This window comes from Haliotis cracherodii, unplaced genomic scaffold (assembly GCF_022045235.1).
Source record: "Haliotis cracherodii isolate W230 unplaced genomic scaffold, xgHalCrac1.p SCAF_11, whole genome shotgun sequence".
NCBI lineage: Eukaryota > Metazoa > Mollusca > Gastropoda > Lepetellida > Haliotidae > Haliotis > Haliotis cracherodii.
In genome coordinates, this window is record NW_027266266.1 from 43937225 (window position 1) to 44081403 (window position 144179).

At 39.7% G+C, this 144179-nt stretch overlaps 2 protein-coding genes and 1 long non-coding RNA gene across 3 annotated transcripts in view; 2 read left to right on the forward strand and 1 right to left on the reverse strand.

Moving 5' to 3' along the window:
- The window catches only part of LOC139455834 (uncharacterized), a 2062-nt gene extending 1929 nt beyond the window's left edge, over positions 1-133 (forward strand). The window contains exon 3 of the long non-coding RNA XR_011652503.1: positions 46-133. This is a non-coding gene — a long non-coding RNA (uncharacterized lncRNA). The remainder of the gene's footprint in view (positions 1-45) is intronic.
- Positions 134-12156: 12023 nt separating this feature from the next.
- Positions 12157-85093, reverse strand: LOC139456533 (huntingtin-interacting protein 1-like). The gene is made up of 32 exons (XM_071238302.1): positions 84993-85093; positions 72638-72701; positions 61969-62111; positions 56678-56734; positions 51728-51808; positions 50541-50617; positions 50124-50185; positions 49797-49937; positions 48979-49036; positions 48267-48342; positions 47113-47259; positions 43816-43895; positions 42421-42493; positions 41539-41631; positions 40895-40973; positions 39788-39876; positions 38496-38564; positions 36334-36471; positions 33635-34040; positions 32468-32557; positions 31973-32059; positions 31032-31205; positions 30337-30515; positions 29720-29809; positions 29276-29338; positions 28300-28400; positions 27108-27337; positions 25821-25882; positions 24876-24965; positions 23638-23673; positions 17403-17485; positions 12157-15125 (listed from the first exon to the last, which is right to left on the reverse strand). Exons 1-31 carry the CDS (start codon positions 85008-85010, stop codon positions 17429-17431), a joined length of 3210 nt encoding a protein of 1069 aa, XP_071094403.1. The 5' UTR covers positions 85011-85093; the 3' UTR covers positions 12157-15125; positions 17403-17428.
- A 3738-nt stretch (positions 85094-88831) lies between these two features.
- On the forward strand, positions 88832-89662 carry LOC139455122 (uncharacterized). The gene has a single exon (XM_071236686.1). The coding sequence runs from the start codon at positions 88832-88834 to the stop codon at positions 89660-89662; it is 831 nt and encodes a 276-aa protein (XP_071092787.1).
- Positions 89663-144179: the final 54517 nt, after the last annotated feature.

Here is a 144179-nt window from a genome sequence, read left to right on the forward strand (position 1 = left end):
AATACTGTTCAAAGCAATGTTAAACCAGCCAGTGTTATTTCCTAGATCGAAGTCATGAATGCCCTCTCCTCGGTGGTGAAAGACTGCAAGAACTTCAAGGTCCGCATCAATGGTGCCCTGGCTCTATCGGTCCCTAGGGAGAGAAACGCGTACGGCTCGTCTGAACTGTATGCCTCGGTGTGGGAGAGCCTCATTGAGGCGCTCAGATCATCAGAGGACATCTCCGACTTTGCTGAGTTCCGCTACAGGGACAATCTGACCGATCAGGTAACTGGACATTGATTCGCTTGAACAGAGAGTGGGGAGCCAAGGTAGGATGTGGGCTTGAGGTCAGAAGCACGTCAATGGGTCGGCTGTCATCTACTTTAAGTGGGCAGGGTTTACTAGAAATATTTTACGGCTTAATAAGGTGCTTCCTGCAGATCCAGTGACCCAAATATACAAATGTGGAATAAAAATGAATTTTTTTAGAAAAATCTTGTCAACAAATTTCAGTAATTCAGTACCTCTAATGTTGAATAAAATTAGAAAGGAACTAATTCGTTTTTTTGACGTTCAAAGAAACACCCATCACTAAGAGTGGTGTAAAACCCTCCTCACTCACTCACAGATCATAGAGGCCATCTTCCACATGTTGCACCTGCTGTGCCCCGAGGACCTACCGGCGCTGCTGCCATGTCTGCAGACCAAGGGCTTCATCCTACAAGCCTTCATGGAGAAACTTCGATCATCCAACGCCCAGTTCCTGAAGGGTAGGGGGAAATAATCCTTTGCTTTGATTCTATTATTTAATACGTGGCAAAGAGAAGGCAAGTTTTGAACATCTGAAGGCTTTTGTGCACAAGCAAGACCCCCAATATGCAGGCATGTGTTTCAGTACATCATGGATTCATGATGTGGCTGTATGACTGATAGCAAAGCTTGGTGATTCTGCCCTTCTGAAGGGAGGTGCATGGGTAGTACTATCAGTTGTAGTAGGATCACTCAGGGTACATGGGGTTTTATGCTTCCTGTGTTAGGTTTTGTACCATGAGCCAGAGGTATCTTACACACATGTTTAATATGACATTTTAAAAGAATTAAAACAAATTCAAAATTGATAGAAAATGGATCTTTGGTTGAGGTGAGGTTAATTTGTGCTATCGTTGTCTTGGAAAAAGCTTGCATCTATATACTTCGAAGTGGGCTTTCTGACCATATTCAGCTCTTGCTGTAACACTGTGTAACATACTTGTATCCAGGTCCAACACTGCCCTGTAACACTGTGTAACATTCTTGTGTTCAGGTCCAACACTGCCCTGTAACACTGTGTAACATACTTGTGTCCAGGTCCGACACATCCCTGTAACACTGTGCAACATACTTGTGTCTAGGTCCGACACTGCCCTGTAACACTGTGTAACATACTTGTGTCCAGGTCCGACACTGCCCTGTAACACTGTGCAACATACTTGTGTCTAGGTCCGACACTGCCCTGTAACACTGTGTAACATACTTGTGTCAGGTCCAACACTGCCCTGTAACACTGTGTAACATACTTGTGTTCAGGTCCGACACTGCCCTGTAACACTGTGTAACATACTTGTGTTCAGGTCCAACACTGCCCTGTAACACTGTGTAACATACTTGTGTCCAGGTCCGACACTGCCCTGTAACACTGTGCAACATACTTGTGTCTAGGTCCAACACTGCCCTGTAACACTGTGCAACATACTTGTGTCTAGGTCCGACACTGCCCTGTAACACTGTGTAACATACTTGTGTCAGGTCCGACGCTGCCCTGTAACACTGTGTAACATACTTGTGTCCAGGTCCAACACTGCCCTGTAACACTGTGTAACATACTTGTGTCAGGTCCAACACTGCCCTGTAACACTGTGTAACATACTTGTGTCCAGGTCCGACACTGTCCTGTAACACTGTGTAACATACCTGTGTCCAGGTCCGACACTGCCCTGTAACACTGTGTAACATACTTGTGTTCTGGTCCGACACTGCCCTGTAACACTGTGTAACATACTTGTGTCAGGTCCGACACTGCCCTGTAACACTGTGTAACATACTTGTGTCCAGGTCCAACACTGCCCTATAACACTGTGTAACATACTTGTGTCAGGTCCAACACTGCCCTGTAACACTGTGTAACATACTTGTGTCAGGTCCAACACTGCCCTGTAACACTGTGTAACGTACTTGTGTCCAGGTCCAACACTGCCCTGTAACACTGTGTAACATACTTGTGTCCAGGTCCGACACTGCCCTGTAACACTGTGTAACATACTTGTATTCAGGTCCAACACTGCAGACAGCAAGGAAGCAGGTGGAGAAGGTAGGGCTGTGTCTGTCCACTGGAGACGATCTGGTTGCCATGCAGCTGCTCACAGAGATCTGCCTCATACATGCAGGTAAGGAACTGGACAGGAAGAGCTTAGGCTTGTTGTCTCTTGCCACCAAGAATGTGTTTATCATACTTGGTCCAATATTCCTTGTGTGTTTACCAGTGGGGAAGGTCGGCATTGATTAGCCAGTGAATTATGTCTCCATTCTATTTTATTATACATGGGACTCATTCATCACTATGGGTAAGGTTTGAGTTCTGTTTGAATGCTATTATGCTAAAAATCATCCTTTCAAATTACACTTTCCTGATAAGAGGACCACCTCTGTGGTGTAGTGGATAGAGTGCCTGGTAAGTTGAAGGTCAGTGGTTGAAGCATATGTAGCACATGTGGTGTCTCCTTAGGCAAGTGACTTTGTTCAAATAGCATGCCTTGGTTCTCCCAGAAGACCACGTACGTGGCCTTGTGGTAGAGTGTTTGCCTGGAGAGCAGAAGGTCCGGGTTTCGATCCCCAGCTGCGCTATACCAAGAGACGTTAAACGATGGTACAGTGATTCCTCGATATACCGCGGTCATCGGGGTCCAAGATCCCAAACCTGCATCCTCGGAAAGAGCGTTATACAGATATTCATTGTTCAACACATTACGTAGTGATAGTAGTGAATGGAACAAAATTATTTCACAGTAGCATGGGACATGTAGATCTATGTAACACTGATCGTGGGCGATGAATCAAAACGCAAAAAAAATAAATAAATAATTATTAGTGGAAATGAATAAAAGTACAGTGTAATATTTTATGAGTGGATTTATACATGTAGATTCTATGCATGTATGGAAACAAACTGTTGTTATATTCTAGTTTCTTGGAAGAAATGTGGTCTGATTGCCAACCTACAGACATTATTGATCGATGACAGTGCATTACAAAACAGAACAAGCCTTGTAACCAAACTAATGTGAGACAAAGGCTGTGATTGGTTAATATATGTTGTACTTGTTGTTACCCTGTCTGGCACTTGGCATTAAGGGGCTAAAACAAGGACTGGTTGGCTCGGAGTCAGTATACTGTATACACACTAAGACCCACCCGCTATTCCTGCCCATGCAGGGTAGGATGTGTGGCTGTTAACTATCTAGCACCTCAAAAGCAGCTTGGGTTGTATAGTCCCCAGGGAGCTGAGAATGAAAATTGGGTGCACCCTGATCCATTGACTACCCACTTGAACAAAATTCATCATGGTGCCGGAGTGGGGGGGTGAAGACATGTTCATGGTAACCAAGGTGATGAGATCCTTCTTTCATGTTTCAGACACTGACGAGGAACAAGAAAACAGACCAGCAGAAAAATCAGCTTTCATGCAAATCTATGACTAATGGAGAGATGATACTCTTGATGTTGGGCATGGAAAAAGAAAGATGTTCACAAGACATCAAACCCTGTCTACTGAAGTCACAATTACTCCGAATCACGTCATGTTGACTTGGATGATGTAGATCTGAATTCTGAGGTCTGGCTTAGTGATTATTGACTGCTTCTGAGAATCATGGGTTCTGCAGCCTACAGAAACTAGCCGTACATTCTTTACTTAACTACCTGGTCGTCACTGATAGATTCCAAATTCATTAAACTCATTCAATAATTTTTATTTTTTTTACTATTAACTTAAAAAAACATAAATTATTTGAATACACAAGAACCACAATTTCAATAAAACCTGTGTGTGTCATGAAGACATCAAGTCCTTTACAGCTCACTAATAGGTTCACCATATTGGTTATGTGGTCAAGTTGCCCAACCTGATCAGGTCTGTGGTTCAAATCCCATCACAGAACTCGGAAAATGATACTGCATGATACACACATATAAAGGTAACATGTAAAATAGTATGAACATTATTTGTAAAATCATATATTTCACTGATACATAAAAGTGGTCTCAAGGCACTGGTGTATGATTTAACCCAGATGCATTACATTTTATTGAGCTTCCTTTGATTCCCATGTTGATGGAATACAGCTCAAGACAAGACCAGTGTCAATATGCATGTGTCACATTGTGTCTCAAGACACGATTTAAGGAACTTGATTTAACTTGTACCAGATTGCATCAGGCAAAACCTGGTTGCACCCTGGTCCCATACATTGTGTAAGTTGAAACATGGTCGGCTGCCAGTGTCACCTGGATTAAAGATGCATTGCTGTAATATGTCATAGGAACATGTGCACATAATCTTAAAGTACCCACAGTTTGATGACATCACGCCTAAGAAATTACACATGACTGACTGAGTATGGTTTTACGCCGCTTTTAGCAATATTCCAGCAATATCACGGTGGGGGACACCAGAAATGGGCTTCACACATTGTACCCATGTCGGGAATCGAACCCGGGTCTTCAGCGTGACGAGCGAACGCTTTAACCACTGGGCTACCCGACCGCCCCTTACACATGACATAGGGTTAGTGATGTAGTATGGCAAATAGAGCCTAGAAGTATTGAGTGTATTCAAAGATTGATGTTGTGTGGAAAAGTCAGGTTTAGTCAGACACAATTTGAAGTATGTAGACATTAGTATCATGTTATATTTTTCAGTTATAGGTTGCACTAGTGCATGTTTGATATCGCTAAATTGAGCCCTGGGTATCATATCGGAACTTTACTATCAAGATATGTATGGCATCATAACAACTGCAAAACTATGCAGTGAAAGCTTGTCAACATTGGACCAGGATTATGTAGGGACCATAACGTTACGTTATTAAGCCACAGTGGACAGGGGTGGTACTGTTCCTTGTAATATCTAAAGTATGTAATATTATGCCTTTAGTTTTATATCTTATCATTCCCAGTAGGTGTCAGTGGAAGCAGGGTGTCACTGTATGAGACGCCACTACCAACAAAACCAGGCTAATAAATGTGAAAAACAAATGGTAGTGATGAAAGAACTTATTGAGATGGTATTTATGCTGTTATTAGGATCTTGATAGTCTTTTTTAAATATTTTATTATGTCATTGGTACATCATTGCCGTACATGCTGTATGCTAATTGAAAAGGAATAGTTCTCCGACGGGTTTTGCTGTTTGCTACCGGGAGTCGTCGTCACATTCTCTTCTACACTCGTCATAAGGGTTTCCATCTTTGTTATTTTCATTAGTGACGTCTCCTGACGTAAAGTTTTCACTCATAACAGATATCGTTGCGCTGTTTCATCAAACCATTATGATGACTACACTCTTGTCACAGTTGATTCTGAGCCAGGAAGTCACTGGCGTTTCTGAATTTAAAGAAATAAATTTATAGAATAGTTTATCAACCATAACATGGTTTAAGTCTGAGAAATCACTTGATTTTGTGTATTAGGGAAGTAGAATCAACAGATTCGATGATTTCTCCATTACGGAACATACCATCGTGAAATAATCACCGAAATATACTCTTCATTATGTTGTTAATATGTAACATTTTTCACGTATTATCAAATCTACCAGTGATTGAAATAAAGAATGAAAGTAAGAGGAAAGTTAAGGATGATATGTACAGCACTAGACACACAATTGGACCCCACTTAAGATATTAGTGAGTTGGGTTTAACTCTACTTTGAACAGTATTCCACTTATATCATGGTGTGTCAGCTTAATGTATGAGGAAATTGATGCCGGTCTCAAATGTTTCCCACATAAGTGAAACCTGCGAGCAAGGTTAAGGTGGTGACAAACCTAGAAACTATCGGGGCAGACCAGGATTCAAACCCATGATGCCGGTCTCAAATGTTGCCCACTTTAGTGAAACCTGCGAGCAAGGTTATGGTGGTGACAAACCTAGAAACCATCGGAGCAGACCGGGATTCAAACCCATGATCATAGGAGTCTGACATGCCAAAGGGATGCAACTCTGCAGGGGGATTTGCAACGCCTAAGATGACAGGGCCACTGATGCCCCACTGATAGTAAAAGGCAAGACATTCACTTTATTATTTTATATGCGTGATAGTGTGTGACTGGGCAAATGCTTTGTTGTGATAGTGATTCAGGGTTCCAACTTAAATATTGTTATCTTACCTTAACTTATAATGTTTGGATCTGATTGGTGCATGTGATCTTGATAAAATACCAATGAGTGGGAGAAAATCCCTTATACCCTGCCATGAAGAAAACAGCTAGGCTGCACTTGGATTTCTGAGCGGGAGAATAAATCTCTTGCACCCCACTATGAAGCAAAAAGCTGCAGGTTGTTTACGAGTCAATGAAGGTCATGTGACAACACAAGTTAACCTCAGCTCTGTTTTCTATCAATTTTCAATTTGTTTTCATTCTTTGACAATGGTCAGATTGAAACATGTCGGCAAGATAAATTCATTGTAGTAGCATCATATGTGGATTTTTCTGTGCCTCGGCCTCAAGGGACACATAAAACCACATATACCCCTTGTGATACTACCACAACTTATAATGCATTGAAACTTAAAATCTTACTTGCTCACTGTTGAAACCTTGAAACTATGAAACTGAAAATGTTCTTAGAATACAATGTCAAGCTGTGATATTCTTGAGTTAAAAAGCTCTGTTGTTGACTATTCTTTGCCTGGAAAGTTTATCTAATAATATAATTCTGCATAAATATCTGCTTCATACATGATTTGTCTTGTGTTGTTTTTGTAAGTGGGGAAGAGGTTGCAGACTCATTTCCTGGAGATGAGAGAGTGAGTTGGGTTTAGTGCTGCTTTGAATAGTATTGCAGTTATGTCAAAGCATGTCGCTTAATGAGGGAGGAAACCTCGATGTCTTAGACGTTTATTGGGGCACGGGCACTGCAATTCGCTGTGCTGAGTTGCATCCCTTTGGCACACCAGAAACTTATGATTGTGGGTTCAAATTCCGGTTCGCCCCGATTATGTTTCTAGGTTTGTCTGCACCATACCTGTGCTTGTGGGTTTCACTGAAGTGGTAAACGTCTGAGACCTGCATCACTTCGGGCTTTCCTCCCATATTAAGCTGACACGCCGTGATATAACTGGGATACTGTTAAAAGTGGCATTAAATCCAACTCACTCACTTAGACGTTTACCACTTTGGTGAAACCCACAAGCACAGGGTATGGTGCTCACAGACCTAGAAACAAAAATTGGGTCAACCATGATTTGGACCCAAGATCAAAGGTTTTTGTCATGCCCAAGAGATGCAAGTCTACACAGTGAATGTCCATCTGTGTCCCTTCCCATTTAAGCTAGAGTGAGTGAATTGGGAGTTTAACAACGCTTTGACAAATATTTCAGTCCTATCACAGCATTTCAGACTAAAGACCATGTGCACGGTTCTGAAACACAAAGAAACACAATCAGGGCGAATCTGGGATTCCTACAGATCACAGATTTCTGAAATGCAGCTTTGAACAATGAATTGCGTCACCCTCAACGACTGTGTAAACATGGCCCCAGTTAAGCTGGAAAGAAAGCTGTCTTCCAAGGTCATTCCGAACAACATCTCCCGGGACATATGTGACAACTCTAGGTGAGAGTAGACATGATGTATTTATTTCTGTTGAAAGTTTACATAGATGCATATGTCAGTAGTTTAAATAAATAATTTGCATGTAGAGTGACACTACCTAGACACACACATACACAAACTGCTGTGTACAGACACGAACACTTTAGTTGTCCTCCAACAATCAGGTCAAACCATATTTCAAAGAAAATATAAAGGACACTTTCATATGTACTATTCAGTAGCCTAGGGTCATGACTTTGGGCACAACAAAACATAACTTTCATTTCAGTGTATTGGACGGCCTTTTACAACAACTCTCATAACAACGAGTTTGTCCATTACAGAGGCCCTGGTGGTAATCCAATACTTCAAAACTCACATAAGAAACATAATTATCTTTAATGTCACACTGTCTATACAGATGACAAGAATCAAACTAATGAACTACTTACACAACTGAAGGCTTAGTGCATTTCACAAATTCAACCCTAATTAATATTATGAGAATAACTGACAAGCTACAAGGAACTGCGGTTTATTTCCAAGAGTGAGTGAGACGCTTTAACCACTAGGCTACCCGACCGCACCTTATTTCCAAAAAGAAGCCTTTTCATCTCAGCTGTAAAGAATTTTAGCTTTTTTTCAAATCTAAAACAAATACAAATCAAAGTTCAAAATTTAACTATTTTCTCTCAGACGACAATCTTGAAAATGATTTATTGTGCTGGGTTACAAAAAGCTAGTTCAAAATGATTGTTTGAGGACAAGAGGCACGAACAAACTTCCAGGTTAACACGAAGCCAACAATGAACATTGCAGTGGGATGGTTCACTGCTCTATAAAGCTTAACAAAGAGTAGAGTAGATCTCCATAAACAGAATACACATCAGTATAGATTAAAAATGATTTATATCATGCATTCACAAACAGGCAGTATGACACACAACTTTGTAATACAAGTTAAAATAAATACATTTCATTGGTCAAAATTACAATGTGTCTAAATAATCATGACCCCTGTTAATACAAACTCTGTATGGGTTATAAGTGAAAGAAATGCTGAGGTATAGTATGCTTAGTATAATAATAGGATTAGACAATTCAGATATATTACTGTTCCACAATTTCAAGAATTGAAGAATTGTATTGCACTCAGGAATGACCATAACTCAAGAACAGTGAGAAAAGTATTCAAATAAAATTCTTTTGTCACAGACCATGCCAACGTTAACGTCAAGTGGGCACCATAACTGGAATATTGACTTCTAAGAGCCATTAGTAGGTCAACCTGTGGTTGATAGCATGAGCATCGATCTACATCATCAGGTACGATGACACAGCCAGGTCACAGAGGAAAGTTCTCCTTGGTGACCATCCGTGTACTATCCATCACTGTGGCTACCTGATTGCCATTTCGTCTTTTACAACAAACAGTATATCCCGACCCAGATGCACGTCTGTAGCACGAAGGTTGCAAGTCTGTGTAGAAGTATGAGGTGCAAATGGGCCTTCATCATGATCTTCACAAGCGTTGCCATAAATCCTACAATATCTCAACAGCAATCCGAGTATTTTAATCAAATATCAATCCATCATAATAATTTCATTTGTAAGCATAGCACTACCTAATATCTTAAGTAAACAGATTAATACCTCACAGAAATATTTCAATTGACATACTTGATGTCAAAATTCAACAATCATCAGTTTCCATAAACACATTATCAAACTGAAGGTTGAAGGTGGAGAAAACAATCTTCAAATCCACCGAGTTCATCTGGGCTTTTTAACATGAGCCATTCCAGGGTACTTGGTGTGTGTTAATTGACATAATTAACTGCTTGTGACAAAAATCCCAGTTTATTTCTACACATGAAAACTAAGGCACTGAGGAAATGGCTACAACAAAGACTTAAACAGCACCAGAAATAAAATCCAAATCAATAACAAAGGAAGTGAAAAACCCTTTAAAACTGAAAAAACCCAAACAGTTTACAATCTGCTCACCTTTAACACAAGGAACATGTCCACTTTTCTTCAAAGCAACACAATGTTGAAGTATAAAAAAACAAACCTTTTGGCAGATCTTTGGGGTAATTACACTTGACAAAGTGTGCTAGCATGAATATGTTGTTATAAAGCAATGGCTTGCACGGCTTTCTGTTGCCAAACAATTGGGTAGATTTATGAACTGTTTCAACACCATCAACGTGTAATTAAGTTCTGTTGACAACGGAGTGATTCAGCTGGGTATAACACTGCTTGGAACACCTCATCACTTACACCCCGGCCTGCCAGCTTGACGTGGGAGGAATGCCTGAAGTGAATCAGGCCTTGAGATGTTTACCTTGTTACTGAAACCCACGAGCACGGGTATGGTGGCCCTAAGTGAATCAGGCCTTGAGATGTTTACCTTGTTACTGAAACCCACGAGCACGGGTATGGTGGCCCTAAGTGAATCAGGCCTTGAGATGTTTACCTTGTTACTGAAACCCACGAGCACGGGTATGGTGGCCCTAAGTGAATCAGGCCTTGAGATGTTTACCTTGTTACTGAAACCCACGAGCACGGGTATGGTGGCCCTAAGTGAATCAGGCCTTGAGATGTTTACCTTGTTACTGAAACCTATGCACATGGGGATAGTGCTGACAAACCCAGGATCATACTGACGACGAGTCTTGGTTGAAAACCAAGCAGAGGATAAGGTAATCACTCTGAATATTGTAAATGATAAAGTTATGAATATCTCTCTAATAATAAACTGTACATTTAAGGGATTCATTTTATCAATGTTAACCCGTGATACTATGACAGTCAAAGTTAACCATTGATACTATGACAGCATCGATGTTAATACTTGATACTATGACAGTATCGATGTTAACCCTTGATACTATGACAGTATCGATGTTAACCCTTGATACTATGAAAGCATCGATGTTAACACTTGATACTATCAGTTTTGATGTTAACACTTGATACAATGACAGTATCGATGTTAACCCTTGATACTATGAGAGTATCGATGTTAACACTTGATACTATGACAGTTTCGATGTTTACCCTTGATACTATGACAGTATCGATGTTAACCCTTGATACTATGACAGTTTTGTTGTTAACCCTTGATACTATGAAAGCATCGATGTTAACACTTGATACTATGACAGTTCCGATGTTAACCCTTTGAGCACAGACCCCCTTTAAGAGTGCTGGGCAAAGCCGAGACATAACATTGCTTGAACACTACAACATTTCACAATTATGACTAGTAGGAAGTTTACGCGTGCTCAATGGCATTATGTTACATCTCAATGCTAATATTGACCGAGCAATATTGTTTGTCAGTGACACATATTAAGGAGACTGATGCTCAAACAAACAAAACTTTAAGAAAAAACACCATCCAGCCAATTGGATAACACCCTTGCCAACTCAGACACTCAAATATGTACACTTAGTGAAATCAACTCTAGCTTACCTAACTCTATCTAGCTGGGTACCAAATATACACGATTTGTACAAACTCTGACTTCTTGGCATGTGCAACTTCAGCTTTGTTTGCTCTACAAAGAAGAAAAGTAAGACCGACAGTACAATAAAAAACACAAATTCACAAGTAACATTTTCCTTTAAAAACTTCATTGTTGCAAAAATGAAATCCTATCTTTCATTCACAACTAGAATTATAGACAATCACAGACAGTAAGGCATAAACGATGAACGGTAAGTTTATATTTTATTTTATAGACAAACCATAATAATTCCACCCTACTGGAAACCAGTTAAATTCTTTGTAGGATTTCAGTAAGTGATCTTCATCCTTTTTTTCTAGTGTCAAGAAAACGTCTAACACCAAGGTGACTGGTTGAATAATAGCCATCTGTACCTTATAAAAACAACCCAAACATGCCGTTAAAAAGAGGTGGCAGTCTTTTCATTTTTAGAAAAAGATTGTTGTGTCTCAAAGCTAAACATATGTGTGTAAGTGGAAGGCGAATAAGAGACAAGAAAAGGTGGCGGGGTAAAGACTTCAGGTTAAAGGTGACACTAATAATAATTCAAACCTCACTTAAGTCAACATACTTGGTTGCTGGATACGTAACCACAAACACATTGCTTGGCACAATAAAAACAAATTATCACATTTGTCAAATTTCCATTGGGATGAAACTTGCCATTTTCTATTTGGTTACCAGGAAACACACACACACACATACATAACCAAATGTTCTAGCCTACATTAAAGAGTCATGAAGGACTGAATTCACACCTACATATTGTTCAAGCTGAGAAATATCTTGTAGATACCTTAGTCGTCACAATAAAACAAATCCTTGGTTGGTAGATCTGTACATAGAGCATCTCAGAAATAAACTTCAATATCAGCTGACTGTAAAGTTTCAAAAGAAATATTTCCTGTACCACTTATCCACATGAAAAGGAGAGCTTCTTCAGGAAAACTTTAAATAGGATTGCGTTAAAGATAGAAAGATAGCAAAAGCATGATAATAAACATGTATAAAAGTTGTCAGACAGACCATTGACCAGTACACTTATGATACAATTAGAGAATAACCAACGAGCTACGAGGAATGACAAATTATCTGTCCTGAGTGAATGAATGGTGTTGATCACGTGTCTTTGGGGAGGGACTTACAGTATTTATTCACTAGGGACAGATAACCCATAATGTAGAGTTACGGGTAGGTTATTCTATATATTACCTTATGACATTTTAAGAGAGAAAATGAAAAAAAACCACCTGTGTGTAATGTCAACCCTACTTCACTGAAAGCAGCCTATTGTTCAGTTGATGTTATGTAATTGTGACATCAAGAACAATGGATAACATCATATCAAATCTTCTCAACAATGAAGCACTATGACGTCATAAGGCATCAGTTGACCAATCAGCATTGAGAATCATGAAAATGCACATGTGCAAATATCAGAAAGTTATTACACATGTTATCACACCTTGCAACAACGTCATTTTTGGCAGGCAATTTTTTTCCAACAGTTTGATGCATAATTATTTTTTAAAGAATGTCTGGGTCTTTATATTTTTTTCTATAAAATTCCCTACGATTTCTTCAGCATCGATGGGAATTGTTTCAATTATCATTTTGATGAGTCACATTCACAGTCTACAGCTTTATCATAAAAAAATGTATTATTAAATCTCATGTGTGTATCATCTTATTTATGTGTATCATCTTAAACCATCAAGAAAACTTGACATAAACGTTGGCAACAAATAATTTCTGGTTTCCTTGTTACATCCAAACCAGAATAAAATCATGTTAACATACCTAGAACATCGAGACTCATATCATGAACAAACAACCATTTGGATGAGTCCTGCAAATGATACTCATATACCAATTCCCTTTCTGACATGTGTCAATGAATTAAGTATATTTCATCCCTCTGGATTCATGTGAGACAAAGGTGCTAAAATAGTTAAATCTGAATATCCAAAATGTCAACTCAGTATCTTGGAGACAGGATACACTATCCCCTTTTTTTGTTAAACAACTACACAAACAAATGAAATGCCATGGAGATTTATACATTACAAACTTATCCCAGAAGTGAATACATCAAAATGTTAACCATGCGCAACACTATAAATTTCCAATGCAGTTTGAATGTGTGAACCAATTTCTTACACGTCATAAACCACACCAGCCTATATGGTACATAAAAACACTGCCACGGGCAACACATTGAAACCTCCCCCAAGATGTGAATGATATGAAGATATGAAGTTTTTACATCAATGACAATGCAGATATCCAATATAGCTGACAATGAGGCCATATTGGAGCACATGTTCAAATGACCAGTGAAATGTCGAAATGATAGTTATTCATTGTGTGAGTATGAGATTCAATTTATACACATACATATATGAGGGTGTTCACTCAATGGAGTCTCAATGTGAAGATGTGCACATGTATACCTAGTGTAGTCTTGCTGCCAGACTGTCACACCTCCAGTGACAGACAGTGGGCCCTTGTGGTTGTTGGCAATGGTATATGAATCATAGTACCTCTAAATCCATAACTGAGAACATTAGGGCCATAACACACACTATTATTTCAACCTTAATTACTAACATTGCAAATATACTCCTGTGTACACTTCTTTTGCTCTCAAAATTTAATTTAAATAACACGGGCCAATTTGGAACAAAATTTTCACTTACATTATACAAATTCTTTAATAATGAGTACCGATGGATTGTCCACAGTGCAATGACAAGGACAGCTCCAGCATTTATAAAGGGTTGGGGTTCAAAATATCAAAATCGTACAGGCTTCAAACACTGCGATTGTGTGTGGCTTGAATACCGAATACTTTAACCACAAGACTCACCCACCATCTTCCACTGTACGGGATTAACTGCTGAAAGGACTTATTCCACACGCCTCTACATAAGTGCAATATCCGGCTTCACGGGCTTCGGACAAGCGGCAAAAGTCACAGACTGAAGTACTACCTGATTAACTGCTGAAATGACTTATTCCACACGCCTCTACATAAGTGCAATATCAGGCTTCTCGGGCTTTGGACAAGTGGCAAAAGTCGCAGACTGAAGTACTACCGGTACACTTTGGCTGGCCCTTCTAGCTGGAGCCTATCATGTTTAATGTGCATAATGATATCATATGTTAAGTATCAGGATTACATGAATATTCTTTTGACCGATACATAAAAGTTGTCAAGTACTTTAGTTGTTGAAACTTATATTTGTTTAATAGGATCTGACATAACTGTACATATACATACTGTGGGGGTATCCGAATATAAAGAAATGGTAACAGATTAATCATTCCACTTTCTGGACTATATGTGTGAAAGTCCAAATGAATGTCTTAAGTTCTTTCAATTACCTGGGTATGATTCACACACGTCACTAAATACATAAAATGTCCAATATATCTGACAATCATCCCTTGCATGTTTCCAAAATCGTTAAAAAATAAAAATAAAAATAATCCATAGCATTCTTCTGTTACTGTATAATGGGAACATTTGACCTCTTTGTGAGTGTCATGTGAAGACTTTTCTCAATGACCCATTGACCCTTGATGACCTCTCACAAAGCTGATGACCTTGGATGACCTAGTGACCTTGATGGCTAAGTGACACAATGACCTCTCGTGATGACTGAAGTGACGACATGTGTGTATGACATTTTCCGGGACATCTTGGTTATAGTCTTTACACAGCACTCAGAATAAAATACCACCGCCAGTCTTCTCCTCAACCACGTCAGCTTTTCTGCAAACACATGAGAAAAAGAGTCATTTATGTTACAAGTGACCTTTTTTCAATAAATCAAATTCACTGTTCAAAGACAATTATTGTAACATTACTGAAAGAGATCCCTTCCAAAATGAACAGTAACACTAAATTAACACAAAATTAACACAAAATTAACACAATCAAATATCAAACATTCATCAACACATCAGTAGAAGCTTCAATGTATATTGAATAAGAAACATTGTGTCAGATACATATAGACAATGAAAATAATTTCAGGAAATTTGTTCAATTTACATAATTTCAAAAACGTTTCCTCAAGGCACAATAATCTATAGCATAATTCCTAATTCTGACAGAACATAAAACGTTCATGCTTGTCCTCTGAAATCTGGTTTCCACCAGAGCCCTGCTCTCATCCTGGCCATGCTGTTACAGAACTGTAGGTAGAGAGGCAGCTGTGGCCTTCATGCTCAACACTGACAGCACGCCTTGCCAACAAGCTATCCTACCACACACTCAGCAGGCACTGTGGCTACACCCTGTTTCATCAACACCAACTTTGTTATCAAATTGTCATGATGCAAAAACAACATTCACATTGTTGCTATTATTTGTTTGTTTGTTGTCTAACGACACACTCAGCAATATTCCAGCTTTATGACGGTGGCCTGTAAGTAAACAACTGTGGACCAGACAATCCAGTGATTGACATCCAGAGCATCGACAACCAAGTCAGCGAGTCTGACCACCCGATCACGTTGGTCGCCTCTTACGACAAGCATACCCGTTAGTTGCCTCATATGACCAGCATGGGTTTAATGAAGACCTAGTCTAATCCGGACCTTCACAGGTTGTGTTGCTGTTAAACACTCCAGGCAAATACAAAATCAGTCAAGACTTAGCAGCTTTTGTCACTAACCTCACACTAACATATTTGAGTTTTATTATTATTGAATGAGATCCAAATGAAACATTTGTACTGAAAATCATTGATATATTAGGAGACACATACCAGTTATTAGATTATTGCTCACATACATCAAAACCATGCACACAATCCATTGTAAGTGATGGTTCACACTTGAAAGATATGTTGACCTTTTCATTTTCTAAAACGTTTTTTCAAATATGAAAACCATTTCCAACGACTTACTGCCACCCTAACAGCATGCTGACTTTCACTGATGACATGGTGAGCACTTACTTGTGGTGGGACGATACACCGATGCATCAGTGGGATGACATGGTGAGCACTTACTTGTGGTGGGACGATACACCGATGCATCAGTGGGATGACATGGTGAGCACTTACTTGTGGTGGGACGCACTTACTTGTGGTGGGACGATACACCGATGCATCAGTGGGATGACATGGTGAGCACTTACTTGTGGTGGGACGATATACGGATGCATCAGTGGGATGATATGGTGAGCACTTACTTGTGGTGGGACGATACACCGATGCATCAGTGGGATGACATGGTGAGCACTTACTTGTGGTGGGACGATACACGGATGCATCAGTGGGATGACATGGTGAGCACTTACTTGTGGTGGGACGATATACGGATGCATCAGTGGGATGATATGGTGAGCACTTACTTGTGGTGGGACGATACACCGATGCATCAGTGGGATGACATGGTGAGCACTTACTTGTGGTGGGATGATACACGGATGCATCAGTGGGATGACATGGTGAGCACTTACTTGTGGTGGGACGATATACGGATGCATCAGTGGTATGATATGGTGAGCACTTACTTGTGGTGGGACGATACACCGATGCATCAGTGGGATGACATGGTGAGCACTTACTTGTGGTGGGATGATATGGTGAGCACTTACTTGTGGTGGGATGATATACGGATGCATCAGTGGGATGACATGGTGAGCACTTACTTGTGGTGGGATGATATACGGATGCATCAGTGGGATGATATGGTGAGCACTTACTTGTGGTGAACTCAGCGAACCTGATCACCCGATCACGTTAGTCGCCTTGTAGGACAAGCAAAGGTTGCTGAAGACCAATTCTAACCCTGCTCTTAAAGTTCCTGTATCGGTGTTGTTGTTTGGACTTCTGTACAAGATCTTTCAGTACATAAAACCCATACAACCTGTAGTAAGCATCTCATAATATTAGAACTTTTCTCCCCATAACAGAAGCAACAGCACAATTAAACAAACACCATGCTGTCAATGAACGTTCAGTCATCAACAATAGAACTGGAGCCATCTCAGCATGTGGCAAAACCTGGTGCAGACCACACCATGCAACTGTCTTACCCGTTACCATGGTTACCCGAGAATGATCACAACATATCCGAGTCCCAGGGCCCTAGCCAGTCTTTGCAAACTGGCACCTCTGACTAGAAAAACACCACTCAGTTTCAGCAGTCTTAGTAACCATAAACATTAAATATATCCAGCCGTGTAATTGATATGTCATATAGTACTCAAAAGAAGTTAAACTAGCACCTCACTCTTTAATATTACAATAGCTAATCTGTCATTGGGTGTTCCTTAACTTCTTTTGAGTAGTATACATACATGTAATGGCTTGAAGTTTCTCAAGAAAGTGAAAAAAAGGATTAAAAAATCATTTTGTTTCAGTTTGAGTCATGATGGCGATATGCCTTTGTTTCATCTATCATCCATCCATTTATCCCTCTTCCATCCATCTAACTTACATGTCATAATACAATGCTGAAACACTCAAATAAACCAGTGTCTCAAATCTCACTATTATTCATAAATGTTCAAATCTCACCACAATTCATAAACATTCAAATGTCACAAAATTGAAACATAAACATTAACAATCATCTTTTGCAAAAACCATTAACCACATGTTGCTGGTTGCAAAACAGACCAATCTAGTTTCTCTTTGTATTTCCATTTGGACGTATTAAAAAAAAGCAGAAATTAATTCTCCGAAACCAGACAACCTGAAATTCAGATGCTGCTTCTTGCAACAGGACATGAAGTATGATGATTTTGCAAACTATTTCATTAACTCGTAAGCAAGATCTCTCTGAATCATTCCATTCCACCACTGTCAATTTCCTGGACTTACAATTTCCAGGGTAACAGCAGGTACCCATCATTGTACAAATCACAAAAAGTTAAAGTGGAGATTTGGTGGTCACAATGATGGCACAATGTGGACAGTTGTATTGATGTCACAACGTGTGTATGACATGCACTTTGTGCCAAAACTTTTGCCTGAATATGGCTCTAAGCATCATTTTCAGGAGATTTTAGTGTTATAATATGGATTATTATCACAGTTAACTGGGCAACAGAATTTTACAAGATCCGGCATCAGACCAGTGGCTAAAGTCACAGACTGAGTGTGGCCAGCTAGCAATAAGGAGATGTATTGGGGAGGGAGTCAGTGAACAGCCATTTCAAATATGGCAACAATTCTTGGGGTAGCACACACAGACCAGTGACACATCTGATTTTGCATGACCTATTTGTGGTCAATTTCAATGAGCGTTATAAAGCAAGATGGCTAGTGACTTGTCGGGCTCATTGGTATTCAGGAGAGTAAGTCTCTTATAGGGCATTTATTCTGCTTTCACCAACACACCAGCAGTATCAGAGGGAACACCCAGACATAGGCTCACACACTGTACCCATATGGACCGAAAAAAATCCTGGAAAAAACCTCAATCACTTGATCTCACATCCACTTCTGACTGGTATTCAATACCGACTGTGGACATTTCATCAATACAAGACACAGAGAGAATGGAATAATACAGAGTTTCTTGCTAGAAAACATTTCATTTCATATGGTTAATAACACCAGTACCAAGTCAGAGGATTAAGGTACATGAATGAGTTCCCCGGAGCATGTTAGCTAACTTAAGCCAGCTAAGATATAGTTCTTCTGCATCTAGCTGAGAACTAGAGGCAACATATTACAGGCTGTGGGAGGGTGGGTCAGAGAGGACACAAGGATTGTCCCGAAAACATCACAAGTCGTCAGGAGGTTTTAAAATCATACACAAGTAACACAGGTTACTGTTTTGTTGAGTGAGTGAGTGAGTTGGGTTTGACACTGCTGTAAGCAATATTCCAGCTATACAACAGCAGAGACCACAATCAATGGTTTTCACAAGTGTTTACATGGGGCATCAAATCGGGGTCTTCAGCGGGAGGAGTGAATGGTTTAAGCACAAGACTTCCTCGCCGCCCTGTCCTATTAATCGAAATATGAATATAATATTTCTAGAATTTTTGTAAAAACTAACAACTTTCACTTACAGCTTTCAGGGAAAATGTCATCAAAACATTTTTATAAGTATTATGGGAAGGTTCGCAAAAACAGAAATGTTCGACATTTGGGGCGGATTATCCTTTTGGGCCAATCCATGGACATAGTCTCTGCTCCACCGTCCCAATAACAAATGGCCTATCCCTACAAATAATGGCAACTGTCCGAACTGTCAGGTGGATGCACATCAATCATATGGCAACAAACTATTTCAAAATTAATACACTTAGGAACACATTTAAACATGCTTTTTCAAGCCAAACATGAATTCCTAACACTCATCTAAAAACAGGCAGGGACAAAAATTATAAAGGGATAGGAAAACCTTGCAAGGAATTCCACATCAATTAAATGCTGATGTAGTATGTGTAAAACTGATTTAATGTCTAAAAAAAATGTTTCCTCAGAAAAGCTAGCGATGTGAAATTTGCAGCATTTTTCTGCCTAGGAAATCTATGTCTTAAGTCGATGTAAAATCAAACATGGATTATTAGATCTGAAAGAGTCAGACTTCAGAGCAGAAAACAAAATGCTGTTATTTTGGTGTAAAAGTTGAAGAGTGTAAAATAAATATTTACAACAGTAATACAAGATTTCAAAGATATGTCATCCAATTTTGAGAAAAAGAAAGAAAAAAACCATATGACAATAAAAATATTCTGTGCGTCTATTCTAAATGGCAGCAACTGGCATGTTGGCTGCATTGTGTAGCATATATGTATATGGAACAAGACATTCCAAAACTGTTTAAACGGCAAGCAAAGAACTGATGTTAATTTGGACTAGATCAAGTCATATTTGGGCAAAAATATTTGAATAAACTGCTACTTTTTGTACTGTTTTTCTTAAATGTTTAGCACACGCAAATGATTTCACACCATTGCAGCACTGTTGTTGAGAGACAGATGATTTTATTTGGACATAGCATTGTCTTCGGAAACTACTCCATTAATTTGGTGGTAGGATGTAAAACTTATATCTGTACAGAAATGGTTGGTCAAGTCAGAAGCCCTAGAAAGAACAATTTATATTAAGGTTTCATAATCTTCAAATAATCTTTGCCCATAATATTGATTCAGTTTTCATAGAGTGAGTGAAAAAGAACTAAACAATATAATTGTTAACATGGTTAGATTTGTCCTGGAAACACACATTGAGTTTGTCAGAAAGAAAATGATTTTGCAAATAAAACAACAATGGTTTCATAACACCTTAATCTGAGCACAGAATTTGAAACCACACGAAACTGAAAATATGACCGATATATAACAAGTCAGAACCCAGTATCAGAAGGTGACATCTTTGCTTATTGAGTAACGTGACATAATCAATGTGTGTTTGTTTTAGTGGACAACATCATGTATGAGAGATATGTGTCTATCGAACATTCCTGACTTCAATGCGCAGAAGGTAACATATCAGTTGGTAACAGAATGTTAGTGTGGTAACAACAGGAATGGCGGCGACGGCCGGATGCTTGAAGCATGCTATCGGTGACTACTGACAAGAATCAACAAGGTTGAAGTATGAAAATGGACGATGTGGAGATGGTGACACCATCTCAAACAAACCCTCACATGCTTTCTGCATAGACTGTTCAGTGGAAACATGGCTGTAGCTGGTGTCTGCTGCTGGTATTTGACCCTAAACTTTAACATTGGGGCTGCAACAAGACTCCTTCACTTTCATGCTTAATTTCAAATAGTGAATAATATTTCATAATGACAGCATTAAATATATTGCTCAAAAGAAGTTACAGAACACCCGATTCTGTCATATTACTATAGTTAATCTATCCTGGTATAACTATAGTTATAACATATAATTAGGTGTTCTGTTACTTCTCTTGAGTAGTATAGATCAACAAAAATACTAAAATCAGGGGCGGGGATCGGGGCAGGGGAGCTAACACATTTATGACTGTGATGCCGCAAGGGTGTGGACAGACCATGGCCCATCACTGGAATGAATCGGATATTCAGCATGCAGATCCTGGCTCATGTAAGGGATGCAACTCTGCTTACAGTATTACAGCTTCTTCTTCTTTAGACCACTGCATCATCTACGTCACTTTATCTCAGAATAGCTAAACTGGGTATTGTGTCAGCAATATGGCTGCTATTTACCCAAATCCTGGAACCCTGGAACCTACATAAGGACAGGACATTAGCAATTATTTGATTCAGTTCTGATAATATTCAATAGAAATGTTCAGTATCAAAGCAAAACATGAATCAGTTTCCTTAGAGTTGGAGTACACAAGGGTTTTATTTCAAGAATCCTTCCTTGAGTGGGGTTATTGGTATCTATGAGTTATCTGCAGTGTTAGGCCCCATACTTGTACATCGTGGGCTGTATCTAGACTCACCAAAACTAGGTAGATGAAAGTGTTAGACTTAACTGAATACTATATAGTTAAACTGGTAGTACATATTAAAAATTACAAAAGTGAACTATGGCAAGAAAAGAGACCCAAAGAGTTCTACGGGGCATCCTGGCAATGTTCACCACCCTCAAGTCAAAATTTCTGATAATCAGAGTCTTCAGTGTATAGCATACTTAGATACATATATTCTATGGAGAATATATACAATATATCTAAGTGAGTAGATGGAGTGAATGTTTAATGTCCAGTCAGCAATATTCCAGCCATGTCACAACGACCTGTAACTTTCTAACCTGTGCCAGGCAAACCAGTGATTGATAGAATGTACTATGGTCCACACCATCAGGGTCACTGACACGGGTCACCAAGCCTGACCACCTAATGCAATGAAGTTGCCTTTCATGACAAGCATCGGTTGCTGGAGATCTATTCCCGCTGATTAGAAGTTTTGTCTGTTTGTTTTTTAAACCCACCTTCAGCAATAATCCCACAATATGACGGCAGCCTGTAAATAGCTGTGTCTAGACCAGATAATCCAGTGATTGACATTAAGAACAACGATCCACGCCTTAGTTACGATGACACACCATCAACTAAGTCCCTGAGTCTGACCACCTGATCCATGTGGTTTGCCTCTTGAGACCAGTATAGGTTGCTGGGGCCTACTCTAACTGGAAATCCCCACCGGCTGGTTAGAATCAAAGACAAACCAGTGATTGACAGTATGAGCAATGACCCACACATACTTTCAGCCCGTTCCACAGTGGGGATCTTAGCACTTATGTAATCGTAACTCACATACTTTAACACAGATTTACAATCATCGTAGCAATGAGGTGATCGTAAGTCCATACTTTAACATAGACTTGCGATCATCGTAGCACTAAGGTGATCGTAACTCCCATACTTTAACATAGACTTACTATCATCGATCATCGTAGCACGAAAGTGATCGTAACTCCCATACTTTGACATAGACTTACGATCCTTGTAGCACTAAGGTGATCGTAACTCCCATACTTTGACATAGACTTACGATCCTTGTAGCACTAAGGTGATCGTAACTCCCATACTTTAACACAGACTTATGATCATTGATCATCGTAGCACTAAGGTCATTTTGTGGAACGAGGTCCTGGTCCCTGAGCCTGATCTCCAGGTCCTCCTAGTAGCGAGTTCTTACAACATGCATGAGGTACAGGGGACCTATTTTAACCTGCAATCCCCACAGGGCAGTGCTCTGTGTCTACAACACGACTACATACGCTAGGTGTTGCTACCGCTATGTACCACTGTCTGTGCAGAAAGCTGAGAGTGCATGGTGATGCACCACCAAACATCAGAACTATCAAGGTGACTACGTGTGAAGTATTTCCACTTCTGGATCCACAGGTGCTGGCGGGAAATTCATCGTAACTGTGGTTTGTCTACATGCACAAGTGAAAATAGTGAACTTTCTTTGTGCAAAACATAACCATCATCATCATAACAATGACCGATATCATGCTATGTGAAGTGATTAATTGCAAATATCTTAAAACATAACATCCTCTGTCAAATATCATGGAAAAAATTATTCTGTAGACTATAAAAATCAGATTCTCATGATAAATCCTGACGATCCTGACATAGTCCGACTTGACACTAATGCCAACCTTGATGTTCAAGCCCATGTTTCATGACGCCAACCTGTTTAACATTCGGGAGTTGCAGCAAAATTAACATGTCATTTCCAACTTCCATATTCCAAACTTCTTTTCATTTCATGTTCTACATATTTTCTGAATGGAAATGACATGGAAATTTGTAGCCCCTAAAACAACAAAATGTCTTGAATTTAACAAACTTACGTTGACATCTTCCCCGAGTCCATTCTCCTCTCCTTCCTAATAGCATCATCAATGTTGGTGTCATTAATAATGTAACTTGGTGTTACTATTATCCAATAAGGTCAAGAAAACCCAAACACTGCCCAATACTCCGTGATTTTAGATTTGCAGAGGAAACCAGTGAATGAGTGTGTTTGGTTTTACGCCGCTACTAGCAATATCCCAGCTACATCACGGCATGGACACCAGATAGGCTTTTCACACATTGTACCCATGCAGGGAACTGAACCCGGGCCTTCAGCGAACACTTTAACCACAGGGCTACACCACCGCCCAAACCAGTTTGTGAACAAGGTGTTTGTATTATTTGATAGAGATTATGATGAAAAAATCACTAGTTTTAGTTGCAAATATTTCTGGAATCAAATATATGATATATATGAAAAAGTAATAAAATAAACAACATAAAACTTTTCTGCTTGATTGTGTGTTTCTGTACAGAAATGAACAACGTTGAATTTCTTGGAATTATTTTGATATAATACACAACAACCTTGACCCACTGTGCATGTACATAAATTACCACCATATCCGCCGCATTAAGCAATCTGCACCAATATGAACCCTAAGACCAACGTCTAAACCAATTTGCAAGTGCACGCTACTAAGAGCCAACATTTATGACAGCAGGTATTTGCTCGTGTATAGTGCAGATTTTTCACAGAAAACATCAGTGTAGAAGGGGAATATAATTGCCTCGTAACTATAATCACACAAGTTTTTGTTTCATCGATGCTTGAACTAAGTTTGTTCACTACCGATCCATCTCCGACAACAAATTGAACTTGTAGTGTTTAGTTTTAATAAGTGCCTCCATTATCAATTTTCTAAGCAACATTGTGCTTATTATGGCGAATACGGTACGTTAAATCCCATTTTCCACCTATGAATGTACTGGTAATAATCCACTACAAAGTCTGAGTACAATTGTGTATGAACACAGTACATTAAATCCCATCTTCCAGTTATAGAGTAATAGTCAACTACACGGTCTGAGTACAAGTGTGTATGAACACAGTACATTAAATCCCATCTTCCAGCTACAGAGTAATAGTCGACTACACTGTCTGAGTACAAGTGTGTATGAACACAGTACATTAAATCCCATCTTCCAGCTATAGAGTAATAGTTGACTACACGGTCTGAGTACAAGTGTGTATGGTTCATGCAGCATGAGAGGTGCATGACGGGGTACCCACCTCTCCGGCCAGCTGATAGTGCTGCTTCCTCAGATCCCCTAGCTTCCTCCGCTCCTGCTCCAGCATCGTCTCCAGCTCAATCACACGCACCTGGGAACAGGAGAGAATATAGGGTGACACAGTGACAACATGTGACAAGAGTCATCAGGAGATGACATGTCTCACCGGACTGGCGCAATTCGGAAAATGGAGTTTGGCTACTGATACCGTTGGATACCTTCAGTTCAGAGAAGAAAAAAATAATGCAGTTCAGCATTTTTCAATATCCCAACAGTTTTGGAGTCCAGCTCCAGAAACAAGCACGACCCTCATAGTCAGTAAATTCCAACTTGTCGTCATGAAAACATGAAAAAATAAATAAACAAACATCCCAAATCATCAAAAGGTACTAGGTAACGACTAGATTGATCTGCATAGCTTGTTTCACCCAGAAATATTCAACAGTTTCAAATTCTGCTCCAGAAAGGAGCACTAGTCTCATTTTCAGTAATGGTCCAACTTGTCTTCATGAAAAAAATATCCCAAAATAAAAATATCCTAAATCATCTAAAGGCACTAGACTGACATTTATAACAAGTTTCAACAAGGAATATTCAGAAGTTTAGGAGTTCTGCTCTGGAAATGGAAAATAGATGCCTGATGGACGAACGGACATGCTGATTGCTATATGCCCTGTTTTTCAAACTGGGGAGATAATAATGGGTGAGAGAGAGAAAGTGTTAGATTTAATGCGGCTTTGATCAGTATTCCAGTTACATCGCGATGTGTCATGTGATAAGATTTGGTGAGATCATACAGTGTGACACATGGCGAACTGACAAAACAGTGAGACATGGCGAGAAATGATGAGACAACAGTGAAACAGGGACACACTTCATTCACACACAAGACAGTCGTCCCAGGAGCCGACAAGCACTTTCTCCAACCATGGTCCACACCACTAACCTGAGTCTGCATCTCCATCCTCTTTGTGTCATGGAGAGACAGCTGGGTGAAGTCCATCAGATCTGGAACAGTCACAATAGTAACATCAAGTTTTCATTGCCTCCTTACAGCCAGTAGCAAATGCTTATGAGTGAGTGAGTGAGTCGGGTTTGACCCCCCTTTATACATTATCCAGGGGTGGCCATATCCAACTGATCAGCAGCTCATTTCAGACAGGTGGCTTACCAGTATGTCAAATAGCTAGAATTGGATATAAAACAACTTGTCCCTCAGGATCTTCACCGGTCTCGACTAATGGACTAGAGGCAGTGTTTCAGTTACAGCACTGTATACCTGCTTAATGTGGGAAGAGAACCCGAAATACTGTCTTAGGTCTAAGACGTTTACCACTTCGGTGAAATTCACAAGCATGAGTATGGTGCTTTACAAACCGAGAAACATATTCAGGGCAAACCAGGATTCAAACCCACAATCAAAGGTTCCTGGCACGCATAAGGGACGCAACTCTGCCCAGCAAATTGCAGAGTTTGTTTGTTTGTTGTTTAACGCCGCATTCAGCAATATTCCAAAAATAATCGAGTCTGGACCAAACAATCCAGTGATTGACATCATGAGCATCGATCCACGCAATTTGGATCGATGACATGTATCAACTAAGTCAGCGATCCTGACCACCCGATCCCGTTAGTTGCCTTTTACGACAAGCATAGTTGCTTTTTACGGCAAGTATGGGTTGCTGAAGACCTATTCTACCCCGGAATCTTCACTGGTATCAAATTGCAGTGCCTTAGATGAGTGAGCCACCCCAGTCGCCAGCAAGTGCTTGAGACTGATCGTTTCAATGATAATTAAAAGATGCTGATACATCATATAACAATACAGCTGGTTAGCATGGGTTAGTGTCCAAAAGCATAATATGTATGTACGTTTGTTGTTTAACACCACACTCGGCAATATTCCAGCTTTATGAAGGCAGTCTGGAAATAATGGAGTCTGGACCAGACAATCCAGTTATTGACATCATGAGCATCGATCCAAGCAACTGGGAACCTGACCACCTGATCCCATTAGTTGCTTCTTACGACAAGCATAGTCACCTTTTATGGCAAGCATGGTTTGCTGAAGATCCATTCTACCCTGGATCTTCACGGGTCAACAAACATAATAATGTGAATGAATTTCTGTGTTCATTTTAGGTTAAACAATACAAACAATAACATAACCTTGTCATATTTGTTTTTACCCAACATACCAGAACACAGGAAAAATGGCAGAAATCTGACTCACTCTTATCCTCAACTATCTGTGAAGCAGTTTTGGCAGATGCTACAACATTTCCTGTGGCCTCGTTGACTTTCTTTGATGCTCGAGACAACTCGGACAACCCTTCACTCCCTCGATCAGCCTTGACCTTTGAGGCCACGGTAAGCTGTGCGGTGCTGGCTGCGATCTCCTGGGCACAGACCATCAGTTCCTCGAACTTGCCCTCGCCCTTCACCAACTTGTCTGCTGCCTCCCTGCAAACATCATCTACTCAGTGAACAATGACATTACACAGCAGACACGGAATATAGGCCTTGTCAAGTAGAACGGGCAAGAAAAAGCATTTCAGATCAATGAGTGATTGAGTGAGTTAATACCACTTTTGACAGTATTCCAGTTATATCACAGCGTGTGCAAGGAAAGACCGAAATGATGCAGGTCTCAGATTTCTACCTCTCTGGTAAATCCCAAAAGCACGGGTATGGTACTGATGAACCTAGAAACATAATTGCGTCAAAGCGGGATTTGAACCCACAAATCCAAGGGATGTCACTCTGCACAGCAAATTGCAGCACCTTAGACCATCTTTCAAATGAGTGAGTGTGTTGGGTTTTGCACTGGTTCTAAAAGTAGTTCAGTAAAAACAGGCCCACGATTTGTATGTGCTGAAAGCCACAAGGATAGGTATGGGACTAACAAACCAAGGATCATAATCAGTCTTAGATTCAAATCCAGGTCCAGTTCAACCTGGCATGGCAAAGGGACACAACTCTGCACCAAGCCATGTTTTGAAAGGAAAGCAACAAGTTATTATTGCAACAAGCAATGATCGGACCATATTAGTATGACTCACCTTCAAAAAACCTTTATATTCCTTCAACAAACCTCCATATATCTTCAAGGATCCTCCAAATGCATTCAACAACCCTTCATATTCCTTGAATAAACCCCCACATTCCTTAAGAACCCTCCATATATCTTCAAGAATCCTCCAAATGCATTCAAGAACCCTCCATATTTGTTATTCCTTCAACAGACCTCTTAATTCCTTTAACAAATATCCATATTCCTTCAAGAACCATCCATATTCCTTCAAACTTCCGAGCTTACTTGCACGGTTATCCTACAACAAACCTCCACATTCCTTCAAGAGATCAAAGACTCAGGACAAGCACCTGTTTCTGTTTGGCTTGTTTCAAAATACACCATTACTTACATGAGAGTGGAGGCACCAAAGCCCACAGCCTTGGCCGCAGATATTAACCCCTCTGTCCAGCGGTGATGCTTCTTGTAAAAATCTTTGGCTGTGGATGTCCCCTGGAACAGTCAGAATGACACATGGAGGTACTGTGGCAGCACTAATGAAAGAGTCATGGATGGCATAAAGTGTCGCAGGATACAGACGATTACCATTTTGGTAAACCCACAAGCAGCTTCAGACAAAGTGAGGATCATAACTGGGTTGATTCAGATTTGAACTCAAGACCAGCGAACGCAGAGTGACAACATTTCACTGACATCATAGTGTGTCAGCTTCATATCGATTGAGTGAGTGAGTTGTGTTTAACACCGCCCTTAACAGCATTCCAGTTATATCAAAGTGTGTCAGCTAAAGGTGGGAGGAAAGCCCGAAGTGATCCATGACTTAGACGTTTACTACTTTGGTGAAACCTAGAGCACGGGTATAGTGCTGACAACCCTAGAAACATAATCGGAGCCAACGGGATTCGAACCCAAATACATAGGTTTCTGGCATGCCCAAGGGACACAACTCTGCACAATGAATAGGACACCTCAGACCTATGGGCCACCCCTGCCCCCAGTTCATATCAAAGGAACACACAAAGTGATACAGGACAGCCAACAACCGCAAAGTTATACTTCAGATAAGCTCATAATTTGGTGGAACTGGGGTGTGAACTAACAACAAGTGGATTCTGGCCCCTCAGGTATGCCTTGAACTGTTTGCCCACCTGTGGCCGGTTATTATGATAATATTTTTCAGCCATCACAAAGGTGTACCATATGTATCCTTGACATTAACGTTACTGCTGGTCACATCAGAATCATTCTTCAAAGGCGTTCAACTGTCTTTCACACAACTTTTTAAACACTGAATTCCCCATTTTTCTCCTCACACCACAATGACTATGCAACGATAACAACTTCACCCTGCACTGCTGATTACGCACCCTGCCCTGGAGTACAATCTGCTTCTGCACATCCCTGGATTTCTCTATTAGCACCTTGATGGCCTGTAAACACGAGAAAAGTTAAAGTGAGTCAGAAAACAACAAAACACATCAATGTTTAGGCTACCTGTTTCATCAACATAAACCAGAGTTAAACTGGAATACTAACACATGAGAGAGGAAAGACTTTATATAATGCCACTACAGGCCCATCCATGTTATAGAAATATCAACCTGAAACAGGATTTATTGTGACAATAATCATATGACCTGTCTGTCTGTTAATCTACATTTGGCTATCAAACAGCCATCATGTGGTGATGGAACTGGAATGAAAAGCAGGCCACTACATATATATGTTCCATGGACATGAAACCAGTCAATGAATCATCAAAGAAACTGTTTCATGGCACTAAATAGTCAGAGTGGTCTCCCCTTACTGACCTTCATGAGAGCTGTGCAGGCATCCAGGATTCTCTCGTTCACCTCCAGCTCTATACCCGTATTGTCCTCCCTCGTCTTCTGCAGCATCTCCTGTGAAACAAAACCAGTGCTGGTTCAGCCTGACATCAAGCACCCATCTCCAAACTCTACTTCAACAACATGATGGCGTTTTGCTGGACCAGACAATCCAGTGATTGATACTGGGAGCAGTGATCCACATCTTCATGTTGTGTCTGTTGTTTAATGCTGTTCTCAGCAATATTTCAGCCCTATGAATAACAGTCTGGACCAGACAATCAAGTGATTCATATTATGAGTAACATCCCACATCGTTGGGGGTACAATGCCATACAATCAACCAATTCAATGAGTCCAACCACTTGATCCAATTTCATCCAAGCAAAAGTTGCTGGGGAGCAAATTCAAACCCCTGAATGCGGGTAATCAAGCAACGAGACTAGTTTCATACACTGTACCTATGAAGGGCACTGAACAAAGACATTCTGAGCAAGCACTTTAACAACTGGGCTACTCTACAGCCCCAAGGAGATAAAACTCCTCCTTGAAGGTTCTTCCCAGGTTCTACCCAGTTTGTGTCCTCTGTAAGTGCGACTAACCTCTATCTTCTTGGCTGCCTCTTCAATGGCTTTGGTTGTTGAGGACATCTCCTTGTCGACAAGGTCCCCGATCTCCTCAGCTTTCACGTCCTCCATCTTGGGGACCAGGTCCTCTGCCAGCTTCATGACGTATTGCACTTTCTGGATGCAGTCATCCACCTCAGATGTTGTGTTGCCACCTGCAAGAAAAGGGCATCACAACTTTATGGAACAAGTTATTGTGAGCGATTCTTATTTCACTTTCAGCAATATTCAGCAACATTCAAATGGCATGTAAATAATAACAATAATAATCCAGCTATATCAATGACCTGTTATCAGCACTGTCCAACAAGTTAAAAGGCATACCACAATTAACTAGATAAATAAATATATATATACACCTTTGCTGTCAACATCTGCAGTCATTGCTCAACAACACACTTTTCCATATATTTGAAAACAGTTATACTAACAAGCATTGGCATGATTCTTAACAGATATATTAATGATAAGTATTGTAATGTAGCACATGGTAAACATATCTCCTCAAATCTCATTATCGACATTTTTGGGAAGGTGGGTGCAATCAAAAAATTGGAAAAAAGGAAAGAAAACGTCCGGCTAAGACAGCAGTATTCAGTGTTGGCTGCAGGTGTCCACTCTGCACTGTACATCTGAGACAAGGTACCAGTTAGCAGGTACCCATAGCCTACCTTTGCCAACAGCATCCAGCAGTGACACCCCGGAACTCCCCGTGTCTCGACAAGCATTGGCCAGTTCCTCCCCTGGCTCTATCTGTGCGGAGTGGGACGTAGCGAACCCATGCACGATACAGTCACTCATTCGATGTGAAAACATGCTGATTGTCCCAATCAATATATCTAAATCTGAAATACATACAGGTAAAGTTTCACACTAAGAACTACAACACAATCTCAAAATCAGCCATTTCTACATATTGGACAAATAAGGCTAAAAACAAAATCGTCTTAGTTCTCAGGCACTGCTGCATCATTACAAAAAAAAAACATCAAAACTCTTCAAGCCTGTGCATAAGACGACCCCCCTTGAAAGCCCCCTAGGTACGAAAAACTTGCCTTATACACAGCGATATACAAATTTGGATTCTTACTAGTTTGTACAACCCCAAAACAACCAAAAACACCCACCCGCAAGATATTTTCAAAAGCAATTGCCTGAGAACCAATTCTTTTATTTCTTTACGCCTCAAAGTGGGAGTTTGGTTTAATGCCACTTTGAACAGTATTCCAGTCATATCATGGCGTGTCAGCTTGACGTGGGAAGAAAGTCTAAAGTGATGCAGGTCTAAGACGTTTACCACTTTGGTGAAACCCACAGGTATGGTGCTGACAAATCTGGAAATAATCAGGGTAAACTGGTAATAGGATTCTGGCGTGCCCAAGGGGTGCAACTCTGCACACCAAGTTGTGGTGACATAGACGACTGGGCCATTATTAACGGTATGAAAGTATTGGGTGATCTTAACCTCTTTCTAGTATTATATATATTTTGTGGGTTTATATTATGAGGATACTAACTGTAGACCTATCTTACAAGGTGTTGTACAAGGCATCCTACAAGGTATGATTTCAGGTGTTACTTCCAAGGCTGTGATGACTGATGGACACCTCACCTTTCTTTTCCCCAGTGTATGCACCATGACTCTGTCGTAGCTTCGTCAGACTCTCCAACACAGGCTCTGCTCTCATCAGTAAGTATTCTGAAAAAAGGAGTGTCATATGTCAAACTGGAGCACTAAACCAAGAAATAGATGCCATGCGCACCTTTCATTACATAACAAATCAAACTGTTTTTACATTTTTAAGCAGAAACTGTAAGTTCTAAAATTTCAGAGAATACAAAGATTCTGTATCACTTTCTTGTCACTGTAAAATCAGTCCAAAATTCATAGTCATCCATAAAGTCAAAATTGAAACAAAAATAATTCTTCACCTTATTAGATGACTGCTTGTGTGTCACGTATCTAGGATAACCAGTGGTTGACATTATGAGCCCCAGTATCAGGGAATGGTGACACACAATCAGCTAATCACACATTACTACCCACTATACTATAACTATCCTATAACTGCCCTATATAACCCGCCCCTAGGGTGTATGAGCCTACCTGCTGTACATGTGACGGTTGTGTGTGTCGGGTTCTCATTCTGCTCCAGAGCATCCTGTATTATAGCCTTTCCTTCGGACACGCCTCTCTCTGCAATACAAACACATCTTAGCCCTCCTCACTGAACAGGAACACTTCTGTCAGAACATACAAACATTATCAGTGTTCTGAAGGAACTGAGACACATAGTATGTAATGTGTGACAGTTGATGTTACTCTTAAGATTGGAACACCCATATCCAACATACAACATTCCATTGATGTCTCACCTTAATGATGAAGTCCAAGCCTGTTGCAAAAAGTGAACTTAGTGCTAAGGTGATCTTAACTTAAACAGGCTTACAATAGCCGTAGCTTAGCGCTAAGGTGATCCTAAATTGAACAGGCTTACAATAGTTGTAGCTAAGTGCTAAGGTGATCTTAACTTGAACAGGCTTACAATAGTCGTAGCTAAGTGCTAAGGTGATCTTAACTTGAACAGGCTTACAATAGCCGTAGCTTAGTGCTAAGGTGATCTTAACTTGAACAGGCTTACAATAGTCGTAGCTAAGTGCTAAGGTGATCTTAATTTGAACAGGCTTACAATAGCCATAGCTTAGTGCTAAGGTGATCTTAACTTGAACAGGCTTACAATAGTCGTAGCTTAGTGCTAAGGTGATCTTAACTTGAACAGGCTTACAATAGCCGTAGCTTAGCGCTAAGGTGATCCTAAATTGAACAGGCTTACAATAGTCTTAGCTTAGTGCTTGACATTGAATTTGACAGGAATATACCCCAGGTAGTGTTATAATCAATTCTGAGTTTTATGAAACAGGGTCTTCGGTTTATTTTAAAATCATCCTGTCACCTTGTTTCCATTTGATGTGATGGGAGTCCATGTTATGTTATGCCACAATCATCCATGTTTCAGCTGTATCACAGTGCCATGTAAATAACTGTTTCCTGACCAGGCAAACCAGTGGTTGACAGCATGAGCAACAATCCATGTTGTCGGGGTGTATCACATACATTTTGGTAGGTTACACATTGTAACCTCAAGATCCTTGTTTGAGTAAGCTCGACCTTCAAGCAGGATGGAGACTGTTTGCACAGCATCAATTTGACCACCAAGTCAAGTCAAACCTTCCCCATCACCAAGTACCACAAACATACAATGGATACCCTTACCTAACAGTTTCTTGTGCAGGTCATCAATTTGACCACCAAGGCGACTTTCACTGTCCTGCTTGTCTGTCTTCAGCTGATCCAGTTGTTTCTGAAGCTCATCCAGCTTCTCGGTCAGAGATTCCTCTTTCGAGGCCTTCTCAGCCAGAGTTTGGTCCAACTGCCCCTGCAGTTGTGACACCTGTTCACTCAGTCTCTTCTCACTCTCCTCCCTCTCCTTCTGTGTGGTGGACAAGGATGCCTGCAGCGAGGACAGCTGACCACACAGCTCCTGCTCTCGCTGGTCGCCCCCTTGCTGCACTTCGGACAGGCGGGATTCAAGGGAGGCAACTGATGTTTGACTTTCCTCTAACTGAGATTCTAGAGTAGATTTGCTGTCCTCTAAATTTTTTACTTTACAGTCAAGGTCCTAAAATGGAAAAAAATTAAGATAAAAAAAGTTCCATGACGTTTATACTTCATGTGACCTTTGGGTAACTGTTTCAGTTAATGGAACCACTATCACATGACAATACCTCCATAAATGCATTCTGAAGTGTAGGGACACTCTAGGCTTTGATACAATGGAGACTATCCCAAATGCATTTTTCGTTTGTTTGTTGTTTACAACCACACACTCAGCAATATTCCAGCCATATGGTGGCCTGTAAATAATCAAGTCCAGACCAGACAACTCAGTGATTGATATCACGAGCATCCATCCAAGCAATTGGTCTGACCACCTGATTCCATTAGTCGTGTACTTCCAACAAGCTTAGTCGCCTCTTACGACAAGCTTGGGTTGATGAAGACCTATTCTAAGCCCCAAGGCCCAAGATACTTATTTAATTATGCCATAATGATCTCAACTGTGCGCTTTGCACTCTAATACAAACAAATTCAACTATTTTTATTATTACTTTGTATCTTATTTTCATACATACTTTGTGAGGTGCACATGGATTGCTGGGAGATAATAATCAAGATTTAACCTTGCTGTTTGGTTACTTCCTGAGTGAGGCTGGCAGAGGAAGTGAAGGGGTGGTGATTGTATCACATTAAACAATATGTTCATAATTACAAAAGCATCCTTTCAAGATGCTCAATGTTCAAGTCAATCAAAATCATTTATTCATTCTGAGTTTGTAGCAAGAAATCCTAAGTAAACAACTAACATTTCATTCGTGGTTGGTATGTATCATCTTCAGTGAAACCTAATTAATGACGACGGTGCCATTCCTAGTGAAATCATCTGGTTTACCAAATATCCAGATTATCAAACCAAGGGTGGTAAGGAAAGTTGCTTATATAAAAGACGTTCCCAGATCATCTGGATGAGGAGGTTTCTAAAGGGTTAGGTTTTACTTTTGTTTGTTGTATAACGCTGCACTCAGCAATATTCCAGCTATATGACGCCGATCTGAAAAGAATCAAGTCCGGACCAGACTGTTCAGTGATTGACATCATGAGAATCGATCCACACAACTGGGATATGATGACATGCATCAACCAAGTCAGCGAGCCTGACCACTTGATCCAAAAGCTTGAGACCTATTCTGACCAGAAATCCACAGGGTTCAGACTAACAAGCTTTCAATGTAAAGGTAGTCTTCCTTTGCTACATGTTCCCTATCTTACTACCAACGGCGTACATGTACAAAATATCAAATAACATATTGGTAAGATCTGTACACGTCAACAGTACGATCTTGACAAGCATACATATTCTCGTGGATATAGAAGCAGGGGTGGGTACAATGGGAATATTCAGGATACAAAGGCTGGATCGATTACAAATAGATATATGTACAGTACCATACCACTGATTCAACAGCAAGCTAGCATTACCTTGCTCTTCTGCCATCCCTCATAGAACTCATCCAAGCCGGCAGCCTGCCAATACATTAACCGACACCATCGTTATATTCAGACGAGCTGTGGAGACCTTATATGGCCACACAGGACATGCTGTTAGTACATGCTGACCATACATACCACAATGCTTTGTAGAGTAATCTCCCCTTAACACATGCTTGTTGACGAGAGTTGTCTCCCCTATGACGACTTGCAAGCAGACATGCTTATATGACAGTATGAAATCTTACCTCCTGGTGATAGAGTCCTTCATCCTTTAAGGGAGCTATTGTTCTAACCACAAGTGGGCCTTAATAGTAGATCATGAAATTGGAAATTCATAATATATTTTGGTTGCTTCGGGGCAGAGCCTATTCAATAGCATAACAAACTATCGGCAGCAGACTGTGACTGCTGACAATAGTCTTAAGCCCTAGTCTCGTAAAACTGTTTGTTATAGTAAGCTGAGAAAGTAATATATAATAATGATAATAAAATCCACTGAAAATGATGTTAAGAGCCATGCTAGGGCTTACAGACTAAATTGATTTTGGCACAGCTTGCTGTATAGATGGTACATTATTGACCCCATCAAAGAGAGTGAAAAGTATTTTGAAAAATAGACCATTGTGAGCAAATTCATTTAAAGAATTTGGTCGATATCAACAAAGAACGTCCATGTCTCTGCAGCATTTTCCGCATTTGAAGCTGACTGATCCAAAAACTTACCTTTAATAACCTGCATTACTTTCACCTTCAATACTGGACTGCGAAACAGAAAAAAAAACACCCACACAAAGCACAAGACAAGAGCAGCATGCACATGTTCAAGCCAGGATCTGCTGTTGCCCAGTGACCTTGACCCTCACCTCTTTCTGCTGCTCCAGAACAGAACATTTACCAGTGACCTCAGCCAGCTGACCTGTGACCTCATCGGCACTTTTCTGCAGGTTATTGTGGATGACCTGCTTCTCGTCCTCAAGGCGCTGGAGGTCCATCTTTGCCTCCTGACATAACATCAACACAGGGCATGCACATCACAATAGGCAGGTCATGCAGAGACGGTTAGAGCTGACCTAGACAGCTGTCAGTCCTCATTCTGTCCTATGAGATAACACATCCCACTGATCACAGCAGGGTTTCAGGTTGGTTTGCCATCATGGAAAGTCTACTTGTTTAGGGACCTGTCATTTTTGGGGGGTGGGTGGGTCAGAGAGAATCAGGGGTGGGTCACCAAAGAATATGACTGTCCCTAAGGGAAAGTTATAAAAACAAATACACATACTTGGTAAAGGTCTTGGAAAAAATGGACATCTTAAAATATAATATAACGTGCTTTGCATTTTGTCTTTTCAGGGTGAAACATGAAAAGGACATGGGGAGGGTCATCCAAAAATATGACAAGCATTATTTTCAGTACATCAGTGCATCAAGACCTCTGATGAAATTTATGCTCTGTTTTAATTCAATCTGTCTCAAACGTATCAACGACAATTGTGACAAAGCAAATGGTAAATTGAAATGATTCTCATATACATAGCAGTGAAATGAATAAGATAATAAGAATGTAGACTGACAGATCTTGGCATAGGAATTGTTAATTTTCAAAAACAAACTAATCTAACAGTCATCAGTAAAGTACTGGTACAGGCTGAAAAACGCCCGAACTATTTCTCCATTTTTCAAGTTATAAATAACTGATGAAACTTTGCACTTGGTGAATCCAGTGCTCAGAGTCGAAATCATCACTTGTGGCTCAAACCAATATGTTCCTTCTTAATTACCTCATAGGCATAATATACACATTAGCCATATATATATACTACTCAAAAAAGTTAAGGCCCTCTCGATTCTTTCATATTACTACAGTTAAGCTGTCATGACACATTAACTGCAGTGATACATAAGAATAGGGTGGTCCTTTGTTGAGAAGTGTGTATCATGTTTTACTTCTACCATCCTACTTTACAGTGACTAAATGGCCTGATCTATCAAAGAAAACATCCACTATGACTAAGTGTAAGTGACAACACCCAACTAGACTACATGAGAGACAGAGAACATAGTCACATACTCAATCACTGCCATCTCTCACACAATCATGTGAGAATCTTAACACAACACAGCAATTATTTTCAGGGTGATCAAACATAGTCATCTGTGTCCTAACTGTTGGGTGACCAAGGAGCTTGAGAGACAATTGGACATTGTGACCTGAATTCTCTCCAGAACACTAAGCCATGCACAATCAAGAAGAACAGTTTGAAAGAAGTAACAGCTTGACACAGGTGCAGCCAGTGCAAAATAAACAATGCAACCTTTTATGTGTACATAATGAAACAAAATAGAGCTCTGTAATAAATTATCTGGAGTGAATGAGTGAGGTTGTTGTCTTAAATCTTTCAGCCATATTGCAGTGCCCTGGAGAATGGGCTTTCCACATCTGAGGAATAGAACCCACACCTTTGGTGTTACAAGCCAGCACTTTCACCATGAGGCTACCCACCGCCCCTTAACAGATCAAAGATCATTATCCATAACAATCATTGACCATAGCTTATCCAAACGATCTACTTGTTTCCTTATTACATGAAGATTATCAATCCCAACAGACTGAGTGAGTTGGGTCCAGTGCCCCATTAAAAGTATTTTGGTCATATCACAGCTTGTGGGAACAAAGTCCAAAATGATGCATGTCTTGTTTAACACTCTGGTGAAACCCAGCATAGGAATAGTGTTGACAAACCAAGAAACATACGGCAAATCTGGAATCCAAACCCACGATCACAGAGTTCTGGCACACCTGAGGGAGGCAACTCTGCACAGCGAATTGCAGCTCCTTATTTGGCTGAGCCACCTGTGCCCCTGCATGAGGTTATGGAAACCGTTTCTGTCCCGACATCCCCAAGTTACAATCTGGCTTGATGTCAACTTCTTCAACAAGGTCCTGTAGTTTCATGAGCTCAAGCTTCGATTACCATCACTCATTTATATAAACAAGTAAGGAGACAGTGCGGAGATCATCCCTCACCTTAATGACTTGCTCCTTCTCGTCAGCTGCTTTCTTCTCCGTAGCAAGTTGTTTGGTAACATCAGCATGCTGGAAGGATTAAATGTTATATCGTCCTATAGGCTACCAGTTGTACATTGATGGTGGTACACCAGACTAGGCTATCAATAACTGCAAGCTAGATATGACTTATAAAGGATACTATCACATGTTGAATCACTGCAAGGACAATTTACTTATTCAGAAGTTTATACCCACCTCAATGACAGACTTTCAAAATTGTGAAGCCTCAGAACCATAAAACAACCCCTACATACTCACATGACGTGTACCCACATCCCTTAAACTCATCATTCCCTATCCTCACATCACCCACACTCACATCCTCCATACTGATATATCTCCCCACTCACATCCATGATACACAAATTCCCCTACACTTCCATCTCCCAACTCACATTCCTATACTCACATTCTCCCACTCACATCACCCACACTCACATTCCCCTTCACTTCCATCTCCCCACTCACATTCCTATACTCACATTCTCCCACTCACATCCATGATACACAAATTCCCCTACACTTCCATCTCCCCACTCACATCCTTATACTCACATTCTCCCACACTCAAATCACCCACACTCACATTGCCCTATATCCATATTCCCCTACACTACATCTGCCCAGTCACATCCCCCACACTCACATTGCCCTATATCCACATTCCCCTACACTCACATCTCCCGACTCACATCCCCATACCCACATTCCCCCACACTCACATCTCCCAACTCACATCCTTATACTCACATTCTCCCACACTCAAATCACCCACACTCACATTGCCCTATATCCACATTCCCCTACACTACATCTGCCCAGTCACATCCCCTACACTCACATTGCCCTATATCCATATTCCCCTACACTACATCTCCCGACTCACATCCCTTTACTCACATCCCTACACACACATTGCCCTATATCCATATTTCCCTACACTCACATCTCCCTGACTCACATCCCCTACACACACATTGCCCTATATCCATATTTCCCTACACTCACATCTCCCTGACTCACATCCCCTACACACACATTGCCCTATATCCATATTCCCCTACACTCACATCCCTATACTCACATTCCCCCACACTCACATCTCCCGACTCACATTTCTACACACACACATTGCCCTATATCCATATTCCCCTACACTCACATCTCCCGACTCAAATCCCTTTACTCACATCCCTATATACCCATATTCCCCCACACTCACATCTCCCGACTCAAATCCCTTTACTCACATTTCTAAGAAGCTGCACATGCTCCTCCCTCAGTTTCCCATAGATGTCCTTCATCTTCTGGAACTTCTCTTGGTTGGCCTTTGCTTGTTCTGCATCGTCAAGCATCAATCACTGATCAACATCCATGAAACTAGCTTTGTCGATCCTCCCAAGCAATCACTACATTTCCCACAAAAAACATGGACCCATCATACATCCTGCTACTTAGTTTAGGAACTCATGCTGTTTACGATTTTGTAGTCATGTGTTTTGCATTTCAACGCAGTCTGCAAATACTTCCTCCACCAGTGTGGTATGATAACATGCAACCAAGCGACAGAGCATGATGTGGGAGGAAAGTCTCAATTGGTTTGGTTTGTTGTTTAACGCCACACCCAGCAATATTCAAGCTATATGACGGTGGTCTGTTGGTTGGTTTGTTGTTTAATGCCACACTCAGCAATATTCCAGCTATATGACGACAGTCTGTAAATAATCAAGTCTGGACCAGACAATCCAGTGATTGATATCATGAGCATCGATCTACAGAATTGAGATCAATGACAAGCATCAACCAAGTCAGCGAGCCTCTTAAGATAAGCATGGTCGCCTTTTACAGAAGCATGGTTTGCTGAAGACCTATTCTACCCCGGATCTTCATGGGTCGAAAGTCTCAATTGAAACCCAAAAGCATGGGTGTGGTGCTGACAAACCGAGAAACACAATCAGGGTGATTCTGGGATTCCAACCCAGCAGATAACAAGGATGACAAGGATGACCAAGTGCACTAAGGTACAGTGTCCGAAACAACTGCCTGGCTGCCTGTGGCTGGTAACCTATCTGTCAGGATGCATGAAATGTACCTCCACCTGTCCGACAGAAAGTTTTAAGACTAGTTTTACATTCAGTTTATCATAACTCCTTGTAGATTCTCAAGTAATTCTTTGCATTATTTCAGCTGAATCAAGATGCCATTTGTCTCTTATTTTTCATAATTTGTCAATACTCACAACATCTGAATGCAGGCAGGAACTTTGAAGATGGGCAGGCGACATCTATGGATCAACTGTCCGACTGTCTTGTTTGGTTTTAAAATAATTTCAGATACTGCTATGGAAGCATACTCACTCTCGGCTTCAGGCAGTTTCGCCAGGGCATCTAGACTGGCCTGGGCTTCATCCCTCTCCTTCTTCATCACCTCACTGTCCTGGAAAACACATGACACCACTATAACCTGGTCAGGAAAACACATGACACCACTATAACCTGGTCAGGAAAACACATGACACCACTATAACCTGGTCAGGAAAACACATGACACCACTATAACCTGGTCAGGAAAACACAAATATAATTTGTTCAAAATAAAATGTATCCAAAAAGTAAATCATTTGCATGGAGGAATATTACATGGAGGGTTCCAAATTCAGCCATCTTAAAATAAGGACTGGGTGCTGGGTACCTCATCTTTCCAAGGGGCCTTCATCTTGAACTTGAACTGTATTTCAGTTTTATCACAGCTTGTCAAGGACAAAACCCCAGAATGGTGCAAGTAGTAGACATTTGGTACTTTAGGAAAATACACAAGCACTGGTATCGCACTGACAAACCATGGACAATGATCAGGGATCATCAGAGATTCAAACCCTCAGTAATCAGATCCTGGTCAGCCAAAGGGATGCAACTCTGCACATCAAGTTGCAATGCCTCAGATGACTGAACCATCATTACCCTACATCAGTTTGTTTCTTGCAGATTGTAAGATCTTCTACCTTTAATGCTTTGTCAGCCGATAACCTAAGTTCTGATAACAGCTTCTCCATCTTGCTGATTTCGTCCTTTAAAGACTGGATGATTCTTCCATCCTGGAAGAGACAGAATTATATCACAACATTCCTGGAAGATTTATCATGAGTACTGCACAGGCAGATACTTTTCAAAGTTCATGACCAAAAGTTCAACCACTTGACACTATGTATTCTATACTTCAAGACAAAGTAGGTCTGCTTACTTAGGGTGGTGGTTGGGATGTTATTGTTTGTCAACAACAGGAATACTAGCCTTACAGAGTATTAGTACTGATATTTTGTCTCAAAAGTATCTTGATACATCAATATATTGTATTAATAATACAATTAATTATTCTAATGTATATTGATAAAAATTAACTATGAAGACCTGCAATTAATCAGTTTAATGCTAAATGTGCACCGGGGTGATCCATTAGATGTTTAACATTTAATTTCTGCATTCTCTTGTCCATCTTAACAATGGTATTCTTAATAAATGGAAACATGTCTCTGGCAGTGAATTAATAATTTAGTATCAATATTCATAAATTTGTATCTATTCATCAACATGATGAATATATCAATACATCGATAGCGCGATATATGTGTTATATTAGATTGCTACGTGATAAATCGCAAAGAACAATGAAGAACAAAGCGTGGTTTACTGTTGATATAGCACAGATTGAGATAATGTCTGTCTTGCTGAGACAGCTACAGATAGAAATTCACAGATAAGCAAGACACACATGTTTATTCTTGATTACAGAAAATCCTGATCTGCCTCTTGAACATGAGACATTATTGATCACACATTGATATTTCCATCAATCAAGTGACAGCCAGAGGCTGTGGGAACTATACCTCTGTCTTGAGTCGATGCAGCTCTTGTTTCAGGAACTCAATCTCTCTGTGCAGTCGTTCTATCAGCAGGTCACTGCAGGACAAACATTCAACAATAATATAAGGTAGACACAATTTTATGGATAACAACTTCTTTAATACTGTAAAATGCGACGTTTCAGTATAGATCCTGATACCGTTCTCAAGCAGGGCGATTGGTATCAGGATCTATACCGAAACGTCGCTTTTACATTATTAAAGAAGTTGTTATCCATAAAATTGTATCTACCTTGTCACCCGTCAACTTCTAAGTAATGCCTATCAAACAAGTCAACAATATTATATCAAATGGATATTTCAAACTGATCCTTCGACTTAATTTTCACAGTTTGCTCATATTACTACTTCTTTAATATCATCTCTCGCGAAAGACATGTTTATGTCAAACAATTTGAGATATGCTAGCCAAAAACCTCTAAAATCTCTATTTGTTTAAAACATTTTTTGCCACATATCGATATTTGAGGTTTTAGTTCAAATAAAGAAAACTATTAGTCCCTTGACTGACATTAGTCTTGACAAGTATCTCTTAGATAAGGTAACTTCAGTGGAGAAAACTTGTCCCCATTGCATACACTATGAACTAAGTAAAATATCATGGATCAAGGGCCATAACCCTGCAAAAAAAAAGATTTACAGGATTTTTCCGAACACAGTCTTGACAAGTATCTCTGAATGCATGCAAACTTCCATTCAAGTAACTTCAGTAGTTTCTGAGAAAACTTGTCCCCATTTCACACAGAAAGCACTAATGGAAAAGCACAGAGCAAGGCAAATAACTCAAATAATTTTTGGGAGCCATGCTTTACCGCACGCAATAACAGAGTTATATTGAAGAGCGCAATAGCGAGGGAACACTGTATACAGTCTCCGACTAGAAAAGAATTCTTATGGTCCAGTAAAATCAGCTTTTACTAGTTCATATACTAAGACTAACACCTGCTGAAAATGCAAAATATAAAAGTTTACAAGTACCATATTTGCCGTAATAAGTGCCCAGGGCGCTCTCAAAATTAGAAATAAGGGGCTCTTATTAGAATACTATTTTAGTTAAAGATTGTAAATTTCGTGGTTTATGCTGACAGCTTGAAGTGTTTATATACGACATATATATATTTCCCGAATTTAATTGCCCATACTTAAGGGTGCATATAACACACAAGTGCGTATTATACAAGAATAAATAAGTCTTGTGTACATTGATCAATCGGAAGGGGTGACTAATTGGGATTGTTCACTAGCCAACATATTAGGAAATATCGCTGTGGGCGCTAATTACAGCAGGGCGCTTATTACATCAAATATGGAAACTAAAAAAATGTCACACACTGTAATACATCATATCATGTAACTCACCGTTCATCTGGTTCAGGTGGTCGTCCGTTGAAATTGAATGCACCCATCTCCTGTCCAAAAGTTTTGTCAAATCTGTCATTCTGAGGCAGGAAAACAAGAACATGCCACACTGTCAGCAGAGGCTCAAGCAGACGGTTAGAGCAGATGCAGGAAAGGGAGGTCAAGGTCAGAGGTCAAGGTGATAAGGGCAATTTCCAGGTGAGAAAGATGTCAAACAGCAAATTCAAAAACTATTCTTCTTATGTAACTTTCAGGCGTTTAACTGTAACAAACAATCCTATAAAACAGTTTAAATGTGAGGGATCAAGGGAAACACCTACTACTACTCTTTCGATTTAACATTTTCTGATCTTATGAAGTCAAAACCATGAATCAAATTATCCCAAATCCTTGCTAAGAAAGGCTACTTTATACGTTGTATATTCAGGATAAAAAAATAATAATCACAATTTCAATCACAGTGATCAAAATATTGGTTGGAGGTCAAGGCATCCTTGTAATAATCCTATTGTAAACTAGAGAAAAAGATTAAAGGGCCCTTAGATCAAAACGTTTGAGGCATATGTCCTTTCATTTCTACCACTGTATCTGGGGTTGGTCAGGGCCACGAGTCGGAAACCACTGAAACCTTTCAAAAGTTGTGGCTAGTTCCTGATGTCCTGAATGTGTTTGCTGTTTCGTCCTATCCCCCTGCGTATATGTGCCATTGTTAGTGATGAAGGTTTCTACAACTAGGCCGAATAATTCCTGTCAAGGCATGCACAGATCAATGTTCAGCTCAGGATTTCAGCTGGTAGTAAGGCGATATGCCATACATCCTCGATTGTCTAGGGAATTATATCTCAATTCTAATATGATAGATACACCGGACCCACTCACCATTCAGCTTCATTTTGAGTCTGGTTCTAATGAAATGATGCTAAATATAGCCAACCCATGAAATTTCAGAAGTAAAACAAGTTGTGATATCACCTGTACTCAACTGAATCATACCGAGTAAGTTTGTTTTAACACTGCTTTGAACAGTATTCCAGTAAGATCACAGCGTGTCAGTTTAATGTGGGAGGAAACCCCGCAATGATGCTGGTCGCAGACATTTACCACTTTGGTAAAACCCACGAGCCTAGATACATAATTGGGGCGAATTGGGATTTAAAGCCACAATCATAGGTTTCTGGCGTGCCCAAGGGATGCAACTCTGCACACCGAATTGCAGCACCTTAGACGACTGGGCAACTCATGCCCCCCAACTCAATCATAGAGTCTCGAATACAACTGGGAATGCCTTGTTGCATACTTAGTCCTCGCGTCTTCATACACATCAGAAAGGAAATCCATCAAGACATCATTTATAACAGTCTACTGATTTGGCAAAATACATCAAAGGCTCACTCGTATGCCTCTGCAATTTTGAATGTAGATCTATGCCAACATAAAATTGCAAGTGACTTCATCCCATTTGATTGGCTCAACAAGCAACTGTTGTTGCATGTGTGTTTCCACAAACCAAAGAAAAAGGGCCATGCTTCATTAACAGACTACTGTTTCCCAAATGGTTGATAAGAGAAGGACAGGGCTTGTTTTGCATTATTGTGCTTAACACTGAGACTTCATATTGTTGTCTATAATCTGTTGAATATTAATAAGAAAACAAGCAGTTGGTGAAGTTATTATTGTTGACATATATTTTGAAGAGGCATGTTGATTGGTTGTTGATTTCAAGATCATGAGCAAGAGAAATTCTGTATTAGAGGTGTGAGTGAGTGAGTGTGGTTTTACATCGCTTTTAGCAAAATGCCAGCAATATCACGACGGGGGACACCAGAAATGGGCTTCACACATTGTACCCATGTCGGGAATCGAACCCGGGTCTTCAGCGTGATGAGCAAACACTTTAACCACTAGGCTACCCGATCGCCCCTGTGTAATAGGAGAGACGATGGCATCACTGACAAGAAGCTGTGGTGGCAATGGGTCCACGATATCTATCAATAGAATGGAGAAATGAGGATGGATACTATAGAGTCTAGCAACCACAAGCATTGTGCTTGTGAAAATCAGTAGTGACTGTTATTTGAACTGAGATTTCTACAGATACTTTTCATGAACATGTTAATAAAATCACAAACAGTTAGAGTTAAACATGGCAAAATGTGTCAATCAATTATTAGTGTAACTGTTAAATTAATATTTCTGTTAGTCTTGTTAAAAAGAGAACAGCTCTTCCTTTATGCATAGATGTCAGTAGCAGGTATGACATGCAGACTTGTCAGCACATTCCAACTACAGCTACTTGGTAAATAAAGACCTACTTCTTATCTTCTGTCTAGACACAACTACTAAAACTACAATCACATACAGATCAAATCAAGCATCCTAAAATCCTAACATGGTAACTCTTCTATAGTTATCAACACAGAATGATATAAATTACTGTGAAACACTGTTGTGTGGAACGTTGATATGTGGAACTTGTGGTTGTCTCGAAGTAAACACTTCGTCTCTATGTATTCCTTATAATTATCATTATCGGTTGTGTCGAACCTTGGATAACTCAAAATAGTCCAATCAACTTTGACACAACAGTGTTTGACTGCATATGGTATGTTTCCTGTTGAACGCCGCACTCAGCAATATTCCAGCTACATGATGGTGGCCTGTAAATAATCAAGGCTGCACAAGACACTCCAGTAATTCATATCGTGAGCATCGATCCGTGTCTTTAGGGTACGATGACGCACAATCACAGAGCCTGACCACCCTATTCCATTAAGTCACCTCCTGAAGCAGCAAAGAATGCTAGGATCAATGACGCGGATCCCCCAGCTCCCCAAATATTAGCCTTTTACAACCAGAAATGAGGTGCCGGGGACACATTCTACCCCGGGTCCACACGGGGCAAACATTGATTAACATGTAAGGATATTCCATCACACAGGCACTGCTACACGTCTCATTAGGCAATAATCAATAGATTTGTTAGTTTATTAAAAATGAAATGTTTTCCAGTGAGGCAATTCAAATCAGAAGCTTTTAGGTTTTTAAAAAATATATCTTGGTTTTCAGGCACCGCCATATGTTTCATTTTTATTTCCATTTTTAAAAATATAATTAAAAAAATCCTTAAATATTCCAAGTACAACGGTAGTCAAATACTGTACTCCAGTATTTATTCATCAGGTTGATTGTACGCCATATTTTCAAAAGCCATTGCCTGAGAACCAATTCTTTTATTTTTTTTAAGCCTTATGGTCACTTTTTATAAACTTTTCTTGCATGAAGCAGCAAAGCTGTTACCTCCGTTGTGTCTATGAGGTTGCCCACTGATTCCACCTCGGGGGTGTCGAGCTCTGGTTCCGGTTCCGGCTCTGGTTCTGATGGCACCACTGCTACAGGCTTCACATGCTTACTGATGTCAGAGGCTATCAAGAAGTTGGGTGGTTCCTGAAAATGCATGCAAGGAATTATTTTCAGAGAGAAAGCATCAGGGTCAACAAAATATTATCAGTGAGTGAATTTATTCTTCTGATCATCGCGTATCAAATTAATAGAGTAATAAAATCAGGTATGGTTTTCTGAATCACTCATTGTGCATGTGCATAAAGGTCAAAGGTCAAGGTCGTTTCTATTTCCATGCTATTTGTATGAGTAAATCCTTCACATTAACATTTGTTACTGCTTTCATGAAAACCTAGTGAAACAGGAAATTGCCTGTCAAAAAATCTTTTATCAGAAAGCTTTCAGCAACACTGACGTGTGTTTGCTTTGGCCAGAAATCCACCTGAAGCTCAACCAGGAAGGTTTTGACTGAGCACTGTGCACAAGTCAGTACACAATCTGTTTTTCGACCAAAAAACTGAACTCCTAAGGGTGGCGTGCTCATTATATACAAGTTGGAAATATATAGACAATGTCATCCAAGTGTCTTCTGAAATCAAATATATCAAGACGAGTTGAAAGTTACAAATATCCAAAGTTTACAGAGTTTGGAAGACATGAAGGTGAAATTCTATTTATCATCCAAAATTATCATTCCAAATGTTTGTTTGTAAACAGTAATATCAAGGGCCTTGAGTGTAAATAGTATAGCTAAGCAGCTTCAGTGGCAGAGAGATAAGTGATGTCATTTGACTGTGATGTCATGGTACCTGATGATGTTACAATGGTCAGCAAAGCATTGTGATGCAATTTCACTAAAGCGATATTTCCAAGGAGATGATCACTTGATCTCACCCAAGAGATATCTACTGTGGAAGCCAGTTTGGATGATATACATCAGAATACACCAGTAGACAGAGATGTCAGGATACCAAGACAAATGTCTGACATTAGATAGGTCAAGAGATTTTTGAAGAACATTTCCTAGAGATTCATCCAAGATTCCCTGGTAGTTGCTCCATACATGCCCAGCATCTCAAACCCATATTCCCCCATGACACCCAATGTCTCACCTCCGGCAATGCGGGGACCTGGACTAGATTCTTGAAATACTGAAGTGTGGCACTGCTGTGGTAGAACTGTTTTAGCCTGAAACACCAATTATTCACAGTGAGAATCCTACATTATTATTTATTAGTACATCTAAGATTAGATTTGAACCACAAATGTATATCCACAAAAATTGTTATGACAGTAACAGTGCTAGTAGTTTTTCGTATACTATTTAATATGAAACTGAAACTGCAGTAGGACATACCATACAGACAGATATTATGAACTATTTCAACAGTTCTGAATGCTTTATCATATAACATCGACAGAGGTAACTAATTCTGCACAAATAATTAATGACTAAAATGACCAACCCAAAGTGACCAATCAAATTATTTATTTCCTACATAGTAACCAACTGGTCAATCTCAATCAGAGTCAAGCAACCAAGTCACAAAGCCTGACCACCTGATCCATTGAGCCTCTTACAATCAGCAAAGGTTTCTGGGTAGCAATTCTAACCTGGAATCCCCACAGGGGCTATGGCAAATAACACTGACATAACAAAGATGATCGTATCTCCAGTTCTTTAACATAGGCCTCCAATAGTCGTAGCGCCAAGATCGCTTTGTGCAAGTGGGCCCAGACCATTTGGTTGCCTCTTACAATTGGCATAGGTTTCTGGGTAGCAATTCTAACCTGCAATCCCCACAGGGGCCATTTGTAACCTACCTCTTGTAACCCTTGAGGAATCTCTCCCGGTGACCTGAGAGTGTGTCGGGTGTCAGACCTGCAACAGGAGGGGTGTGAGTCAGTTGTATAACAGTATTTCAGCAATATTATTGACTGAATGTGGGAGGTAAGCCCAATACATGTCTCCCACCATTTCCACCATGGTGAAACCCACAAACAAAGGTAAGGTGAACAAACCAATAACCACAATTAGGTCAATCAGGAAATCCAACCAACAAACCTAAGCTACTGGCATGCCTAAGGGTTGCATGTATAGACTGGGAATTGTAGCACCTCAGACAACTGGGTCTTCGTGACCTACAATAACCCCTAAAACAGGTCAAGACCTGACAACTGATTTTCCTTTTGCAGGCCAGGTCATGCTTTGTTTGTTTGTTTATTTGTTTGTTTAATGCTGCCCACAGCAATATTATAACTATATGATGGCAGTCTGTAAATAATCGATTCTGGACCAGACAATCCAGTGATTGACATAATGAGCATCGATCCAAGTAATTGGAATAGGATGACATGCATCAACCATGTTAGCGAGACTGACCACCCTTTTCCCATTAGAAGCCTTTTACGACAAGCATGGGTTGCTTAAGACCTATTCTACCCCGGATCTTCACGGGTCGTCCCACACTGTAACCACCCCATGCTCATATAGGCTTCTCTTACGACCAACCCATATGGACACCTATTTGGGCCCAGAAACTCTTTTGAGAAAAATCTCTGTTAGACGCATGAGTTACGTAGTGATAACCATAATTAGCCTCAGTCATCCTTAAACTTGTGTGGATGCTGGTGTCACTCACTAGAATGAAGTCGGAAGAGAGACTTGACCAGGTAGTCATACAGCTGGCATGAGTCAAGGATGCACAGGATGAGGGGAGCGAGGCGGCACTGTCCCGACGTCGTCATGGAGTTGGCCCGGGACATGTCCAGTGAACCAAACACTAAGTAAAGAAAGAAAAAAACATACAAACTTACAATAGAAGCAGTAGCTAAGGATTAGGCTTTAAAATTCTTATTTGCCTTCATTAATAAAAATTTGCCTTAGTTCGGTTTGAAATATCTAAACAGTGATAACTGTTTATCGTCCTCGTTATTATCCTGGTATTTGTCCCCCTTCCAGTTGTTACCTGCTTGCTGGAAGCTGAGAATCTCGTCCAGGTAATCCAGCATGTCGATAGAGAACTCAAAGCTGAAACATTCAGAAGATGCTACTGTCCCTGAGGCCAAATATTTCATGTTGAGGTATTTCAAACAGTCTATTAAATACATTTTACATTGTGGACACTGCTACAGAGAATTTTTCAAAGAAAACACTGAACATTCCATGACTGTATATCAGTTAAATGTCAGAAAGTGAACAATGTATTTGATTAAACATACCACTCCCACAACCCTCAACTTGCTGAAGGAGATGACCTGGGGACTCATTTATCATCAGACTTCAATAATTGAAGTGCATTTTTAATTGTGATATATAGTTTACTGATAAATGAAAATGAAGAACCCTGATGAATATGGAATCATATCAGAATAATTATACGTACTAGCTGTTCACATCGGATCCACAAATTTTGTTGAAAGTTTCATCGGACATCATCATGTTTCCTGGAATTCGGGGAAACTGAAAGAAAACAAATCAAAGACAGCTGAACATTTTGCTTTAGAACGCAATGTACATGCTAGCGAGCGAGCGAGCGAGTGAGTGAGTGAGTGAGTGAGTGAGTGAGTGAGTGAGTGAGTGAGTGAGTGAGAGTGCGAGCGAGTCTGATCACCAGTTCCATTTACTTTGTTGTTGGTTTGTATGATGTTTATCGCCGCACTCAGTAATATCCCAGCTAGATGAAGGCAGTCTATAAATAATATAGTCTGGACCAGACACTCCAGTGATTGACATCATGAGCATCGATCTATGCAAATTGGATACAGTGACACGCACCAAACAAGACACCACCCGATCCCATCAGTCGCCTCTTACAAGCATGAGTGGCAGAAAATCAATTCTAACCCGGATCTTCATGGTTAAGATCCTAATAAAAGTCACATTGCATGATAAACATAGGTTGCTTTAAACCTTACAAAACCACACTCATCCCACATTTTAACCATGTAATACTAGTTTGAGTTGCATCTTACAAAACAATAGGGTACTGGGTGCAGCCTGTACCTGCAGGTCAGTTTGTGGCAGCTGATCTGTTTCTTACCTTCCTGTGGAAGGCTAGCTTCTGCTTCAGCATCTTACAGAACAATAGGGTACTGGGTGCAGCCTGTACCTGCAGGTCAGTTTGTAGCAGCTGATCTGTTTCTTACCTTCCTGTGGAAGGCTAGCTTCTGCTTCAGCATCTTACAGAACAATAGGGTACTGGGTGCAGCCTGTACCTGCAGGTCTGTTTGTGGCAGCTGATCTGTTTCTTACCTTCCTGTGGAAGGCTAGCTTCTGCTTCAGCATCTTACAGAACAATAGGGTACTGGGTGCAGCCTGTACCTGCAGGTCAGTTTGTAGCAGCTGATCTGTTTCTTACCTTCCTGTGGAAGGCTAGCTTCTGCTTCAGCATCTTACAGAACAATAGGGTACTGGGTGCAGCCTGTACCTGCAGGTCTGTTTGTGGCAGCTGATCTGTTTCTTACCTTCCTGTGGAAGGCTAGCTTCTGCTTCAGCATCTTACAGAACAATAGGGTACTGGGTGCAGCCTGTACCTGCAGGTCAGTTTGTTGCAGCTGATCTGTTTCTTACCTTCCTGTGGAAGGCTAGCTTCTGCTTCAGCAGCTTACAGTACGATGCTATCAGTTTGCCATATCCCTCCTTCAGATGACCCTGGAAGGGAGACACATTCATCATGTTCATTGGAATAGATTCAATTGAATTCATATGCTCAATATGTGAAATAATTGCCTGCTCTCTACCCTGTAGCTACTTGCTTTTCTTTCCAGCAAGTGAAAAAGAATTGATGTCATGAGCCAAACTGGCTAGCTTAATTTTCTACCTAGTGAGCTATATTTAGACCTCATACCCTACCTCAAATAGGAAATATTCTCTTGAGAAGTAAGACCAATTTAAAAAACAACAAAAAGACAAACATACCACCTCTCATTGTTCAGCTCTAGTTCTGACAGAAACATGTTTGATATTGACTGGTCTTAACCATGTTGAAGCTTGAAATAACTTTTCCCTCACTCAGCTGCTAACCAATTTCTTGTATTTGGTGGCAGGGTAAAAAAAATGGCTACTTAAATATGCAATTGGCTAGTAAAATATGTGGCTAGTGCTGATGAAATAAATATTCCACACACGGTATGCTGTCCAAAAACAGCCAAAGAGACCAACCCATTGAGATCCCTCCCATGACTAACTAACAACGTGACCCCTGAGTTACCTTGAACTATTAAGTCTACTGCCATCTAATTAGTTAATTACACTTTCTACTCAAGCTCTCACTATGCAGACTAGAGCTGCCAACCTGATGGTTCTGTGTCACAAGTACCTACTCTTTCACATATTAATGAGAAAATCTAAAAGAGAAAACAGCCATTTCACAGCTTCCATCCCTCTAAACCACTGAATCATGTAGATAGAGATCTGTATCACACATTACCACTAACTAGCATGGAACCCAATACCTCAAATCAGAGGGGCCAAATTCCTCACATACGTGATGTAGATAACTCCAACCATCGACATCTCTATCATGTAAGATGTATTTCCTGATCTACTGTGCTTGACATATCTTGTGATAACTGCTGAACACCACTTGCTTACATTTGGTTTGTGTGTTGTTTAACCCCACACTCAGAGATATTCCAGCAATATCCAGTGATTGATATCATGAGCATCGATCCACGCGATTGGCATCGATGACATGCATCAACCAAGTCAGTGAGCCTGACCATCCGATCCCACTAGTCGCCTTTTACGGCAAGCATGGGTTGCTGAAGACCTATTCTACACGCGATCTTCACTGGTCAACTTGCTTTCAAGCAATTCTGCAGAAGAGTATGCCCAAAGCAGGATCAGACATGGCCTCATATCCTGAGACTAGTGAGTGGCTATTGTTGAACATCACTTGGGCATAACCCATTCTGCAGAAGAGTATGCCAAAGCAGGATCAGACATGGCCACTAATCCTGAGACTAGTGAGTGGCTATTGTTGAACATCACGTGCACATAAGCCATTCTCCAGAAGAGTAGTGAGTTTGGCTTAACCATGTTTTGAGCAGTATTTCAGTGACCTAACTGCGTGGCAGCTTGTTGTGGGAGGAAAGTGATGCAGGTCCTTGATGTTGGCGTAGCTATGCTGCTTACAAAATTAGTGTGAATCTGGAATTTGAACCCATGATCATACAGGTTTCTGGCATACCAAAGGAATTCAACTCTGATTGTACAGCAAATTGTGGCACCTTCGGTGACTGGGCCATCTGCGCCCCTGAGACTGGTGACAATCCAGGACAACTTGCACTCATATTCTTCCAAATTCAATTTATGTCACACAAACTTCTAGTCTGAAATAAACCGTGGCCTTGCTTGATTTAACCCATCATGTCCAGCTGTACAGCCATTAGCCTTATTCTACATAAGCAATGACTGGTTCTTTGCTACAGAAATGTAGCGAACTTATTTTCAAAGTTTTTATTTCCAAACCACTCACTCATTTTGCATGTACATTGATGTATTGATGTTGGATTTTTGTGTCATTTTCCATTTATTTTGATTATTTAACCTGAAAGAGTAAATCAAAATTACAAGTATTTTGTAATAGTTCCCAACACTACCAAGGTGTCAGCAATGAATTGGGGGAGAAAATGAAACAATGTTACATATTGCAGTTTCGGGGTTGTGAAAAGCTGCAGATGATGCAGATGACAGCGGATCCTGGCCATGCTAAGGGAAGCAACTGTCAACAGCGAATATCCGGGTCAACTGTGACCCCAAAACTCTGAATAATACAGTACATGTGTCGAACAGGAACACACATATCAACCTGTTCACACAGCTGTCTCGTCTCCAGCATGGCTGTATCAGGCCAGGTCTTCACCCTGCTATTCGTGTTATTCCACTCGATATAGTTGGCGGGTTTTCTCAGAGTATACACATGGGGTTTTCACTCACTGAGTCATTTCCTTATAATGTAAGCATTTCAAACAACGTGAAGGAGTTGCTTTAACGTCACTCTGTCCAACTGCTGACTTCCACATCAATGTTATAACACTCCTACCTTATATACAATGGTGAATTCTTACTTAACATACTGAAGATCGTGCAAACATAACTTACTTCAATTAAAGTATTTCAGTTATATCACAGCTTGTTAGCTTTGGAAAAAAGCTCGAGTTAGGTCTTAGTCCTTGGTGAAACCATAAGCACAAGTGTGGATCAGACAAACCTAGAAACATCAGTGCAAATACTGGATTTGAACCCCCAGTCACAGGTTTGTGTCTCATCTAAATTGTAGCAACTACATGTCACATAATGCCACACAAATTAGTTTTCTTTTTATACATATTCCTATTTCAGTCAGAGAGTTCAGTGGACGGGTGGAAGTAATGATCAATAGCTTCATGAAACTTACCTTCTGGTCCTTGATGTGCTTACTGGTACAATGAATGAACATTTATTTGTTCTTCATGTTTCTAAGTCCTATCATTGTCTTGTACCACAGGAATTGTACACAAGATGATGTGTTGTTTAAGCTATACATGTAGATCCTATCAATTCAAACAGACTAGCTATGTAGAATAAATGTAATGTAAAAAATCAAATTTTCTTACACGTGAGTACAGCGTTAGAATATGGCACTAGTTTAGGGCTGGGACGGGTAGTTTGGGTACTCGGGTCGGGTGGTTCCTGAGTAGGACCCGGATACCCACAGTACTACCCAGACCCGTGGTTAGTCACGTGGTATATTGTTTAATGGCAACAATAATCTAGAACTTCAACGGTTACACTATAAGTGACTAGTGTTAGAATTTCCTTCTGACTATACACCAATTCCTTCTGACTTTATATGTTTGAATAGAGATAAAACTTCAGTCAACTTCAATGTATGCATGGCTAGTTCGTTTTCTATGAGTATCTAAATATATTATGCCAGGGTAACGGTCAAACGGCTACGGTCAGACCCGTATAGGGTCGGGTAATAGTGGGGTGGGTACCCGGGTAGTAAATTTGGACTCCTGTAGTCCTTGCCAAACTGCCCAATGGTTAAGGTGTCATAAGGACAAGTAGAAATTTGCCATTTTAAAAGACTTTGCTATATGTTATCATTATAAGGACTAGTGGACTTAAAATTTCTACCGCTGGAGTACCTCTGATAGTTTTCATAACCAATTCTAAAGTCTTCCCCCTGGAACTCGTGTGTCAAAAAGGGCTATTATCATACGGCATCATTTGTGTAATTAGTTTGTTTGTTTGTTTGTTGTTTAACAAAGCACTAACCAAACTTTCAGCTTTATGACAGCGGTCTGTAAATAATCAAGTCTGGACCAGACAATCCAGCGATTGACATCATGAGCATCGATCTACGCAATTTGGATACGATGACATGCATGAACCAAGTCAGCAAGTCTGACCACCCGATCCCGTTAGTTGCCTCTTACGACAAAGATAGTCACCGCTTATTCAGCATGGGTTGCTGAAGACCTATTCTAACCCGGATCTTCAGAGGTCTATCTTTTGTGTTAAGACATTATCTTTTTCTAATGACATATGCCAAAGGTATACTTTTTCCATCAGAAAATGATGATCATACAACTCATTCAGTCCCATAAACACATCAAGTCTTTACAGCAAATTGCACATCAACAATGTTTGGCAGTGATGGTGTGATCAAAATGTCCAATAAATGAGCTAACACTGGATTCAATGGCCCCAAAATACATATTCCCTGACAACTAGTTCCATTCACACAGCAAGGAGAAAATGTAGATCCTTTTACAAGGCAGTTAGTCTGTCCAATGATAGTATCACAGCACAAGAATCAATACAGGTTCTTTCTACATTGGAACAAGTCGTTGGGGAAATACTTTTTTTCTGCTAGGAAGCTGAGAATGTACCAGAAAGACTGATTCCTGTGGGAAATGTTATGACAGGAACAAGTATTACTTCAATAGGCTAGAAACACTGTGCTCAGCATAAATGTAGTGCCTTGTCCCACAGGACGTGGGTGTATTGATGAATTATAGATGGCTAGTGTAAGGAAAATACCCACTGGACAAATTATCAAAGACAGCCAGACAGAACATAAAGTAACTTTCCAAAGGATTTCATGTTAAGTGATCATAAATAAAATGTGGGGTGCTGAACTCTAGTCGACAAAAATATACCAATCTCAAATTAGACCCTACACAACCTAGGGACTTGACATGCTGAGAAATGAGCACTGATGCATTCTAACTGTGTTGGTGTTAACAATTACAGGTTTATTTTCACATTGCAAACAACATGACCAATTACCACACATAGATATTCTTTAGCCGTAATGGAGATAGATGTTCCAAGGCTCAAGAACGAACACAAGCATTACAGTTTTATCACAGGGTGCTGCAGTGTGTGTTCAGGGCTTGAGCAGGCATACCACTGGTTGATCATGACCATGAAGTCACCATGCACTGTCCGCACTAGGCAGCCATTGTGGCCACCCAATCCCCATGACAAGCATCATGTACTGACAGAGTCCTGGGCAATACTTACCCATAGCTTTCCCAGGTCTGTGAGGTGACTCCTGTACTTCATGGAATCAATAATGACCTGCAAATATAACATGAACACTCTGAATAATCTTCATGTATCATCATCATCATCATCATCATCATCATCATCAGGGGTGGTGAGGTAGCCTAGTGGTTAAAGCGCACACTCGTCACTGAAGTTCCGGGCTCCATTTCCCACATGCACACAATGTGTGAAGCCCATTTCTGGTGTCCCCCACAGCGATAATGCTGGAATATTGCTGAAAGGGGCGCAAAACCATACCCACTCACTCATCATCATCATCAACATCATTTGAAACCACAGTCACCACATTCACTTTATCACTTACTCCTTATCATCATCTCAAAACATTTCAGCATCAACAAGCATAATCATAATATAAAACATCATTGCTTAGTTTGTTGTTTAACGCCACACTCAGCAATGTTCCAGCTATAAGACGGCGGTCTGTAAATAATCAAGTCTGGACCAGACAATCCAGCGATTGATATGATGAGCATCGATCCATGCAATTGGGATCGATGACATGCATCAACAAAGTCAGCGAGCATGACCACCCGATCTTGTTAGTCGTCTTCTTATGACAAGCATAGTCACCTTTTACGGCAAGCATGGGTTGCTGAAGACCTATTCTACCCCGGATCTTCACAGGTTTCATTGTATCCTATTACATTTATACAAGCAACCAAATGGTTTTGAGCCAGTTGTAATAAGATACAAGTTTGGAATAAGCATCATTCTCATCAATGAGCCGTTTCATGAACCTCCAACTCGAGAAATCTTTATTACAACCAGACAACTTGTGCTCTAGTGTAGTTAAATATATAAACGTGCCTGTATCATGTGAACATCAAGTTCTGAAAACCACCAATGACAAACACATGGGAGTAAATGAAAAAACTCCTCCGTGAATGTGACCCTACTTTGCCGTGTGAATGATATTTAACCCAATACTTGACCCAGTACGGAACAATGGCTTGCCCACTTCTGCAAACATTTAAATGAACACTCTCTTTCTATAACACCATGTCTTCATCACTATACTGGATACCTACCAAGCTTATTGTCATTATTGTCATTTCAAGAAGGCTAGATAATGATAAGTTGAAATATCTTTAAAGTTAGCCCCTTCGCCCATTCAGTGGGATTGATAATATTGTCAACATCATGTTTTCTATGCCCTTCTGGCATATATTTTAACTGTGCCATTATGACTGTTACAATGTCTATCAGACGCGGTGCAATATGCCGGATACAGCAATATTCAAGCCCTCACATGGAGATCTGTTAATAATCACCAAGTCAGGGCCAGCAAATTAGTGGTTGATAGCATGAACAATTCACATGCACATTGCATCCACACAATCATCATTTGAATCTTGCGACAGACTTGGGGGTACTGGGACAGACTTGGGGGTACTGGGTCAGACTTGGGGGTACTGGGTCAGACTTGGGGGTACTGGGACAGACTTGGGGGTACTGGGACAGGCTTGGGGGTACTGGGTCAGGCTTGGGGGTACTGGGTCAGGCTTGGGGGTACTGGGTCAGACTTGGGGTACTGGGAAAGGCTTGTGGATACTGGGAACCTATTCTGGACAGGCTTGGGGCCACTGGAAACCTATTCTGTAAAACATTGTGTTGTGTTCAAGTAGGGATAGCTACAAAGTGCAATTAGGACAAGTGCAATTAGGTTTACACAAGTCCTTCGGACTAGATTCAAGAAAAACAGATTTCTAACGCAGCCTGGGAGCCTTATGGTAGATGGGACCTTTTCTGCCTCTGCAACCCAATGGTGTGATATCACACAGGATCCTACAGCCACCATAGGAGTGCAAAGAAACACTGACACATCATTATTCTTCTTTGTAAATACAATACCACAAGTATTGTTCCAGTGCCCTTTTATTTGAATCATCAAACCTTCAAATCAAATTTCCAAATTTCCCTCCAAGTGACCGTGGCCCTTTAAGTATTGACCACCATCATCCTCTACAGCTCAGTCCAGGCCTGCACATGTCACTGTACAGTGGCAGCTGAGTGGTTCAAGTTGGCCATGTTAGGAAGTGCGTGGTACATCACATCTATTCCTGCTCGACTATTTCCTGGTAGAGAACACTCCACCAACAGACACGTGGAGCCAAGGTTTGTTGTCTCAATCTGACCTTCAACATCCTTCACTTTTCAATGAACAGATAAAACTCTTCATCCCTGTTGGGTACGGGGAGGAGAGGGCACAGTTTGGGCAGGCTTCATACATGGATGTGCATCATGAGTGAGTGAGAGAGTTGGGGTGTAAAACAATTTTTGAATGTTTTTTTTCACCTAAATAACAGTACATTTACTTAGATTTAAGAGGATTTACGCCAAAATGAAAAGCAAGTCACAGATATTGCCATTTGATGAAACCAACTGATACTAGTGATGACAAAAGAGCCAAGGATAAGGTGATCCTGACACAGCAAAGGGAAGCAACTCTGCACATTGAGTTGGAACACCTAGGCCCAAAGAAGTGGACATTTACCAGTTTGGTGAATCCAACGGGAACGGGGGATGACGGCCCTAAGATCGTAAGTGGGATGAAACTTGGAACCAACTACAAGCAGATCCTGACACAGCAAAGGGAAGCAAGCAGTGTTGACACTGTGATGTCAAAGAAGATGATGTCAATAATGTCACAGATGATGTCACAGTTGATATTGTGAACACGTCCACACAGTGCTCTCCTCAGAAGAACTGCATCTTAGATCGTAAGTGGGATGAAACTTGGAACCAACTACAAGCAGATCCTGACACAGCAAAGGGAAGCAAGCAGTGTTGACACTGTGATGTCAAAGAAGATGATGTCAATAATGTCACAGATGATGTCACAGTTGATATTGTGAACACGTCCACACAGTGCTCTCCTCAGAAGAACTGCATCTTCTCTCCACCTATTTTATCAATTATCGATACCAACGAGATATTTAAAAAACTCTGATCAGAATTCATGAATTTCCCATGCTCACACTCAGAAAATACAACAACTTCTAACACTTGTTACATACAATCAGTATGACACACTACATATATTAATAAATCTAGGACACTTTGCTCCTGCAATGTATTGATTATATGTAAACCTTTGGAGTTGTGAGAGTGAATAGAGCATCAGGCTGTATTATCAATTTTGCAGCATATCACAGTGAGAGACTCAAGAGCTGGCTCCACTCATATCCCAGTGGGGAAACGTATCTGGCCTACTGCATCCCGAGTGAACCTCCCAGCCAATGATCTCACCATCCAGGTCATTATAGCCCATATACCCTGCCAGTACTAAGGCGTAACACCTGCACTTTGTTTACTTCCATAATCCTATATCAGCTGTGTCACAAGCCGTTACTTACTCATGGGGCTGTGTCAAAAGATGAATCAGGATCAGATTAACATTGTTTTCATACAGTCAAAGATGCTAATGATGATGTCAACAATGTTCAAGGTGGCCTGCAAATTGTCACAATCCAGTGGTTGATAGCATGAGCAACCATCCATGTTGTCAAGGTACCGTGACACACCATCAGCTGGGACACACATTGTAATTGCCTGTTGTTTTACACAACAACGATTATTCCAGATACATCATGGCACCCTGCAAATACTTGAGTCTTGGCCAGACAAACTAGTGGTTGATATTAAGAGCAAACAAACTTGACCACCTGATCCAATTTAGTCTCCTCTTACGACAATCAATAGAGTTCTGAGGGACCTATTCTTACCAGTTATATCGCGGCGTGTCAGCTTAATGTGGGAGGAAAGCCCGAAGTGATGCAGGTCTCAGACGTTTACCACTTCGGTGAAACCCACGAGCATGGGTATGGTGCTGACAAACCTAGAAACATAATTGGGGCGAACCGGGATTCGAACCCACATTCATAGGTTTCTGGCAAGGGACGCAACAGGGCTAAGAAGTGTGAAAACAATTCAGCAGGCTTAAGGTTAACAAAGTCACCAAACATGACAACCTGATGCATTAAGTCTCCTCTTTCAGCAAGCATAGGTTGCTGGGAGCCCATATGTTTACCCGGAATCCCAATGGATTGACTAGTGACTGGTGAAAGAACAGAATTTGCAGGTAACAGACATACACAGTAATTGTTTTTCAGGTCCTCTGCATCTAGACATGTCCTATCCCCTGAGTTGACTGCATACACATCAATATCCTAAATTACATCTGTTTCCTTTGAGATGACCCCTGTCTGAAGCTTCACGTGGAGAGCCCAGCCTTTCGTTACTTGTCAATGAGAAGAGCTTGACCCTGACTGGATAGGGAACCAGAAGGTGCTTGAACTATATGAGGCCCAGCAATACTTTCTGCTGTCCTCCTTTTGGTGGGTCATATATTTGTTATTAGGATGTCTAAACCTAAGTGGTACCTACAATAGGATGGCAATGTCTGGGTGGTACCTACAATAGGATGGCCATGTCTGAGTGGTACCTACAATAGGATGGTCATGTCTGAGTGGTACCTACAATAGGATGGCCATGTCTGAGTGGTACCTACAATAGGATGGCCATGTCTGAGTGGTACATATAATAGGATGGCCATGTCTGAGTGGTACCTACAATAGCATGGCCATGTCTGAGTGGTACCTACAATAGGATGGCCATGTCTGAGTGGTACATATAATAGGATGGCCATGTCTGAGTGGTACCTACAATAGCATGGCCATGTCTGAGTGGTACCTACAATAGGATGGCCATGTCTGGGTGGTACATATAATAGGATGGCCATGTCTGGGTGGTACTTACAATAGCATGTCCAAGCTTCAGTGGTACTTACAATAGGATGGCAATGTCTGAGTGGTACCGACAAAAGGATGGCCATGTCTGAGCGGTACCTACAATAGGATGGCCATGTCTGAGTGGTACCTACAATAGGATGGCCATGTCTGAGTGGTACATATAATAGGATGGTCATGTCTGAGCGGTACTTACAATAGCATGTCCAAGCTTAAGTGGTACCTACAATAGGATGGCCATGTCTGAGTGGTACCTACAATAGCATGGCCATGTCTGAGTGGTACCTACAATAGGATGACCATGTCTGAGTGGTACCTACAATAGGATGGCCATGTCTGAGTGGTACCTATAATAGGATGGTCATGTCTGAGCGGTACTTACAATAGCATGTCCAAGCTTAAGTGGTACTCACAATAGGAGTCCATGTCAAAGTACGCTGACAGTGGGGTGTTTATGACTAAGTGGCACTTATATATGTGTGGAGGAATACTTACATTAGGGTGTCCATCTCGAAGTATCTTGTGGAGAACGTGGAGAAACTTCCAGCACACGATGGGGTTGCCCTGGACAGGCAGCTTGGTGGCAACGGTCCAGAACATCCCTCCGCCATTGTCTTGGAAGGTACCAAGGATTGTGTCTTGTACAAGTTAAGGGCATTATTCACAGTAGACAAAACAAGTATGTATGATCACATATTTATCTTCCATGCATTTAATGGAGATATCAAATGATTTCTGACACCAGATGGCCATAATTTCAAAAACAAACATATAAAATGAAAGAAATCTTTGCAACTCAGTAAACGTTCTATTATGTGTCATTTGCTTGGAGTTTAAAGATGATTGTTCTTGTACAGAACTCCTGTAATGGATGTTACACATACCCCCCAGTGTACTGAAACATAACCTGTTCCAGTACAAGACCGGTATACCCTGCTAATGACACCACAGAAAACCCCTGATCTTGTAACATGAAATGGGCATTGTCAGCAGGAGAGTGCTGGTCTGATTCTGTACATACTCAATCCCCAACCGAATGGGGGTGTTCTCACAACATATCCTCAAAAGCCCAACATTCTTCCTTGACATTATGGTATAGAACCTTATGATGTCATGAAGGTGAGATGAAACATGGTTAAACACACGTTCAAGATTATGCATGTGTGTGCGTGCATGCACTTGTAGTTGTCTGGGCGTATGTCATTATGACTCCTATGAACCAAGACTCTGACATCAGGTAATGCAGCAGCAATATTGACAATGAAGTCTTCGTCTCCTCTACTTATCATCCCTGATTATATCCTCCTCCGGTGTTGATCAGTTCCTGGCCATACCATCCCCTCAGGGTCTAACTGCCATCAAATCAACAGACTTTCACCAGACTCAACACCATCTCGGGTTCTTCGCCCAAATCATTATTTTCCCATTTCCTATTAAAATCAGCTTTAATTGGCAATGAGGTAGTAACAAGTGGTGACTGATCATATCATGTGACCATATTGGTGCAGCGTGGACCAATCGGAGAAACATGGAGCGACAGCCAGTCAATAACATCAATACAGACTGCAGACAGATTTGACAATTGACCAAACTAATGTAAACCGACAATTTTCCAATTTACATGCAATTACTTTGAATACCGATCCTCATAGCAATGGATCTACTAGAATCATATCATGATGTTTTAAATGCATAGTGTGCACAAGCAACTCAAATTTACTACCAGAAGTGAGTGAGTATGGTTTTACGCCCCTTTTAGCAATAATCTAACAATATCAGGGTGGGGGGACATTGTACCCATGTCGGGAGTCGAACCCGGGTCTTCGGCGAGACGAGTGAATGCTTTAACCACTAGGCTACTCAACCACTCTTACTACCAGAAGAACAGTTTGATGAAAGTGTAACCCATACATAAGCAGACTCTTTCTGAAGAATCTTTTTGGGGGTCCTCAAAATTCAGCTTATCTATGGTCATATACGGTATGCAAAGGTGATTTATTTTGCTTATTTTACGCAAATACATAGCTAACATGGAGCTCTGGTTGTTGTTCCAAAATCTGATGCAGTTACACACATCACCACTAATTATTTGCTAGTTCTTTAACACGGCAATCAGCAACAATCAGCCATATCAAGATGACCTGGACCAGACAAACCAGTGATTGATGTTATGAGCTCTATCCCATGCCTACTGGGTAGGATATTTACACTCAATCGACCAAGTCAATGAGTACCACCTGATCCATTAAGCCAACTCTTACAAGCACACGTTGCTGAACACCAAGGTTACCTTGCATTGGCCAAATGGGGTCATCATTGCCAAGATTAAAAAAAACCCAGAAAAAACACACTGGCTACTTCGTAAACTCACTTACTCTAAATAAATCAAAGGAACTAACAATAAATCTAGCTACTTGTTCAAATACAATCTGACTTTTTGTTCCTACCAAATAACATGCTCCTTTTGTGTCTCATTTTGCATTATACATGACCCCAGGATACAACTCTCGTATCCTGTATCTTGATGCAAATGAAATTTGGCAAATTGTTACAAGGCTATCTGCAATGTTTTGATAGGATTAAAGGATATCATCAAATGATACATATTACATTTTTTCTGTGTTCCAGTATGCAGAATAAAAAATACATAACAAGTTTTCTTACTATTTGTATCACAAATGATGTTTCCCTACACATAGATTAACAAAACAGCGGAAATGTGGAAGTGTTATTTCCTTACACTGTTATCCATGGTAACAAAATGGCTGTGACTGACCATGCTGAGAAAGAATTACATTATTATGTAGAAAAGTGGAATCTGCATGTGTAATCGGTGTCAAACCCTGTCAAACACATTAGCTCCCAATATATTGCAACAATTTAGTAATTACTGCAAGACACTGTTTTTACCAATACACGGACATATTATTTGAGAATCCCATATAAAACTTGTAACCATATTAGTCATGACAGTATGTCATCTTGCAACCAGACAACAGACTACACACACAGGGAATGTAGACATCTCACAAGACCATTCTGCACAGACAGGTTGATAAGTTTATTACTGGGGCTCCAATACAGTCTATAAGGTCGTAATGAAGTGTCTCAGAATAGACCAGATTGGATAATCATTGAAACTGGGGGTGGAAGGCAAACAGGAAACCATGAGGTCACTATGTTTCCGTGGCGATAGACATGTCAGGGGACTCTCCAGTTTCAAGAATAAACAATCAGGAGGAATTCAATCAAATACATATCCATACTCAAGTTCTTAGATTCACCATCATAATAAATCAGCTGTTTAAAGCGACATAAAATTCAGCAAGAAAGTCAAAATTCCTGGCTGCCAATCCAGACTCGCATACTTTAACAGGCCTAGGACAATCAGAGCACTAACATCACTTTGTGGAATGGGGCCTCAGCCATAACATCAATGTTGAAAGTGACTGGCATTTATTACAATCCACAGATTCAAATACTGTAGAAGTAGAACCAAAGAATGCCCGGACCTGTAATTTCTAACACCATCATAGTTTGGGGAGATCCTCTTTCGAAAAACTTCTGTTAAAAAATGTAGTTTGTCATTTGTGATTAAACACAACATGCACAAGGCAGTCTTCTATCCACAAACTGATCTTACCATATTGATATTTGACATTTGTAGCAGTCCAAGAACAATTTGTGGATCGGGGCACTGACCTATTTAGCACGTTTAGTAATCTAACTTTTGGCCTCCCTCAGCCTGTGTTTTCCTAAATAATTTGTAAAACAAGACAAAAAGTGGTCTGGTCTTTCCAGAAAAAAATATGAAAACATTATTGAAAAGATTCCAAGCATATGAAAAATTCTATGTAACCCACCAAGATTTTGAGAAAAAAAATTACCTGGCAGATTAAACTTAGACGTAGTCATATTAAATTGGTATTCCATGACTAGTTAATTCCATGACTAGCTTTCATATAAAAATTTCACTACATGCCCATGGCAGTCGAATCGTGAAAACTGGTGTCACTGTTGATACTACTGAGAGTTCCAATCTAAGAGCAAAGACATAAAATCTCCAAATGGTGATTGTTTCCTTCCTGGATATCAACTTCCCAGAAATTGATACCCTTCCTTTGTCAAAAAGTGTCAATAATCATAGGTGCTGTCATTATTATTGGCAACATTACTTTCATATTGGTGAAATCCCAGAATTATTGTCAGTTTGAGACCTTGGTACTGACGCCAATATCTCACATTTAGAAATAAGCCCTGCATGTTAAAGTAATGCTTCTTCGTTGTGTTCAAAGGAACCAATACGGATGATTTTCTAAGTACATGTGAAAAAATATTATTCATATCTGTTACGAAAATAACTCCAGTCTAGTTATCGTGGGGACAATTTATAGTTTGTTGCATGGCGTGAACAAGAGAAACTCAGTCGTCCGTGGTTCTTCAGATTTCCTTTCATACACTGATGTCTGATATCCAACAACTGATGTCATCAATTCTGTACAGTACTGTCTTCAGGAATCAATAATTCATGATCATCTTGTGGGTGTCGCTGTTGTTCATAACAGTAACAACATCAGCAAATTTCCTGTTCTGTCAAAGGCAGCTATATCTAATAGTAATGTTCAAGTAATAGGTGCTATTATGCAGTAATATAATAAACAATTACTGTGTTCCACGTGTTAACCGCCAAAGTGACTGAAATTGGCACTGGTCCTACAGTCCTTGCCAAACTGCTCAATAGTTTAGATATCATAAGGACTAGAAGATATTTGAAATATTTAAGATATGTTATCAACTAAAACTGGTAGTTCCTATCGCTGCACCAGCTCCAATAAGCAAATTCTGACGAACTTTTAGGTGAGGTGAAGGTGACGTAAAATTTGGTTTAAAATTGTGTACAAGATTATTGCACGTGTATGTGAGTGGCTGCTTGTACTTGTCCGGACTAATGACGATTTTATAGTGCTAGCCCACTGAAGGTCAGACGAACATGACGAAACATGGTTAAACGTCGGGTTCAAGATTATGCATGTGTGCATACATATGTACTAGTCTGTACTGCTAGCCCACATAGCTCCCATGCCGAAGTTTAACATGGATACCCCACTCAGATGCAGTTCATCTATTACGAGCCGACCAGTCCTTGTTTTATTCCCATAATGCCAAGTGCCAGGCAGGGTAACAACAAGTACCATCTTTCAACAATGCAGCAGGGGATTAAACTACCAACCTTCCGCTCTCCAGGCAGACTCTCCATCTACTTGACCAGATAATGGGGGCGGTTCTGAAGCAACGAGACAAGTTGATTTTTCCGAACTTTCCAGACAGACTGCACACAAAGCTGAGAAGCTTTTCGGATCTCTGACACTCATGACAACAACCAGGAATCTCTATTTACCAAATTGTCTGTGACTTTTCCCTGGGCCAAAGCGACCATTTACTAATCAGTCAGTATCAACGCGGTCAAGGTACAATTTTAGCCAGTATTGACAAGTTTATTCTATGACTCACCACAAATTACTGGTATCATGAGTGAAGGAACCAATGCCTAACCACAAACTTGTGCCAAGATGATAATGGTTAAACTTACTCTATAAAATATTGATCCTTTGTTTCCATCTGGTTATCAGCAATGTTATGTCTACCATGTCATCACTTGTGTTTTGCAGGCAGTGATACATTCATGATGTCTTGGAAACACAAGTTTGTCTGGAATTATAGTAGTTGCCTTTTCAATCGTTCTGATTTTAAGGAGTGAGTGAGTGAGTGAGTGAGTGAGTATGGTTTAACGCCGCTTTTAGCAATATTCCAGCAATATCACGGCGGGGGACACCAGAAATGGGCTTCACACATTGTACCCATGTCGGGAATCGAACCCGGGTCTTCGACGTGACGAGCGGACGCTTTAACCACTAGGCTACCCGACCGCCCCCTGATTTTAAGGATTCAACATCATCACATCCAGCTGAATGTGATTAGAAATCTCATCAAAATCAAATTATGTTTTTTTTTTTTTTTGTTTAACTATGAACTCTGAACAATATGGCAATATGATGCAATCCTGTAAATAATGGAGTCTGGACCTGTCTGGACCACACCAATTAGTGAGTGATGCTATGAGCATCACAATATGTCGTCAGGGTACAATGAGACCCAATCTGCCAAATCACTGGGCCTGACTGCTCGAGCCATACAGTTGCCCCATACAACAAGCTATAAGGTTGCTCTGCCCGGGACCTATTCTTAAATCATTGGGGTACAATGACACCTAATCTGCCAAATCACTGGGCCTGACTGCTCGAACCATGTAGTTGCCCCATACAACAAGCTATAAGGTTGCTCTGCCCGGGACCTATTCTTAAATCATTGGGGTACAATGACACCTAATCTGCCAAATCGCTGGGCCTGACTGCTCGAACCATGTAGTTGCCCCATACAACAAGCTATAAGGTTGCTCTGCCCGGGACCTATTCTTAAATCGTTGGGGTACAATAACAAAATATCTGCCAAAATCGCTGGGCCTGACTGCTCGAACCATGTAGTTGCCCCATGCAACAAGCTATAAGGTTGCTCTGCCCGGGACCTATTCTTAAATCATTGGGTACAATGACACCTAATCTGCCAAATCACTGGGCCTGACTGCTCGAACCATGTAGTTGCCCCATGCAACAAGCTATAAGGTTGCTCTGCCCGGGACCTATTCTTAAATCATTGGGTACAATGACACCTAATCTGCCAAATCACTGGGCCTGACTGCTCGAACCATGTAGTTGCCCCATGCAACAAGCTATAAGGTTGCTCTGCCCGAGACCTATTCTTAAATCATTGGGGTACAATGACACCTAATCTGCCAAAATCGCTGGGCCTGACTGCTCGAACCATATAGTTGCCCCATACAACAAGCTATAAGGTTGCTCGGCCCGGGACCTATTCTTAAATCATTGGGGTACAGTGACACCCAATCTGACAAATCGCTGGGCCTGACTGCTCGAACCATGTAGTTGCCCCATACAACAAGCTATAAGGTTGCTCTGCCCGGGACCTATTCTTAAATCATTGGGGTACAGTGACACCCAATCTGACAAATCGCTGGGCCTGACTGCTCGAACCATGTAGTTGCCCCATACAACAAGCTATAAGGTTGCTCTGCCCGGGACCTATTCTTAAATCATTGGGGTACAGTGACACCCAATCTGACAAATCGCTGGGCCTGACTGCTCGAACCATGTAGTTGCCCCATACAACAAGCTATAAGGTTGCTCTGCCAGGGACCTATTCTTAAATCATTGGGGTACAATGACACCTAATCTGCCAAATCGCTAGGGCCTGACTGCTCGAACCATGTAGTTGCCCCATACAACAAGCTATAAGGTTGCTCTGCCCGGGACCTATTCTTAAATCGTTGGGGTACAATAACAAAATATCTGCCAAAATCGCTGGGCCTGACTGCTCGAGCCATACAGTTGCCCCATGCAACAAGCTATAAGGTTGCTCTGCCCGGGACCTATTCTTAAATCATTGGATACAATGACACCTAATCTGACAAATCGCTGGGCCTGACTGCTCGAACCATATAGTTGCCCCATACAACAAGCTATAAGGTTGCTCTGCCCGGGACCTATTCTTAAATCATTGGGGTACAGTGACACCCAATCTGACAAATCGCTAGGCCTGACTGCTCGAACCATGTAGTTGCCCCATGCAACAAGCTATAAGGTTGCTCTGCCCGGGACCTATTCTTAAATCGTTGGGGTACAATAACAAAATATCTGCCAAAATCACTGGGCCTGACTGCTCGAACCATGTAGTTGCCCCATGCAACAAGCTATAAGGTTGCTCTGCCCGGGACCTATTCTTAAATCATTGGGGTACAGTGACACCCAATCTGACAAATCGCTAGGCCTGACTGCTCGAGCCATGTAGTTGCCCCATACAACAAGCTATAAGGTTGCTCTGCCCGGGACCTATTCTTAAATCATTGGGGTACAATAACAAAATATCTGCCAAAATCGCTGGGCCTGACTGCTCGAGCCCTGTAGTTGCCCCATACAACAAGCTATAAGGTTGCTCTGCCCGGGACCTATTCTTAAATCGCTGGGGTACAGTGACACCCAATCTGACAAATCGCTAGGCCTGACTGTTTGAGCCATGTTGTCACCTTGTTCGACAAACAAAGGTTGCTGGAGTCCTTAAATTCTAACCCGGAATCCCAACACTGTTACAGGGGCAAAGAATCATTATCCTGATACCCTGGTAATGAAATAGCAATTCTGTTGCTATAATAGCCTTTTTTATAACATTTGTTTTGTTTGTTTGTTTGTTGTTTAACGCCGCATTCAGCAATATTCCAGTCATATATGATGGTGGTCTCTAAATAATTGAATCTGGACCAGACATTATAGTGATTGACATCATGAGCATTGATCCATGCAATTGGGATATGATGACATGCATCAACCAAGTCAGCATGCCAGACTACCCAATCCCGTTCATCACCTCTTACGACAAGCACAGTTGTCCTATACAGCAAGCATGGGTTGCTGAAGGCCTATTCTACCCTGGATCTTCACAGGTCTTATAACATCTGTGTTTAATTGAAATACAGGAATTGACTGATTCATGCAGCTTTATGCTACATGCTGTCGCCCCGTAAATAATCAAGTGTGGGACAGGCATTGAACACATGGTTGACTGAACCAAGCCAGACCATCAGGACATCACACCATCTGATCCTCATTATAGTAATTTATACCAGCAATGTAGACTAGGGATCTATTCTACCCTGGAATCCCAGAATCAAGTACAATATAGACCTCATATATTTACCTGCCCCCATGAATATCTAGGTTAGAATTGGTCTTCAGCAACCCATGCTTGTTATAAGAGGCAACTCATGTAATGCTTGTCGTAAGAGGTGACTAACTGGATCAGATAGTCAGAATCGCTGACTTGGTTGATGCATGTCATTGTATGCTCATGATCTCAATCACTAGATTGTCTGGTCCAGACTTTACTATTTATAGTCCACCATCAAATAAGTGGAATATTGCCAGTGCAGCGTTCAACAACAAACAAACAACATAATTTTATTATTGTTGTATGAACATCATGAACTGCATAAATCTTTCGCTACAATTTTCATATTGCAATTATCATGACTTGTTTTGATTTTAAATGGATTTGTTTGGGGCTGCAGCAGTGAGAAGACTCCTAAAACCAACAAACACAAATACAAATCCACAACAAACCAACACAGCAGTAAAGGTTTTTTTCATTTAAAAAATCCTCTGATTTTTTCTTCCTGAACTGATATCATAAAATCATATTTCAACACATATTTATTTCATTCATTTTTCAACATGATGATGAGACAAGATCTCTGATGGACTGGTCAATCACATCAATTTCATTAAGACAATCAATTCTGATGGCATTTCCTCCTAATGGATGGGTCACTTATCCCGACCAAGTATAGAATATCACACCAAGAGCCTGTGAAGCCTCCACATGTCATGCTCAGTCCAAGTAATTCTATCAAAACAAATTAAGAGATTAATCGGCTGTGGTCTCACACTGTCCAAGCTGCTGTGTGTGAACATGTGCGTCCAGTGCAGACACTGACCACCATGTTGGTGGACACGGCTAATGGAGATAGATGTGTCCAGAGGGACATCAGCCACTGCAGTTTAACATTAAATGGCTGCCTTCACCACATGGTGTCCAGTACAAGCAGTGATCACAACTGGGATTCTAAGTGAGTTTACTAGAATGGAGCAACATTTTACTAGACCTGGGCTTCCGGCTAGTGGCTAACATTGCAGATTGTAATATATGGACTAGAACCAGGACTAGAACCAGCTGAATGTTCTTGATAGAATGTTCGGTTACTAGACTCAGGCTACGAGTGTCTGAATTGCATATATTCAAGGCCATAAAACATAAATATACATTTTCAAAACTGCAAGGTGTCGTTATGGTTATTGAGCATTTGGACTTTCAGGTCACTGATATCCAATAAAAATTACACCCACAAATTTGAAAACACAAACAATAAGTTAGAGTAAACATTCAGTGGTATTTTCTTTCCATATTACCGTATTCGACATAATAAGCGCTCAGGGCGCTCTCAAAATTAGAAATAGGGGGCTCTCATTAGAATATTATTTTGGTGAAAAAAAAACAGTGTTGAAAGATAAATTTAGTGGTTTATGCTGACGGCCTGAAATGTTTATGCATGACATATATTTTTCCAGAATTTAATTTCCAATAACAAAGGGTGCATACAACACATGAGTACGTATTATACGCGAAGAGGGGAAGGAAGCGGTGCGTATTATACGCGAAGAGGGGAAGTAAGCGGTGCGTATTATATGCGAATAGGGGAAGGAAGCGGTGCGTATTATATGCGAATAGGGGAAGTAAGTGGTGCGTATTATACGCGAATAGGGGAAGTAAGCGGTGCGTATTATACGCGAATAGGGGAAGGAAGCGGTGCGTATTATACGCGAAGAGGGGAAGTAAGTGGTGCGTATTATATGCGAATAGGGGTCAGAAGGGGTGCTAATTGGGATTGTTCACTAGCCAATATATTAGCAAATCCTGCCATGGGTGGTTATTAGAGAGGGGCGCTTATTACGTCAAATACGGTGTATGTCTTCTCATCTGTCATGATTCCTTCTGGAAAACCTCAAACTTACACATCCTGTCCATCTGGAGAAGAGGATGCAGAAAAAAACTATTGTACAGTAGAACCCTTAAACTGCAGTTTCTTCTGTCAAATATTATATATTTATAAATAATGAATATAATATTGTCATCAAATACCACATTTCTTAAATTTGGGATTGAGAATAAAATTGGTAATTATAACATAGATAAATTCAGTGACTGACACAGCCAGTGAGACTAGTGAAAATATAGCTGGGTAAGTTGCTTTCTCCTCAAATCTAATTACATAAACTACTATTTCGAAATGACCAGTGGACTACTATGATATGACCAATGGGATCTATCCCTACAATCTGCGACAAACAAACTTCTTCCATGCACATTCTTCAAGTACACAAGCACAAAATCTATGACCAAGTTGGATTCTTCTATAAACCTGTACCTGCTGGTTACTGAGAAACTTCTGGTTGACAAACAACAGAATTCAGAAGGATACTTCGAACATGCTTTTCTTTGACAGGTGTTTCTTGACTGTTGATAGCCTTGTTGATTGCCACAGCCTGGAAAATAAAATGCACGGATTAAATGCCACATTTAACCAAAATGAAAATATCTGGAAAGTAATACACAAAATGTCTGAAAATAATCCAGTCTGGACCAGGCAATCCAGTGGTTGATAGTATGAGCAACAAATCACCATGTTATCAACACAAAGATCCAGATTACACATTTTATGAACCACATTCTCATTTTCTTCAGCTCTTTTCAAAATGGATGTTTTCATATATCGTTGAACAACAAATAAATAAGATATAAAATATGTAAAGGGTAAATAAATTTATCCGTTCAGCATACATGTTCAGTATACATCAGTATTCTAACTTTAGGGGGGTCCTTAAGTGTACTTGAAGTCATTTCCTATAGTAATTGGCCCCTTAAACAAATGCTAAATCTGTAACTTTTAACATTAGGTCTATGACAAGGATGTTGTCACGCATAATTTAAACACTGCACGCGATACAGGGTTAAATATTTTAGATGCTAATTCTTCCATAGCTTGTACTGATGGTTTTCAAGCACAATTGACAACAGACTATATTTCTACAAAATGCTGGTTGGTTGTCATTCTCATAAAATTGTGGGGGGTGGGCATTACTGTAGTCAAGCATTATTCTTCGGGTAATGTTCATTTGTGAAAATATAACTTCCTGAGTGATCAAGTTCAGCAATAATCATTATTGTCCTCCACGTCACACAAACTCGAAGTACTTATAATATATGTGGGAGAATGTAAATATGGTTCCTTTAAAATCAGTGTTTTGTATTTGGCTCATGAAATAAAATAAACAGTGTGACATTAGAAGGATCAATTACTTCTCCAGTCACAGCAATCTAGTTCAGTTGTAAGACAGCTGTTGGTTTTCAACAGCAGAACACAGGAGAGAAGACTGAACATCCACAAAATTAAAAAGAGTACCAGAAACAAAATCAAACTAGATTCAACACGGGCTGTCTGAAAATGAGTCATCAATCTCACTGAAATCCTAGGTTGTCATTAAGTCATAGATTGTAATATTTCTGTTTTTTAGTACAGGGCCCACTTGCACAAAAGGATCTTAGTGCTAAGACAATTGTAAACCTATGTTAAAGTATGGGAGTTAAGATCATCTTAGCGCTGAGATTGCTTTGAGCAAGTGGGCCCTGGACTCAGATACTGGGGTCGGGTGGGTCCTGAGTAGGATCTGGATACCCACAGGATAACACAGATCCATGGTTAGTTACATGATTTATTGCTTAACGACATTAATAACTTAACTCTACAAATAGCTAATGTTTGCATTTATTTCTGATTATGTATGCATTCCTTCTCCTTGAGCATGTTGAGTTTTTTGTTTGTTTGTTCAACTTTGTTGTTTCACGTCGCACTCAGCAATATTCCAGCTATATGACGCTAAATGCGCAAAGTGCTTCATGGTAAATTTGCTCACGTGAGGCACTGTCTTCATCAGCTGATGAACGTCAACAAATACAACTTCAATCCGTATATTGACAGATACATATAGCAAACTATATCAACGTGGAGAGTCGTGACGTCGTGACGTCATCCGTCCCTAACATTCCATTTGGAGTGGCATCCCTTGGTTTTACAAACGTTAGAAAATGGCGGCTACAGAAATGTCATTCACTTGAAATGAGTTCTCAGAAAAAGTTAGCGTTGGAAAGAAATCCAGACCCGGCTGATGCTGAAAATGGATTGATATTAACGTTCTGTGAACTTTTGGTGTGTTTTTGAGTCATACTACGGCTGCTGATGACGGGGATTACCGCATGAGGCGGCACGGTTGGATTTCCCGAAGCAATACACGACAGTGTGGAGCTCAGTGATTTCTTTTGGTAAGTCGAGCATTCTCTGTTGCAGCTTCGAATGGACGCTTTATTTTGACATAAATGATCTGTCTGGCCTCAAAGCCCGCATCATTCATAGCCTGAATTGATGTCGTCAGTTGTCCCTTTAGTATTTCTGTAGATGTCCGCTCGATTGACAGCGTAATCACATGACATACTGTCAGCTTGGTAGTGTTCATCTAGGCGAGGTCACCCACTACTGTCAATATTAAGCGGTGAGATAGCCTTGTGGTTAAAATGTTTGTTTGTCATTCTGAGTTCAATTCCCCACAGGAGTACAATGTGTAAAGCCCATTTCTGGTGTCCCCTGCTACTAAAAGCAGCGTAAAACTCACTCACTCATAAAATATGTCCTCTCAGCACGTTGAGAGCATTATCTAGAGTAGCAGTTGTGAAACACCGACCAGCTGTCTTCCTTGTTAGTCCATGGCAATGACAGAGTGGTGTGTTTAACATGTGGGTCAGCCCCCTGCTCCTCAATGAAGCAAGTGACACAGGGAGTCTGGTATTTCGTGAGTAATACCCCACTCCTGTACAATGCGGCCCTGGAATTTCACATTCTAAAACACTCACCCGATCCAAACTCAAGGAGCAATTGTTTCAGTGTTACCAGCAGCTTGTCCTGCCAGTCACACTGACTGTAACATGGGTCTATACCATCAGCTGGACAGTGGAACATTAAGCTCTTGTCAAATCATGAGCAACTGGTCATGTTTATGTAATGAGCAACAAGAATTTGTTTTGTTTTTTGGTTGTTTAACGCTGCAGTTTGCAATATTCCAGCTATATGACGGAGGTCAGCCGTCTGTAAGTAATAAAGTTTGGTCAAGACAATCCAGTGATTGACATCATGATCATTAATCCACGCAATTGGGATACGATAACATGCATCAACCCAGTCAGCGAGCCTGACCACCTGATCCCGTTACTCGCCTCTTATGACAAGCATAGCCGCCTTCTATGGCAAGCATGTATGAAATGGCTCTAAAATAACTGATTGATAATGAACATTCTAAACTGTTTTTATGAAAATGACACTGTGTACTTGGTGCATGACAAATATTGTAAATCATGTAAATGTAAATGTTAAATTAAAATCACAATTTACCCTTGCTGATCACTTGAAAATAGATCAACATCTGTCTGGACATACATTAGATAATCTCACCCTAGTGTCTTTTGATATCAAATATATCAACACGAGTTGATAAAAGTGCAAAAACTATGAGAACTATGTCAGAGAAATCACTTGTATATATTGATTACAGAAGTTGGATCAACTTGAACCTTCGGGGCTTATTGATCTACTTACAGAATCAACAGATTGGAGTGACTTCTCGTTACATAACATAGTCTCTAGTAGGCAATATGACACCCACATTATTACAGCAGCTTATAAATAATTCATTGGTTGATCTGATGACCATCATGCAAGCACACTGCCAAGTACAGATAGTCCTGGAATGCACCACACAACACAGACACTGTGGCCACCTGATTCAGTCAAGCCATCAAGTACAACAAGTACAGTGTTAAAATAGCGCAATAGTCTAGGAAGAACTGGTTCCTGATAGCATAGGGATCAGGTTTTCCATCAAACAAGTTTTCTCCACTGCATCCCCATCCTTGTCTGTGGTTATCATCCTAGTTTTCTTCCATCAAAGACCCCTTATCCATGGAATGTATCAAATCACTGTTTCCCAAGTAAGAACTCAACTCTAATTAACCTAACCAGTTAATCTGCCTAACAATAATTAGCCATGCCAGCCCTCTATTTCGGGATAATACGGATCCAAAGGGACCAAATTGTGCGCTTACCACCCATGTTTTATCAGACTGTTGCTCAATTAAAAGACTTGGAGGACTACAAATATGTTTCAATAAGGTTATTGTTTTACTTTACTGTCATGACTGGAACATGGCTCTGAAGATATTTACATTGTTTTATCATCTTTATCTCATAATTAATTCACACCTCTGTAAAATAATATGGGCTCCAAAAATATTGCCTTGGCCAACCACAGATCTAATAGCAGGAGCCAGGTGGCTCCCTAGAAATAAACCTAGCTATGAGGCCAACACATTATACCTAAACCATAGGCCCGCAAGCATCGGCTGACATACTTGCTATTTCTAACAAGGAAGTGTAGCTTGTTCGTTAGAGTTACAACATTGATCCATGCTACAAATAGATACTGTCCCAATAAATATAGCCATGCATGCATCTAATGAAGATACAGTAACTTCTGGAGACCACACATCCCATCTGCTATCACACCTACAGCTATATTCCGGTATGTAACATCAACAATATTATTTCACCCTTCCCCATGGTCACGCTGAATGATGATCACAGGCCATAAATAAAAATCTGTTCCAAGAAACCTGACGCAGTTTTATGAAGGTGGGAAGATAGGGATTTGGGAGCAAATTTTCAGGGTTGTGTGTTGCTTGAAGCATGAAGGCACTATTTATTGTGGCCATTTGTCAGCTGATTGGCAACATCCTCACTGTTTCACCACACTTTTTCATATCATATTACAAGTTTGTGAGGTGAGGTGAGGTGAAATTGGGTTTGTCGCGTCCAAGATTATAGCACTTAAATAGCGACGTGCATGCACGTGTGTGTTTGTGTGGCTGCATGTACTAGTCCGGACTGATGCCGATTTATAGTGCTAGCTCACTGAGATACCATGCCGCAGTTTAACATGAATACCCCACTCAGACACAGTATACTGACTCTGAGCCGACCAGTCCTTGTTTTAGCCCCTTATTGCCGAGCGCAAGGCAGGGTAACAACAAGCACCATCTTTTAACGTCTTTTGGTATGACGTGGCCGGGGATCGAAACCCCGGGTTCTTCCACTCTCCAGGCGAACGCTCTACCATTAGACCACGGAGTCGGTATTACAAGTTTGTTGTTTATTTTGTTTATTTTTTAATGTCACACTCAGCAACATACCAGCTACATGATGGCAGTCTGTAAATAATAGAGGCTGGACCAGACAATCAGGTGATTGATATCATGAGCATTGATGTACACAATTGGTGAGGTGAGTCGAGGTGAAATGGGGCTTAACGTCGTTTCAAGATTACTGCACTGACTGATGCCGATTTATAGTGCTAGCCCACTGAGATACCATGCCGCAGTTTACCATGAATACCCCACTCAGACATAATATACTGACTCTGAGCCGTCCAGTCGTTGTTTTAGCCCCTTAATGCTGAGCACCAGACAGGGTAACAACAAGTACCATCTTTAACGTCTTTTAGTATGACGCAGCCAGGATCGAACCCCGGACCTTCTGCTCTCCGGGTGGACGCTCTACAACTAGACCACAGAGGATACGATGACATGCATCAAACAAGTCACCGAGCCTGACCACCCAATCCCGTTAGTCGCCTCTTATGAAAGCATAGTCGCTATTTACGGCAAGCATGGGCTTCTACCCCGGATCTCGACAAGACCCCGGGTCTATTACAAGTTACATTCCAGAATAGACCACAAGTACGTAACATGAAGAGATAGTTCCAGATTGACCTGTTGGCCCACCTGGTTGCATCTAGTGTTACAGTTGGCCTGTCACAACCTGGCCTTATCCTCATACATAGTGTTCGCTCATGTGTCAAACTATTCCGCCTAGACAAACCAGACATCCTTCCTGTAAAACTTAGTTACATTGATCACTTCATCTGCAAACTAATTTATTCTCAAGAACCAGCACCATACCCATGCTCATGGGTTTCATCAAAGTGGTAAACGTCTGAGACCTGCATCACTTCAGACTTGCCTTCCACAACTAGCTGACACGCCGTGATATAACTTGAATACTGTTCAAATCTGTGTTACACCCGACTCACTCAACTCATTTCCTGTACGAAATAAAGAGATAACAACCAAATCAGATTCTTTCTTCCTTTTTCCATATTGAAAACTGTATCTTTACCAGTGAGTGATCTCATTTCATCATTGTTAAAACCACTGACAGCAATACCCCAGCTACATCACTGAGGCCTTGTAGGGAGTCTAACAGTCAAGCGACCAGTTCTTAGAGTAACACCGATAGAAAATAACATTTTTCGTCCACCATTCCACATGTATAATGACAACATATAGAAAAACCTTTAAAAATGGCAAATGTCTACTTGTCCTTATGATACCTTGTCCATAGAAGCCATGCTTGCCTGTCATAAGAAGTGACTAATGGGATCAGGTGATCAGGCTCACTGACATGCTTGATGCATGTCATCGTATACCAATTGCGTGGATCGATACTCATGATGTCAATACAGACTCTGGTCTGGTCCAGACTCGATTATTTACAGACCACTGAAATATTGCTGAGTGAGGTGTTAACAAACAAATAAACAAGTTTGGCCGTAGGACTATAGGTCTAGTGACAATTTCTATTGCTGAGTAAGTGAGTATGGTATTACGCCATTTATAGATCTATTCCAGTAATATCATGGCGATGGGCTCACAGTGTACTCATGTGGGGAATCAAACCCAGACTTGGTGTGATGAGTGAATCTTTTACCCCCTGGGCTCCGCCACCACAGTCAAAATCTAACTTGTTGCCATGGAAATGGAAAAAATAAAAATTCCTAAATTGACAACCTGGTATTTTTATAACAGAATACCTATTTGTTTTAGAGTAAAGGTCCGGACAAACACACCACTATGAACAGAGTCAAAGTCAAACATGTTGCCAAGGAAACGGAAAAAACACCCCTAAATAGCAAAAGGCACCATTTGACAACCTGGTGTTTGTGCGTACAAAGTGTCATGAAAGAATACCAATAGTTTTAGAAATACGGTCCGGACAAATACACCACTATTAACAGAATCAAATTCAAGCTTGTTTCATTTGGAAACACATTACATGCCGAGAAGACAAAAAGTAAACTACAAATACTTGTTACTTATTCTTGTCTAACCTCTCTATCTTTGATGGATCAGAAAAGTAAAAAGACACACTACAAGATCACACATAATGAAAGCAACTGTTAATATTGAAATAACACTGATCCAAGCATTAGATGCAGAGGACAAAGCCTTTTCAGAAGTAAACATATATACATGTTGGTATAAAACTACCAACATACCACATTTTAAACTGTGCTAGCATTTATTCCCATTAAACTGACAACCTCAAACAACGTCATGCCAAATATTAAGAAAATTACTCAGCACACAAATATGTTTTATCTTCAATCAATTCTGTAAACAATAAAACGAAACAAAATGTGACCCAAGTTGTATTTGAGTTGAGTGTAACAACCCCTCACCAATTAGAAATACTTTTCCATTCACAGTCACCTGTGACCTCAAGGCATGTTCTTCTGGTCTTGTAAGATTAGCTTATACTGGTTCATAAGTTACCACTAAAATCTACTGAAAATACTGCCATAAAACTTGAGATAGTATTCTCATTCCAAAGTGACCTTAAACCCATTAACAGAATCATACCTCTACGATTTAAATTCAAGAAGATAAAGTTTATTTAACAAAATGAAGCCTGAAGCCACTGTCCATCAGTTCGTTCCACTAAGGGAAGAAAGTCGAGCAATGCATCAACAGCCAGGCTCACAGGATTCCAAAGAGGATTACCACAACTGGTCGAGCAAACAAACCGATGGACTTCAAATAACATTAACGTGATTGGGATGTCTACATCAACTACATTATCCGCTTCAACAATTACTGGACTTGTGAAAATTCCCTTGATTATTAGCACAGAGGCCCTTCGATGTGTTAGATTAATATTGGTGTATCTGAGAAAGGGATTATGTCTTTAGCTGCACAATAATCATATTGTGGCTGCAAGGCTGAAAGTGTTTGTTAAGAAGACTGTCAAGATTAGAAGGCCATGGGTTGAATCAACCATTAAAGGAACAATCAGTGTTTTTCTTTTTTTTCAACTTCGTGTCAGCTGTCTAAATGTTCACTGACATGAACCCAACAAATTCCTTTCTCAATAAGAGATCTTTATATTCCAGAATTTGTCAGTTTGACATATTTTCCAGCTGAGTTACACTTTGCTTCAAATCTTTTAATCATGGTAATACAGTGTTAGAAATTAACAGGGGTCCTTGGATCCTTACGGTACGCTGTCTTATGGTTGAGGTGAATTAGGGTTTGACATCACATTCAAGATTACTGCACTTCTACATAGCAGCACACACATATTCTGGACTAATGCCAGAGATACCATGCTGCAGTTTAACATGGAGAACCCACTCAGACACAGTATACTGACTCAAAGCCGACCAGTCCTTGTTTTAGCCTCTTAATTCTGAGTGCCAGGCAGGGTAATAACAAGTACCATATTTTAATGTCTTTTGCTATGACACTTTTTCCTATTAATTTTAGAACATAGGGACCCCTAAATCTTCAACATTTAACATGATGGTTATAATATTAGGATCCCTCAACTTGCCTGCTTAATTTCAATCACACTTAAATAATCAAGTCCTTGAAAGGCATTGAGAAGTGATACACAAAGGAAGAGAATTTATGGATGTCAACTTCTTTAATATTTATTATAAATTAAGAGCTACAGATAAGCTGCGTATTTGTGTAAAATACACCCCAAAACTATTCAAAACCCAATTACTTTCAATAAACTTGTGTACAGAAACATATGCATTAAATGAAAAACTCAATTGTTTGAAAACAGCATGCGTAAATACCCAATGAAGCTTTTTCACCATGCGTACAACAGGGCTAATTTCGGTAACACACTTATCAGCTAACTTATTTCCCGAGTCAAGCCTATATTTAGAACCGATATAGACATCTAAAACATTATTTCTTTTTTTCAGAAATCTCAAAACTCTTACTCATTTAGGGAAAAAAACCACAAAAAACAATAGAATGATGAATAGACGAGTGAAAAATTATTGATTACCTAGTGAAAAATGTAAAAAACCAATTGAAATAGAAACCTTCGGGTAAAAACTTAATTGATTATCTGGAGCTCTGTAAATTCTCTTCCTTACATATAACCTATAATTTTGCAAATGTTAACTAAAGAAAAGAAAAAAAAGCATTAAAAAAAATGCAACCATTTCTCAGTGCCAACACAAATGGATATAAGCAATGTACCATGATTACACAGAAGTATGTGCAGGGTCAGCATGGTCAAGGGTTCGCCAGTGACAGGATGATGCTACATCAAAGTGTTCAGACACCTAATTTAGGCCGTGGTCAGTCTGGTACATGTAATTACTCAAACATTCTCCACATTCATTACACAGTAACTGTGAGTCACACACAAACACCCAATTGTTCAGCCATGTTCAATTACAAAGTACTGTACAAGCATAATATCAGTCCCCTGATGCACTGATGGACAAAAATTGTTTATCATGTTTATACTTCCCACAAAGTTATCAGTATTTATCATTCAATTTACATCTGTATTGATATTATGAGTCTGATATCTTGACACAGACTGGCAAAATACACCCAAAGCCCAAAGGCATGTGAACACTATTGATAAAGACTCAGAGTTTATGAAAACGTTTAACACACAATACGATTTTCTCGGTTGTTCTAATAAAAAACAATCCCAATGCCGATTTAGCCGAATAGACCTGCCTATTTTTATCATCTAGACTGGCTTTGATTAAAAACATAACAGATTCCGCAATCATGGTGCAGGACTCACTGTTATACTATTTACAAAGCAATCAGTTAGGTACAGATTCAGTTCATATTTTGTGCTTTGGTAATGATATTTTATCACAGACTGGCAAAATATACTCAATATTAGCCGTGTTTGCATTTATCAAATTGTGATTTTTTTAGACGTTCATAACTCAAACAATTCCCTCTTAAGTATATAAAGTGTACTGGTGTTTAACTGGGAAGGAAACTGACCCCAAACTAAAACATGCAAAGCCAATATAAACATGAAACATTGAAACTTAATTTTAAAAGATAAAATTCTGCAAGGCAAATTTTTATGCCACTGTTGTGGAGACATCAGGGATAGACACTATTGGTCATATCCAGCTTATATTTAAAGTCTGCAGCTCATTTCTTGTAAAAGTTTGTTTGAAAACCGAGTGAACTAGATATTTTGACAAAACAGTAGCTCTTGCCATTTATTTATTAAATGTAAACCTTTGGAGTTGTGTGAGTGAATAGAGCATCAGGCTAACAGAGCTGAAAATGGGATGAGTACTATAAGATGAAGCTGAGAAGGGGGATGAGGGGTGGAACAGAGTGGGGGTGATTGTTTTATATGGTCTGAAGTCTTAAAGACAGACAAGATTATTTGGAACCACCAGCTTTACTCTCCCCGACAGGCATGCCCAAAGGACACAACTCTGCACGGCTAAATTGAAAATACAAAAACTGTGCCACCCATACCACATAGACTCCCTTTACCATCTTTTGGAATCACATGGCCACGAGGGAACTGAACCACCGACCTTCCACTCTCCCAGTCTTATAAGCAGGTGTGTGAGTGAATGAAAGTTGAACACTGAAGTCAGCAATATTCCAGCATCTCAACAGCAGTAAATAAACAAGTCTGGGACATGGTATATGGACATGGTATATGGACAGGGTATACGGATGAAACACTTCAGATGTTGGTGTTATACTTTGTCAGTGACAACAGCACTCGTCTCTCCTACAGACACTGAAGAAGAAATATCAAGGGTCCCAAACAAGTCTACAAATCTATGGCAAATCTAGATTTCTCCTGAAAATGAAGAGATTCTCTGGAATCCTTTGTAACATATGTTGCCATGGTTGCAAGACAATTGAAACAAAAAACAAACATAGGACTAAATGTTAGCTGTAGTAAGCACCCTGGGAGCTGGGCAAATTGACAAAGTGGGGTGCTTATTGAAACAAGTTACATTTGTTGTCAGAGACAGAGCGGTGCTTGAAACTTGATAAAAAAGGTAAGGATTTTCGAAAAATGACTTTGGATCAAGTAAAAGAGATAGCTAACCCATGCCCTTACACATAACTAACCCTAAGGATTGTAAAGGGGTGCTTGATCGTAAAGGGGTACCCAACCCTAATGATCGTAAAGGGGTGCTTGATCAGAAAGGGGTACCCAACCCTAATGATCGTAAAGGGGTGTTTGATCAGAAAGGGGTACCCAACCCTAATGATCGTAAAGGGGTGCTTGATGGGAAAGGGTTAAATATAGCGTTGTGGTTAACCTAACCTAGCCTAACACAAACACAACTTGTTCCAAGGATTGAAGAGAAACACGGAACCTGTGAAGTGAGAGCCACAATCGACAGCCTGAGCCAATTAGCGTTAATTAAGCTGGTCCAGTAGACTGCATTGTTGCAAGTTACACCCGCACCACTGCTGTAATATACACACAACAAAGGACCTGTCATGTAAATCTATTTCGGTATTATCTAGACTTGCTCAGAGCTGGGCACATAGTCAACCCCAAGTCTGCATACAAATTCACAATTCCTGAGAAAGTATGAAATTTTGAACACTATCACAATTTTCACCCAAATTTGCCTGCCAAGGGCAGCCTGTTTGGAATTCTAGATAAATCCTTGCTATTATAGGAGCAGAGTGCTTGATACCGCAAATGCAGTACACCACATGACAAATATTATTGAGTACCATGAGACCAAGGTATAAAATCACCTACCTTTCACACTGTTCCATGAAGAAGAAAATATCAGGGGCTGTTGTAAGTTGCGTCAGGAGATTGTGTTGGCGGCCACAGAGCCATCTTGGTGGGGGGGGGGGGTCTGCAACAATGTCCAACACAATGAGCACAAGTGATTCACAGCCAAAGGAAGATGAACCATAATTACTCTACAAATCTTAATGCTCTGATACCTTGGAAACCAACAGCAAAAAATCAATTTCTTGGAAATTTAGATGTAAAGGTTTCAATAAATGTCACTTTTCCTGGTTCATGATACTGGAATAAGTACAGAACTGTTACCATGGTTACAATCAAGTGGTAAGACAATTACACTAATGTCAACAAGGAGGAGGAGGAGGAGGAGGGGGAGGGGGTGGGGGGCTGGGGGTCGTGTGACATCGGTTTTTCAGGCCTGTACTGCAGCAACGGAATAAAGACAAACAAATGGATGAATGATAGTGCATATTGATTAATGATAATAAAGTCCAGGTCTTTCGTCGGATGAAATAGGGTAGTGTAGTTGTATACACTTGGAGAGGGCGTGGTCTGTGTGTGAAGGTACGCATTTATCATACAAACAAGAATACAGGAAGCACGCTGCCTGCTTGTACGCCACGAAAACACTTGCAACGTGCACCAGAGAGCGGCCAAAACAGGTGACATTTTCTGTGATGAAAGAAGAAGTTGCAAAATGGCCAAGGGAGGACAGGGTTTGGAACATGCTTCGTCCCTGTTTGACAGAATGGCCGCTCTGTGCAAGAAATAAACGATGTGGAGTGAAATATACGAATGAACTTACCTTCAGATGCATGTGCATAATCGTCCCCTCCGTCGATGGAGATGCGACAAGACCAAGAGAGCAGGCTTGGGTGTGGTGATACCAGCGACAATCAGACAGGTGCGCGGCCATGGATGTTGGGAACGATCGACGGCCTTTGGCATTTGTGACCTCGCTTGTGATTGGTGCTTTGCCGCTTCCTTCCGGGTGGCTTGGTGCTGGCTGTCTAAACTGCGTTTTTTGGCGGTCGGTGCAATGCCCAGATGCTCTCAGCCGGTGTCTTCCGAGTGGCTTGGTACCGGCTAACTAAACTGCGTTTTTTGGTGGTCGGTGCAATGCCCAGATGCTCTCAGCCGGTGTCTTCCGAGTGGCTTGGTGCCGGCTGTCTAAACTGCGTTTTTTGGTGGTCGGTGCAATGCCCAGATGCTCTCGGTGCAACCGGTGAAGTCGCGTGTTGGATTTGTGTGAAAAGTGGAAAGAAGTAGAAAAAATGGAACTACATTTATGATGAATAAAAGACATGTATCTTTATTGGTTCCTTCAATAAATAAATAAAGAAATAAAGTACAATGATAAACTTATTTGTTTTACAACAACGGTTTTAAGCCTTTGATCTGTTTTTGTTTTTCGTGTTTTTTTTCTTGACATTTCAATATACTAAGTTGAACTTTCAAGATAATAACTTGAAATGTCAAGAAAAAAAACCCCAAAACAAACAAGGTGAAGGTAAAGTTATAAACAGTTTTAAACCTGAAGACGGTGTGTGAAATGAGTGGTGACAATTGGAAAGAGCATTAAAGCTGCACTGAAGGGCAACAAGACGAAATGGCAAGAAAAGCCAAAATTAAATACGCCAGTCACTTGAAAGAAGTAGACTGAATATATTGACTTAAAGAAGTCTATTTCATTTTTTTTATGAGAAAAATGTGATGAAATGAAAGATAAGATAAGACAAAACAAGACAAGACAAAACAAGATAATTGTGTTGGAAAGCGAAGCCGAAATTATAGATGAAAGCGGTTAAAAGCGTGTTTAAAGCGGGGAAGAAGCGGGGTAAAAGCGGGGCCTGGGTAATCGAGGCGAAAGAAGGGAAAGGGAGAAAAGCGATTAGTCGGTTGGCGAAAAGGGAGCGATTGGATTGGCGAGGGTTGAGGGGTGAGAGTTGAGTTTGGGGTTCATGTAGTATGTAAGAAGTCCCTAAAAAAAGAGTTCTTACTAAAAAGGGGGTTTGCACCCACTAAAGGGTGCCCCTGGGCCAAAGCGAGAGGTACCAAGAGACTGCGAACAGAACCCGAAGACACAAGAACTTCCAAAAGAAGCCCAAGGTAGCCCAAAGTGGATTTACAGACAGGTGTGAATTGTCTGGAAAACACCCTTTCTATTTATAGAGATTCGGATATACCGCGGGATTAATAAGATGACCGGTGGCCACATTGGCGCTGTGAAATAACCCATTCCAGCTTTTGGGCGTACAGGATCGTTTGTCTGGCCTTACGATGATTTATCTGCAGGTTATAAGCTCGCAACATCCCCGTTAACCACCAGGGCATGTTTTCTTCCGGGGACCTAAAACTGAATACTATACTAGGTTGCATGATATTTCCAATTTTGTAACTACACAAAAGATGCCTAAACCACAAAGACAGATACTATTGATTAATTCGAAAACTGAAAGAGCAACGCTATTCGTGTGGTATGAATAATATTTGTGGAATATTATACGTTATATTTATATAAATCTTACCATTTCTCAGCGCACTTTTTGAACTATAAATTAATAATTGCGTGTTATAAACCATTTGATCACAAATGTTTTATTTGAGCAGTGTAAAGCTCATGACAATTTAATATGAAAGTGTGCTGTGCTGTGCAGAAGGCAAGAATAGCGCTGGTTTGTGGGATGTCAATGCATTGGCAGCGCCAGACGTTGTATAAATGTATTACCTAGCTGATTATATACTGACACACATCTCAGAATGTCGCCTTGAAACACTTTGCGCAGTCTTTCTCAGTATTTAACTTGTCATAATGGAAGAGGTGATTAAAACTCGTATAGTATGGGTAGGAGAGGAGAGGAGAGGCTGAATGGCCGTTTTGAATGTTGCACAATGTTGCACAATGTTGCACGTGAAATACATGGTATGATAGCAACTAAAGTTAGATCTATTATTCAGATGATTGTAAGCTGGGAAAGGTACAAGTGTATTGGCCCATCACATCAATACGCTCCACCCACCAACTGATTTTGGTATTTGTGTTGATGATATTGCTATTGCAGCCTTAGCATATGCTGATGATCTGATTTTGCTTGCAGGCAGATGATTTGAATCGTCTTTTACATGTTTTGAATACTTGGTGTGTAGGCAACAGTGTACTCATTAATAAGGACAAATCCAAGATTGTACACATTAGAAATGTAAGCGTTCCAAGGACAACAGCTTGTTTTAATATTGGTAACTCTGTTTTAGATATTGGTAACTCTGTTTTAGATATTGTTACTTGTTAGAATTATCCTTGCCCACTGCTCATGGAACATCTGGACTACAATGCTATGGCGAAAGCAGCAGCTAAATCGGCTAACAGGGCATTGGCTCTTCTTGTATGTAAATATATGCAATCCACGACGTATTCCAAATTGTAGGATACGATGGTTTGCCCAGTCTTGAGTAATGGGGCATCTATCTGGGGCCATGGTGACATTTCTGCTGTAAATGCCCTTCAAAAAAATACGCTCCAAATGTTGCTGTTAATGGAGATATGGGATGGATTCCTCCGATAGTTAGACAGTGGATGTGGATTGTTAGACAGTATTGTAGTTTTACTAAAATGTCCTTCAGATTAAATAAGTATGTTTTTAGGTGGTCTGAATGGTATGCTGGTGGACCCGTGAAAAACTGGAACTTTAGTGTGAGGGCAAAGCTGAACGAATGGGGTCTGAATATTTCTGAGAATGTAAGCGTGAAAAGTGTAGTTGAATGTGTGCATGATATCTACATGGGAAAGTATGTGTCTGAGTGGAATGAACTGTTATGCAAGCCAGGCGGAAGAACGGGCGGTAATAAATTACGCGCCTATAGAATTTTTAAAGATAGGGTGTGAAAGTTATGTAAGTATTTTTATGCCTCGTTCTTACCGCTCTGCCCTCTCCAAATTTAGATCAGGTACTGCTCCTGTAAAGTTGGAAACAGGCAGATTAGGAATACATTAGGAATGTGATTGAAAGAGTGTGTTTTCAGTGTAAGGAAAGTTACGTAATACTGATAAACTTATTTCATTTTTAAGTATTATATATATACACTGAGCGCCCATGTCACACTTTGTAATCATGCATATGTGCTGTTTGTTCTTTAGTTCTTTACGCTCGTCACGCCGAAGACCCGGGTTCGATTCCCGACATGGGTACAATGTGTGAAGCCCATTTCTGGTGTCCCCCGCCGTGATATTGCTGGAATATTGCTAAAAGCGGCGTAAAACAATACTCAGTCAGTCAGTCTTTAGTTCTTTAAGGGTCACACCGGAAGTGGACATCAGGAACTGGAACCGGAAATCAGCCACACCGGAACCGGAAATCATGCAAACCTGAAAAATACGCACCGGAACTAGACATCAGCCAAACCGGAACCGGAAATGATCCAAACCGGAAATTGTGCAAACCGGAAATCATGCGAACCGGATGTCGACATCAGCCACACCGGAACCGGAAATCATGCAAACCGGAACCGGAAATCATGCAACCGGAAGTAGACACCAGTCGCACCGGAACCGGAAACCATGCTAATCGGATGTCGACATCAGGCACACCGGAACCGGAAATCATGCAACACCGGAAGTAGACACCAGCCGCACCGGAACCGGAAATCATGCAAACCGGAACCGGAAATCATGCGAACCGGATGTCGACATCAGTCACACCGGAACCGGAAATCATGCAAACCGGAAATCATGCAACCGGAAGTAGACACCAGCCGCACCGGAACCGGAAACCAGCCGCACCGGAACCGGAAATCATGCGAACCGGATGTCGACATCAGCCACACCGGAACCGGAAATCATGCAACACCGGAAGTAGACACCAGCCGCACCGGAAATCATGCAACACCGGAAGTAGACACCAGCCGCACCGGAACCGGAAATCATGCAAACCGGAACCGGAAATCATGCAAACCGGATGTCGACATCAGCCGCACCGGAACCGGAAATCATGCAAACTGGATGTCGACATCAGCCACACCGGAACCGGAAATCATGCAACACCGGAAGTAGACACCAGCCGCACCGGAAATCATGCAACACCGGAAGTAGACACCAGCCGCACCGGAACCGGAAATCATGCAAACCGGAACCGGAAATCATGCAACACCGGAAGTAGACACCAGCCTCACCGGAAATCACACAACACCGGAAGTAGACACCAGCCGCACCGGAACCGGAAATTATGCAAACTGGAACCGGAAATCATGCAAACCGGAACCGGAAATCATGCAAACCGGAACCGGAAATCATGCAAACCGGATGTCGACATCAGCCACACCGGAACCGGAAATCATGCAACACCGGAAGTAGACACCAGCCGCACCGGAAATCATGCAACACCGGAAGTAGACACCAGCCGCACCGGAACCGGAAATTATGCAAACTGGAACCGGAAATCATGCAAACCGGAACCGGAAATCATGCGAACCGGATGTTGACATCAGCCACACCGGACCCGGAAATCATGCAAACCGGAACCGGAAATCATGCAAGTAGACACCAGCCGCACCGGAACCGGAAATCATGCAAAACTGGAACCAGAAATCATGCGAACTGGAAATCATGCAAACTGGACGTCGACATCAGCCATATCGGAGTGAGGGGTGTTTTATGTCTCAGTCAGCACTAGTTAAGCTCTACATGGTCAGACCAACCAGCGGTCGATGGCATGAGCAGCAATTCACCTGGGTCCCATGCCGACAGACGGTGACTTAAACTTTCATTACCTGATTCACATACACCATTAGCCTGGCATTTGACCTGAAGCTATATGAACCTCTCTGAAGACATGCAGCTTTACTCTAACTCTAACTCTACCCTTCCTATGGTGTATCAGGTCGCTGCACCTACGTGTTTACATCAAAAATATATTTGGAGATATAAATAATTGTATTTAGAAATAGGTGACATTTTAAAATGGACAATTCCAGTGTAGTTCAAGCAATTAGCCTTGAATTACCCATTCCATCCACAATCACATTGACAAAGACTGGTACAGTGCTTGCTGAACATGCCACCATAGCCCCTTTTCCCAATAGGATCACTTCAACTTTAATAAACAAATAATAATAATAATAATAATAAATATTTTTCTTAAATCCTAAAAAAGAAGTTTCTGGATATGTGGTGTCTGGGATCCGGATAAGCAAGTTCCACTGTACTCACTGACTAAAAACATGCAGTTAAAATATTGGACATTAAAATTGTCCCAATACCTATGTATGGTACCATAGTGAAGTATGGGGAATCAAAGAAATAGTAAAGATAGAAATTGTACATAGGTAATATTGTAAGTTTATTCTAAATGGTGGTAAATCAATGTGAATTACAATTTAACATCGCCTGCCGAATCTGCCGAATGTGCCGAATGTGATTCATCTCTATCTAATGTTAAATATTATGCAAATTGAAATATTATACAAATTGTAAACTACTCTTTAAACTTAATGCCTACTTCATATACCCCTACAGAGAGTTTTTACTCGAAGGTTTCTATTTTAATTGGGTTATTACATTTTTCATTGGGTGACCAATATGTTTTCACTCACCTATTCATCACTCTAGTTGGGTTTTCCCAAACTGAGTAAACATTTTAAGATTTCAAATAATGCTTTCGTTCCAGAAAAAAGGCTGTATTCCAACTGTATTTCAGTATATCAAGTAGGCCAGTGCCATGTGTACAGCTGATAAACATTTCTGTATGAATGTTGTGTTATTTGGGTTGCATTGGAACTTGCAGGGATTGACAAGTACTTGCATAAAAAACCCACCACCATGTTTCGAAATGATATGCTGAGCAGCTCGGACCACACCAAATGCATTATTGTACTCAGGAGGTGATTCACCTGATTCATTTAGTCACTTGGGATAATCTGAAACAAAATAACAAAATAACAAAACAAAAGCCGTTGTGTCTATAATACTGGATTTATGAATGTTACTGGTTCCACAGTAAGTCCACACATTGGTTTATTTCAATTTCGTTTAATAAATGCAACAAAACTGCAGCTCATGAAAAGTGTTTCACCCTTATTTTAAAAAGATAATTTCCATTCAGAGACAACGCCAGTGTGTCGTTTTTTTACATACCTACTTGGTGAGGTCATGTTCATCATATACCATATTGTCAGGGTTTTACTTTGACTCACAATAATTAATTTTAAGGGTCCTCGCAGACAATATGAGGCCTGTAAAGTGACGAAATGGTCATACTAGAGCATACTATACCCTTACATACTTTTTTTACACTGTAAATTATGTTTTCAGAATTTAACCACATACCACATGTTTAGATCAAAACAACAGCAGCAACAACAAAGGTCTACGTTGCACAGTTGGTAGCCTGAAGGTCAACAAACGAAAAGGGTGCAGGTCGGTATCGCCGAGGTTTAAAAACATTTGTATTCATAAATGTGTCGTTGACATATTACTAATCGCATTTCTCACAAGCAGGAAGCTGACAATGAGAGAAAATATGATTGCCACAATAGTCACAGGACATATTTTAGTTAAGGACTAAACATGTCATTATGGGACAAGGAACATGTTCCTGGATTGAATCATTGATGAGTGAGTGAGTGAGTGAGTGAGTGAGTGAGTGAGTGAGTGAGTGAGTGAGTGAGTGGGTGGGTGGGTGAGTGAGTGAGTGAGTGAGTGAGTGGGTGGGTGGGTGAGTGAGTAAGTATGGTTTTACGCCGGTTTAAAAAATATTCCAGGAAAATTCACGGCGGGGGACACCAGAAATGGGCTTCACACATTGTACCCATGTCAGGAATCGAACCCGGGTCTTCGGCGTGACAAGCGAACGCTTCAACCACTAGGCTACCCGACTGCCACTGTTTATAATACAACCAGCCCGAGAAATTGGATAAAATACTCTTGCATGTCCCCATACTCTCCATATAAAATTCTGGAACTCAATTTTGTAAAAGCGGTTCAGACCTTCTAATCCCATGTCTTCTGCCATGTTTCAGCACAAGCCTGTTTCATCATTAAAATCTGATACTGGTCACCGGCCAGTTACGGCCATTTTTTCAAGCTATTTCTGACATATTCCGTGTACAAAGTTGACTGTACCAATAACTTTAATTTTTGTGAAATTATGAGAAAATGCGCTTATTTCTGGCCGTGAAATAAGATTTGTTATAACACGACGACGGGGAATCAAAACAGTGGAAATAGTCGACTTACTGTACCAGTTATCGCCATGGTCTTGACATCACCTGTCATGTGATCAATACAAATTACATTTTTTAGAATCTCTGGTATCGCATTTATATTTTTTATTCATCAAAATGAATAAGAAATGCTATTATCAATGTGTCGTCTGAAACTGACAAAGACCAATATTACCCAAATTTGATTATTATGAGGCAGTGCATTTTTGGAAATATAGCTCAGATTAGGTTTCATATTTGTATTTTGGGGAAGAAATGACCGACAGATAGAAAGCTATGACAGACAGATAGAAAGCTATGACAGAGCTGAAAGTGCATCATCATGTTTGATTTATATTTTCTCGTGAATTAGTCACGTGACACCGCCCGCTTGTCTTTTCTAAAGTTGTATTTGAGCAAGGTGGTTGTCGTTGGGTTGGGTTTTTTAAAAACTATTTTCTCACAAGAGTTCGTTTTGTACATCATTTTCGAAAAAAATATTTTCTCTCTTCTAATGAAAACGAGAAAATGTAAAATGATATGCATGCGCGCTATAATGGAAGCTGGTCATCATTGGTCCGCGGCGATAACTGGTCGCTCGCCAGTATAGATTTTGTAACTTCTTTTGAACTTAAAATATAAGTATGGTAAAACGAGATATTAAAACTATGGTCAAATATATGTCAAACCTTTAATACCTACAAATCACAGGTTTTTTTAAAAATGTTATTGAATTAGGCCCAGTATAACTTACAGATATTTGCATTCACGACTACCTCAATCATAAAGTTTTTGCTTTGACGGATCGGCAAGATGAGACAGGCCACCCAGTATGTGGTTGGTCAAATGTTTGACATGCGCGGGTCTTTTGCCTCCCTGTAACACCTTGGTAGATCTCACGGGGAAGAGTTCATCATTACACATCGCCTCGCCTCGCCTCGCCTCCAATCACAAAAAACTACACCAGTTAGGTCGTGGAAAATTGTTTTAACCTGTGTTTGGATAACCATTGAATTACTTTACATCATACAGAGAATTCAGTTTTAAGGAACCAAAACGACAATGTGGCAATTCGCTGGTGAGCGGAATTGGACTGTGAAAACAAGATGTCTAATTAGGAGATAAACCTACTGTGTTTTGAAATTTGATGTTGTCCCACTGCTGGAGTAGATAGATAGATAGATAGATAGATAGATAGATAGATAGATAGATAGATAGATAGATAGATAGATACCTCTTATTTCAATTTGGAACCGCTCGCTCTAACAAATAAGTTTGTATTCATTTCGTTGAATAAGTCAGTTTTCATGTGATATTCAATAAAATGTAACTGTTAAAACTTCCTATCATCTTAAAAAATAATTGCTAATTCAATACAGAACTTTGGTGTCTGAACATTTGAATAAATATTAATATTATTTGTCGCAAACACTATTAGTCTATTACAACGTGACTGTTTAACATCTTTCATCATAACTTCAACATTTCTATCGAATGTTTTCTTATTACATAAATAAGTCAAGTTAACAAGAACAGTTTTATTGAGATATCATTGGTAATATATGTAACTGGTAACTAGTTTTGAAGTAATGAATCGTTGTACATCAGATAATAGTCTTATACATTATACAAACAAGTTATCTTCACAAGAACTTTCAAAATAATTATTTATTACCTCTAAAATGTTGTACATTTCAAACAATTCATATTTTAATTGTAAGAGGATTGCCAGGTGATGACCTGATCAAATCACGATTTATTATTACAGGTATGAGCGGAATTGGTAGCAACTAAGGCATTTCCAGTTACACGACCACCTGGATTACCTGCCCTTTAAAGCTATTTATAGATGAGGCTTCATGTTAAGGACTGGTGACGTTGAGTCAGGACCTCGTCTTTCAAGTATTGTGCTCCCTTCTGCTTGTGTCTCACATGACGTCCGGAAGTGAGTGGAATGACCCGGATGGACTCTATAGAAAACTTACAGCCACAATTGAAAGCTATGACACCGGACCAAAATGCAAAAAATTAAAGGCCGCACTCAGCAACATCCCAAACCTGTGTAAATGATCGCATCTGGACCAGACAATCCAGTGACTGATATTTCCAGAAACGATCCACGCTTTTGAGAGTACAACAGGCTGTCAACCTACTACTAGAGAACATGTCCTGAATACACGGACTTTAAACATGCTTGATGACTAAAACACTATTTATTTTTACTGAAATAAGACCCACAAACAATTAACACGTTTATCTATAAAGAAAAGTAAATAATTTATACATTCGATGGTGTGTGTGTTCTTGCAGACATGTACCGAAAGTTATATTTTTATAGCTAATTCAGGTTGGTATGGTTGTTTTTCAACGCCACACTTTGTAATATTTCAGCTATATGACGGCCATATGTAAATAATCGAATCTGGATCAGACAATCCAGTGATCGACACTATGATCATTGATCCACTTAATTGAGATACAAGGGCATGCAATCAACCAAGTCACTGAGCCTGACCCCCTGATCCCTCAAGACAAGCATGGGTTGCTGGGGACCTATATTCTTCCCTGGAACCCCCACTAGCTTCCGGTAGTTATAACACTGATATAAATAAAAATGTAACTATTCAGATATCTTACACACACAATATCAAAACACAACCACACCCGCAATTTGGACAGTTTTCAAGACTTTGTTCAAATGCATACAGTGTTACAAGGGTTATCAATGCATGGGTTTATCTGATATTGACACTGTTAGCCACTGTGGACCATGCCATGTTTTACATGCCACGTGCAGGGGTGCAGGCATGACAAGCGGCAGACAGGGTTGAAACAAACGTGACGATGAAAATTACGTGTCAAACAGACATCACATTCCACTGACCATATGCTGTTCACTGCCATACAAACACCGATATTGACTAGACCCCAGAGAGCACTATCATATTGAACACTTAAAGAACACAACTAATGTTATTTGATAACATGTGAGTAAATACTTCATGGACACAAAACATTTCTGGAGCACTGATCTAAAACCTACTGTCAAACTTAAATATAATTAACTTGTAAAATTGTTCAATATTTAGTGATTTTGGTGTTCGGCAGATACCATTACATGTTGCTATACAGTTTGTTGCAATACTTGGTTAAATACACACGAGGCCACAGGTATAATTATACATTAACTGTCGTTCACCTTGTGTTGATCATTACCTGAGCGTATCAAGACAATGGCAAACCTGCAAGAAGAACCACCGACCAGAGACCTATTATATAAAAAAGTGGAGAACTATTGTCCATAAGAGACGGTGTTATCATAGTTATTAGAAATACCATCACTTGACAAATACAGGATAATTGAATTAAGATAAGCACGGCAATTCCAGTGTACCTTTCAAAACCAATAATGTAAACATAAGGTATTTTCATTTTCATTTGGCCAACATGGGCCGATCATTTGATATTTTCTGGAGTGTTGATACAGATACATGGACGTGAGGGGCGGGTCGGGTACAGATACATGGTGATGAGGGGTGGGTGGGTGGGTACAGATACATGGTGGTGAGGGGTGGGTGGGTAGGAACAGATACATGGTGGTGAGGGGTGGGTGGGTGGGTGGGTGGGTAGGAACAGATACATGGTGGTGAGAAGTGGGTGGGTACAGATACATGGTGGTGAGGGGTGGGGTAAATATGTACATGCTACACTTATTCTCACGGGAGATATAGCCTTTCCCGTTATTGTGCTGCTGCTGCGTATGCGCTGTGTACGACTTGCCATGAAATGGCGTAGAATTGTCTTGTTTGGTGATTTACGAAGAACGCGTAATAATAGACACACAATATTCGTACTTGCATTATCTCCGAAGAAGCCATCATTCTATCATTGGTGTAAATATGTATACCATACACTTATTCTCACGGGAGATATAGCCTTTCCCTTTATAATGCTGCTGTATAATAGCTGTGTACGACTTGCGATGAAATGGCATAGAATTGTCTCGCTTGGTGATTTACGAAGAACGCGTAATAATAGACACACAAACTTCGTACTTGGAATATCTACGAAGAAGCCATCATACTATCATTGGAGTAAATATGTATACGATACACTGATTCTCACAGGAGATATAGCCTTTCCCGCTATATTGCTGTTGCGTATGCGCTGTGCACGACTTGCCTTGAAATGGCGTAAAATAGTCTCGCTTGATGATTTACGAAGAACGCGTAATAATAGACACACAGTCTTCGTACTTGGAATATCCCCGAAGAAGCCATCATTCTATCATTGGGGTAAATATGTATAAGATACACCTATTCTCACGGGAGATATAGCCTTTCCCATTATATTGCTTCTGTGCATGCACTATGTACGACTTGACGTGAAATGGTGTAGAATTTTCTCACTTGGTGATTTACGAAGAACGCGTAATAATAGACACACAAACCTCGTACTTGGAATATCTTCGAAGACGCCATCATACTATCATTTGAGTAAATATGTATATGATACACTGATTCTCACGGGAGATATAGCCTTTCCCATTATATTGCTTCTGTGCATGCACTGTGTACGACTTGACGTGAAATGGCGTAGATTAGTCTCGCTTGATGATTTACGAAGAACGCGTAATAATAGACACACAGTCTTCGTACTTGGAATATCCCCGAAGAAGTCATCATTCTATCATTGGGGTAAATATGTATAAGATACACCTATTCTCACGGGAGATATAGCCTTTCCCATTATATTGCTTCTGTGCATGCACTGTGTACGACTTGACGTGAAATGGTGTAGAATTTTCTCGCTTGGTGATTTACGAAGAACGCGTAATAATAGACACTCAAAGTTCGTACTTGCAATATCATTGAAGAAGCCATCATACTATTAATGGGGTACATATGTATACAATACACTTATTCTCATGGGAGATATTGCCTTTCTCGTTATATTGCTGTTACATATGCGCTCTGTACGACTTGCCTTGAAATGGCCTAGAATTGTCTCGTTTGGTAATTTAGGAAGGACGCAGATAATACTTGGAATATCTGGTTATGGGCTCACAATACCACCAGAGTCTAAAATGAAATTCACACATTACATAATATTTCACGCTTTGTAAATACGCAAAAGAATCCTAAACCACAAAGACATACATTTGATTCGAAAAGAATAAAGAGCAAACCTTTTTGTTGGATATGAAGACTATTTTTTGAATATGGTATGTTATAGTTATATGTACTCAATCATTTCTCAGCGCATTATTCTAACTATCAATTAAAAATTGCTTTTCATGACCTAAACCATGTGTAAGATACGCTTGCGATTGTTTTGCGATATGTTGGAAAGTGCACGTTAATTCCTCAAATAACAAACTAATATGAACTTCAGGGCGTAAATATCAAACTGACATGAAAATGTCATTTCACATAACGTGAAAATATCGTAACACTAGTGGAGTATGTTCTGTGTCAGAGAAAAGTACAAGGTTGTTTCTCACTCCCTGCCGTTGGAAGTCACCCCATGGCCATAAACCTGTCATAACAATTAATAGGTTACATATAGAAAATCAGAGAAAATTCATCAGCCTCTGACAATGCAACATTGAAATAGATCTGGTTGTGCAGTCTTTCTTTCAAGTTTACAAGTTTTATTCATGGTAGAGGTGAATAAAACTCATATCGTAAGGGCAGGGAAGGCGGAATGGCCGTTTTGCTCTGGATAATGTTCGACAATGTTGAACATTATATACATGGTATCATAGCCACCCAAGCTTCACCCATTGTTAGATATTACAGCTGGATGTTCTGCTTTGAATGCATTTATAAAAGATGCCCATTTAGATTCTACTGGTGGCTTATTTTTTTAAAACTTTCCAAAAGAGTGGCATATTTTCCACGAGCGCTGTCCTGTTATCATAATGACATGATGAGTGGGATTGTTGTGAAAATGAACTTCATGCAGCCTCGGGTGACCTGAATACAAGGATGGTCTGCTTATAATATACATTCTTTTAAAACATATATTTACAAAATGTTCAAAGTGAGATCTTGGGATCATGTAGGGATTTTCCTCTGGTGAAACACAAAGTGCATGAACTGAAAGATAAAATGGCAAGGCAGTTTCCAGGGCGCAGCATGTCAAACTGCCTTACAGTTGAGGTACTGAAGGAAGCACCCCACAAATATACGAATAACCCCCATTAACTGGCTTTCCATTGACCCAAGAGCATCACGCAGTCTTGTCGCAAATGTGTTCGTCAATGTGACTAATGACTGATATTTGCCTTTGGGTTAACACGTGCAGTATTCGTGCGATTTCGATTTGTTTTTCCTTTCATTGAAACTGTAATGGCGCTATGATTGGTTTGCACTAAAATTTTCGTGAGTCAAATGTTCATGGTACCTGCTGTGTTTGTACAAGATAATTGATAACTATTGTTATGTATGTCTATATATCATCAAATACAAATTATAAATCTCCTCAGAAATTGAAAGTATTATCATAACACGATAGGTTTTATATTTTCAACATTTTGCAATGGATATCAGAACTAATTAATTTTAGATTTACAAATTATTGATGTCGAGTCAACTCTCTATGATGATAGTCTATGGTAAGTCTTTAACTTTTATTTGATATGTTATCTGTAGTGTCAGCTATGAGTAAACGCTTTAATTTTTCGTTCAGTGATATTCCTCTATGCAATTTTATTTGTGTAGGCTAACAGACGGTCGGTGATTTCCCGCTGCTGTCTCGTCTGGACAGGTGCAAGTGGTTTGACCACGAGTGTAGTGTTGTGGATGACATCGCATCAAACAGCTGATTCAATGTTGTGGTCATATTATGGATGCACGTGGTTACAGTTTCTAAATGATAATATTCTCTTTGACAGAATTGATGTGAACTAGAGCGGCCATCTAGTCCATCACAATTGGGAAGATTTCCACAAGAAATGAGACACAATTTGATGCTGTTTACTAATATTGGTATGTAGACATGTGCTTTTCATGCACATCAAGGCATGATATTCCAAAAGCAATAATGAACATATAACTGAGAAAGGGAATACAGTGTTTTACAGAGAGAATGCTGTCAACATGGATCCAAGGTTAAACGTCATTTTTAATATTTTATCTGTACACATCTCGAATGGTTAAATTAATAAACAAACAGTTACAGTTATTGTACAAAATTTATAGATAATCAATTTCTGAATAACAAAATGTTTTCATTGTAAATATGATTTCGTTTTGATGTTTGAAACAGTTTTCATTATTCATTTTTTATCCAGCACCATCTAAATTCTCAGATACTTGGATCAATGCCACGAGGCGGGGCGGCGGATAATGGAACAGTTCGTTCTTTCACCCCTTCCCTCTTTCAGGGGACCAATTGTCTATAAAACTATTTGAGTTAGAGAAATGAAATTTTACACACTGATGTTGCTATTCACGATGTCAAATGAGTTCGCAACATGGTGACCTAAATTAATGTTCTACAGACATACGGCCCCCGCATACAACTAAGTGCATACTATGTCAAATAGGGACAAGTTTTCTCAGAAAATACTGAGGTTGCATGAATCTAAGCTTGAATGCTCCTGAAAGACATACTTGTCAAGGCTGAGTTCCAAAAGTGGTTCCATAAATTATTTGCCCAGAGAAGGGGCCTTTTGTGTATTAATTTCACATCAGACTTCATCATTTGATCTGATGATATAAAGCGACCTCAGTCCTTATCTCTTCTTAAGGCTTTATGGGATGTTTTTTAGTTAACATTAACTTCTTTATTGGTCAGTACTATTCGAACAAACCTATGTGCACCTTGGTGCGGGGTAGTGATAACGCTGTTTTCTTGTTTATTGTCTATCCTTAGTACAAAAATGAATTTTGTAAAAGAAACATCTTGCCTAGAAGCAAGATGCATTCTTGTGTTTTATTTAGATTGTTGTTGTTTTAGTTTAAATCATAATTCAAGTTTAAATCATATATGTTCATACAGTTAATGTAAAATATGTCTCTTGGATTTGTTGAGTTAGTTGATACTTTTGGAGAGACAATCAACCGTAGTTGAAGGTTATGTAACACTGTGGGCAGCAATAAGAACTTTGTAACACTTGTTATACAATGTATAACCGTGATGTCATCGCACTGCGGCACTGAGCGGCATGCAAAGCCAGCTGACAGGCAGGGGCCATGAGGGAACATCGAGAGCCATATGCTCTTGCAGAAGGTAAACGAGACCTGGGTATGCTCCTGGGCAAGTCTCCAGAGATGATTGCAAAGATCAGCAATATTCTCACAACAGGTGTAGAGCTTTTCCCCTACACGCATCGGGAAGTGCAGCACCGTACCGTTGTTTAAAGCTTAATTCATGTGCTGGTGTTGAGGACTTGAGGTAGACGGGCATAAAATTATTGTGCAACGCCTCCCATGGCACAGCTATTGGAGCTTACGGATAATCATCCCAGTTTCACTGAGAAGCCATTATCGTAACTGTGCTTTGAAAGCAGCAGAATCTCCCTTGCCATTAAATTCAGACAACTGCAGAGAAAAACGCGCACCAGAGATTTGAGGGGCATAGAGTTAACTCTTTCAGACAGATTAAAGGGGCACTAATCTCCCGCTTCTTCTCCTGTCTGACACTGGCCGCTTGGGCCCACAAGCTGCCGTGAGTCAATTTGCTTGCCAACGCAAACGAGCGTGACAAGAAACTGGGCTACTGTCTGCAAGGACAGCGAAATAAACTTTGAGGCAATATTTGTTTTTCACACTTTTGAACACTGATTGGTTACCGTGATTTATGAAGATTTCGACAAAGGTCGCATGTTAATTAATTTCTTCAGCCTAAACAAACAGACAAAAAGACCGCAGTAGCTCATCGGATGTCCTTATTTGGAAATACCCCTGATGGTTATAGTTTAATAATAAAAAAAACATATCCCTGCAGTAAAAGCATTTTCGGATTCTGGATTGCCTGGATAATATGATTACTACTCCCTTGTTGCCATCCATGTTTTCATATTACCCTTCACTTGTGTATTTGTCGTCATTCGCGTGATGCTCAGTTAATGAATTATTTCAGCTATAATTCGTGGTGGACCACTCAGATTACCTGAAAAAGGTTCCCATTCGGCATGTCTTGTGTCAGGGGTAATTATTCAATCTAAATCCAGGTTTGAAGTGAGGTGAAATGTGTGTTATGTAATATGCACGTGGCCAGCCCAGCAAGAGATGAATGATCAGCTGATTTTTTTTTTTTTGTAAACCAACAGATCATTCCAAGCCATCATAGGATGAACAGAAAATATGTTGATTGATTAATCACTTATCTTGCACAGTGGTTATATGTCAAAAGTAAGTGTTTACATGTGTAGGTTTACTAAAGCAAAGGGAAAACATTCATATCATGGCGTGAAGCGCTGGTGTAAAAACAACATACTTTGTTCTTAGGGTTAACCGATAATACGTTGATTTTCACAAGTCTTTTCCTTTGTAAGTGTGTATATGTTACAGTCAATGTGTAACATGTGATTCAATCAGGCAATTTATAAAATGTCTAAATATTTCAGTCATTTTACAAATTGACTGAAAACTCTATCCGTTTATTTAACAGATGGACTAAAAAATATTAGGACGGTCAAAAACATCAGAATATATTAGTTATGCTAGGATTAGAAGCCAAAGAATATGCAAACGTACTCAGAAAGTGATGCACGAGTGAACATGGCGGTTACCTGTTTCACCTGTGATATGAGATAAACTGGTCCATACTGAGACAACGAAACAATGTAGGCACAATGGGAAACACTTGTCAAATGAAATAAAACCATAACACATAATGAAAGTCACGGCTATATTATATTAATAATTTAACAGAAAAATATAACAATAGTTTTGGAAATACTATTACATTCAATCAATTCACCACAGGCAAATCATAGAGTGATAAGGTGACCAGCAGCACCCGACGTCTGGAATGTAAGGTTCTCTTCTGGATGAATATTTGTCATGATGTGATAGTGGCTTGCCCAAATCTAGTTTTATACTATTCAATGTGATGGGATTAAAGTAAAGGAAGTGATATACATTGACACATTTACTCAGTCTTATGTTAATGACATTGATCTCTGAAAGAAAATAATGTTCATGCAGTCATATGTATTAACATCTCTGCTCAGCTCAAGAACTCTACTCTGTTTTTTTAGTTACTAACATTTTATACAGGAATGAGCAACAGTACAAGTCTGACTGAACGGGCAACATATATTAAAAACCATAAGTAGTCAAACATGAGTGGTTCAGTCCATTTACATAAATAGGGAAAACTATAATAAGTCAAACAATAGTGGTTCAGTCCATTTACATAAATAGGGATGAAACTGATTTCCCAATGTGCCTGCATAATTTCAATCACTGAATTGTGTGGCCGCCGTGAGAGAGCTGGGTGTGGTATTTAGCAACAAACAAACAATCAAACAAACAAACTATAATGTTTGCAAGAGGAGACAGGATGACTGACCTATCACCTGGCTGAGTGCATTTGCCTCTCTACCCTGCTCGGCCGATAGAGAGAGCGTGTGAGAGTGAGTGTGCGTGTGCGTGTGCGTGTGCGTGTGCGTGTGAGTGTGCGAGTGGGTGTGCGTTTGTGTATGGAATTTCACTGCACATGGTGTCTGCGTCTGCCTGTCAGTCTGTTGCACCAATGTTTTGGAGGTCATTCACTCAACAACACAGTACTAGGATGGGTGACCACCGTCTGTGAAGTGAATTACCCGCTTATACATTAACTTCCTAATCTCCCGATTCACACTCACATTACCTCCACATCACTTCACAACACAACACATCAGTATCACATCACATCACATAACATCACATCACATGACTCTAATGAACTGTCGTCTACTGACAGTCAGGTCAATTCTGACGTCACATCCGGGTAGTCTAAAGACTGCATCACGTCGAGATGCGGCATGAAAAGGTGCGGCGCTTATCCCATGTCTGAGAGATGAGTTGCAGACAGCAGGCCCTGCCTCAGACGTCAGTAAGACAGCTTTGACCTTGATCAGGTAAATGTAAGGCCTTGAAATAGGGAATTAGCTATTGGAAGCTAATCTTATCAAAAAGAGAGGGGAGAGCTGTGAGGTCCAAGGTTTAGTCAAGCAAGTGTCGGCATATCATTCATTCATCTATAATAAAGACATACAATGGTATAATAATGATAATAATATCCTAATGCGGTTTCAATCTAAGTCTTGAAATAAATGCAATGTATGTTATACTGGAGTACGTACGGTAAATGTCATTATACAAAGTATACAACATTTACTAGAGTAATAACGTTATAACATTAGTTTACAAATGATGAAATACCGGCTAATAATAATGATAATAATATTACAGTTTCATGGAATAATGACAATGTATGTTATGTTAGAGTGTGTACGGTAAATGTGATTGTATAAAGTATACAACATTTACTAGAGTAATAACGTAAACATTGGAATAGATGCAATGTATGTTATGTTAGAGTGTGTACGGTAAATGGCATTATACAAAGTATACAACATTTACTAGAGTAATAACGTAAACATTGGAATAGATGCAATGTATGTTATGTTAGAGTGTGTACGGTAAATGCGCATACTGAGTTATTATGCAATGGGGAACACGTTTCCTAGAGTCAGAAAAGAAATGAAATATAACATTAGTTTACAAATATATTGAGTAATTGTAACATTTAGATAGAGCAGGTACAACCTACAAGACAATTCTATGTGTGGGATGTCAAGACTACTTGGGTAACTACGGTAAGAATTTATGACTATCGTTCACACAGATTTGAGAGAATGAAAAATACATATACGGTAAACTGCGCAGAGTGTTCAGATGAGGAATATCACATTTACTTCGGTAAAGGCGGTAAACATTCATATGTGTAGTTTTAGCTATAATTTTCATGATATAATAATTTCGGCAAATACGGAAAGTAAAAAGGTCGGGTGACTGCTCAGAGTAAAGATACGAAGGTTCACGGTGGGAGATAGAGCTGAGTTTTAAATCAGAGAATAGTAAGTTTTTTAGTTGTGATTATTTTGGTGACTACCGTAATGATTCACGCACGCGACGTTAAATTGACGACGTGCATTTCCTATACAGCAAAAGAGCTAGACCATAACAGATAATGGAGTGAATACGGTAAGTGTATACTTCAACGATGCGCGTTTCAATGTACTTTGACTCGAAACATGAAAGAAGACTATATATGTATTTATATGACTACGGTAATGTTTTTGGCGAAGAGGCTATTTTGTACCGTATATAACTGTATGCATACTTCCAAGATGCGCATTTGAATGCACATTGCCGCGAAATAGATGAAAGAAGACCATAAGTGTATTAAATGACTACAGTAATGCATTTGGCAGATAGGCTGTTTTGTACTGTGATAAAACATAAAAATGTAGAATGGGTTGTTGTTATAGCTCATACTTGTCGACGCTCATGGTATCAATCACTGGATTGTCTGGTGCAGGCTCGACTATTTACAGACCACCGTCATATACCTAGAATATTGCTGAGTAGGGCGTTAAACAAACAAACAAACAAAGTTACTGAGTGAAGAGGCTGACAAACTTCAGAAAAATGGCCGTTTCGGTACCCAGCAGCCTGTGCTTGTGGAATCACGGGCTGAAAGTGGTGTTCAATATAATAGAACTGACTGAATGAGGCCAAGTTTGAAACTGTGTCTTCAAGCATTATCCGAAGTATGAGGTGAAGCAAACAAATCATTTACATTGCTTCTGTTTTCCACGTGCCCTGATGTTGTCTTTTAAAATTTTAATACCAAGGTAAACAAATATCTGAAAAACTGCCGTTTAGGGTACCCAGGCGCCTGTGCTTGTCGTGAGAGGGGCGTGGCGTGGCGTGGCGTGGTGTGGTGTGGTGTGGATGGCGTGGCGTGATGTTGGTGGCGTGGCGAGGTGGGGAGGGGAGGGGAGGTCAGTGGAGGGCTTCAAGTTTGTATGAAGCACATGTACTGTGAAAACCGCTGGCTAGGTCAATATGATACAACTGACCGAAGCCACACAAATATTTAAAAACAGCCGTTCACAGAAACCAAGTCTGACACTGTGGCTTAATACAGGATTTTTTTTAACGCGTTTACCTTTAACTAACAATCTTATAGAGTCTGTACGTAGTGTTGATATTTCATATAAGAAAGAAACGACTCATCGTTGTTGTTTATCGTACAATAAAACACTGCAGGGAGAATAAACTCAAATCTTCGTTTAATTCTTAATTAATGTTTTAACAAGGTAAATAGTCGTTCTATTGTTAGGAACCTACGCCATCACACAAGTTGCTTGTCTCCAGGTAAGTTTATTTGTAGGGATGATGTTGGATACATTTAGCAACATTTCCCTAAATAACAGTGGGTGAAATATACCTAATCACTTCAACAATGACTACTTAAGGATTATAAACCCAACAATGACTAATTAAGGATTACGCCGTGAAGATCCGGGGTCGAATTGGTCTTCAGCAACCCATGCTTGTTATTATAGGCGACTCTGCTTGTCGTGAGAGGCGACTTACGGGATCGGTGATCAGGCTCGCTGACTTGTAATCGATCCCAATTGCGTGGATCGATGCTGATGATATTAATCACTGGATTGTGTGGTCCAGACTCGATTATTTACTGACCGCCGTGATATAGCTGGAATATTGCTGAGTGCGGCGTCAAACAACAAACCAACCAACCAGTAAGGGTTATGTTTCTTTCACTGTAGGTTTGGGACTCTCATTCTCTCATTCTTGTGTTTCCAGTGTGCCTGATGCTCTCTACTCCGACGCCTGCTGTTGTCATCACGGCAGTCACCACCGCCCCCACAGCAGGTGCCCGTTCCAGAGAGCGATCGTAGTGCTATATGATTGTCGGAGTAAGACCATCTTAGCGCTAAGATCGCTATGTCGAACAGGGCCCAGACTATGAAATAGCAGAATGCTGGAAGGTGTTTTCAAACCATGGGTTTCTCATTGTGGGAGTGTACATGGCATAGAGAGCCGGTAACCTTGACACTGAGACAGGAGAGTATAGTATCAATACAAAGTTCACGAGTCCTGTCAATCAAGGCAAGAGAACTGCAAGAGAGTCGGGAACGAGCATGGTTGGACGACCTACAGACGACCTGAAACCTGTGACGTCAGAACTGGCGATGATGACGTCACACTCTCTGTACTTGAACTCTGTAACCTTGGTCTTGAGACAGCTGACAAAGACGCTTTATGTGGTCAAATTTCTGTTGAATTCGGCCAAAAAACGGGTCAACTTAAAGATGGCATTAGCTGCTCAAGGCGTCAGTGAATGGGGCCAGATTGGGAATTGAAAAACTGTCATAATTTCACTCCTAATTTATGTGTATGAATAAGGCCAGGGATTGTTTTTTTAAGGAGACACAGCAAGAAAAAGAGTTATATGTTACGTTGATAAATTATCTATAACGTCACGTGACCACCGCCATACTAGTCTGAAGCTGGACCCAGAGTCAAGGCGACAGTGACGGAAGTACAAACAAAGGATGAGTGTAGTCGACACCGTTTTCGCTTCTCTTCCAATTTAGAAGATTGGCATGGGGAACAAAGTACATTAATTGCCATTGCTTGCCTTTTATTTCAAGCACAAGCAATAAGCCGTGTGTAATAGACCTTTAGATAAACCGACACTGATCTGCCAGTTCTAAGTAATTTCCCTGAAGGACAAATATGTTTCCAGGGTATATTTTGTTTACCAAATTAAACTAATAATTGACAAGAAGTGGAATGAATGTGTGTAATTTTCATCACCTCAGGATTAAAATACACTGGAAAATGCGTGACCTTGACACTACATACCATTCTTCAATAAAAGGCCGGCCGGGGAGGACTGCCTCCGTGTGTTCGTGGTGTTAGAGGTTTGTAGTCTACATTCACAGCCTGGATACAAGTGTTATTACAAAGGTGTGAATGTAAGAAGAAATTGGTAAGTTTTACCAAATGCCGGGTAACGAATGTTTACACATGTGTTCATTGTGTTAGAGGTTTGTAGTCTACATTCACAGCCTGGATACAAGTGTTATTACAAAGGTGTGAATATATCGAAATTAATTTGTGCTTATAATTATGCCTATTTGTGCAATCCACATTGGGTCATTAGCTTCGATTTTGAACACTTCCCAAAGCTAGCTAAGCGTCAACACTTTGGTTTTTATATGGAGACAAGATATCTTGTCTGCGGCAGCTGTAAAACCAGATATTTATTTTATTAAAGCTATGAGCCTGAATTTTATTGTTTTCTACTTTGTTGTGATCAGCCAATTTCTTATAATTTGAAGAGTCTGAATCATAATTAAGTGTTTGTGAGACAATGCTTAATGCCAGTGTGGTTGCTGCATGTCTTCGTTTCCTACTTGCGTATCGGTGCTCATGGTGTCAATCACTGAATTGTCTGGTCAATTCTCCATTATTTACAGACCGCCGTCATATTGCTAGATTGTTGCCGAGTGCGGCGTTAAACAACAAACAATAAAAAACATCTAAACATTTTTGCTTCATGTACTAAAAATGCTTCACTTCTGTCGCAAAACGCACACACAAACACACACACACACACACACACACACACACACACACACACACACACTATTTTGTCCAGTAATAAGAGCTAATGTGTTATACGAATACAGCGTAATTGCATGGAATCCAATATTTTCAAAATTCTTCATTAGGGCCTCGTACGATAATTTACAGATCGCCGTCATACAGCTGAAATATTGCAGAGTGTGGCGTTAACCAGCAAACAAACAGACATTATGGTCGAGTGGTGAATTGTTTTGGTTTTTTTATCCACTGATCTTATTTCAGTTACCTCGGCAAAGTCATGTTCCCAGCTGAAGAAGGCTTAAAAGCATAAAAAAAAAATCAAAATTTAAATGAGAAGTTAATAGTTATTCATCATGCTTATATCGAATACTGGTTCAAATTGAACTTGAAATTAAAGAATAAACTAATATAAACAATATAAAATAACATTAAATTATTCATAAATTTCAACAATAAGAATAGTAAATGAATTTGCACAAATTACCGATTTCTGAAGCATTTCTATCATCATACATAGATAGAAACACAACCCACGTCAATAGTAGAAAATAGATCAATACACTACAACAACTTAGAAACACAAAACTAGTATTTAAATAGTATACTCTCTTCGGGTCACAAAATTACCACACTCCATCGAGAGCTATTCCTTTCTGAAGCCCCGACAGCAGAGGACATTATCACCGATGTTGACCAACGTGCACACATCAACTGCCTCGTCGATTGTCACATCGGGAATATCAACTTCCGCACAGCCGCCTCCATGAACACTGAACAGCACATCAAACCGAATGACACACCAAAGTCACACAATCAGCGCTTCGCCAAATGCATTCTACTTCAACTCAGCAGGATTGGATAAACAGCCTGCCGTGAGGAAAACTCGCATCCGATCTGTCTGTCTGTCTGTCTGTGTTGTCACTGCAATGCACACAACCAACACAGACAGTACAAGAGTGGATGACATCACCTGTTTATACATGAACTCACTAATCTACCGATTCACACTCACATCACATCACATCATGTCAATCACTGGATTGTCTGGTCCAGACTCGATTATGTATCATATAGCTGGAATATTGCGGAGTACAGTGTTAGACAACAAACAAAACATCCAAATCACATCACACCACACCACATCCATCGACATCACATCACATCACGTTTAATTACTGCAATATATACTTGTAAAAAACGAAATAGCCCAGATACGGTTATAACCATTACAAATGTTCTTTTATGAGTGCCCCCGGAGACAATACAGACGCTATTTTGGTCTTTCATAAGTGCCCCCTGAGACAATACAGACCCTATTTTGGTCTTTCATAAGTGCCCCCGGAGACAATACAGACCCTATTTTGGTCTTTCATAAGGGCCCCCTGAGACAATACACACCCTATTTTGGTATTTCAAAGTGTCCCCCGCCGTGATATTGCTGGAATATTGCTAAAAACGGCGTAAAACCATACTCACTCACTCTTTCATAAGGGCCCCCGGAGACAATACAGACGCTATTTTGATCTTTCATAAGGGCCCTCTGAGACAATACAGACCCTATTTTGGTCTTTCATAAGGGCCCTCTGAGACAATACTGACCCTATTGTGCCACGACTGTACTGTTCAAATAATGAGAGGCTGGCCACTACATTACAAAACTTCAGCTGCAGGTTTTCTGTTGGGATTCAGGGCCAGAGAGCCATCACAGAATCCCATGCTGGTCGCAAGACCACTAAACGTACACACGTGACCTCGGTGATTCTGTGCTGTGCTGTGCTGTGCAGCCTTGTTTTAGAGGTTTTTGGTCATGGTATCGACCACTGGTTTGTCATAATTGACTGCACGCATTATGAGGCTGGCATATGATGGATTTGTTTGCTTGCTTGCTTGCTTGCTTGTTTGTTTGTTTGTTTGCTTGCTTGCTTGCTTGTTTGCTTGCTCGTTTGCTTGCTTGCTTTGCGTTGGGCTGGGTTGGGTTGGGTTGCCGCTGGGCCGAAGCTATTGCTCCATGACAGGTGAATTCATTGTCTTGAAGATCCGGTGTAGAATACGTCTTCAGCAACCGATATTTTGCCTTAAAGGCTACTATGCTTGTCGTGGGAGGCCACTAACAGGATCAGGTGATCAGACTCGCTGACTTGGTTGATGCATGTCATCACATCCAATCGATGCTCATGATATCAATCACTGGATTAACTGTTCCAGGCTTGATTATTTACAGACCGCCGTCATATAGCTGGAATATTGCCGTGTGTGGCGTAAACAAACAAACTCAAACTGTCTTACCGACTGACTGAAGGGACTGGCAAACTGAAAAATGGCCTTTTCGGGACCCAGCAGCCTGTGCTTGTGGAAAGAGGGGCTGAATGTGGTGTTCAATATGATAGAACTGACTGAAGCGGCAGAGAAATATTTGAAAGCAGCCCTTCACAGAAGCCAAGTTTGAAACTGTGGCTTCACGTCTGATCCAATGTAGGAGGTGTAGCAAACAAATAGTTTACAATACTTCTGTTTTAGACGTGCTCTAATGGTGTCTTTTAAAAAAATTAACGACCCTGTAAAAGGTCCATCCAGCTATGCATGTATATATCTATCAAAAGATAATAAAAATATTGTTTCAAGCAAGGATTCGAATTCACTCACGATCTATTTTCAAACACTGAGAGCCGAGTGCGTCACGAACACACAATCAACGATGTAATTTTCGTAGTTATACCTGAAGATGTTGAGAGGTTCCCGAAAGGAATTAACTATGTCGGATTTAATATGAATAGGGTAATATACAGTAGAAAGCTGGGGGTGATTGTACGTGTGATGGAACACAGACCCATAGGAGCGTTTCTCAGAGTTGGAGTGGCCGAAACATACATCGGAGGGGGTCGTAAGCATGTCCATGCATCAGTGGCACTGATACAGAGCGAAAAATGAAACTTTTGGAAACGTTAACTGATGCATCATTCCAAATTTCTTTATAAAAGCTATGCACAGGAGCTGCAAGTTATGCATTCTTAAAAAAGGGGGACGTGTCCGTTAAAAATTAAGAGATTCAATTGAGTGATTAGATACTAAAATAACATGTAGATGTATGTATCTGTATGAATGAATTTAAAAAAGAAGCACAATGAACACAGGTTCCTTGAACTTGTTTTCCTCTCCAAGCGCGATATTTGAGACGTTTGGAGACGGAACCAAGCTTACACTAAAGTCTTCTCTACACTGGTTGGACAACCTACAGCCGACTTGAAACCTGTGACGTCAGAACTGGCGATGATGACGTCACACCCTCTGTACTTGAACTCTGTGACCTTGGTCTTGAGACAGCTGACAGTGACGCTTTCTGTGGTCAAATTTCTGTTGATATTCGGCCAGAAAACGGGTCAACTTAAAGATGACGTTTACAGCCCAATGCGTCAGTGTATGGGGCCAGATTGGGAATTGAAGAAATGTCATAATTACACTCCTAATTGATATGTATTAGTAAAGCCACGGATTGCTTATTTAAAGGAGAAACAGCAAGAAAAGACTCACATTACGTTGATAAATTATCTAAAACGTCACGTGACCACCGCCATACTGGTCTGAAGCTGGAACCAGAGGCGAGGCGGCAGTGACGGAATTAAAAAAAATGAATGAAGTTAGACGGCACCGTTTTCGCTTTTCTTCCAATTTAGAAGTACATATCATTGCCTTGGTTTTTATTACAAGCACAAGAAATGTGCAGATAATGTAATCTGGAGTAATAAACATTGTTTTTACTACCCAGCTGAAGATAGACACCACCGATACTTTCTGATTCACTCTGCCATACTTCAGAACAAACATAATTAACCTTTTACGGTAAGAGTGCATACTTCTGCGCACCGCCGCAACACAACACAACACAAGCCAACCAGAGTTATTTCCCCTGGTATATCAAGTTCCCACAAGCATTCAACCCCTGCACAGAGACTTTTTGAAGAAAAGTATTCCTGTTTCTTTAAAGTGTTCCGGTATATTTATGTTTGTGGCAATACCAACAAGCTACTTATCACTGCAATGCCAAGATTGTGTAGTATTTGAAAATTAATAATTACATGTTTTAATTTCTACCATTCTTCAATTAAAGGTAATCACAAGTGAACAAGCAGTTAAAAACAGACAACATAACAGAATAGGAAGCTATAAATAGATTTACTGTAACAGAAAATGTGATAACAGGGAATAAACAGTGTCTTCTGATCTTCGGGCAGCAGGAGGAAAGTCATCTTCCCGATGCAAGGGAGTTAACTGACTATAAAAGTCCAGTTTCCACCCTTGCATAACTTGGCTGGAATCCTGGAGTTACATTGTGGCTAATAAATCATGTTTGATTTCTGTAATATGACTACCGTATTACCTTTTGTAGTCATTATTTTTCAATGGAACAACAGAACAGTGGTGTAATGGCTGCTGCTGCTGCCTACTAGATGTATACGTGTTAGTCCAGGTAAACTCGTTAACCAAGGTAAGTAAATATGAGAAAAAACACAATAGGTTGTAATAAATTAGAATATTATTATATAGCATAATTATTTGTCCATCACCAGACGGCATAGGTTACTGAAGGAGCTTGATTGGCAGGTGTGATGAAAGTGGATTATCTCCCTTGGATGTGGCAGTATTCTTCACCTGAAAATATAACAAAGGGTTTATACTGTTTTTCTCGTTGAATAGTTGAAATATGAATGCTTTTGAATTATATGAATATTATATTTGAACCAAGAATAATAAAAGTTCATATGTCGCAGCAGCAACACCCCCAAAATATCATCTCCTTAACCTTGGTTAGCAGGACAAGTGAACAAAAGAGAGGAAAAAATACAGAAGGCTGAAATAAATCAGTTTACTATCCAATATCATACACAGACAATCAATATGTTTTCAAACACTAGATGGCACAGGTGACTGTAGGAAGTGGATTGACAGGGGTGGAATGTGTGGATTATCTCCCTTTGACTATTCTTTGCCTAACATGAATTTATTTTAAAAAATAAATAACACTTTGATGACTTGTTTGGTTACACGATTTTGTATTGGAGATCGGGTTGAGTTAAACTATATAAAAAAAACCATGCCAACCCTGACAGAAAGGGAGACTGTTTGGACTGTTTGTTAGTTTGTTTAATGCGCAAACAGCAATATTCCAGCTATATGATGGTGGTCCGTAAATAATCGAGTCTGGGCCAGATAATCCAGTGACTGACATCAAGAGCACTGATCCACGCAATTAGGATCAATGACATGTATCAACCAACACACATACATATATATATATTGTTTGTTTGTTGTTTAACGCCGCACTCAGTAATATTTCAGCCATATGACGGTAGACTGTAAATATAATATGATCCCTGTCAAGCCTGGCAACATCCATGTACATCAAGACACCATTAAAAGCCTTCATTTCTTCCACAGTAACATTGTGCCACTCACCTTGGTTGTGGTCAGGATCTTGGGGCCATTTGTTGTTGTCATTATCATTTGTTGATGTCACCATTTGTTGAAAGTCATCATCTAAATAAAACCACTGAAAAGAATTAATAGTATTGCGCCTATCTTCAGGCAAATCTGTCATAATTGGACCTGTCTCAGTCAACAGTATTGCGCCTAACTTCAGGCAAATCTGTCATAATTGGACCTGTCTCAATCAACAGTATTGCGCCCAACTTCAGGCAAATCTGTCATAATTGGACCTGTCTCAGTCAATAATATTCCTCCTATCTTCAGGCAAATCTGTCATAATGGGACCTGTCTCAATCAACAGTATTGCGCCTATCTTCAGGCATATTTGTCATAATTGGACCTGTCTTAGTCAATAATATTGCTCCTATCTTCAGGCAAATCTGTCATAATGGGAACAGGTTTACTCACAAATTCCTCGCAGTCACGCCCACAATTGTAGTCCTTGTTCCATATAGAAAAATCCGGAGGAAAATATTCCGTGAAGCATTCAAAACCATCATAACCATCATCATCATAACCATCATCATCATCATCATCATCATCATCATCATGAGTCGCCGAAAAGTTTATGAAATTCACGTTTGCCTTCTGGATTTAGTTCAAGCATATCAAAACCACCAACATCTTCAATAAAATCTTTGTCTGACATCTCATTGCTATCTGAATCATGACTGGCAGTCATTACACACGTGTGTTCAAAGTCAAATTGTAACACAAAGTTTACTTTCAGAAAAATCAGAGATCAAAAGAAACCTTCTCGTTAAACATCCCATTATACATCAAATCTTGTTTCTGGTAGTCAGATGACTTGTTAACATGTGTATAGGATGAATAATTATTTGTTGTTTACTTGTATACACGCTGGCTGGTAGACTGACCTATGGTGTCTGGGGAGTCATGACATCTTGGCTGGTCTACTGGCCTACAAAGTTGAAAGAGTTAAGACACCCTGTAATGTAAATCTACTCATGCTATGATGTATCTGGTCACTAAACAACAGAACTGCCTCCGTGGTCAAGTGGATAGAGCAGGGTTTGACATGTAGCCGTGTCATACCAAGGCTATTAAAGAATGGTACTTGTTGTTACCCTGCCTGGCGCTAAAGACACCCTGTAATGTAAATATACTCATGCTATGATATATCTGGTCACTAAACAACAGAACTGCCTCCGTGGTCAAGTGGATAGAACAGGGTTTGACATGTAGCCGTGTCATACCAAGGCTATTAAAGAATGTTACTTGTTGTTACCCTGTCTGGAACTAGGCAATAAGGGGCTAAAACAAGGACTGGTCCTCTTGGAGTCAGTATACTGTGTCTGAGTTGCATGTTCATGTTAAAGCATGAAATGGTATCTCAGTGGCATAAGTTCAGACTAGTACAAGGAGCCACACCCACACATCCATGCATGTTACTATACAAGTGCAATAATCTTGAAGGTGATGTTAAACCCCACTTTCAACTCACATCACTAAAAAACAGTCTATTTGACCACTTGACCCATGTCCAGAGAATGACTTTAACTAGAAACACCACAAACCACCCTTAAAAATCTGGTCACAGAACAGAGTATTTTTGACCACTTGACCCATGTCCAGAAACACAAAAAAGCTTTGTTTCACATGGCATCTTTCTCAGATATCAGGTATTGCAGCAAGTCCGATGTCATATATAATTAGCATAAATAGTTTGTTATCACTGCCATTAGCATATCTCCTCAAGGTACTTGTAATAAAAATTAGAATGTACCTTTGTTATTGAAATAGATTACAAATAATTTATACAAAGCTGACAAGTAGTGGTATTTCTTACTGAGCTATGTTGCAGCCTTGTGTAGTCATGAAACCACCACACATCTTGATTGATTGATTGATAAACTCTGACACTCTAGTCGAGATAGCCATGGGAAGCAAACTAGAGAGTCTTCTGATCCAGACTGTTCCCAACTCAGACATCTGACAACAAATACAAAAATAATGGTCAAGGTCAAGACAATAATTTAAAATATCCTACTCAGGACAACAGACCAAAGGGAGCATACTCTTCCACCAATGTTGCAAATTACCTCCCCCTTGTCTACAGTTGCTATACTGCCACAGTCGCAGATATTCCAGTTACATGACATCTCTGTCTTTATGAATTATTTGAGCAATCCACTCACTTCAAACACGGCAAACCTGCGATGACTTTGAGGCAGCATACTTGGTACTCACAGACATATCAACCAGTTGTCTGGAACAAGGCCACTCATGAACCTGGGAGAAACTAGTGGATGTCAGGAGATATGCTGGTACAGGACCCTTGGGTGAATCTGTCATCTGTGTGGATTGTCATCTGTGTGGACTTGTCATCTGTGTGGATTGTCATCTGTGTGGATTTGTCATCTGTTTGGATTTGTCATCTGGGCTAACTTATGTTGCCATTTAACTGTTATCCTGTGACTTGCCCCAAGGGTGATACCAACCAAGTTTCAATGGTTCACAGGCCATCACATGTATTTTCAAGCCAGGACCCTCAGGAAGACCTGTGGTTGATGGTATGAGCACAAATCAAGTAGATTACAACAATCAGCCAGGGAATAAAACTTTCACTAACTGATTCTCAGAGGTCATACACAAACCACCATTACCTGTCACTGTACAAGTCAAAAACATCACTTGACTCATGTCAAGACAATGCTTTTAACCTGAAGCTACATAGAACACTCCGTTAGACACCCAGTAATCTAAATCTACCCATGTTAAGAGGTATCTGGTCACTGTACATAGTCTATTTGTCCACTTGACTCATGTCAAGACAATGCTTTTAACCTGAAGCTACATAGAACACCCCGTTAGACACCCAGTAATCTAAATCTACCCATGCTATGATCTATCTGGTTAGAGTACATAGTTTATTTGTCCACTTGACCCATCTCAAGAGGAGGACTTTAACCAGAAACAACACAAACCACCCTAAAGAGGTGGAACATAACCAGAAACAACACGAAACACCCTAAAGACACCCTGTAATCTAAATCTAACCATGCAAGTCTACATGCATAGTTGACTTGACCCATCTCAAGAGGTGAATTTTAATCAGAAACAAAACAAAACACCATTAAGACACCCTGAAGACACCCTGTAATCTAAATCTACCCATACTCCGATGTATCTGGTCACTGTACATAGTCTATAACACCACCTGACTCATGTCCAGCCAATGTTTTTAGTCTGAAGCTACATAGAACACTCTGTTAGACACCATGTAATCTTAATCTAACCATTCTATGATGTATCTGGTCAGCATACATAGTCCAGTTGTCCACTAGACCCATCTCAAGAGGTGGAACTTAACCAGAAACAACACAAAACACCCTTAAGACACCCTGTAATCTAAATCTACCCATGCTCCGATGTATCTGGTCAATGTACAGTTTATTTGACCCCTTGACCCATCTCAAGAGGTGTTACTTAACCAGAAACAACACAAAATCGTTGCTCAAAATATCAATCACTGGATGTTCTGGTCCACACTATTTACAGGTCATGGTCAAAGAGTTGGAATATTGCTGAGTGCGATGTTGAATCACGAACAAAACTTTTTGTGAGCACAATGTAATATTCAAAGGAACTTTATAGAACAGTGATCAAAGACCGATGTGAAGCAGCACCACAGTTTCTGAGAAGTAAACATGCTTCCACATTAAGCATAAAAATCAAGGGGTCCATGTCATAGCCCTATCAAACAGGAAAAGTGTTTTGTTCTTACACTATAAGGTACTTCTTAACATTTTCTATCAAAAATAAGTCCCATTGCATAATTGCACATCATAGAAACATTTTTTTTGGTGGTTTCTGAGAAAATAAATCTTAAAGATTTGGGAAGTACTTAAGGCATTTTTTAAAAAATTTTATGTCCTGATTATGTGTTCATTCTACAAGCAGGAACAGTGCTCTATCACAATGTGTCTTTACGTATCATATCAGGTTTACTGCTTGCTCTGCCCAGTTGATTTTAAAAAGAAGATTTTTAAAGATTATAAGATATCACTGAGGCAAAGCAGAAACCATAAAACAAACTATTGTCTCTGGGCAAAGCTACCATGGTTACTGTCAAAACCTGTTATTTCCAAACTACAGTCAATGCCCAGTTCATTATATTCAAATTATCTGAAGAAATAATACAGGCGTAGTGGCATGCTTGCCTTTTGAACAAACTTTATCCTGGCAATATTTGAGCGATCATCCGAGTTTCAGCTTCGCTGGGTGTTTTTTTTCTGAGAAATAGTCAAAACAATCCAAATTCACAGTGGATACACTTACCGTGCAGCTATAGATTACAGAAGAATGCAGTTTGACACCAATGGGCATGGTGCCTGTTGGTGCAGTCGAATGCAATTCTTGCTAGATCCGTCTCTACAAGTTGATCTAGACATGTAAAATATCTTTATAAAGTTTTGAGAGTAAAGATACTACCTTATGTATCCACGGGTTGGTAAGGTATCCGATGACATTTCACATTTTGCTTATAAAACAGCAAATACAATCAAGATCGTTTCTAAAAATCACTTCGTGGCGGCCATTTTCTGGTTCAAGAAAGTTCAAGGTCGTGTTGGATGGCACTTCTGCGCTGGTCGCTGGACACAGGCAAAAGCTTGGCCCTGTCTATAAGTTTCGGGCGCAACAATAGCATGGAACTAGTTTTCCTTGCGTTTCAGAATAAAAACTCCATCACTTTGCATGCTACCAGCGGTATGGATACCATATTGAATGTGTAGAAAACAATATATCAATGTGAGGAGCTTATTAAAACTGGTACCAAGAACTCGTTGCGCCACAAACAGAAGGAAACGTCCGGTTGAAATCTGCCCATCTTGATCTTTACCTTTCTTTCACAGACGGCCTGAAGATGCTGACATCAGAGCAAGAAACATGACGTCATTACCTTTGTCGTCGCATCTTATAAACTTGGCAGTGACTCAGCTAACAGTGGCATCAAGTCAAATCTCAATTTGGCCTGAAAATCAGAAAACTTTAAAGAAATATTTTCAATCAGAAAGGCCCGTGTTTGACAGACTCGCTTTGCCGGATTTGCACTTATATGCAATAATTACAATACCTTTATAGGAAGAATGGATTTATGTTACCACAAATTTTACCTTTAATAGTCTAATGGAAAAGCGTTCTGCATCATGTAGATCTAGAGAAATTATAGGATATTTATCATAACGTGACTTGGTGATGGCGGCTGTGGGCAGAAATTGAACAGACAACCGAATTAAACCGAATTTTCTTTTACCCAATACAGAAAAATAAACTTTAGTTGGTTGGTTTGTTGTTTAACGCCACACTCGGCAATATTCCAGCTATACGACGGAGGTCTGTAAATAATGGAGTCTGGACCAGACAGTCCAGTGATTGACATCATGAGCATCGATCCACGCAATTGGGATCGATGACATGCATTAACCAAGTCAGCGAACCTAACCACCCGATCCCGTTAGTCGCCTCTAACGACAAGCATAGTCGCCTTTTACATATGGGTTGATGAAGACCTATTCTACCTCGGACCTTTTTGACACAGTCCGATCACCTGTTAGTCGACTCTCATGACAGGCACGGTCACCTCTTACGGCAAGCATGGGTTGCTGAAGGCCAATTCTAAGTCGGATGTTCACAGGTCCTCAGACACAGTATACTGTCTCCGAGCCGACCAGTCCTTGTTTTATCCCATTAATGGAGAGCATGCATCAATTGGGGTAACAATAAGCGATCGTAGCGCTAAGATCATCGTAACTCCCATACTTTATCATAAGCTTATAACAGTCGTAGCGCTATGATTGCTTTGTGGAACAGGGCCCTGGTCATCTTTTAACGTCTTTTGGTACCAGTATAAGGCCAGGGGATCGAACCACCGACATTCGCTCTCCAGGCAGACGCTCTATTCACTAGACCACGGAGGCGGTCTCTATTCACTAGACCATGGAGGCGGTCCTGAAAGTAGGAGTGGCGTATGACATAATGCAATGTTTGATTCACTAAAATCACCTCATGGTTAATCCGTTGTATCCAGATTAAATGTTTTTAATTGTTTCCTGTTTATGCCGCACTCGGCAATATTCTAGCTAAATGACGGACCAGACAATCCAGTGATTGATATCATTGATCTACGCAATTGGGAAACGATGATGATATGGGTCAGCCAAGTCAGCGAGCCAGACAGATCCCGGTAGTCGCCTCTCATGACAAGCATTAGATTGAACGTGCAGTATTCAACTTTTAACTTTTACAATTATTAAGAGTTGATTCCTTTGTTGATTCCTTTGTTTGAATTTGACTGAGATTGAATGGGTGCAAGATAACTGTCTCGTTAAGTTTAGCTTAATATTGTAGACTAATTATTACTTTGTCAGGCTTTCAAATATGTTCAGTCTACAACAGCATCCTAAATGTCGATGTGGGAGCTCGAGGCCATATACATCATGACCATATAGTCATACTAAACCTGGGTCAACTTCATTAAACTTTTAACGAAAAATCTGAATTATGTGTTCATTTCTTAGTTTTATCAGTTTCATCAAAATCAGAAAATGCACTATCGTGTCACTGGCAATAAACACTTACTTTTATGTTGCACATTGTGTGTGTATGGCAGAACAGGACATGCTTATACCCTTTTGCAAACACCTGGTGTCATCACTGAGATTTAGTGGTTCATTCAAATTATCTTTACAGCTATTCTGCTCTCCAAGTGGAATCTGTTTTGGTTGAAAATCAAGATTGGTTATTCTCTTGCATTGACATGTTATTATCCCCGGCATATCATGCGCGGGTGGGGGTGTGGGTGTAGTCGACGCCTCGTCTGTCTCTGTCTGTCCGTCCGTCATCCTTTGGAAAACCGTTCAATATTTTATTCTCTCCATTTTTTCCATTAAATTTAGCTGAAACAGAGGTAGGAGTTTCCAGAGCAGAACTAAAAAACTATTCAGACAATTTTCATCCAAACTTGGTACATGTAATAATCAAGGGCTGAAGTGGTGCCTTTGCTTTGAAGGAATTTTAAAAAAGAATTCCTGTTGCCATGGCAATTAGTTTGACTTTGACTCTGTGTATAGTGGTGTGTTTGTCCGGGCCATATATCTAAAAATAATAGGTACTCTTCCATGACACTTTACATACAAAGACCTGTTTGTCAAATGGCGCCTTTTGCTACTTTGGCATGTTTAGAATGTATATTATTTCTGTTTCCATGGCAACAAATTTGATCCTGACTAGAAATTCTCTCATCAAGTTGGACTTACAGTAACAGTCAAATGATTTGTTCTTTCAAAATTGTGGGGTGGGGGGTGGGTGGGAGGGGAGGGGATTATACAGCTTCTGATGACGTGCATGAACATGTTTAAACATAATATTCCAAGACTGTTTTCAGATTTAGCTACATAATACAACTTGCATTTTCCAGAATCATTGATCGCGGTTTTATAGAAGAACATGCTTGAACAAAGTTGCTTTATTCCGAGGCTGCCATTTGTATGTGTAGAGTGAAGGAAATAGTATATCGGTGGATTCAGTTCTGAAAATTCACAGGACTACCCAGCACTGTTTCACTTTAACCCCTAACAATCACAATCGTGTGTTGCTTGTCAAACTTTCCAATCTCCATGGGTACCAGATATCTTACACGCTCACGCACCTGTTTACAGTCCGTCCATGTTTTATAATCTGGCTAAGGCCGCATCACCATAGGCTTCTCGTCCGCCGTGAGTCGGAGCGACTGTAGTGCACGTGGCTGAAACTGACACGACCCACTGGGAGATGTACAGGACATCTTTGCAATACACACACATGCAGTCTGAAGATATTATAGCCAGCCAGAGAAATAGAAAATAATACTCTAGCATAGCCACATAATCGCTGTATATATAATAATAATCTGGCAATCAAATTTCTGAAGGCTTTGTAAACTTTTGAATTCACATCTCCTACCATACCCCAGCGACGCACCTGCACATTCCGTTGGACCATGCTTTCAAATGAATAAATCTGTATTAGATTTGTGTAAATTCTATTGAACTTAAAATTTAAGTAAGGCTGAATGAAATATTTAAACTATGGTCAAATATGCTTGTCATGTCATACCTGCATATTACAGAACTTGTGGATTTCACTGAATTAGGTCCAACAACACACCTTATATAGTTTAACAAAATCTGCAAACTAACAGCCTGGCCAAAATACAGAAAATTGTAAGTAGCACTCGGCAATATTCCAAATAATCAAATAATCGCATCTGTACCAGACGATCCAGTAATTAGTAAGACGAGAAACGACCCACGCGGCTGACTTGGTTGATGCATGTCATCGGAGCCTAATTGCGTGTATCGATGCTCGTGATATCAATCACTGGATTGTCTGGTCCAGACTCGATTATTTACAGACCGCCATCATATAGCTAGAATATTGGTGAGCGCGGCGTTAAACAAGCGAGCCTGACCATCCGATCACGTAATGTTTATGTGTATGGCTGGGAGACTGTACTGTGCGCTCATAATTGAAAGGGGACAAAGGTCCATCACCCTCACCTAAACAGCTTCTTAGTTACATCTAGATAAGATGACTTTGACATGGTACAGTCTGAATGATAACATGAAACAGCCTACTGCTCGTAGAATGGCCTTGTGAGGAATCGATCTCACACTCTTCGCAGAATTTCTGCTCCACAAACATGAATGATCGGCGTGTCCATACAAAGTTCAATACCTGGTATACATATAGTTTACTGTAATTGACTGCAGTCGTTTTCATGTGCAGAATGTACCTTTCCTCAGAAGATAATAAAGCTCATAGAAACTGAATAACTTTCCAGCTGTCATGAATTATCTTTACAGATGGTGACCGATTGGTATCTATTGTCATAGGACATCTGAACATGGGAACTGATGAATTTTATTATTTAACCATTAAATGTTTCTCAATAGTTACAATACAATTAGTAATATTAGTAATAAGAACACGTATCCCTATAAAAGAATTGCGTCCTCAGACTGTCCCCTTATCTAGACTTGCCTATTATAAGGATAGAATTACTGTACATACATGGACATATCATTCAGGACAGACTTGGAGCAAGGCTAGAATCGTTTTACTGTGTCCTCTTGTGGTCAGAATTTGATCGGATCTGAGCAGAGATTGTGGAGTTTCAAGTTACAAAATTACATGCTCCATGCTGATCCATATGCAGAGAGGTCCGTGGCTAGTCTATTTGTAGTTTATACATGTCCCTTATTTTAGGAGACTAAAATTACACACAATGAAACATGTCACACATTGTGTATTAGTCTTGTATTTATCACTACGGAAATGACATGTGCAGGTGCTTGCCAATGTTAAAATTCCGAATATGTAGCCACAATGTTCCCATTCCCACGACAGTCTGTACCGAAATGACAGTGTTAAAGTTACGCCACTCATCCTCCTTAGGAGATGAGTTCCACTATGTCTTTAGATGTGAAGCTAAAGCTACAAAAGTTATTGAATATACCACAGAAATATATCAATGATCGAATATATTCGCACTAAAGAAATATTTCACATCTAAATCTGAATAAACTGAAAAAAAACCACACTCAAATTTTGCTATATAATTATTGAGCCAAACTAAACGTTAGATACTTAAAACATTTGTAAATGTTACCTCGACTGTGTATGTATTTATTACATTGTATACAGCTGCCTATGTCCATTGATGGTGGGTTTGCTGTATAAGAAATGTATGTACGCATCTTGAATCTTGAAACTTGTACCTTATCCCCAAATAAGTTGGCTCTTGTGAGGAGTCGAGGTCCCACTGTGATCCAGAATGATAATAAGTGGTCAAAATACACTTATGCATGTACCGCTTCCTTGCTGTAACATTGCTGAAGACATTACATAATCCTGGCGCGTGCATTCCTTAAGTTTGTTAATGAGATATTACTTGATGCAATTCCCTATTTGGACTTGTACCATATCTTCCCGTGTTTTTTTTCAGGTGAACACTTGACTTGCCTTTGCATGTGTGTGTGATTGGTGTCACAGGTGGGGAGGATACGCTCAGCTTTTATCGAACACATGAGTGTTTTACATTACACGTTTCTATAAAGGAATACCTCAGCTGATTGGCTTTTCACATACTTATTACACACAATGTTTGTAGGGCACTCTCTCAGTATACAATATTCAGGACATCTTCAAGTTGAGACAGCTGCCGGTCTTTTCACTTCCATTAAAAAAGTGTTCTTCAGTAATGAGCTTTATGTATATCCTCTCCACATATGATACAAATAGATACTTTTGAATATGAATCTCCCATCTCACTGGGGCTCCTGTCTTAAGAGGCCAAGAGTAAAATCATCGGGACGGCCACTGCACTTTTGGCATGTTGATTGTGGTCGAGGTACAACGTGATCTGGCCTTATTACCTTAGTGAGAATATGATCAACAATTTTAGAAGGTACATGCATGTAAACCAGCGTGAGCAAGGCAGTATGGAACTGGGCACTGAGCACTTAGCTCACAATAAAACGTTGCGAACGCAGGGGGACTGTTTTCATTTCAAGAATTAATCCGATTGAACACCTACCACTGGGGCGGATATATGTTGGCTTCCGCTTCCTTACTGTAACATTACCTGAATACAGGTCAAGTACATGTGAGTGAGAGAGTGAGTATGTTTTACACCGGAATTGGGCTTCACATATCATAGCCATTTGGGGAATCGAACCGGATCTTTGGCATGTGGATTGTGGACGAGGTAAAAGATGTTGTAGATGAGCTATGTATTGCGTAACATTCCATGAAGAAACAGTGTCAATATTAAGTTATCACAAACTACAAAATATATGCCCAATAAGTGACAATTAAAACACACAGGTACATTCAACATACAAAGGAGATACATTATAACAATTTTATTTAAAATAAGTGTATTATAATGATATGGAAACAGAGTGAGAATTGGGCAAAACTATGGCAATGTGGTCCACCAAGGAATTTGTTTGTAATTTTTTTATATGATAACAGATCTTGGAGGTTGTTTCTGGATAATTGTTGGTAAAATTATGAAGAACTGTGTTTACTATTTAAAAAAATGTTTTATTTAAGCCTACCAACATTTTGACCAGAAATATTGATATTTGCTGGCAAAGCATGTTTAAGAATGACATGTGTTGTGTTATCTATATAGGACTTGGAATCAATTATTGATAATATTTTTGGTACTAATAGTGAGTATATGTCAGTTCTGTCTGACAGACCCAGTTATGTGTTTTCTTGCCTTGGTTTTCCTTGTTGTGACCATTTAAAGACACTGTTTCTTTTATCGTGCCTTCCAAAGATAACTACATTAATAACAACCAATTTGTACTTTAAACCAATTCTCTCCTCCCATAGCTTACAGTTCCTTCCTCTGCACAACCCATTATATGGCGGGGAACAATTGACGCACTGCAGCAATCTCTCCTTGTATCCTCTGGAAAGCGTAGTTTGACCGCGCGGACGTGGCAGAAGACAGTCCGTGCTGTGAATTTCGATCCCGATCCGAATTGAGAAAAGTTAGTAAAACAGCAGTTTGGCGTTTGTGAAAAATGTAGTGATTGCTGTGAGTACCGCCGACTTCAAAGCAAAAAACGAGCAACACCATGTAGAACAGTCACATAAACAGTTAGACAACAACATCGGCGCACTAAAATACAAAGTCCATCCCGTTAATAAAAAAAAATATCCCCAACAATGTCAACACTGTCTCTCATTCGGCAATAAATAAACAAACTGCGAAAATCTCACCCTATGCCCCCAAACCATGCCATTCAAGAATGCACTTGGGTCCCCTACTGTGTCAATTGTCAAGCTGAAGGTCACACATCCAACCAGAACACATGTCCCATCAAGCAAACACATCCTTAAAATTAACAAAATCATCAAACAATAAAACCTCCCCAAACCCCAACTATTCCCTTATACGATTACACTACAGATGACCAAGAAGACTACTTTTACCACTCACCGACCAAACACTAGACTCATCTTTCAGCTCATCTACCCACTCAACCATCCCAACTGTCCCTCAGAACCCCAAACAATATTCAACCAACCAGCAATCCCTCACCCTGTCCCATTCCCCACTAAATTACCAGGAAAACCTACCAAGTTAACAAAATACAAAACTTAAAAACAGCAACCTCTACAAACATTACACCCCCAGAACTACACAGCAACATGAACCAAATATTTGAGTTTATAGTTGCCGCAATCCTCATGAAACTACCCACTGCCCCAAAACTACATAACCTTGCTACAAAGTCCAAAGATTACCAAAAGTCCCTCGCCTCCCCCCAAACAGCCACCTTAAAGCTTAAAAACCCTAATTAAATAACTTCACTTCACGTCACCTGTCACCCTAATTCCATACGTTTAGTCCAAATTAGCCCCCACCATATTATTTATATATACATTTCTTACCCTCTAATCCCTTGTGATCATACAATGGAACTGCAATGGTCTCCGAGCCAATGGGCTTGAACTTAAGGGCCTCATCAGCTCAAACAAAATTCAACCACAGTTAATAGCACTACAGGAAACCCGACTATCTACTAAAATGGCCTTCAAAATTCCAGGATTTCAATTTATTCGGAAAGATAGGCACTCCCTCCCCAATATTCCTGGTATTTTCATCAAAACTCTCTTGATGATAATATTATTGATATTCCTACCCCTAATCTAGGAGTCCTTGCAATAAATACCACTGTTAATAAAAGTTAAGAATAATAAATATATACCATTCAAAAACCAAACCCTTCATGATCTAGACATCATAACTGATTATATAGAACCTAATACATTATCCTCGGGGACCTAAATGCACACCATCCATTGTGGGGTACAAACAATTATACAGATACATATGGAAGACTTCTGGTAGACTAGATAGACAGCAGTAACCCTATTTAATGAAATGACAAACAATAAATCATCTTCAAAATTCAACTGCAGTGGACATAACAGTAACTACAGGTAATCTATTATAAAACAGTTGGAAAGTGCATAACGACAACTGGGGTAGCGACCACTGCCCCATCAAAATAACATTAAATATATATACTATCCTCCCCCACCCCACCCCACCCCACCCCACCCTACCCAACTGAACCCCCCTCAGACACCGCCAAGGAAATAAATTTTAATTTTAAAAAAACCAACTGGCAACTATTTACAAAACTATGCAACCAAACAGACACAGACCAAATCCTCGACACAAACATAAACACTTTCAACACAAACCTCACTAATACATTACATGATATAGCTATAAAATGCATCACTACCAGCAACACAAACCACACCCATAACCCAATCCCCTGGTGGAGCTCTGAAATTGAAAATAAAAATTAACAAAAAAGGCTCTCACTAAACCAAAGAAAGATATTACCCTTATTTATAAATCTTAGAAACAAAGCAAAACAACTTAATAAGGCAGCAAGGACAAGCCACTGGCAATCTTTTGGTAACGGGGCGGTCGGGTTGCCTAGTGGTTAAAGCGTTCGCTCGTCACGCCGAAGACCCGGGTTCGATTCCCGACATGGGTACAATGTGTGAAGCCCATTTCTGGTGACCCCCGCCGTGATATTGCTGAAATATTGCTAAAAGCGGCGTAAAACCATACTCACTCACTCACTCTTTTGGTAACACCTTAATAATTCTAGAAAACGGTAGAAAAAAGTGAAAACCACATTGAAGTTACTCCTTCAATTATACAACAAAAATGGACATCAGGCACCGCACCATCACTATGGAAACTTGCAAAAGTTGTACCAGTCCTGGAACCAGGAAAACCCCAGAATCAGCCTGATTCCAACCGTCCCATATCACTCACCTCACATTTATGTCAAATTCTAGAATCAATTATTGATATCAAACTCAAACATCATAATTCTATAAACAACCTCATTAGCCCTGGCCAGAGTGGCTTCACAAACAATAGGCAAACTTTAGACCACATTTTACATTTGGAACAAGGCATTAGGACAGCACAGACACGAAAACAATGCACCTTGGCCATATTTATAGACTTTAGTGACGTTTTCAAAATGGTTTGGCAGAATGGTCTAATTCAAAAACTAGAAAATAAAGCCATAAATGGGAGAATTTTAAATTTCATTCACTCCTTTTTAACAGACAGAAATATAACAGTTAAATCCCATGACACCTTATCAGATACTCACCCATTAGAAAATGGCACCCCACAAGGTAGCATATTGGCGAGGACATTTTTTAATTTCATGATCCACGACATTTTTTCCAAATTCCATACAAAATAATAATATTTCAACAGCAAAATATGCAGACAACATTTCATTCTAGACCTCATCATCATCATTAAACTTGATTAAAACAAAAATACAGTCTGCACAAGTGGGGATTTCAAATTAACACTAAAAAACTATTGACATGCTTTTAAAAAAACAACATATGTTAAATTATACACCCACACTTCACTTAAACAATGAAGAAATTACATTCCAAAGAGAAGCAAAATTTCTAGGAGTCACTTTTGACCAACACCCTCGCCCGGACACCCCATATTTCAAAATTGGTCTGCTCTTTGAAACAGATTTGAACCAAATGAGGGCCATCAGAGGCACTGACTGTGGATCAGACAAACAAACACTTCTTAGTATATTATATAAAACACAAATACACACAAAAATTGATTATGCCACTCCGGTTTTAAGTGGCATTTCATCACAAATCATAATAAACTAAAATCTATACAATACCAAAGCCCTAAAAATAGCTACCGGTACCAGGACTGGTACTTCCCTTAATGTACTACTACATATGACAGGCACACTCTCAATCACTGACAGCAGCAAACCAGCTTACATTACTGGGCTGGGGCCAAACATAACCCAATATATGAAACTCTCACACAAAATTATGACAACATTAAGAAATCGACAATTAATAAATTCAAAACTCACCCAGAAAAAGACCCTTAGGTTACCCACTTATACAAACTACTACAGATCCATAACCTTATGAATATCAAACACACTCCCCCACCTTAACACTATATACTTGAACAACCAGCTCTAGTAATAGACACCCCACTCCACAGTTTTCTACTTACACAAACCAACATTTCCCCTACAGAAAACAACCGCATTAATACTCAATTACATACACACTACCTGGCCATCACATACACACATATACCCAGATGCCTCACAGCACAAGAACAATAACACGGGGCTAGGTATCCATGTAGACCAGGCCCAATCTATGAGTACTAATTATCACTATAAATATTCACTTATATTGATACTGCTGAATTACTAGCCATACTTACAGCCCTTCATCTAGTCAAAACTCTCAGACAAAACAACTTTTTAATCATTTCTGACTCCTTTGACTCACTAAAACAAACTTTAAAACAAACATTCAAAAACCCGACCCGACTTAATCAACAATATTATCCATTTCATTTCAGAACTAAAACTAACAAATAAATCTATAACTCTACTATGGGTCCCTAGCCACTCTAACATACCATGAAACAGCCTTGCAGACATTGCAGCTTAATTAGCCACAACACACACACATCCCTATCTATTGACTTCCATACTTCAAAAACCAAGTTGAAATAAAAAATAAAACAATCCATCAAAATTCAAAATTTCCAAAACCTCATTCCAAATTGTAACTCTATCTGGATTAAGACCTTGTTTCATAAACCAATCTACAAATGACACAAATCATTAGTGGCAACACCAATTTAAACTATAATGTTTTAAGCAAAATAGACACTCTAATGGTAATTGCACCAACTGCCTCACCCCCAAGACTTAGATCATGTTTTAACCACTGTCCTCTTTACAGCACCTTTCACTCTCAACTATACCACTTGCTTGTTGCTTGTTTATGGGGTTTAACGTCGTAGAGGACAATCCGCGCTGTAGATTTCTATCCCTATCCCAAATGGTAAAAAGTTTCTTAACATTATAGATTTTTAGTCAGAATTTGTTTGGGAGGTTCTAGAATCTGTTGATTACATGTAAGTTGGCATCAAGGATGAAGTTAGATATTGCGTTGAATATGTTGATTGGGTTTTAGGGACTGAAAGTAAGGAAATATTGTGGTGATAATGAGATGGGATAGAGTGATAAAGTTTGGAGTAAAGGGTGCTGTAGAAAGGACAGTGGTTAAACATGTGGTCAAGGTCTTCTGGGCTATTGCAGTGAGGACAGCTGCCATTATCATGTCTGTTTTGTTTAAAGAAATAATAGTTCAGATTGATATTGCCAATAATTATTCTTGGTATGGTTTGGTCGAGATATGTCGAAATGTTATAATTGTGGCATTTGTTGACTGGTTTATAAAAAAGGGTTTTTAGCCAGTTGGAATTCGAATTTTGAATAATATGCTGGTAATTTTGAATTTTGATTGTTTTCTTAATTTTTTACTTTAGTTCAGTTTGGGATGTATGCAAGTGACTAGGTAGTGATGAGTGTGTGGTGGCTGTTTTTGCTGCTCTGTGTGCTGTGTTGTGGCCAGGTATGTTGGAATGGCCAGGTGTCCATAGTAGACTTATTTGTTTATCAGTTTCTTAAATTCTGCTCTAAGGTGTATGATGTTGTTAATGAGGTCAGGGCGGCAGTTTGAGTGTTTGCTTTGAATTTGTTTTAGCGAGCCTAATGAGTCAGAGATAATTAAGATTTTTTTATTGAAGTGTTTTAGTTGAATAAATGGCTGTGAGTATAGCTAGTAGTTCACCAGTGGGGTAATTGGTGTAGTTGTCATAAGGGTAGTTGGTGGTTATGGAGGGAGTCTGGTCTATATGGATAGCTAGCTCTGTTTTATTGTTTTTATTCTGAGATGCATCTGAGTAAATATGTGTGTGTTGTTGGCCGTGTAGAGTGGATGTGATGAAGTATGAGTGTTCTTTTATCAGTAGGGGAGATGTTGGGTTGTAAGAGAAGTGTATTATGAAGTGACGTGTCAATTGGGGGGCATGTAGGTCTGAAATATAGTGCTGTGATGGGTGTGTGTGTGTGTGTGTGTGTGTGTGTGTGTGTGTGTGTGTGTGTGTGTTTGTGATATTGGTGAGATTGTGTGTTTGTAGGAGCTTGTGTAGGTGCGTCATGTAGGGGGCTTTGTCTGGGTGGTTTTTAAACTTGTGTGTTGTAGATTTGCAAATGTTGTCATATTTGTGTTTGAGTGTTTTATAAATTGGGTTGTGTTGGGCCCCAGCCCTGTAATTAAGTATAGTTTGGTATCTCCTGTGAGTGATTGAGAGTGTTTTGGTCATGAGTAATAAGGAGTTATGGGAGGTACAAGTTCTGGTGCCAGTAGCTATTTTATGGGTTTTATCGTGAATTGATTTTTATTTGTTATGGTTTTCGGAAGATATGGCACTTAATTAAGACTGGAGCAGCATAATTAATTTTTGATTGTATTATTCTTTGTATATGGAGAGGAGGGTTTGTTTGTCGGATCCCCTGTCATTACCTCTGATGGCTCTCATTAAGTTTAAATCTTTTTCACATGAGGTGACCAATTTTGATACGTGGGGAGTCCAGGTTAGATGTTGGTCAAATGTAACTCCTAGGAATTTGGCTTCTTTTTGGAAGATAATTTCTTTGTTGTTGAGATGAAGTTTCTGTGTATAATTTCTCATATGTTGTTTTTTGAATAGTAAGCCAATGGTTTTTAGTGTTGTTTTGAAATCCCCACTTGGAAGCCCATTTTTGAATATTATCCAATTATCCACTGCAGACTGCATTTTGTTTTTGATTAAATTTATAGATGATGAGGAGGTCCAGAGGGAAATGTCATCTGAAAATTAGGCAGTTGAAATTTTGTCCTTTTTTTTTATAGAATTTGGAAAAATATCATGGATCATGAAGTTAAATAATGTCAGCGATAAAATCTACCTTGTGGGGTGCCATTTTCTAATGGGTGTGTGTCAGAGTGATCCATGGGATTTTACTGTTATGTTTGTGTCGGTTATGAATGAGTGAATGAAATTTAAAATTCTCCAATTAATGGCATTATTTTCTAGTTTTTGAATGAGGCCATTGTGCCAAACCATATCAAAAGCTTAACTGGAATTTTGTTTAATATTATGTAAATAATGTTGTCCAGACCTGTGGCTGAGGCTGTGTTTTTTGTTGTTATGGCTGGTTGTAATTCCTGTATGTTAAATAGTTTGTTGATAGGGAGGTGGGTGAGCTCAGGTTGTTGTTTTTTACATGTAGTATACGTATTGATGTTTGCTCGGAGTTGGGAGAGGGGGGCGTTGGCGGAGCTGCTGGTGTTAGCAAAATGGGCAGCAATGGTGTTAGCTTTGTCTTTATTTGTGGGTTGGTCCTTAAGATCTGGGTTAATTGTTTAAATTGTTTGTTTTTTAAGTACCCTTGATGGTTTTAAATTTATTCCACAGGTTTCTAGAGTTACTTTTGCCAGTTGTTAGGGTGTTACAGAAAGATTGCCAATGGTTTTTCCTCGATGCCTTTATAGTTTGTTTGGTTTGATTTCTGAGATTAATAAAAAGTGGAAAGTTTGATTTGTCTCTCCTTGTTTTATTGAGAGCTCTTTTTCTTGGTTTTCTTAAATTTTGAATTTCAGAGCTCCACCAGGGAACTGGGTTATGGGTGGGGTTTGTGTTGCTTGTAGGTGTGCATTCGATTGCTATGTCATATAGGGTGTTGGTGAGATTGGAGTAGAATGTGTCAATATTGGTGTTATGTATTTGATTAATGTCTGTTTGATTGCATAGTTTATTGAATAGTTGCCAAATGGCCTTTTTGAAATTAGAGTTATATTTAGTGAAATTTTAATGGGACAATGGTCGCTACCCCAGGTATCATTATGAACTTCCCAGCTGATTTTTTTTGGAAAAATTGTCTGTTGTTAAAGATAGGACCACTGCTGTTGGATTTTGAAGATGGTGTAGAGGGCATTCAATGGGTGTGGAGGGTGGGCTGGTTATAGTTGAGTGAAATGAGGTTGGTCCTGTCAATCCAGTCTACCAGGAGTCTTCAATATTTATCAGTATAATTTTTTGTGCCCCACAATGGATGGGGATCATTTAGGTCTCAGAGGATAATAGTATTTGGTTGAATGTATTTTGATAGTATATCTAGGTCCTCAATGTTGAATGGTTTGGTTTTAGTGCGGTAATTATTTATCAATCTTAACTTATTTTGTTTTTAGTGGTATTAATAGCCAGAACTTCTAGATTGGGGGTGGGGATGTCAATGATGTTGTTGTCTAAAGAGTCTTTTAGGAAAATGCGAGTCCCCCCCAGGTTATTAGTGGGGCGGGGTCTATCTTGCCGAATGAATTGGAAGCATGGTATTTTGAATGCCTTTTTGTGTGATAAGAGGGTTTCTTGGAGAGCTATTATGAGGGGTTGAATTTTATTTTGGGCTATGAGGGCCTTAAGCTCATGCCCATTTGCTTGGTGAGCATTGCAGTCCCATTCAAAATCTCCATGGCTGATAGGGTGATAACTGACTTTATCAAATGTATGGTGGGTCTTATTTGGACTAATGGAGGAGAATGGGAAGAAAGATTTATTATATTTAAGAGGAGAGTTAGTTTTTTAAGTTTAAGGGTTTAAGAACATCTTTGGTGTAACCATCAATTCAAATAAAAAATGATTTCATTATAAGAAATTGTTTTTTAAAGTGAATTTACACCATTAAAGATCTCAGTAATGAAGATGATATAATGCCCTTTAATGAACTTAAAAGAAAATACCAAATTAAAGGCACAAATACTGACTTTTACCAAGTTCTATTAAACATACCAAAATCCTGGAAAGATACTACTAGAAATAATCACATTATCTTATATAATCAACATTTCAATATAACCTTTATTGACTTACTTGTAGCGCCTAAAGGCTCCATATATTTTTATGAAAAGACTATAACTACAGCAAAACCCCCAACAGTCTGTGAAAAATGGGATACCATTCTCGACATATATCATAGAAGGATCATACGGCATGCAAAAAAGATATACATGTATCAAGTATTAAGAAAAACAAATTGTCACTTGAAACGTTTCTGAAGACTTTAATTGATATATTTCGAATAGAGAAATCAATTGCACACAAAAACAATACAATAAGACAGTTTGACAGAAAATGGAAATATTTGGCAAATGAATTGTCTGGCTAATGTTAGTTAATATTTTTTTTTAACATGAACAATTTCCACTAATGTGCTGTAAGTATTTAGCTTCACACTTAGTTAATAAACATTGCAAATGTAGCCTGCCCGTTTCACCACTTGTAAACATTGTTGTACACCTGTAGCCTACTTATATTAAATTTTGCTGTCTGCTGTATGGGCATGTAACCTCCACTTAATAAGTATACCACATCATGTGCTACTCAATGTATTACTCTGTAAATCATATTCCGAATTGAATAAAAAAAATAAGGGTTTGAGGGTGGCTGATTGTAGGGAGGTGAATGACTTCTGGTAGACTTTGGATTGACAGTGGTAGACAGTGTGTGTAATTTTTGTGCAGTGGTCATTTTTCATGAGTATGGGGCCAACTATTTTCAGGTATTGTGGGTGGTTGGCTCAGGGGCGGGGATGGATGTCAGCCGTTACTATTGTTTGTGTGTATTGTGGTGGGTGTGAGGGTGCTCGGTGTTGAGTTTTGTGTTTTAGTCTTTGGGGTTTGGTTTGGGGGTGCGGAGTAGGGTCGGGGTGTTAGGGTTTGTCCCCTCAGTTACAGTTTTTTTGGTATGGTGATTTACTTACATTTAAACCATTTTTATTATCTTTCTCCACCTACCCCGCCCATGAAGTGGATGTTAAACCCCTAAATCACTCAGCCAGTGAGTACCACCGGGGTGTTATGTGGATTAAAGAGGAAAGAAAAATTATTTTTATAGTGTAAAGAAATAGATTAATAGCAGGTTTGTTGATAGGCTTATATATAAGGGACAGATGTTCAAAATAAGATTGAGGTCGCCTTGGCTATTGTATGCAGCACATTTACCATTAGGGTGTATATTGAGTTTATGTAACTAAGAATTTAAATTTGGGCGCTACCATGGATGCTGGTAATAATTTATCTAATTGGTTCGAGGTGGACAAATTGTGGCATTTTGTATGTGGTCTTGCATAAAGTGATTTTATCCATACAATTTTGAATAAGAATGTGAAAATTTTGAATTTTGATGTTGTTTTTAATTAGGGTTTTTATTTCGACCTTACTAGATGAGAATTTGAGTTGAAGTGAGGTGCCAACGGTGTGCTAGGATATGCTCACTCTTTAGTGAATACCGGGTGGAAGGCCTGCACCACTTTGGGCTTTCATCCCACATTATTCTGATACGTAGTGATACAACTGAAACACTGGGCTTTCATCCCACATTATTCTGATACGTAGTGATACAACTGAAACACTGTTCAAAGTGGTGTTTAACTCACTGAATTATGTGGTACTTCAATTGTTTTGTTTGTTGTTTAACGCCTAGGACAAGTCATTTCATAAACCTTGTTGGCTGACACACTCCAGTCAGAGTGTATTGGTTGATAAAATTTCTTCAGAAGGAGAATGACTTAATGGTAATAATCTGCCTTGAGGAAGAAGATTTTAAAGCATAGGTTTTTTTGGTTGTTTTACGCCACACTCAGCAATATTTCAATTATATGATGGCAGTCTGTAAATAATCGAGTCTGGAACAGACAAGATGATTAATTGACATCATGAGCATTGATCCATGCAACTGGGATATGATAACATTCATCAACTAAGTCAGCGAGCCAGACCACCCGATCCCGTTAGTCGTCGCCTCTTACAACAAGCATGCGTTGCTGAATTCTAACCTGGAACTTCAGGGTCTTAAAGCAAAGGAATGGGTATGAGCGAGAATCATTTGACAAAGTCACTCCATACATGTTAGAGGAATCTCCGTCACAGGGATGGCATTAATGTATACAAACAGGTAGCAGTGAATTTTTTAAAACCAATAAACTAAATTGGTATAGCTGATGAAAAACGCAGGTATACCAGGGGAGGTAATCCAGGAGGATATTATTCTTACAAATAAGAATGTTGTTCTCAAAACGTTGAAGCGTGAATATCAGTCCTTGTATAATGTGGAACACGGTGATTTATTTTAAGGAGGACTATTTCCAGAAAATTGTAGATGATGTTGCTAATGAAGTAGTTCCATTACCCTAATGGCAATGGTCTTTTCGAAGCATATCCAATGTAGGAGGTCGAGGCTGTGAATCATGCTCAATGTGTCAAGGCAGTGGGTTTGTTTTTTTCCTGTGAGAAGCGTTATGGACCTGTTTGGTTTTACCAAGGGTGCGAAATTAAAGACACACAATATGTATACTTGAAACAAATCATAAAAAAACTATCATGCTGTCATTTCCGTAAAAGACGAAAACGATACACTTATTACCTTAGGAGAAAGAGCCTGTCCGGCGATAATACTAATATGCTTTGGCTATACTACTATTAGGTATATAGGTGCCTTGAAATAGCGCACAACTGCCTCGTTTGGTGAATTAAGAAAGACGTGCAATAATAGACACAAAATATTCATGCATGGAATATATCCTCAGAAGCCATAACACTATTATTTAGGTAAGTATTTATATGATACACCTATTTCCTTGGGAGAAAGACACTTTCAAGCGATACTACTATTGCGTAGGTACTATTGACTGCTTGCCTTGAAATAGCATAGAATGGTCTCATTTGGTAGATTACGAAAGACGCGCAATAATAGACACAAAATATTCATGCTTGGAATATATATTCCGAAGCCATAAGACTAATATTTCGGTAAGTATTTATATGATACACCTATTTCCTTGGGAGAAAGACACTTTCAAGCGATACTACTATTGCGTATGTACTATCGACCACTTGCCTTGCAATAGCATAGAATTGTCGCATTTGGTAGATTACGAAAGACGCGCAATAATAGACACAAAATATTCATGCTTGTAGTATATGCTCAGAAGCCATGAGACTATTATTTAGGTAAGTATTTATATGATACACCTATTTCCTTGGGAGAAAGACACTTTCAAGCGATACTACTATTGCGTAGGTAATATCGACCGCTTGCCTTAAAATAGCATAGAATTGTCGCATTTAGTAGATTACGAAAGACGCGCAATAATAGACACAAAATATTCATGCTTGGAGTATATACTCCGAAGCCATAGGACTATTATTTCGGTAAATATTTATATGATACACCTATTTCCTTGGGAGAAAGACACTTTCAAGCAATACTATTATTGCGTAGGTAATATCGACCGCTTGCCTTGAAATAGCAAAGAATGGTCTCATTTGGTAGGTTACGAAAGACGCGCAATAATAGACACAAAATATTCATGCTTGGTATATACACTCCAAAGCCATAACACTATCAGTTCGGTAAGTATTTATTGATACACCTATTTCCTTGGGAGAAAGACACTTTCAAGCAATACTATTATTGCCTATGTACTATCGACCACTTGCCTTAAAATAGCATAGAATTGTCGCATTTGGTAGATTACGAAAGACGCGCAATAATAGACACAAAATATTCATGCTTGGAACATATACTCAGAAGCCATAACACTATCATTTAGGTAAATATTTATATGATACACCTATTTCCTTGGGAGAAAGACACTTTCAAGCGATACTACTATTGCGTAGGTAATATCGACCGCTTGCCTTAAAATAGTCATAGAATGGTCTCATTTGATAGGTTACGAAAGACGCGCAATAATAGACACAAAATATTCATGCTTGGAATATATAGTCAGAAGCCATAGGACTATTATTTCGGTAAGTATTTATATGATACACCTATTTCCTTGGGAGAAAGACACTTTCAAGCAATACTATTATTGCGTAGGTAATATCGACCGCTTGCCTTGAAATAGCAAAGAATGGTCTCATTTGGTAGATTACGAAAGACGCGCAATAATAGACACAAAATATTCATGCTTGGAATATATACTCCAAAGCCATAAGACTATTATTTCGGTAAGTATTTATTGATACACCTATTTCCTTGGGAGAAAGACACTTTCAAGGGATACTACTATTGCGTAGGTACTATTGACTGCTTGCCTTGAAATAGCAAAGAATGGTCTCATTTGGTAGATTACGAAAGACGCGCAATAATAGACACAAAATATTCATGCTTGGAATATATATTCCGAAGCCATAAGACTAATATTTCGGTAAGTATTTATATGATACACCTATTTCCTTGGGAGAAAGACACTTTCAAGCGATACTACTATTGCGTAGCTACTATCGACCGCTTGCCTTAAAATAGCATAGAATTGTCGCATTTGATAGGTTACGAAAGACGCGCAATAATAGACACAAAATATTCATGCTTGGAGTATATACTCAGAAGCCATAAGACTATTATTTCATTAAATATTTATATGATACACCTATTTCCTTGGGAGAAAGACACTTTCAAGGGATACTACTATTGCATAGGTAATATCGACCGCTTGCCTTAAAATAGCATAGAATTGTCGCATTTAGTAGATTACGAAAGACGCGCAATAATAGACACAAAATATTCATGCTTGGAGTATATACTCAGAAGCCATGAGACTATTATTTCGGTAAATATTTATATGATACACCTATTTCCTTGGGAGAAAGACACTTTCAAGCGATACTACTATTGCGTAAGTAATATCGACCGCTTGCCTTAAAATAGCATAGATTTGTCGCATTTGGTAGATTACGAAAGACGCGCAATAATAGACACAAAATATTCATGCTTGGAGTATATACTCAGAAGCCATGAGACTATTATTTAGGTAAGTATTTATATGATACACCTATTTCCTTGGGAGAAAGACACTTTCAAGCGATACTACTATTGCGTACGTAATATCGACCGCTTGCCTTAAAATAGCATAGAATTGTCGCATTTGGTAGATTACGAAAGACGCGCAATAATAGACACAAAATATTCATGCTTGGAGTATATACTCAGAAGCCATAAGACTATTATTTCAGTAAATATTTATATGATACACCTATTTCCTTGGGAGAAAGACACTTTCAAGTGATACTACTATTGCGTAAGTAATATCGACAGCTTGCCTTAAAATAGCATAGATTTGTCGCATTTGGTAGATTACGAAAGACGCGCAATAATAGACACAAAATATTCATGCTTGGAGTATATACTCCGAAGCCAGAACACTATTATTTAGGTAAGTATTTATATGATACACCTATTTCCTTGGGAGAAAGACACTTTCAAGCGATACTACTATTGCGTTGGTAATATCGACCGCTTGCCTTAAAATAGCATAGATTTGTCGCATTTGGTAGATTACGAAAGACGCGCAATAATAGACACAAAATATTCATGCTTGGAATATATACTCCAAAGCCAGAACACTATTATTTAGGTACGTATTTATGTGATACACCTATTTCCTTGGGAGAAAGACACTTTCAAGCGATACTACTATTGCGTAGGTACTATTGACCGTTTGCCTTAAAATAGCATAGAATTGTCTCATTTGGTAGATTACGAAAGACGCGCAATAATAGACACAAAATATTCATGCTTGGAATATATACTCAGAAGCCATAAGACTATTATTTCGGTAAGTTTTTATATGATAAACCTATTTCCTTGGGAGAAAGACGCTTTCAAGCGATACTACTATTGCGTACGTAATATCCACTGCTTGCCTTAAAATAGCATAGATTTGTGGCATTTGGTAGATTACGAAAGACGCGCAATAATAGACACAAAATATTCATGCTTGGAATATATCCTAAACAGCCATAGGACTAATATTTCAGTAAGTATTTATATGATACACCTATTTCCTTGGGAGAAAGACACTTTCAAGCCATACTACTATTGCATAGGTACTTTGAAGGACTTTCCTTGAAATGGTAGACTTGTCTCTCTCTTTTAGTGAAGTATAGCAGTAAAATAGACACATAATACCCCTATCGTTTCATCATGCAGGGTTTGTAGTAGTAAACTCATCAATTCAAAACATATAATCATATACTCGAAATCTTAGAAGTATATATTTGATAAATAAAAATATTGAATTCTTCTTCTAGCTCGTTATTTCAACATAAGCATAAACACCCTGTTTGAGGCCTTTGATTACCAACCCATGTGTTCTATCATGGGATTAGGGCCAGTGGGGTAACCTTGTGGTTAAAGTGTTTACTGGTCAGGTTGAAGGCTTGTTTCGAATACCATCATGGGTACAACGTGTGAAGCCCATGTCTGGTGTTTCCCTTAAAATTCATGATATTGCTGCTAAAAGCTGCGTAAAACCGCCCTTTGTCACTAACTCACTATCATTCTATTAGGTGAAGTTATCTCAACTGTGTAAGAGTGACACTGCATTAAGGGGTATCTCTTTTATATATACATGTTAATTATTCTCAAGCTTAACTTACATTTTCTGTCTTGTGTAACTAAAATTTAAACTTTATACATTAATTTAAATCTATCCCAAAGAAACACTGGATTGTCTGATCCAGACGCGATTATTTACAGACCACCGTTATAAAGATCGACTATTGCTGAATGCGGCGTTAAAAAACAAACAAACACGCATATCCCAAAGCCTAATCCAACGTTTCTGGCATTAATGCTACCAACTCATTTTCATGAATTTGTTACAGACAAATGTACAAATGTTTACCCTCTTCTCCTATTTCACACACAAACTACTGTTGTTTTTACACTTAAATTCATCGAACTTTCGTATCTTTTGGCTCCGGAGTGAAACACTAAATAAATCACAATGCTTTAAGAATCTCATTTTTCAAGTACATAATTATTCGCCATCCAGAGATATTTTACGTCCGTTTCCTAAGATTCACGGAAAGTGTTGAAAATTTTGTCTGATCACAAATAAGATAAAACACCCTCGGATGAGGATTGTTTCGTGTTTTATCCTTCACATACAGTGTATGTAACGTTCCGAGGGGACACAAGACTCTCGGTACACAGTTTAGAACGTCAAACAACAAATAGTTGTTTGATTGTTGTTTAGCTGCACTCCAGCTACTGTGACGGGTCTGTAAGTAATCGAGTCTGGTGGGTTGATGGAAACACGTTTGCACAGGAACATTGATCTGATACACGTTTGATAGTCAATAGTGGTCCAGGGATTATAATCAGAGAGAATCTAGAATGCAAACCTACGATCATTGTATTCTGGCATGGTGGGTAATGGGTGCGTTTATAATTTTCACTTTTTTTAAACTGACGGTAATGTATAAACACACCACGTCCAGTGCAACAATACCAGGAATAGGTCTACCCCGAGGGGACGGAACAGTCACCAGTCTATGATGATAATGAATACTGGCATATTGAAACAATGCTTCAGAATCAAATAAAAATCTATGTCCTTTTGTAAGGTTGTTCTAGTTGAATCACGTAACATAACTCTCTCACTGTTTTAAACGAAATCCACTGAATACATGCGTACATATATACGTGTGTGTGCGTGCGTTTTTTCCTGCTTAGCGTAAATACGTTTAAGTTCACATTCTGTTGTCTGTTCAATTTCTGACCACGCCCGCCATTACGTCACGTGATGTTGTCTTTAATTTCCCTACATATAATGCAGAACCCTATTCCATAACAGTTTTGGTAACATAAAACCATTTAGGAAATTATGGTATTAGTGCAAATCCGACAAAGCGAGTTATGAAACACACACCTTTTGATTGTAAACATTTCTTAAAACTAACTGGTTTTCACGCCAAGCTGATCAGATCTGACTTGATGCCACTTATAGCGGAAAAGCTTATAAGATGCAAGGACAAAGGTAATGACGTCATGTGTTTGAGCCCCGACGTCACCAGTTTCAGGCCCTCCGTGAAAGATCGAAATTTACTGTATCGGAGATTCCAACTAGACTGCGTGTGTCGCAACGTGCATAATTATAAAAAAACAGACTCCAAATCTAATATTCTGTGTCAACCTGACAGGTACAGAGACTAATTAGAATAAACTCGAAATTATTGTATTTTTCATACTGTGAGTCACTTGTATTCTTCTTGTATACACGCACAGATATCTATTGACACTGTTTTAAAAAGAAAATGTGAAAATGCATGGTGGTGGAATAATATTAAACTGCATCCCTGCCTCGATCTATCGCATAAAACTGTAAATGAAAAAGAGGAAAAGGAAGATATTGACAAAATTAACATTATTTGTATGTGTGGGCAAAAGTGCAATCCTAGAATGTCTCACAGTCCCTTAAAATTTCTGCAATGCATAAGAGTTAAATATAGCAAATCTAGATTTGCGACAGGTTCAGGAATCCCCCATCTCACTGGGACTCCTTTTCAATTTAAATGGCGTTGTTTCCTTCCAAATTATATATTTTCAGAGACTAAACGTTAGTCTAGCACCATCCAACACGACCTTGAACTTTCTCAAACAAAATGGCCACCAGGAAGTGATATTAGAAATGACAACGACGATGTTAGCTGTTTATAAGCAAACTGTGATATGTCATGGGATGCCTTATCAGCTCGTTGATACATAAGGTAGTATCTTCACTGTTAATACTTTTTACAAATACTGTGCATGTATAGATAAAGTTGTAGACATGGATCTAGAAAGACTTGCATTCGACTGCACCAACAGGCACTGCGTGCGGTCGAGGCAAGACATGCTCATTGGTGTCAATTGTGAATGAACAGAATTCTTGAATACACAGATGCACCGTAAGTGTATCCAGTGTACATTTGGGTTGTTTTGATAAGTTCTCATAAAAAAAAACCCACAACGACGATGAAACTCGCTTGATCTCTCTAATAATATAGTAATATTGTCAGCCTAAAGTTTATTAAAAAAGACTCTCTTTCCAAACTACCGTTTGGGTTCAATGGCAAGCATGCAAATGTTTGCCATTACCCGTGTGTTTAGACAGTAGCTTTCCTCAGTAAAATTATGTGTAATCTTTAATAACGTCTCCTGAAAATCCACTGGGCACAGCAAGCAGTAACCTTGATGTGCTATATAATAACACATGTTGACTCAGAGCTGTTCCTGCTTGGAGAATGCACAAAATAATCACTTCATAAAAAAATGGTAAAACATCTGAAAAAATCTTTCAGACTTTATTTCTCAGAGACCACAGGCCAAAAGACTGCTATTATGTGTAATCTAACAATGTGACTTATGATATAACTTATTTTTATGAATTGATTTTTACCTGAATTAAAGTTACTTTTTCAAACCTTCCAAGAAACTACAGTGCTGAGGAAGCTGCAGTGCTATGGGGCTCAAAGCTGTACATGCCAGTTTTGTTTGTCTCTTTTCTGTTTTTGTTTGTTTACCACCACATTCAGCAGTATTTCAGCGATATGACAGCATCTGTAATAATAAGGTCTGGACCAGACAATCCGGTGATTGAAATCATGACCATCAACTAACCAATTAGGATGCCAGGACATGCATAAACCGAGTCAGCCAGCCTTGACCACCCAATCCCATCAGTTGCTTCTTACGACAGGCCTGGATTGCTGAAGATCAATTGAACCCAGATCTTCACGGGTTGTTCATGCCAGTCAAATGTCTTGTTGGCATATTGAAAATTATAAAAAAAATAATTTGAGATAGGGCCCAGCATAGGAAGACGATACCTTAAATCATATAAGTTTTTCATGCCAGTAAAATGTATAAATTACTTTTCTCATAAGAAATGGCAAAAATCTTTGTCTGTGTTTAAGATTAACGGAAATCCTTAATGTTATGAACTGTTTTCTTATATGTTGGAATATAAGGTGGTCCTGGGGTCCTCCATGTTTGTTGCTATAGTATTTGGATTAAGGACCCACCCACCCCTAAAGTTTAAAATTTTCACATGACAAGTACCCTTTGAGTCTCATGGTTAATTCCAAACCTTGTTTTACATCTCAGATATGTGGTGATGCATTGGTCTTTAATTATTGTTCCATAAAGTTCCTTTGAATATGATCTCACATCAAACCAACAACTGATACAGTTTTTTGTTTGTGGTTTAACACCACCCTCGGCAATATTCCAGCTGCATGACCATGACCTGTACATAACAGTCTGGACCATACAATCCAGTGACTGATAATTTGAGCAACAATCTACTGTGTTGACTACATTAACCTCGCCACCAGATTACACTGTTACATACAATGACCTGACCACCATTCCACACTGTTCTATTCAATGACCTGACCACCAGGTGAACACTGTTACATACAATGACCTGACCACCAGATAAACACTGTTACATACAATGACCTGACCACCAGATAAACACTGTTACATACAATGACCTGACCATCAGATAAACACTGTTACATACAATGACCTGACCACCAGATCAACACTGTCACATACAATGACCTGACCACCAGGTCAACACTGTTACATACAATGACCTGACAATCAGGTCAACACTGTTACATACAATGACCTGACCACCAGATCAACACTGTTAGATACAATGACCTGACCACCAGGTCAACACTGTTACATACAATGACCTGACCACCAGGTCAACACTGTTACATACAATGACCTGACCACCAGGTCAACACTGTTACATACAATGACCTGACCACCAGGTCAACACTGT

Coding starts and splice junctions, on each gene's coding strand:
- LOC139456533 (XM_071238302.1), bottom strand. Junction 56,735..61,968: donor TTCGAGATGGACACCCTAAT/GTAAGTATTCCT, acceptor TTATATTTGCAG/GTCATTATTGATTCCATGAA. Junction 50,186..50,540: donor GGATCCGATGTGAACAGCTA/GTACGTATAATT, acceptor TGAATGTTTCAG/CTTTGAGTTCTCTATCGACA.
- LOC139455122 (XM_071236686.1), top strand. CDS start 88,832: ATGCAAACCGGAACCGGAAATCATGCGAACCGGATGTCGACATCAGTC.